Consider the following 138795-nt stretch of genomic DNA (forward strand, 5'->3'; position numbering starts at 1 on the left):
TGGAAAAAGGGCCAAGCATCATGCCAACTCTTCAGTTGGAGCCTACACTTGGCTATGTGACATCTGTTTGTGGCCTTGCTCCTCGCAGCTCTGACTATCTCGCCACAAGAGAAGAGACAAAATGTTGCGATGTCATTGTTGGTTATGACGGGCAGCCATACAATCTGAGCTCCTTCCCAACATTAATGCATTTATCCTCACACTATACCTGGGACATAGGGAGGCTCGTTTTACAGATGGGAAATAGAGAGTCAGTGACTTGCCCAAGGTCACTGACTCTCCTTCCTTCCTTCCAGCCCTTGGCCTCTCCGTTGAGAAAGGTATCAGTTGTGTGTTTGTGCTGTGGATATTTGGTCACTAGTATCTGGACTAAGACCTATCATTTCATTTCAAAGCGCTCACTGAATCACTATGAGATGACTGCAGCTTTAGGTCACTTCGGCTCTAGCGTAGATTTCAGTCAGGCCGCTAAAGCTCTGAAGCCCAATTGTCTGAGCCATCCAGTATGCTTCAGTTTTATTTTGTAACTGTCACAATTGGGCCAGATTCAGCCCTGATAACGAGGCCGTTACACCAGGGAAGAAGTTGGCCATTTTGATTGCTGTGAAGCTGTCATGACCCCTCTCACAAAATTACTTTTCACTGACTTGTGAAAGCAATCAGAACTATTCAGCTAGTCTGACTTTAGCACTTGACTTTAATCATCATAGACACTCTGTTTGTTATTCTTTGTGAAGGCTGCACTTTAAGCCCAAGAGCTATTGATATTTGTGTAGAATGGCACAATTTTGGCAGCAGTTGTTCATTTCCACTGCTGATGATTGAGGAAAACAGTTCCTCTTGGCACTTACCCTGGAAGGAATTGGGAATAGCTAGCTTGCTGAAAAAAGTTTAGCAAAACAAGTGTATTATTGCAATGCAATAAAAGTATTGCTATAAGATGAACTGCATTTCTGCGGTGGCTATAGAGAAACTTGCAGAAGCTACAGTGAAATGAGTCAGCCCTTGTTGAAGTGTCCTAAGTTCCCCTTTCACAGCAGGTGAAAAACTTATAAAAATTGAGAGCAAAGTTAATCTTTATTTGGAGGATCAGAAGTTAATCTGTACTCCAAACAGTTTAATGAATAGTAAATGGGTCTAGTGGCTGAGCTGTTCGCAGTCCAAACAAGGAGTTTTGGCAGAATCTCTCAATCCAGGGCCTTGGCCAAATGCAGAGCAAAAGCTTTCAATCACATAAAGACACTAAGAATAATTCTTGCTGGCACTTCAGCAAGTTTAAAGAGCTAGCGTCAAGCTCAGGAGGCGCAAAATAGGCCCTTTGCTCTCCTGACCTAGGAATGTCAGGTCTGGGTGTTTCTCCCTGTATATTTTTTCCAAACAAAGACTTAGGGGGAGGGCAGGCGGGGGGGAATGGGGGGTGAGATAGGAGAAAAACTTTCAATAGCTCAGTCCTGTGAAGCAACCCTATAATAACAACCCAGTATGCACCAACCCGGTTTGCACATGTAATCCTACCAGAGACCACCATATGCAGCCCTACGCTGTGAACATCTCTCTATGCTGCCCTGCTCATGTAAGAACTGTATAATGACAACCATGCATGTGCAGGCCCATAAGTAACAAGATCGTGTGTGTACGCTCTTCACATTAGTGGATATCTCTGGTTGCAGGAAGAGAGGCATTCAGCACAATGGGAGGGGACTGACGGTGGGAAAGGATTTGCCTCCTTATCTCTGGTGTCTTAACCCTGAAGTTTTTAATATTTTCTCCTTCATAGTAGTGGAGAGCGCAGCTGTTTGTGGTCTGGGGACCCAACGGCCCCTGAACCATGGCCAGGACATGTTGTGGGGGGAGGAGTGGGAGTGTGTGGCGCGGGCCAAGTGGCCTTTATTCTCCCGAGCCATGGCTGTGGGGATTGCAGTGGGGTGTGATGCCTCCTCTCTCCCAATCCTGATCCCTTTATGACTGTGACTTTTGAACTCGTGTGACCTGTTCGCTATTTTGAGGTCCCTCATTTCTCCTCACTGAGCTGCTGTCAAGGAAACAAACTCTTTTAGTGTAAACACCCCTGAGGGCCTACAGCCTTTTCCTTTTCCAGCCTACATAAACAATTTTGTACTTGCTGCTTAGCCAGAAATTACCCATGCTGAGTTAAGGCAACCAACCCTCTCTCCTCCCCTCTCTTCCACCCCAGCCCCGCCACCCATTAGCCTCTGCCAGTTTCACAAGGTTCAACAAAGTCAGAGGCAGCTCGGAGGTCAAGCGTCCACTAAAGCTCCCCTTTAGGGTGGATCACACAGCCCCCATCTTATCCTGTGTTAGAGTTTTAGTGGATTTCCCTCTTGCTGAGGGAAAAACGGTTTGTGGTCACCACAAAGCTTCTGAGAGGCATGCTTGAAAGGCGGGAACATGCTGACCCACAGAGATGACTCATATTTGCACTAACTCTGTCCTTGGCTAACATAAACAGGGTGATACCATCAGCCCCCTCCACATCCACCCTTCCGCCACTAGTCAGCAGCGCGCATTTGTGGTCACTTTGTAAAGCTCCTACTTTGACAGGCCACAGCAGACCAAGAGATATTATGGCCATGCTTGCAACATTTGCATTTCTTTTAGGGTTGCCAGTTGTCCAGTTTTCAACTGGACCTTCCGGTCAAAAAGGGACCCTGGCAGCTCTGGTCAGCACAGCTGACTGGGCCACTGAAAGTCCAATTGGCTGCAGCAGCGCTAAGGCAGGCTCCATGCGGCTCCTGAGAAGTGGCGGCATGGCCGGCTCCTAGGCAGAAGGGCAGCCGGGGGAGGGAGTCTCTGTGCCCTGCCCCCACCCGCCGGCACTACCCTAAGCAGGCTCTGCAGCACCCATTGGCCTGGAAACCATGGTGGGTGCAAATCTGGGGCACCACGGCTAATGGGAGCTGCGGAGATGGCACCCCTCTGCCTAGGAGCCAGACAGGCTGCTGCTTTCTCTGTCCCCAGGAAATGCTGGGCAGCGCTGGTGCAGCTGCTATTTAAGGGGCCTCCTGAGGTCAGCGCCTCCTGGAGCGCCCGTGAACTGCACCAGCCAGAGCCACCCAGAGCCCACACCCCAACCCCCTGGCCCAGCCCTGAGCCCCGCTCGCACTCCCAACCCCCTGCCCCAGCCCTGCACCCCCCCACACACTCCAAACCCCTTGGCCCCAGCCCAGAGCCCCCTCCTGAACCCCAAACCCCTCACCTCCAACCCCTGCAGCCCGAAGCCCTTACTCCCCTCCCCAACCCTCTCTCCCAGCTCCTGCACTCACCCAGCACTGGGGTCCAGCCAGGAGACTGAGAGGAGCACGGGCTGGGGCCAGGGGGTGGCAAGGAGCCCACGGCCAGCCGGTGGGCAGGCTGAGAGGAGCAAGTGGTGGGCAGAGGGAGCCAGCGGGGTCTTGGGATCAGTGCAAGCAGAGCAGGCCAGGGACCCTTCTGAGCATGGGCCTGGCTCCATGGAGCCATTGTAATCCCAGCACTGCCCAGGAGATCCAGGCTCTGAGACTTGCTGCTATCGAGTCTTTCTTTTATTCTGCAGTGTAAACATACAGCCATGAGTACCACCAGCACCGTAGGCAAAAGTCCTTTGTACTTGGGCCTTTCCAGGAGCAAAGAGCCCTCACCACCAAATCTGTTCAGGGAGCATGGGCACCAAAGGCTTCTGATTAAACTGAAGCAAAGTCATTCATGAGCTGATTCAGGGTTCCCTGGGACCACAAGCCAGCAAATGGAGACTGGTGTCCCCTCTTCATTTGTCCTCTTTGGCAATAGCCTCCATCTCTTCATCCTACATCGGGGTGAGCAAACTTTTTGGCCTGCAGGCTACAGCTGGGTGGGGAAATTGCATGCAGGGCCATGAATGTAGGGCTCAGGCAGGGGGTTGGGGGTGTGGGGTGTGGGATGGGGTGCGGTGTGCAGGAAGGGGCTCAGGGCAAGGGGTTAGGGCAGAGGAGGGGTGCGGCATGTACAAGGGGGCTCAGGGAAGGGGGTTGGGGTGCAGGGTACAGGAGGGGTGCAGGGTGCGGGCGCCGGACCGGCGCTGCTTACCTGGAGCGGCTCCGGGATGGCAGCAGGGCTAAGGCAGGCTCCCTGTCTGCCTGCCCTGGCCCTGTGTCACTCCCAGCCGCAGCCAGCACCACGTCCTTGCAGCCCCTTGGGTGGGAGGGGGAAGCAGAGGGTTCCGCGTGCTGCCCTCACCTGCGGGTACCTCCCCCAAAGCTCCCATTGGCCATGGGTCCCCATTCCCAGCCAATTGGCGCTGCGGGGGGGGGTTCATGCAGGCGAGGGCACTGCGCAGAGGCCTCTGCCCTCCCTACCAACCCCCGGAGCTGCAGGGACGTGGTGCCGGCCGCTTCCAGGAGCGGTGCAGGGCCCACGGTGCCACGGGGGGGCAATCCCGTGGGCTAGATCCAAAGCCCTGCTGGGCTGGATCCGGCCCATGAGCCGTAGTTTTCCCACCCCTGTCCTAGGTGAGTCAGGAGCCTTGCTGAGTAAAATACTAAATAATCCAGCTGTGCAAGACCATGTGCAAAAACCACGAGTTTGTCTTCAGCTGCCCTTTGCAGAGCGCCACTTGTGGGCTAAAGGCACCTGCACCGGAAGTGTCTGTTGAGCAATGTCCACTGGCCTCGCCCTCCCTGCATGGAGGGTTCTGAGGGTATGAAAAGGGAAGTGGCCGCCACATCATCATTCTAACCACCACAGGTGCAGCAAGCTCTGATTGCATGCAGCATGCTCTCTGCTTTTCTCCTCCGTTTTTCTTTTTCTGCCCTTTCGGGGGTTAGTTTTGTTTGTAGTTATTAAGATCTTCAGTGAATTAGATGCAGATTTCCATGAATCGCAAATGCTGGTTATTTACCCCCCAAATTTACATTGATGTCATGGGAGCATTGTACGCAATCCCACCATTTATTAATTTAAACTGAGCCCTTGGCTTTTATAGAATCATAGGACTAGAAGGGACATTGAGCGGTCATCTCGTCCAGTCCCCTCCACTCATGGCAGGAGTAAGTATGATTCTGTGATATTCCAACCCTTCCCTCTGCCAAAACAGTTTTCATCACCAGCGGGAACCAAATGCAGTGTGAAACTGCTTTCTGGTCTGATGGGAAGTGGAAAACATACCACAAGATTTTGCCTTTTGTGAATCCAGCAAATCACATGTGTTGGGGGATGGGGGTAACCGGCAATGTCACTGCCTGAGGAGAAAGAAAAGGAGGACTTGTGGCACCTTAGAGACTAACAAATTTATTTGCGCATAAGCTTTCGTGAGCTACAGCTCACTTCATCAGATGCATACAGTGGGGAGATTTATATACATAGAGAACATGAAACAATGGGTGTTACCATACACACTGTAAGAGAGTGATCAGGTAAGGTGAGCTATTACCAGCAGGAGAGCGAGGGGGGAAAAAAACCTTTTGTAGTGATAATCAAGGTGGGTCATTTCCAGCAGTTGACAAGAATGTGTGAGGAACAGTAGCAGGGAGTTTCTTCACAGCTGTTTAGCTGCAAATGCTCACATGGGGCCAAATCCAATGTCCATTGAAGTTCGTGGCAGTCTTTCCATTGGCTTCAATGGGAGTTGGAGCAAGCCCATGCCAAACACAGGTAGCAAATTTGTAATTTTTGTAAGTCACCACATGGTCAAGACACCAATATTAACTGGCTTCCCTGCTACCACTTGGCTGATACTCCAAAACGGCCACTTCTAATCTTGGGCATTTTGAGACAGCCAATAGGAATTGACAGTTGAAGGGCCCAAAATATTATTTCTAACTTAATTATTGTGAGACCAATTCTCATCTGTCAGTCCCATATAAGGCTGCTTTAGGCAGTAGGCTACCATGCCATCCAGTGCCTTGATTCAGCCAGCATGCCACACAATTCACATGGTAGAGATAGTATTAGCTCCTATCGGTGCAAAAATAGTGGCTGGAGGGGGATGGAATTGCATGGCAGCTGACAAGTCGAGATTAGGATAAAGGAAAGGCTTGCTGAAGCCAAAATATTATTATAACCTACATTTTTGTCTGGGAGAATGACTTCCTCACTGAAGATTTAGTAAGTTTGTTGTCTGCAGTAGTTGACCCAGCTTTGATATCTTCCAGCAGAGCTAAATTTAATAACACAGCACTTATAGAAGGCTTTTCATCTTCCGAGTCCTTTACAGGCATTAACTAATTAATCCTTGGGGAAAGTATCACTGTTACAAGTATCTCCATATTTACAGCTGGGGAAACCAAGGCAGAGAGGTGAAATGAGTTGCTCAAGGCCACAGAAGAAGTGATTGTCAGAGTTGAGATTAGAACTCAGGAGCGCCACGCAACCAGGCCTGCCCAACTCATTAGCGCAAACCATGTAGAATAGTTCTTGTAGGCTCAGAAAGAGCGTGGTCCCTCTTTTACTCTCTCATTGGAGTGGCGCAATATGTTCTCTGGTGTTCAGTCTAGGCAGCTGTGGCCCCATGACTTTAAATTGACACTGCCGGACAGCCCAGTGGCAGATGGACCACTACCCACAGCCCTTACTGTCATTGTCTGGCTCGCTCTAGCTCTAGGGATGCTAGGATGGGCTGTTTTTCTCTGCTATCACATCTTTCTGGGTGTGTCAGAACTATTTAATTCGTGTTCCATCTATCACATAGTGGTAGTTATAGCCCCTGTTTTCCATAGACCGCCCAGAAATAAACAAAACCCCCTCAAATATGGGGCCATATCCCCAACTGGTGTAAATCATCCTCACTCTGGTGAAGTCAGTGGAGCAATGCTGATTTACACTAGCTGAGGCTCTGGCCCATGACATTTTAGGAGGGTTTTTTTTTTTTTTTTTTAAATAAGAATTGTACTGCTTGGGTGCAAAAGAACCAGAAAATGCTGAAAACATTGATAGTGCTCAGAGATGCCATGACCTGGTGTGCCAGGGAACTACTTACAGGGGTAACTCAGTCAACCTCTGCAGCACTCCTCAGCTTATGGACCGCTCAGTGAGAGAGGATGCAAATACATAGAGGCCTGACTTCTCCCATGAGAAAAGGCCATAACTTCCTTCAACATGTAGCCCTGGTATTTGTATATAGATGGATTTCTCCTCTGGGTATGTCTACACTGGAGCTGGAAGGTGTAGATATACCCACTGATGGAGCTAGTGAGCAGTGTAACCACACTAACATGAGCAGCAGGACGGGCTAGCTGCCCCAAGTATTATCCCATCAGAGACCTCCAGATACAAGCTTGGGTGGTTAGCTCCTCCCACTGCTCATGCCACCATGGCTGCGCTTCGATTTTTAGCATGCTGGCTTGATTAATGCAGGTGTGGGTATGGCTACTCCAGCTGGAAATTACATTTGCTGGCTCCTGTGTAGACATTTCCCCTGGGGCTACCTTCTGAAATCAGAACAGGGGATGGCTATTGGTCAAAGCGGGACTGACCCATATTGAAAGGCTGTATGCTAAGCCATGAAGGGACACCAGAAAGACACCAGTGACAGTCACTCAGGAAGGGGAGTTGTGTAGCTGTGAGCCATGAACCAACAATGCTCTGCGCCTGACCAGAACTATAGAGCAGGGACAGAGCAGACCATTTCAGTTGCCTCAGAGAGGCAGTGACTCATGTACCTCAGGCCCATTTTGTTCGAGTGCACATTTTGCTCCCTCATCCTCCAGACTTACTGGAACCTTTCTAGTGCAAGGTTCAGCTATAGCTGTTCCTCCCAGAATCCCTGCTGCCACCTCTGACCTATCAACAAACCCAGGAGAACAGCTCTCCCAGGATGTCTCTATAGTGGATTTTCTCCCAGCAACCCTTGTCTCCCAGGCAGCCTTTTGGGTGGTGGGCCCATCTCTGTGCCACCAGCCAGGGAGTACATGTGCTAATGGGGACCGTGGGTTATTTTTACTATGTACACATCAAAGGAAACAGTCTTCTCACCCTAAGACCCTTTTCCTGGAAAGGCAGCCATATTCTGAATGGGAATGTGACAGTCCTCGATCCTGTCAGCCAGCAGCTAATCACTCAATTGTCACCTGCTGGCTATGTGGCCTCGAACATGGACTCAGGGAAGGGGTACTGACAGCTTTCAGCAGCAGCTTGTGGCCCAGCTTTGAAGTATAAGTAAGAGAGCACGGAGGGTGAAGCTGCAATGAGCCAGACCTGTTGGCTCTCACATGGGAAAGTCACAGCATGGAGGGAAAAAATTGGGGGGGGCGTTTATGGTGGAAATAACCAGAGCATTCGTGCATCGCCAGTGACTAAGGTGATGTTGGTTATTTTATTTACCCCTTCTGAGGTGTGGCACTATGGCAAAAAGCATATTCCAACTTCCCTAATGCACTCAGAGGACTCACGGGGCAGGAGGGCAATTTCAGAGTAATGCCCGAGACTCCTTCTCATGTGCTTGCAGCCACCACAGCACTTGCAGCTCCAAGAGCAGGAAGCCAAGGCAAGGAATCAAATGTGAATCACTTCCAAGTGACAGCACAGAATAGAGGCTAATGCTGGATTGTATTTGCCATGTGGAACTGAAGCCTTGTTCTAGTGTCAGGACCCACTACCACAAGTATGAGGTGGAGATACTCGGCTACTCAATTTAGAGCTAGATTTCATAGTCACCAGCCACTGTTCAAGTTGCTTGCATCCAGGCCCTTCTCTAATGCTGAAGTACTTCACCACACAACACAGCAACATCCTTGCTCTGTAGTGACCCGGCCCTCTGCCAGTGAGTTGTGCTATACATACACCACTACTCACTGCTAGGGGAAAGGAGCAGGAGTTGGGAGAAAGGACAGAAGATGATCAGGGCAAGGTGTTGTCTCTCTTTCATTTCCAGGAGGGCCCTGTCAAGAACTGTATTTCTTCACAAAATGCCTCCCACTGCTTTGTCCTTTGCCTATTTCTGCCTGCCTCAGTGCAACAATGAGACAAAGAAACACGACTGGGAAAAGGTTGTCATGTAGGACACTGTGTGAGGGGCTGTATCGCATAGGGTGCTAAATCTGCAGTGGCAAACTAGACACTCATCAAAGTGACTCTGAAGCCCTGATGCTGCATCACGCTCTTGTAATGCTGAAATAAACTTGGGAACTTCCAATCGTCCTGCTGGGAAATTGAATCTGACCTACTGGTGTTGGGCTGAATGGGTAGGAAAGACCTGTGCAGGGCAATGTTTCCATAAACCCAACCCTACCCTACCCCTAGTCTCTGCTAGCTGTACTTTTTCAGTGATGCTGTCCTAAGGGAAAAGCAGCAGAAATCAAAAGCCTATTGTGGATTTTTGGAGGGTGTCAATCTTTTATCCTCTGTTCCACATTACCTAAAGGACCTGGGGTGATCTTCCAGCAGCCAAAAAGGGCTGGATGGGACTCACTTCAGCACTCCTCCAAGTGCATCCACAGGTGTTGCTGCTCTGTGAAAGCCTTCTGACATGGGTAGGTGTTTTGAGTCATGGGATGCGAATTCAGTGCCCAAACTGGAGAGGAGATTATAAGAAGTGGAAGAAGATCAAGGGTGCAGAGTGGGGAGGGTGTCCTAAAAGGAACTAAGGTTACATTCCCTGCCTTGTTTTATTATCTTTGTTGAAGGAGCTGGTGATGCTGCTGTACAGAGAGTGCTGCCTTGTGTCCAGTTGAAACCTACAAGAATGACTCCTCGGACTGTAGCCGGCAGCCTAAGTCTCTCTCTTCAAGTAACCGCATGGAGCTGTTTTTAGCAATGTTGTTCTGGTAAGTCAAGCTTTATGTTTAATGACCCTGACTAAAGGTCTGTGATCAAGGGGGTAATTTTGCTCTGGTTTTACTAAACTTCATCAGTAAGGGCTTGGTGTGGCAAAGCAAAACACAAAACCAAGGCTGAGAATCCAGATTCTCACTCTAGCCAAAACTCAGAGTTTGGAGGTGCAGATAAATAATTTGGTTTGGACCCATCTTAGTTCAGAAACAGATTCCACATAATCAGATTATCTATTCTACCTTAAACTCCTTACACTTGAATAGTTGAAGTCCTGGTGTTCTAATTAATCTAAATCTATGTATCTTTCTGTTGTGCTAAGTATCATTATTAAAAATATTAATGCTGTGCACCTGGATGTGATTGGTAGGAACATGGATTAAAAATATGGAATACTGAAAAGGTCAGAATTCTAGAATGTTAGTCACCAGGGTTCTAGAATGATAATTTTCTTATTCCCATTACACTAAGGGTCTGACATAAAATGCATGATAAAAGCAAGAAAATTCAACCGACAAGCAGAAATTCCCTCCTTAACTCACCCTACTGCATTTACTGTAGCACACCATACAATAGCATTGATGTACAAACTCACTTTCAGAGACCCCTGCAAATCAATTCTATCTACTTGGCTGAGGTGAGGGGTGTATATGTGCGATGTGTTATGCTGCCTGAATTTTCGGGATGGTTTGGGTTGCTGAAGAACCTACATAACAGTAGCGATATGGAAGACACAGATTCATTTTTCTGAGGGATGTTTTGTGAGGGAAGGAAAGACTTTTGTTATTATTAAACCTTTATTAGTAGTACATTTGTGCCAACAACCAAAAGAATCCACTGAAGCAAAAGAACATAGGCCCATAACATGCAAATACTTGAACATGTCTCTGGTTAATGCATGTTGGGGAATAAGGAACTGGACCCCAACAGCCTCTGCTGTTGCTGCTATCACTCCCCAGCTCCTTAATAGTGACACAATCCAAAGGTGTGGTTTCCTCAGGCAAATACGGGAAGAACCAAGTGCAGAGGGAGGGGCCAGTCTCTTGCTTCTCAGAAGGCCCCCATTCTGCACAGTCCCAGGACTGCTGCTAGAACACAGCCTAACTGCTTTCAGCTATCAGGTCGTTCCTGCTCTGCTCCGAGCGGTTCCTCAGAGCAGCTCACTTTTGGATTATTAGCTCAGTCGCAGCCATTCCCTTTTACTTGCTTGCTTCTGGGGACTATCCAGGATGGAACTTTTCAAAACCAAGCAAACTGTGAATGACAGGGGTATAATCCCATCTGGACTGAAGGTGACCACATTAGGCACTAGGCCCAGTAGACACTTAGTAAGACAACACTAACTACCTTTGCCTCATTCTTGGGACATCACCAGGAGCCCCAGCAGCTCTGAAAATCAGTCTGCTTCTCTTTAGGTGCCTAACTCTTGGGTCCAAGCAAAGGATTAGTGGTTTTGGGTGCCTGAGCTGATTTTCAGAGAGTGCTGAGCACCCATGCTCTGAAAATGAGGGCCCTTTAGCTGGTCTCTAGCTGGGTACTCAGAAACCCAAAATGGATTAGTCACTGCTGAAAACCCTGGCCCAAGCCAGAAAAATGTGGCTTTAAAAAGAAAAAACAAACAAAATACCCCTCTGCGTGCTTCAGGTTCCCCTTCTGTACAATAGGGATGATACCACTTCCCTAGTGCTCTGGGAGTATATTGTGAGGCAACGTGCATTGAGCAAGCTGGATGGAGCCCTATTATTATAGTGGGGTTTAACTTGCTTCAGAGTCTAAAGAAGTCATGAGCATGAGAGTCATTCTGGTGAAGCATGTTGTGCTGTCATTACCCTACATACACAATTCATGCTACAACCCAGTGCAGTATTTTTGCCTCTGGAGGAATAGCTCAGTTTGTTTGAGCATTGGCCTGCTAAACCCAGGGTTGAGAGTTCAATCCTCAAGGGGGCCATTTGGGGCAAAAATTGGGGCTTGGTCCTGCTTTGAGCAGGGGGCTGGACTACATGACCTCCTGAGGTCCCTTCCAACCCTATGATTGATTCTAAGTTCTCTCTCTTTTTGCATCACCTTCTCGGTATCAAAGCAGCAGCTCAAAACACCCTGCAGGCCACCCAGGCAATGCAGGGCAGAGCATATTTCTAAGAACAATGGAATCCGTATAGAAATGACAGAGGGAGCATAAAAACAAAAATGCCATAAGATGCAGGTGACAATGAGACTGGATTATTTTACCATTGACAGTATGGTTGGAAACATCAGGTCAACTACAATAAGATCTGTCTAGAATCTTTGCTATTTGAAGGAGTTTGGCTAACTTTTTTGTTCCATTTTCTCATGTAAGTGCTGCTGGTTTCCAGCCTGGGCTGTGCCAAATCACTGAGAGAAAGGCTTTTTTCATTTTCTTGACAGCTCATTCAGGAGCAGGAGGCACTGGAAATCTCACCAGAGAGCCTGTTCTCACATGCTTTCCAGTTTCAAATGGTTCACATCAGCATCTAGCAATCTGCAATCTAGCAATCCCAGCCAAACCAGGCTAGGTGTTTGAAATCAGCCACGTGGGATTGCACATGCGAAGAAGCAGATTTATGGCAGATGTCAGGCACCAGACAATTTGAAGGAAGATGCAAGAAACCCCTTAGTAAACAGATGTGGAAAAATCTGCCCCTGAAGAAGGTTTTATCCTAATCTCTGAAAGATTATCTTAAACCCTGAAACATGACATTTTATCTCCCTTGCAGTACTCTTTTATTAGCATCAACTATAACAACTCTGGACATTCTTGTTATTCATATAAATGTCTAGCCCCTCTTTGAATCTTGCTAAATTCTTGGCCTCAATATTATCTTGTGGCAATTAGTTCCACTGTCTAATAATGCATTGTGTGAAAAAGTACTCCCTTTCATCACTAAAACATATCGCAAGCATATGGAAGTGTCTGTGATGCTGATAAACAGTTTCCCATTTGGTCATTGTTTTTTGATTGCCTGCTAAATGCATTGTGAATTTGAAACCAAATCCTTACTTCTGAGAGAAAGATTTCTGAATGGAAAACCTGAATATAGACTTCAAATGTCCATGTGGCTTCAGTGGCAAGTTTAGAAATTTCACTCAAACATATAGGGTACAGCTACACTGTAATCAGAAAGGCGACTACAGCATGTGTCTATATACCAGAGCTGGCTTTGGTCTAGACAGCTGGAATACTAATATCAGTGAAGCCAGAGCAGTGGCCTAGCTGCTTGAGTACACACAGGACATTTCTACACTGCCTCTGGGAGTGAGTGTCTCAGCCCAGGTCTACAGACTTGTGCTAGTGCATTAAAAAGAGCTGAGTAGATGTTGCAGCTTGGGCTTTCAAGTCTAAGGGAGAGTGAGGGTTATGCAGGCAGTGTTATTCACCCTAGGCTGCTGTGGCTTCACAGCTATTGTTATTTGAGACAGATCCAAGTGATCTTGGGTATGACTACACAGGCTGCAGTCACACCTCTGACTGCATCTTAGACATGCCCATCAAGAGAGAATCCAGGAGGTAAAATATATCTTTTAAAACAGCAACTGCATGTTCATGCCCCAGATCTCCATTTCTTTCATTGTACTATCAACCACATCAGGAAAACAAATTTAATTGGTCTAGAAACCCAGTGATTAGCCTTTTATTTTTGAGTTAGAATGTGATACAATAGTGGAGAAAGGAGCAAATATTTGGAGAAATTAGCACAGTTAGTGCACATTGGCACAAGAAGTTCATATTTATGGGAAAAAATCCATTTCTATGTAAAATGGCAGAATCCTGAAGGTTACCCATCCATTGCTATTTATCAAACTAACTTAGACTATTTAATCAAGCTGATCCATGCAGTTATGATTTTATGGCACTAGCGTTCCCCCAACTATGTCAGAATGGGAAGTCTCTCTACAGTTAAGTAGCCAGATCCAGCAAAATTCGCCATTCACAGTAACTGTTGGGATGTCCTTAACTTCAAGGAAGGGAGAGAATCACCTGTGTTTACTATGGCCCTACTTCAGCAGAGCATTTAAGCAAAACATTGAGGTGTCTTGTTGAACTTCAGCGGACTTAAGCAGGTTCTTAACTCTAAGCATGTGCTTAAGTCCTTCAAGTTTAGCACATGTGTAAGGAAGAGCTTTGCTGAATAGGGATGGATTCTGAATCAGGGCCTATGTGACCTAATGCAAACTGGTCACAAGGCTCAATGGAGACAACAAAATATAATATACTTAAAAAAACACACATAAATCTAAGGGAAGGCTTTGTGCAGGTGCCAATGCCAGTTACTAATATTATTATTTGCTTTGCTTTCCCACTTCCAGCTCTCTCCTCATGTCAGCAACCTCCATGGGGACCTGGACAGTCAGACCATCCATCGCCTTTTTAACACACACCTGGCAGCCTAGACGTGATCTGAAAAGCAGACAACAGAGTGAGTTTCATACATTTTTGTGGCAAAGGAAAGAGCCCACTAGCTCCCACCGCCAATGCCCGTACCATTTCGTTTGTCTCCAGATTCGTTCAACAGCTCAGCTATCAAAGGACGGAGCTAGCACTACCCTCCCACTCCCCCAGAAGAAGGAGATTCTTAAGACACGTTCGTAATAGAAAATAAATTACACCCTCTGAGTTACTGGTGCCTTATAAACACTAAGAGTCTAGACTACGAGAAGCGAGACAGAACATTCCCAGTCCAGAAAGTGGTACATTTCTGTGTGCCAACTCCAACAGGCAAAAATGCTTACGTATCAGTGAGTCCATAGGCCAAATCCAGCATGTCCAGCTCCTCGTCTGTAATGGCATCCAACTTTTGAAAGACGTCCTCCTCAAAGATGAGGTGACACGTGGAGCAGGCCAATGTACCTTCACAGGCACCTGCAGGAAGTGGGAAGGGTCAGCACAGTGCATCAGAGAACAGCAAGGAGGGAGAGTAGACACTCTTGAGGAACTGTGAAAAGAGGTGGCCCTGCCTATACCCAGGCCGAAAGTACATCAGGAGTGGTTTCAGAGGGAAATCAAGGAGCCAGTCTTGCTACTAACACATTTACTGGCGGCCCCGCACCTCTTAACCAGAAGGATCCCAAAGCCAAATGAATACATAGTTGAAATATGAACATAATTGATACATCCAGATAAATAAATAACTTCATTAATACAGTCCAGGGGGTGCCAGCTAGGATGGGAGTTGCACAGATATTGCCGCTCTGGCCCTTTAAATGAGACAGGGATGTGAAAGCCCTGCACCCTGGACACATACATACTCACTAACGACTGTGTGGCAGAGAGAGAGAGGAGCTGGCCCCCAGTTCAGCGATCCGAGTTTGACCCAACTGCAGAACTGATGATAACCAGAACAGTGAGTGACGTTGCCAGACCATTGCAAGCGCGTCTTCAGTCTCGCAATTCCCTGCATTGTTTATTTCACATTTTGTGTTTGACCCTTGGGAGCTTTATTATTGCACCTACCAAAGCCATCGATGCCCAGGTTTTGATTAACCACCACTTCCAGCAAACTCTCCCCTTCTTTGGCTGTGGCCGTGAGTCTCTCTCCATCCCGGTTTATAAAATGCACCGTCACTCTGTCCGCAGAGCTGTCAAACAAGTTACAGGAGGTCAGTGGAAGCTGGGCCACTGCTACCTATGAAACAGCTGCCGGCTGAGCAGGAGAACAAGGCAGTGATCACATGAGGAATTTACATAAGCACCCAGCTTCTTGAAAGGCTACAATGCAGTTGCATGAAAGTACTTACACTACGTATATCTTCGTGTGTCAGTCCTTGCCATTCACTGCACAGGGAAGGGCAAACTACAGCCATTCAAATCTGAACGGACACAAACTTTACCCCTTCCTCAAATGTTTCTAAGAATAGACATGTGGTTAAGGGTGAATGAGCGTACCTGTGTATGGGCAAGGGGTGGGAGACCTTTGATTTAAACCCAAAGAGCTTGCTAGACATTTGCTATTGCTGGGGGTGGGGGGGCCTCTCTGGGCTAATCCTATATGGAGTGAAGTGAGGATACTGTATGGTAAAGCTGCTCAGGATTAGATTTAAATTATGCAACAGGGGCTCGCTCTTTTTTTCCCCCAGGAGGATTATTTGCTAAATGCTCCATTTCTACTCTTTGTTAGTTCAACCCCGAAAGGGTCACCGAGAGCCTTGATAATACACTAAAAGCTAAATTCATCCTCAACATAAGGGGGATACAGCTTTTAGTGTATGAATGGAAATCACCCCCATTTTCACTAGGCTAGATTTGGCCCTAAAACTCTATGTGAAGGTGAAGGTCCAGGGACTTTTCTGAATATGCCCATTCTGGCTGGAAGTCTGCATAAAACTCACAACCCATTTCTGCAGGGATGCCTACAACAAATCAGCCTAGGTACATTGCCTGTAATATAACTATTGCATTATAGCAATAACAATAGATCAGACCCAGCAAGCACTGTGTAAAACCTGAGATGGGTTCTTTCTGCCTTTGCTTAGGATATTCTGAATTGCTGGTCAAAAGATGGAGAGGGATCTTCTCTGGATATTAAATCACCCAGCCCATATGCCCTTCTTTGCATGAATGCAACCTAATCAGATTTCTGTTGGCTGGAGAAAAGAGACAGGGAACTATGGAGAATGTAGTATAGAAAGGGGGATCACAACAGAGGGCTATCAATTAAACACAGCTGGTCCCCGAGCCTGCTCTAAAACATACACTTGTGACTTTACTTGGGTTCCCCAAGGTATGCCATGGCAGGAAACATTCACAGTCTTTGTGATCTATAAACTGCAAGCACAAAAGCTTCATCATATGGAGGTCCTAAAAGTCATATGGGTCCCATTAGCATTTCTGTGGCTCGTGTATTTCTGTTACACATCTCCTGTGCAAGAACAGAGGCAGGATTTTGGTAACCCAACTGTGCTTCCCACACAGTGCTACCTCCACAATACCTAAGGGGTGGCCAAACAAGTCAGATAAAAAAAGACTTTTTTTGCCCCAGGCTTAAACAGAATGTCGCTAACAATTGCATCGCTGAGGGTTTTCACAGCTGCCTGCGCTGCTCTGGGCTCCTCCTGGAAGCAAAGCTGTCGAGACACCCCAAGAGAAGCTGGCTGCGTGCTGGCTCTGGAAATCTCATGAAACAACCTGTTCTGGCCTGGTTTGGCAGATCAATTACATCTGAATTACAGATGCTGAACTTCACCATCTGCTGAATGCTTTGAGGTTCAAAAATCACTACAGTAAAACGTCAGAAACCTCACACCCCAAGGTTACAAAATCAGGACCGACAGTGCGAACGTGACAGGTGAGGGGCTCCGAAAACAACATCCCAGAGAGAAGTGGAAATCTCAGATGAGGTGGAAATCATTCTTGCAGAAGGGAATTTGCAATTTAAATTGACAGCCCAAGAAACCTAAGTCCTATAGTTATCCTGCCAACACTGACCTAGAAGAACCACCTCCAGGGAGGAGAGGAAAAGATCAGCCTCTGTATCTCATTCAGTCCTTAAGAACATAAGGATAGCCATCCTGGGTCAGACCCATGGTCCATCTAGCCCAGTATCCTGTCTTCTGACAGTGGCCAGTGCCAGATGCTTCAGAGGGAATGAACAGGGCAGGGCAATTAGTGAGAGATCCATCCCCGTCATCCAGTCCCAGCTTCAGACAATAAGAGGTTTAGGGATACCCAGAGCATGGGGTTGTGTCCCTGACCATCTTGGTTAATAGCTATTGATGGACCTACCCTCCATGAACTTAGCTATTCTTTTTGAACCCAGTTACACTTTTGGCCTTCACAACATCCCATGGCAACAAATTCCACAGGTTGACTGTGCCTTGTGTTCCTTATGTTTGTTTTAAACCTGCTACCTATTAATTTAATTGGGTGACCCCTGGTTATAGTGTTATGTGAAGGGATAAATAACACTTCCTTATTCACTTTCTCTACACCATTCATGATTTTATAGAGCTCTCTTATACCCCACCCCCCGCCCCAGTCATCTCTTTTCTAAGCTTTTGCCCTCTACACCAACTTTGACAAGAAGATGGCCAATTCATGCCACCCATGTGGGGACATCTGTCCCATAGGAGCTAGACTGAGACCCTCCCCCAACTCATTTCCCATCAACCACTGAACAGCCAAATAGTAAACAATATTGGCCTAGTAGCATATCACACCACCAGCTCTCTGAGCCGTTCAGAACTTGATGGACTGACAGAGTGGCACACTGAATACAATGGCATCGTTCTGCATAGCACCTCTGAACGGGGACCTGCCCATACTCCTGTGAATTCAAAAGGCAGGAATTGTCTCCAAAGCCAACGGAACTTCAGAGCAGCTCAGTCTCCCTGGTTGACTTTGCAGGTTGCTCTCTCAGCCCTCTAGAAAGGGATGTCACCCATCTAGCAGCTTCTGACACATTCCTGAGCAACAGAAGTGTTGCTGCAGCCAGGTGGCCTTGCTTTTGTCGTTGCTGGCATCAGAAGAAGGTTTTTCAGCCTTGAGAATGATGTGTTTGTTTAGTAGAGAGAATTGGCCAAGCCTGCAATCCTCTGGTTTGCCCCTTATACAAGGCTGACTGAAACAGCACCCAGTTTCTCACAGTCAGAGTAAGATTTAAAGTGAGCAAAACTCAGCAAGGCCACATTCCTGGAAACCCAAGGGACAAAGAAACAAGCAGTGACGCTCAGATGTGCTGGGAAATTATAACACAGTCTACCGATTTCTTAGCAATATGTCCATAGAGTGCAAGCACACAAAATCAAATGACCTAAGCGTATACCAGACACTCTGAAGTTTCCAGTGTAGCTGCCCCGAAGGATGTGCTATATTGTATTTAGGCTCAGTTGCAACAGGCTCACTTGCTCAGAAAGCCCAAGAAGTAAGCAGAGGGAAAACTCGTTTATTAGGGATATCCTGGAGATAGCTGAAGCAACACCTGGGAATGCCTATGCAATGTGTTCATCCCCAGCTGTGCTGTGCGGCAGGCAGAAATCAATTATTTCCGGTATAGGGAGTCCTCCACTGATTTATTTCTATCAGTGACTGCAGAAACAGATGAGAAGGACCTAGCATAGGTGCCGACTCCATGGGTGCTCCAGGGCTGGAGCACCCACAGGGAAAAAATGGTGGGTGCTGAGCACCCATCAGAAGCCCCCCTATCAGCTTATCCCCACCCCCTAGCACCTCCTGCCCGTGGGCCCCACGCATCAACGCCTCTCCCTCCCTCCTTGCACCTCCCGCCTGCAGAGAACAGCTGTTTCGCAGTGTGCAGGAGGCTGGGAGGGAGGGGGGAGGAGCGAGGACACGGTGTGCTCAGGGAAGGGGGTGGAACCGGATGGGAAGAAGTGGGGTGGGGTAAGAAGAGACAAGGGTGGGGCCTTGGAGGAGTCGGGGCAGAGCCAGGGGTCAAGCACCCCCTGGCACTTTGGAAAGTCAGCACCTGTGAACCTAGGTCAGACAGTTTTCATTCCCCTCTACCATTCCCAAATGTATTGGATAGAACATGTAGCATATACCTACCTGATTGTAATGAATGGTCCCTGATCAATCCTTCAGAAGCAGGTGAAAAAAATTACCTGTGAAAATTCCACTGTGGGGAAGAGAGTTGAAATTCCTTCCTTCTACCAAGCTTACTGATCAGATTAACTCTGCACCAGTGATCCAGAATCACCATGATTGTGTCTAGCGCCATCTATACTCTTAGATAATAGTTGATCACTAGCATTAATCGTCACGATTATGCCCTTGTTACAGTATCTCGCTAAATAATTGTTCTCTTGAATCCTAGTAATATGGATTCCATCAGTAGTCTCCAGTGGTAGAAAATTTGAAACACTGATGATTATCTCTTGAAAAAGCCTCTGCCTAGATTTAATCTAAACTGGCAGTAGAAGGGAGCAGAAGGGTTGTCTTATTTCCTTGTCATTTTCAGGAGCCCCCTCTGTGTTTTCCCAATGCCACATAATTCAGATAGGTAAGGTATAATTCAGAGAATCATGTACCTTAAAATTAGGGGGTCTGCCTATTGCTTTTCAGGGAGTTTCAATCATAAAGCAATATCTAGAACATTTTTCAGCGCAGGACCCCCTGGAGATGAAAACAGGGAGAGAAGTCAGGCAGGAAACCTGTACTACAGGAGGAATGGGTTCTTATACACACACTCATATCACATGAGTAACAAAAATGGCCTATTGCAGCCAGAGGCAAGCAGCACAGTCCCGTTTTACTAGGCAGAGAAAATATTCAGAGCCATTTCAACCCCCACAACAGTGAGACTGACTGAGACTCTCTCTCTCAACAGAACAAGCCATTTAACTGTCTGTGGAACTTCTTCTCAGATGTCTGAAGCCTGTGCCTCCTGGAATCTTTCCTATTTGTCCGAGAAACTGAATAAAAGGATTGGATCCTTCAAAATAGGGAAAGGCAAAGTGTTGGGATTGCACTTAGAGATGGGCAAAATGCTTTGGAAGAAGGAAAAGCAAACTCCAACCTTCACCTACCTTCTGTGAGCTTTAGCGCTTCAACCATCACTAAGGCACCAGTGCTACGACCACCCAGGCATGGAACTTCCATTGACTTCAAAGGGAATTCAGCATAAGAAATTAATGTGGGATCATGCCCGAAGTCATGTACTTGATTAAGTGGGTACTGTTGCAGCTGAGTGACAGCATGGTGCCGCAGACAGAGCACTGGACTGAGAATAAGGCACCCCGAGTCCTGTTGCCACTGACTCCTTGTATAATGGCAGCGATGATAACCCGCTTTGTAAGGCACTTTTAGATCAACAACTGCCAAACCCATTATCATTGCTAGGTATTTATCAATCTTTTATTTTTAAAAATCATTACACCTTTACTAATCTAAGGCAGTGATGTTAAGCTGAATGAATAATTTAGGCTGTTTACTTTGATAATCTCATACATCCTGAAGTGTGAATCTCACTGTTTAGAGGACTGAAATGATTTGGAAGATTTCTCTGGCTTGACAACTGGCTTGTCAAACAGGACTCTACAGCTTGCCTCCGTATGGTTACAACATGCTGTCTTATTATGCATGTGGTGGATGGGTGCATGGATGTAAGCAACCATTCCTTCTATGGATCTCCTGCCTTACTAGACTAGTCAGTTTCACACTCAGGTCTTCACAGACTATTATTCCCACCCTGCAGGGGAATATTTAAACATAAGATTCAAAACCCTTGTTGATCTGTCATGATGTAAAAATGACAAATTCCTATTCATATTACATTTTGCAAAACTCTTGTTGCTCCTTAACAAAATCTTGGACCAAGATTTTTCAAGAGAGACTAGTGATTTTGGGTATCCAATTTGAGACACTTTAAATGTGTCTCATTTTCAGAGGCAGGTGCTCAGCATTTTCTGAAGATTTCTCCAAGATGTTTCAATTTGGGCATCTCAAAACCTGAAGCACCCACAGTCATAGAATCATAGAATCATAGAATATCAGGGTTGGAAGGGACCTCAGGAGATCATCTAGTCCAACCCCCTGCTCAAAGCAGGACCGCTCCCCAATTAAATCATCCCAGCCAGGGCTTTGTCAAGCCTGACCTTAAAAACTTCTAAGGAAGGAGATTCCACCACCTCCCTAGGTAACGCATTCCAGTGTTTCACCACCCTCCTAGTGAAAAAGTTTTTCCTAATATCCAACCTAAACCTCCCCCACTGCAACTTGAGACCATTACTCCTTGTTCTGTCATCTGCTACCATTGAGAACAGTCAAGAGCCATCCTCTTTGGAACCCCCTTTCAGGTAGTTGAAAGCAGCTATCAAAATCCCCCCTCATTCTTCTCTTCCGCAGACTAAACAATCCCAGTTCCCTCAGCCTCTCCTCATAACTCATGTGTTCCAATCCCCTAATCATTTTTGTTGCCCTCCGCTGGACTCTTTCCAATTTTTCCACATCCTTCTTGTAGTGTGGGGCCCAAAACTGGACACAGTACTCCAGATGAGGCCTCAGCAGTGTCGAATAGAGGGGAACGATCACGTCCCTCGATCTGCTGGCAATGCCCCTACTTATACATCCCAAAATGCCATTGGCCTTCTTGGCAACAAGGGCACACTGTTGACTCATATGCAACTTCTCGTCCACTGTAACCCCTAGGTCCTTTTCTGCAGAACTGCTGCCGAGCCATTCAGTCCTTAGTCTGTAGTGGTGCATGGGATTCACTAGTCCCCTCAGGCTCTACATGATACAGAAAATTAGTAGAGGAGTGAGTGGCCCTTTAAATGTTTGTTTATTTTTTCAAAGATTTTATAAGGCCACATGAAAAAGCATGGTGTCAAAAAGTATTGCTGGAAAGAATTTAGTAAGCAACAAACTAATTAAAAAGGAAAACAGTTGATAGTGGCTGTTCATAAGTCCCATTAAACAGGTTTATCGCTACAACTCCTTTCTCTAAGGTCAGATAAAGTGGCATATTGTGTTTTCCATTTTGCTGGCTGGGCCCTTTTTCTAGATTTTTCTTAATCTTTGCTAGCAGATTAAAGCCTACTCAGATCACATTTGTTTGGAAGAACTACAAGTTCCCTTTCTTTTCCACAGAGAAATTAACACATTACCCTTCCACATTACCCTTAACACAAGTGGAGCTCCTTCAGAACCAGTTAGAGAAGATACCATCAGAACTGGTGAGAGACTTGAGGTAAAACTCAGACCCACCCAGAAACTCTGCATTTGATTCTGCATCCCTTACTCTCACAGAAAAGCACCATTTACCTCAGGAGCCTCCCTTGTCAAGTCTGCCCCCACAAACACCCTGCTTTGCCTATATTCCCCAGCCTTGTTCCCCATTGGTCAGCTTCTCACACAACCTCCTCCATATCTATTCCTGTGTTGCCCCCCACATATGGCACAACCTCCTTGAGTAAATCTGCAAGGCTTCTACCCTGCCCACACTTAAGTCCTTAAAACGCCACTACTGCTGTGCTGCTTACCATGAGCGAAGTTGCCTTGTATCTAAATTGCCTTTGGTCCTCTTTCCTTCACTAGTTGTCCTTAGATAGTGAGCTCCTTGGAGCAGGAACCATCCTTCTCAAGTATTTGGAAAGTGCCTGCACATCATGGGCAATACGGGTAATAACAAACCACACTAAATTAGAGGCAAGCTTGCAGCACTGGGCTCTATGCTTTCAATTGATATTCTGCTTTTAAAGCCACCCAAGGATTTGGTGCCAGTGAAATACCCCTTCCCTAATCCAAGCCCATTGGCTCTTTGCTTTTGCATCAAATATAAATGCTTTGATCTGATTGTAGAGGGTTGACCTGTTGCTTGTTTGGGCCCAAGGAGGCATACTCTGATTCCTGGGGGACTTTCTTTCAAAAGTGCAGAAAGCAGCTGTAAGGCAGTATACCTGACCTGCCAGATGCTGCAGTGCTCAGTTTATGCCTGATTTAAGACATTTTTAACAGCTAATCCAAGGATGGATTTGCTGACACCCACAATTTCCAAACTGCTTCTGGGGTCTGGCCCTGGGCTGGAATTCTGCAAAAGGAGAAGGAAGTGATTTTTACCTTGTGAATTTAAGAAGAGCTGGGTTGATAGGAATGGGCCTTCTCCCAGTCCTTATTCCTCAATAGTCTCCACCATCCTTTAGCTGGCAGACTCATCATTAAAAGACAGTCCTATCAAAGAACAGGAGCCTCTCTAGAATGTGCTATCCTGATGGGATCTTAAAGTCCTTCTGCACAAAGAGCTCACATGCTCGAGAACCGCCATTGGTTACTGTTTGGTGTAGTACCATGATCGAGAAGTGGGTTTGCAGCTTGGTCCCTGCCCTACGGTGCATCCCTGAGTGGAAAGTGAGGAACCCATGTTGCTCAACAGTGCCCCCTGTGGCCGATTAAATAGAAGCTCTTATTGGGATCCATCCACTAGGAAGGCAGACGGCTCCAGCATGTTTACCCAAGAACTGTGGAGGGATGTAAAGATTGGGAGATCCTTAGGGACAAGGGGAAAATGTAAATAAATGGTGGAATTCATCCAAGAGAAAACCGGGAGAATTTAAAAAAAAAAACCAAAACACTCAACTTGTGTTCCTGTTTGTATGTTCATAGTGTAACAAACCCTACAGTAATTGTGGAGTCAGCTGTATTGCCCCCAAGAAGGAGTTCCTGAGAACCTCCTGCTCCCAGCTGCGAGGGTGACAGTCAGTGCAGTGCTATGTGAGGTGCTGGCTTCCGGCTAAGAAGTGCACGGTCTGCTGCCTGCAGATGCTGTCAGCCTTACCAGCTGGGGAGTGAAGGACAAGGTCGGAATCCAAACTCACGTGGCTGTAGCTAGAAGCCTTGGCCAGCCACAGGCCATGTGTTGAATACATCCTTCAAAAACCCACACCACACTACACTAATAAAACCCTGAAGGGATATCTGTAATTCCTTAAACCCCACTGGCCTTTTTGGAGAAAAAATGGTTACTGAGGTGAAGTATTTGACATCTTTAGGACACATAACATGACCTCACCTTTCCCTCAGGTGCTGAAATATAAACCATCCTGCGGCATTAGAGTATGTAAAGCTACTATATTGGAAAATGGGTCCTGGAAGCTGTCGTCGCACACTGGGAATCCAGCCCTACTGGCAGTGACGGAGTGTATTTATTCTCTGATGGGTTGTCATAAATATAAAGGGAAGGCACCAGGTGCCAGCGAGGTTACCTTAGCTTCTTATCCCTTTACAGGTGAAAGGATTTTGCCTCTGGCCAGGAGGGATTTTATAGCACTGTATACAGAAAGGTGGTTACCCTTCCCTTTATATTTATGACATGAGTGCTTGGACGCAAAGGGAAAATGATGCAAGTCTCAGACCAATTTCTACCAAACAGGGGTCCACATCACAAAAAACACAGTCATGGTTTGCATTAATTGGCCCCCTTTTTGGCTGTCTGAGCAGAGAGGCTGAGGAAGTGCGGTTCAGCTGGACTCAGGAACCTGGCTTTTCCACTGACCTGCTGTGTGACCTTGTCAAAGCCACTGCATATCTCTGGGCCTCTGTCTCTCCCTCCACCCCCAAGGTACATAAATGTTGCCACAGTCAGAGAAATACTAGAACCCAGCTAGTCCCCAGCATTTGCTGGAACTCACTCAGATCTAAATACATGAGATATGCACAACACAAGCTGAACTTGCCCTAAGTGGCTACTCACGCCCCACTAAATATTACCTACTGTCCCAATTCAACCCCCTGTCGACGTCTCTCCCTTTAGGACACCATGTACAATAAGCTAGTGAGAACACAGGGCAAGAACCATGCACAGATTCAGCATAACATCCACCCCAATTGTCCCTCAGGTGGCCTTGCCTCTTTCATTCTAGATACAGGTGAAGCCCTACCTCCCACAGACTGGGCTATTCACGGTGCCATTCTCACCTAGCTAGGGGATTGATTGCTATTTATTTTAAACATCCTCTTTTAAACTAATTTGTCTGTCCCACCCCTGCACCTCAGCAGGCTGAGATAGAGGCACGTGGCCCCAGGTAGATGGGGTCAGACTGTCTTTCCTGAAAGATCCTGGAAGAAATGAGGTAGAGTTGAGTCTTTTGCTTACCCTGTGTCCCTTGGGACATCATGGAGCCTGTGTGTGGAGCCGAAGCTTCTCTTTGGCTGCAGGCTGACAGGTGCCTGATTGTGCTCCGCTACTCTGAGGCATTGAAAAGACTGAACTTTGCCCAAATTAAGTCCATTTAGCAAGGTGCGGATAAGCTGTGGAGCGCACCGGGCCATCATGCTAGCTGAGTCTTGCTTTGTGTTTCTTCGTTCTTTTTTTGTTGCAGGGCTTCTAGCTTCTGAGGTATAAGTACAGCTGAGAGAGGGGGAAAAAAAAAAATCTAGGACAGCCTCCCTGTGGAGGAGGAAAGAGGGTGTATCCTGGACCTTACTACAGCCCAACCCACTGGTGGAGTTTTGTAAGCAGCTGTAATGTGCAACCCCTGAGCAGATTAGGACCCCAGCTGATCACACTTCACTATTCTTCCCAATTCTGTTTCATTCTAGCAATCAAACAAAGCCATTTTCAGACGCTATCTTGAGTACAATGCCCACCTACAATATGTATGTCTGTCCTATGGTTTGAAACAGTGGACTGAGACTTGAAATTCTTGAGCTCTACTGCTGTCTCACCAAGTGTGTCCCCTCGAGCACTTAGACTAGTGAGCTAGGATTCCTGGATTCTATTCCTGATTCAGATGCTGTATCACTATGAGCAAATCACTTCATCCCTCTGTGCCACCGCTTCCATTCTGTAAAATGGGCACCTTTACCGACTTCACAAGGGAGAGGAGAGGCTCAATTAGTGAATGGTTTTGAAATCCTCAGCTGCGAAGTGCTACGCAAGTGCAGATTATTATCCTGGTCATTTCAATGCACAGGGAATTTAGTACTGGTGATAACCCTAAAGCCTCAATTTATTCCCAAAGCAAGTATCGTCATGGCAGCAATAGTGTCCTCTACCCCATAACAACGCACCTCACCCCTGACCTGAAAGAGACCCGCCACAATAGAGGAGAGACAAATCCAGTCCTGGGCTGATCATTTCAAAAGACTGAATTATCCCTAAACAAATCTGAATAATTTGACAGTTAATAGAAATATTTGTTTTAATTAGGTTTATCTATATCATAATATGTACATTACTATAGAGGCATTATTAGTTACCATTATTACAGATAACCTTTTAAACGGGAACTGTCTAGGGCTCCCACATAGGTTTCAGAAGAGGATAGCAGCAAACCACCCATCTATCCCAAAAGGAAGAGACATTAGGGGGTTTAGTCTAGATCTGGACAGAAAATGGGGGCTGGGGACAAAAATTTAGAAGCAAAAATTATTTTGTTTGTTTTCAGTGGAAAAAATTGACTCTCTGTCAAAGAAGTGAACATTTTCAACCAGCAACGTCTTGGTTTTGGGGTTTTCAGTTTTTCCAAACATCAACACATGTTAACAAGTCTAGTCAGTCAAAAACTGCAATAATCTGTTGGGGAGAAAAAATTAAGGGACCATTTCCAAGCAGCCAGAATTAAAACACACCATTTAAATCATTTTATTGTATTGCTCTCAAGATTAAATTGAAGGTGGGGAGAAGCTTTCAGGGAATGACCTGAGGTTCAAAAGAAAGAAGGTCCCCTCCCTGAGGTCTCAGAGAACCCATGATCTCTTGAGGTATCTGCCCTCCCCGTGATGTGCCTGTCCCATCAGTGAGATTCTCAAACATTCAGGGTTATTTGATTCCCATTCAGTGCTTTGGATCCTGTTCCTGCTCCTACTGATTTTAATGAGGATCAGCACCATTCTCTATGGGTATGTCTATACTGCCATCACAGGGTGATGCACCCAAGCTAGCTTTAATCTTGCTAGCTCGGGTGGTGGAGCAGCGAAACTGTGGCAGCATGAACTTCAGCATATGCTGTACAAGCGCAGCCAACTACTCCCAGATAACTACGCCTGGGGCTAGCGCTGAAGCATGAGCTGCCATGTGACTCTCCTTTGGGACCCAAACTAGCTACCTTAAAGCCAGCTGGGGTAGGTCTACTTGAGCTGCAATATCACCCTGTGATTGTACTCTAGAAGACATCCCCATATATGGGGGAAGGTGGGAGGGAGAGAGAGAAAGAAACAAAGTGCTCTGTATTTGATTGACAAATGATCAACAAATGCTTGAACTCAACAAACTCAAGCAGCATAGGATCCTCCACTGCAAGTGCTCTGTTGGATTCATCTGGTGTCAACAATCCCCAAATCCTCTCTCCACCTTTCCCCTCTCACTATCTAATGCACACATCAGCCAGTAGAGGCCCCCATAGACCATACAGGAACAGATCCATGACAAAGAATACACTGACCACATCCATGAAGTGAGCTATAGCTCACGAAAGCTTATGCTCAAATAAATTGGTTAGTCTCTAAGGTGCCACAAGTCCTCCTTTTCTTTTTGAGAATACAGACTAACACGGCTGCTACTCTGAAACCTGATGACTGACCATGGTTCTCTTCTCACCCCACCGACCCAGATCAGGAGTTACTCCCTTGAAGTCAGTGGCAGAAAACCAGTGTGAGTGAAAGGGGAATCAGGCCCTTCCCTGTAAAACTTAAGAGGGGGAGGTGGCAAGTCAGTGCTCAGTCCTGTATTGATAAGCATTCTCTACCAACACACAGCAAGTCTTAATGCCTTGCCACAATGGGGACACAGCTCAGAAGGGCAACACCACGTCATCCATAGGCAGCGGGTATAATAGGCCAGGGGAGGCTAAGCCTCCCCAAACCCAGACTGTGGCCCCACTCATGCTCTGCCCCGAGGTCCCAGCTTCACTCCTGCTCTTCCCCAAAGCCGGCGGAGGCTCAGCTCAGGCCTATGGAGCTCGGGGCTTGGCCAGCCACTGCACTATGTGGCTGGCTGGCATTGCGGGAAAAGGGGAGGCCAGCATGGCTGGGGCGAGTGGGCGAGCTGATGATTGGGTTGGCTGGGGCGGTTAAATGCGCCTGCAGGTGGTCCAGGCAGCTGGGGCAGGCAGGCTAGTGCTTGGGACAGCTTGGCCAGGACTCCTCTGGCCACGGTGGGGGGGAGCTTGGCATTCCAGCAGGCAAGGGGGTGTGGAAGGGGCAAAGCCGGGGGCTAGCCTCCTTAGAGTAGGGGTTCACATCCTGCCCATGACAGCATGTTAAAAGGCTGCACACTGAATGACGGACATGCTCTCCCACACAAAGAGGCTGTGTGTGGAGTTTAGTAGGAAGGGTGGTCTTCAGTAAGCAGCTAGATCTCTTCAGCAACCCCCACAAGTGCATTTGGGCCTGGTCTACCTTAAAGGTTAGATTGACCTAGCTATAGCAGTCACAGGTGTGAAAAATGCACCCCCCCCCCAAGAGACATCATTAAGCCAACCTAACCCCGTTCTAGTCAATGGAAGAACTCTGTCAATCTAGTTACTGCTGCTCAGAGAAGTGGCTTAACTACAGCGATGGAAAACCCCCTCCATCACCCTAAAGAGCACCTCCAGCATGGCATTACAGCAGCACAGCTGTGCCTTCATAACACCCACAGCATAGGTATTACATTTACTCTGCTGTAAGGCCCACGTAGCATTATGGAGCCTATCAGCGTTTGCTCAGCCCAGTACATTTTCCCATAATGGAGGGGGGTGGAGGGTGAACTGAAGTATTATTATGGTTTTAATCTAATGAATATTATTACCCTCTCAGTCCAGATGATATCTGTGCCTCCCACACTGAGACAATTTCTGTATGTCCCATGCTTCACAGGGTACAGATGTTAAAGGAAGGAAATAAACCCTGACAAGGGCCCTGCCCAGTAAACTTGGTTTTTAATAGTCTGTACACACACATATGTTAGAGATGGAAAAGACTTCCATTGTTAGGGTTTCTCACCCATTGCACAGACCGCGACCCCCAGTCAATATAGCACTGGCCCCTACAGTAAATCTCCAGTTTTAAATTATTTGTGCAATAGGGCAGGAAAACCAACCTCATCAACCCTGTCCCAAGTCATGCAGGAGTTCAGATGGAGCTGTTCTCAAGAGTGCCCTCATTCACACAGCGACTTCACTGTGGTAAGGGAACCTTTTCACTGGAGATGGGGATCAGACTAAATGCCTGAGCTGAGACCCCTAAAATGTTGAGGAAATTCAGCCCCAGATTAACATGTAACAGCTGGTTTGATCTCTATCACATGCTGAACTAAAATGTTGGGCCTGAATCACAAAGGCATGAAGTTCAGATCCAAACCCAAACTTTGTGGCTCAGGCCCACCTCTAACTTTAACTAGCAAACACTGTGCATGGTTATTAAAAGTCTCCTCCAATCCCACTCTCTGCTCATGAGTCTGGGTTTGTAGGTGCATCTCAGCACCTTGGTCCCTTTCTGTTCTCTCCCCTCTGCCCCCCATCCCTGTGTTAAATGAGAACTGGATTCACCATGAACAATATGGAAAAAGGACCAACAGCACATCCAAACAAACAGCTGAGCAGCTAATCTCACCAGCAAACCTTGAACCGAGAGATAAGCAAGACATAGGAGCAGCAGCTCTCCTGCAAGGACGCTGGCATGTTTGCTTAGCACTGACCTCCTTCACTACCAAGAATTCTAAAACTGCACAGTGAATGGCAGGTCAATGGCACAACAAGGGATAGCCCAGCTGAGGATTGACGCTGAGCTCATTACCCCCATCCCTCAAGGGAGCACTGCAGAGGCTGTGGAATTGGTGGATGGGGAGTAACTCCCCTCCAGCTAAACCACTGCCAGGGCTTGGAGAGAGAGAGAGTGAGTGTACTCAGGGATCAGCTGACAGCAGGGCATCACCTAATTTTGGACCTCTGAGGATAATATAAGAGAGGCAGTGTGTGGACACCTCCATCTGCAAAACTAGGACCAATCCCAAAAGTAAAATGTAGCGTTTGCAAAGTGACAGAGCTCACTCCCTAAACCTGGAAGACAGCGAAAGAGCTAGGGATAAAAACACAGCGTACTGCACAGAGAATGGCTCTTAGCAGCATTGATTTGCCTGTCCAGCAGTTAGTGCCCTGTCTTGCCCAATCAGATTCAAGTCCTGGTAGGGTGACCAGACAGCAAATGTGAAAAATCAGGACGGGGTGGGAGGTAATAGGAGCCTATATAAGAAAAAGACTCAAAAAATCAGGACTGTCCCTATAAAATCAGGACATCTGGTAACCCTAAGTCCTGGCCCCAGCCTCTGCTCTGCTGAGTAGGCAGGAGCTGAGAGGGAAGCAGGCTTTCCACCACCGCACACGCCTTGAGCAGTGTCACGTTCTTCTGCTGCAGCACTTGCCCAGACAGTGCATGCAGCCCTCACAGTACCTCTGCGCATGCTGCGAAGGGCGGGTTGTTCCCTCCCCCCCCCAGCCTGCAATAAATCATGGCTACTTTAGATTCCTCAAGCACAGGGCAAGGGACAAACCCACCCAATTTAGGGACTGCCCTACAAACGTTTGGGAGAGGTGGCAAGGTGACGTGGATTTCCTGACAGCAAAATTCAAAGCAGTGAGTAATCAAAGTGAAATCAGCACAAGGCTGAACGGACAAGTAATTACTTAATGATTGCAGCAGCTCTGAGCAGGAAGCACACTCAGCAGCATTTCCTGAATACCAAACCCAGGTACTTTGACCACCATTACAGCAGCCTGGGTCAGTTTCGCTCCTTCTATGGGCATGTTCCTTAGGGCTCTGCTCCAGTGCTCACAAGTACACATCAGAAAGAGGCAAGAACCCAACACAAACCCAAACACTATCTATGCTTCCCTTAGGCACAGGGTTTTCCTGCAAACAGAAGTCTAATCAGAAAGCATTAACCCCAATGCTGCCAACTTAAGAGACCCTGTCAAGGGCTGGTAGGCCTCAAATGAGGCCTACACTCTATTAGTTTGTAGCCTCCCAAAAAGCAGGATTCTCATCTAGTTTAAAGAAAAGGAGTACTTGTGGCACCTTAGAGACTAACCAATTTATTTGAGTATGAGCTTTCATGAGCTACAGCTCACTTCATCCTTTTCTTTTTGCGAATACAGACTAACACGGCTGTTACTCTGAAACTCATCTAGTTTAATGCCATGTGCAGCATCCCAAACACACCTGCAATTGCAGATACACTCATGTTCATGTCTTGGAACTAGGGGTTGGGGAGGGAACGATTGGGAGATTTTAAAAAAATTCCCTCCCCCTTTTAACTATCAGTAGCTAAAATCCCATGTGACTACATACTGTGTCCCTCCCAGCCTTGTAATTGGGTTGTTACACAATTGTGTAATTGTGTTGGGTTATAAATATTAAAAGGAGACCTGTGTATGGAACAATCATCTGTCCGTGGGGTTACGGAATTGAAGAGAGAGTGGTCTCCATCCTACTGGACATGGAATTGGCTCCTTTATCTGCAGTGAGTCCCAGCGGGAGAGATTGGGTCTGGGAGCTAGATTCTACCATTCTACTGTCATGCTGATGGGAATAGGGCAGGTGTTCTGTGCCCTCACGGCTCGCAAGCAGTGAGGGATTCTGAAATAGTAATGTCTTGAGAGAGGAGGGAGCTAGTGGGCTGAGCTGGGAACCAGGAGCTGCTGAGTTCTAGTTCCAGCTCTTTTAGGGTGTGTCTACACAGCCTACAGCAGCAAGCCTCCAAACCCAGGTCAACAGACTCAGGTTCACACTGCCATGCTAAAAATAGCTGGAGAGAGACTGCAGCTCAAGTCACAATTTAAAAGCACTATCTACACAGTTCTTGTTAATGCGGTAGCGTGAGCCAGAGCCTGTCAACCCAGGCTTGGAGGCTCACTGCACCACCTTGCCACAGGCCCTGCAGACAGAGCCCCAGTAGTCAAGTCTCTTCTCTAGCCTCAATTTACCAATGTGGAAGAAGGGGACTGCTGACACTTACCTGCCTGCCGCGAGACGGTAAGGGTGAATTAGCTAATACTGGTAAAGCAACATGAATGTTAGTTAAGCATTGCTTTTCCTCAGAAGGGTGTGCGCAGACAGCATGGGCCAGGTACTGCCAATGAGGCAGCCACACATAGGCCTGTCTTATCCTTACCAGTGAAGGATGAGTAGAACAAATCCCACCAAGGTGGAGTGCCTTTGGCTAAGATACCATCCCAGAGAGAAACATGTCCAAATCCAGGGACAAGGGAGGGGTGGGGGGAGTTTGGTCTTCACTTGTAATCGATGTAGGAAAACCAGACCACCCATGACATCTCAGCACAGCATTCCTCATGTATGAAAACCACAGCAGACACTCCCAGTGGCAGAGCACAGATAAGAGGGTCCCATGTCCACAGGTTCAAAGTCACCTTCCAAAATTCACCCTCCCTAACTCCAGATGAAAACTGCTTAGTCCACCTGCCCCATTCTGACTATTTCTATTACAGGGAAAGTGTTGCATTGGCGCAGCCTGAATCCATCTGTGTACTGCTCATGATCACCCAGCTCCAAACACACAAGTCTGTCCCATACCGAACAAGTTGAACCTGAATAGAGCAAATGGAAATAATGTGCTACGGTGGTTAGGACAGACCTCTAGGAGTCACAATATTTTGGTTGTGTATGGCCAGATACTCGGGAATTGTGGGTGCTCAGCTTCCCTATAGGCACAGTTCTGACAGTGGTCAGCGCCTCCACAAATCAGGCCATTAAATTCTATGCATTTGTTTTCCCACTTGTAAAATGGGAATAGCCTTTATCTGTCTCATTGGTGTTCAAGGGTTTGAGATCTCCTGAGAAATGGTCCAAACAAAGGGGGAGCAGCACACTTTTCCAACACTAGTGAAGAGACCACCACCAATGATTTATCACGATGCAAAGCCAGAAACAGACAGCACTGGTATTCTGCCCCATGTGACAAATCAACCTGTCATTAATCCACCTAACCACCTTCGAAAGCACCCAGGTGAAGGTCTCCCCAGTGGTTCAAGTGGCCCAGCCAAGTCTCTAGTTTACAGCAGCAAATGCTTTTCAGTCACTCAAGGATTCTGCTGGCATGAGCGAAGAGGGCAATGCCACTGCACTTGGGATACAAACAGCCTTTGCTGGAACCTGCTGACTCCAGCTCCATATATTCCAAGCCCCTTGCTGCCCTGTTCAATCTTTCTGTCAGCGCAACCCTGGTTTGTTTTCCTTAAAGCTTCAGAATTGAAGGCAGCAGGAATGATGGAGATTTGTAATTTTCCAACTTGCTCTTGTGACCAGGGGCTGTGCCAAATAGGTCTAGGGATTTGCTTTGGACAGACTTAGGGTCCCATCCAGCAGCTCCCCCTCATTCCTCTTTCCCCCTCACTTCTCCTGGAGCCCCTTCTTCCTTTCCCCACTGCCCCCTACTGCCCTCTTCCCCCTAATGCCTCCATTTCTCTTTTTCTTCCTCTTCGTTTTTGTCATTTCTCCTCTCATTCCTTGTTTAAATACTTACTTTCCCATTCCTCTGCTGCTACGTAGACTCACCCTCATAATCAACCACCACCTTAGGTCACTCATTCAGCTGCCTCAAGTTCTGTGACAATCTCTAACACTGCAACAGAAAGTCATAGCCTTGTCCATGAGCTGTTCCTGAGCTGGGGCTAAACACACCTGCCAGCAGAAGCTAGCCCTCTGCTTTAATGACAGTTGCACTGGTGAGACTTTTCTGAGTTGAGCCCCGTGTCCGTCCTGTACACATCTTGCAGAACAGCTTAAACTGAGGTTTTCTTAGAAAGGAGGGAAACAGAATTATAATTCCCATGTGAAGTCAACAGACAGAGATTGGGTTATATAGCAATTCTGGGCCTAGGTCACCCTTGTGCCAGTGCAGAGCAACTAAGGGAAAGCAGTGAGTAAATCTGCGGTGTACCATGGGTGAGATCAGAATCAAACTCTTCACACAAAGATCACATTGCCTCCCATGAAGAAAAGTGACAGCTGGTTAACACCACATTTCACAACAACTACAAACTGCAGATGGGTTTATCCTCTACTTCTCCTTAGGGAGAAATTTTGCTCTCAGATACTCACAAGGTACTCCTGGCAAAGGCTAGGATGAATGTAACTTCCTCTCTCATTTATGGTGCCCTCCACTTTTACAGGACATTAAGTACCAACTAGCAGCAGAGGCAGGTGTCATTTTGTGAGGCAAAGTCAATGCAGCTTGATACAGGGAGACAGTACTCTTGTGACCACCACGACCATGGGGGAATTGAGCATTGATACTTGAGCTAAAGTAACTCCTGTAGCCTTAATAGACTTTCATCCTCTGTTGGCCAGTGTCAAGTGGAGGACAAATCATGAACACTGGACAATTGGTTGCACTCTCTCATAGAGAGTTTATGCTTATTTTTGTTTTTCCACATAGCCTAAAATAAAGGGATTCAAAATTAAAGTATATAATTAGTGGGAGAAAAGTTAAGAGTCCTACATACATATGAGAGCAGGACTTGGCCCCAATTGCCTTTCAAGAGTCTAGCAGGAGAGCCTGAATTACATTTGTTATTGCAAGTCATCCATATATTTAAATGGCATTTGGCAGCTTGGCACCAATGGGCATTTAGATCCAATTGTTAATTGTGGAAATAAGGAAGTGACTGGAAGAATACAGAAGAAACCGATCTCATCTGCTCGGGGGGGGGGGGGGGGGGCCTGAGATTTTCTGGGGTTAGCAGAGGTGAATTACTTCCACCTGCTTACAGAGTGAGACAGCCTTGTCAGTGTCCACTCTGGAATATCCTCTTAACGCGGCTGTTGGCTTGCAGCACAAGAGCTGTACTTTAGGCTCCATGAGCCCCTTCCCCCCCCCCGCTTCCTAGGTTATAAATTAAGACACACACACACCCCTGACATTGTTACAGTCAAGTGCCCAATCCCTTATTTTCTGTGCACTTGCAATGCGCACTGATCCAGTGCCTCCATGGAAGCAGTATACCTGCATTTATGGGCATCACCTCAGTTCAGAGTCTTTCCTTGAGGTTCTTTTATCTTTGTCCATGCTCAAGCCTGCATCTGCTCCACACTGTAAATGCAGGGCTGATGGATGTCAATTGTTCTGTGTTGACTGAGTCAGCTAAGACCCACCCCACTTCTGGTGACATGTGTCACCTCCAACTGTTTGGGAACCAAATATGCTACATGATACATAACGCTGGAAGTGTGGACTGTTTGTATGGGAAACAATAACCATCCTTACCAGCTAGTTCTCAGCTTTCGGTAGAGACCCCCCACCACATTGGGAGGATGATCGGACATAGACATAACATGCTTGCCTGGGGATGACTGTCCCAGGGGCCTGACCCTGGATCACTTAAATGTCTGTGCTTTCACCCCTGCCAGCACATTAATCAGAACCTTGTACTTTGTAATCCATAGGTTTGCCCAACTGACTGAAGAGAAACCTCTCTCTCTGAGCAGGCTGGGGGACAGGAGTTTCTTTACATTGGACCAGATAAAAAACATCTTTCAGATGTTTTGTTTCTTCTCACATCCCAACAGACAGGGGGTTATAACAAAGGGACAAATCCCAGGAAGGGTAAGCAGAGAGCTGCAGCAAAAGGAGAAGGGGGGAACTAAGACTTCAGTGGTCTCTCAGCACATGTGGGTAGAGGGACAGGAAGAGAGCATGCATGTGAGCACAGACCAGCCAGGAGGTTAGAGCTCAGCAGAGAAAAGCTGATATTACAGAGTTAATTAGTTAATACGAAAACTTAGCCACTGTACAGTCCTTAAGTACCAAATGCTGTCCAATAAAACTGCACACATCAAAACATGTGCACATGGAATGTTTAAAGTATTTGCTGTAACTTTTAGAAGCACAAGTTATAATTTAAATTACACAGAAAGGATCCCAGCCCTTCTGTAACTCAGAAATGGATGGGGGCGGGAGGTGTTGAGCCCCTGACACTTTCAGAGACCAAGCATGGAAGATGTAAGCCCTTGTCCTTGGATTATTAGGAGCATATGAAACAGGGTGCTGTAATTAAAGCTATTTTGCAGCCTTAACTCTCTAGTGCTTCAATTCTTCCACACCTGCTTGCAGGTGTATTACTTCCCCAATGGGCAGAGTTTTCAGAAGGTGGAAGGATAGGGCCATTGGTAAAAAGGTTAAAAGGGAACGGAACTACATATTGCTTGAAGTCAAGTAACGATTGTCAGGGTTAGTCTCCCATTCCAGGCCAGTGAAAGTGTTCACTTCTTCCATAGGCTTAGCAACACGTCTCCAGTGAAGGTAAGTGATTCATAACTCACACCAGTGTGCATCAGGAGTAACTCCACTTAAGTCACTGCACTTACACAACTGACTAAGTGGAGTATCGGATGTCAAAATACATCCACACCCCCATTCTTGAATCCCACACTTGTGCTGATGCTTGTGTCTAATCAGCTACACTTGACACTGTTTAATACAAGGTTGCCTCTTACACCCTTGTGGTTCAGACAGCCTTAATCCAGATGTTTGATAAGGATTTGGTACTTGTTTAGAAGGAAAAAGTCAATAGTGTGTTGTTCCTGCAACCATATAGTGGTATGTTTGGTTGGACAAGAGGCATCTAAGTCTACCACTGTGGACAAGGCATATTTATAGCCATTTAAAACAAGAAAGTTAAGACACAAGACACTAATGTAGTCTCAGACCAGTTTTCTTCACTGACTCCAATAATCTAGTCATAAATTGGGAGCACTCCTAGAAAACCAGTACACTGAGCAAACTGTAGGCTACGAATTCCATCCTTACTTGGCAGCCCCACCTACCATGATCCTTTATGACCCAATTATGCCTTAGGGGAAGAGGGCTGTTTTAGAGACAGGCTTGCAACCCACCAGAAGGGATAGAAAGTGTCACTGACCCCCCCCCCCCCCAATCACCACCAGTGTTCCTTATGAAGTACAACAGACAGGCAACAGTAAATTCTTCTATAATGATTTTTCACCAGTAGATCTCAAAGCACCATCAAAAATAAGGATTTTTACCCTCCTCATTTTGCAGATGGGGAGATTAAAGTGCCCACATTCACCTAGGATAGAGAGAGCAAATGTAACACCCCCCCCCTTCCTTCAACATTCTCATCCTCTCTCCATTTTAAAAAAAAGCCAAAAACACACTTTGAAATTTGGGAGGAGAGCGAGGAAAAGCAACTGTAGCTTGGAAAAACAATATCTAAAGTTCAAGTCCCACTACATAGGAACATCAGCTCATAGCAAATTTAAGCTACAAAACCAAAAGCAGACTAATATATGCTGCCCTCTTGTGGCTTACTGATGCAAAGCAGCAGCTGTCTGCACACCAGAAACAAGGTTTAGTGAAAAATGTAACTCAAAATCCAACCATTTTAGGTTCTTCCCTGAACCGGAAGCAGTTTTAGATTGGAAAAAAAAAGTTTCCTTGGTCATTCTCAGTTGCAGGTGTTAAGGACAGTACAAACCTGTGACTTGGTTTTGACTTCCACTTCTGGAGACCTGGCCTCCAACCCTAGCTTAAGTCAAGAGTTTTGGTGGGTTCCATCCTAGCCTCTACTTGTGTGCATCAAGAAGGAACTACAGAATTTGTTAATGCTGAGGGGTTGGAGTTCCATGGTAACAGACTGTTGCAGGTGAGCATGGAGGTGCAGTGGTAGAACCTGGAAGGGGGGAGGAATGGGGGTGAAACAGAAACCGCAGCAATCCAGATACACCAAGGATTTAATTTCTCTAAACTTTATTGGCACTGAAGGAAGAACAGGACATGGACTTTAACAAATTCCTCCAAATGAAAGTGTTTTGATACCAAGGTTCTTTTTGTGGTTAGTCACATGGGCCAATGAGTTACCTCACAAGCCCCAAAGGACTGCTGTTTTAATATAACCAAAAATAAAAAAAAGTTTGGTCAAAAATGTGTAGACATAATTTACAGCAACAAAAAACAAAGGCAGGCAAACACTTCATAGGATAACCCCCTGAAGAGGATACTATATATCCAAGTAGTAAACAAACTGGGGGAGGGGGACAAGAAAAAAAACTCAATGTATTGTAACAAATAAAAAAATGTGTCTAGAAATCTCACCATAATACTGAAAGCTTCTTACATTAATTTCCTTGCAAAATATCATCTCTTTACAATACAGTATACATTTTCAAAGGACGAGGGGACTATAAACATCTCCTCCTCCCACGATTAATATTTTCTAATTGTGCATAGCTAGAAAGACTGAAATCAAATATCATTAGATACCACTGGAATATATAATACTGGTAGGAAAGGGCACAGCTGAAACAACTACATGAGGAGTTAGGTGGACTCACTGGTATAAACTGTTCTATTCCTATATTGGACCATTTGAAATTAGAACGTGACAAAAAACAGAAGTCACGTCAACATAACAGGAGTTCAGCAGTGTTCCGTGACCAATCACAACAGAAAGGTTTAATGGTTTATTATTTGAACAAACATACTCCAGGCACTGTGCATTCTCTCATTAAGGAAACTGTTAAAGATGCAATAAAAGGCTTTTAAAAAAAGCCAGTAGTTGTCACAGAGCAGAACCGCTGAGAACCAGGTTTAAAGCACCAGAAGTGAAGTTTAATTGTTGTTTGTTCTCCCAGTAATGACTCAAATAGAATCAATGCCAATAACTCTTCAGTAAAGAAATATGCAAATAAGTTCTGACAAGTTTAACTACCATCTTATTTGTAACTTTCAAAGCACTGGGGTGTTTTGTGAGTTTTTTTGGTTGATGGAAAGTTTCCCCTCTCCCTCCCCTCCTAAAGGCACATCGTGTCTGGGGACAAAAAAGTGCTTCAAAAATGCATGTACTGGACATTTGGAAGGATCTAAGTTAGGTTATGCCACCAACAGAGGTCCATTTGGTCACGGTTTGCACGGACCTCCGTGCAAACAAACTGATATTGTGTCTAAAATCACTTTCCGATGAGGTGGTTTCAAGCAGCACAAGGGATTCCTGGAGGAAATATTGCAGGCCTGTATTAACACTGACTTTTTTGGCACTCTTCTCTCCACACCACTAACATTCCACTGTGCCGCTTCTACTTCGCCTTAGTAGAAGGAGTTCGAGTTTTGAGGAGTTCTAGTGTAAGTTTTCAGGTATTTTCTTTATACCACAAATAACAGTGGCACTATATGGATGAGAAGGGGGTGGGAAGCTCCCACAGGGCTGAAGTTGCATAGATTTTGGAACATGCTAAGCAAGAATACATTACCAGCCAGGCTGAAGGCTGCAAATTTAAGTAGCAACAGGCTAAGCGATGATGGGAAGAGCAGGGGAGAGGAGGAGTCCATTTAGGTGGATGCAAATTTTAAAAGGGCTTTTCTAAAACTGGAGAATTTTCCCTCATTTTCTTCTACAAAGAATCAAGGCCATGCCCAAGTCAACCCTGACCATACATGGTCATTTCCTGCCAAGTGGTACACAGAATCCTCTCTAACATGGACAGGAATGCATAACAAGTCCGTTTGGATGACAGGACTTGTTGGAAAGTACAAGTAACAGTAAAACAGTAACAGCTAGCTCAGGACCACGTCACCTCATCACTAGGGACAGAAACGTCTGTTCTCAGGGCCACAAAAGACACAATATCATCATTTCAAGGGGAGGACAGAGGTTTGAGTTAGGAATGAAGTGTGCTGCTACCATTTGATAATTAAGATTGCAGTAGAAGAAGAGGATTCCATTTAGGACAGACAGCTAGCAAGGTGTAACTCCACCACAAGAGATGGCAGGGAGGGATGGAGGGAAGAAGATGCTGACCTGTAACAGATGAACCAGATGTGAAATGAAAAGCCTTAGGTCACTGATTATTTTTCCTAGTTTAAACTAATTAACTATGAAGACACCTTATTAAAACCCTAAACTACAGTATATATCTGTGCACAAGTCATAAGGCACCAATGATTTAGGATAAAAAGGCCTTTTCTGGAAGTTACCTGCAGGAGAGGAATAAATGTATCATAATCAGACAGTCATGATTTTTGGTGGCTACATTTTCATTTGGTTAGAGCTACTTAATTTTTACATTTCTCCTCCCACTCTTGCATATTAGCCTATTCATTTAGAATTCTAGTTGGGGTCACTAGTGGAAGTGAAAGCCCCTCCAACAGTCTCTGCTACTGCTTGCCATTGGCACAAAAAATGGCAATGAACAAGAATTATTGTGGAGGAGGAACCCCTCTCCTCACTGACTAGGGAATTTACTGCTCCAAAACAAGTTGCTTTAATGGAAATGCCCAGATCACTCCAAAGGACTCAGGAATAGGAAACTGAAAGCTTCATAACTAAAAAGAAGTCTGATGGATCCACAAGAAGTTTTAACACTGACAGTTCAGATGATCTGTTTGGCTTGCTCAAATTCAGGGAGCAGAAAAAGCTTTGGTCTTTTACAAATAACATTTATACTTTACTTCCAACCCTTCTTCACTCAAACCCTCTTCCCCTATACCCCACCCCGCAACTCAATTAAAATCAAACCCTTGCATTAAAGCAGCAATCTAGCCCCTAGCTACTCAATTCTAATACTGAAGTACTGTTGTAAGGCATGTGTGTCAGACTGCTGACTTTTACCATATGTAACTCAGTGGAAGTATCTGGTTGCATCTCCTCCCAGTGGACCCAGGGAGCAATGCAATTATTTCAGTGAACAGTACAAAGCCATGTGCAATTGAGACTTTACCCAGCTAAGCAAAAATAATTTCAGATTTGGAGTCCTGTTCTCCCCCCCTCAAGACAACATGGATATTTTGTTTGTTCCTCTGTGGCTGAACTGCAGAGACTGCACGAAACTCGATAAATAAAGACCATGGTCACTCTTCTGTAGTGGTTCCAGCGCAGCACGATTACACGTGAATGATGGGAGAGGACGAGAAAGAGGGGAGAGTACAGGGACTGCAGGTGCAGGAGAGTTTACATGGACTCGAACTCATCAATGCGCTGCTTAGTATTGCCCTGCCGGATCTGGCGGAGGGTCTTGTACTTGTCACGGCCCTGCCGCATGTTCTCAGCGTGGATCATGTCATTGGCTGTCTTCTTAGTTTCATCCCGGGCATTTGCCAGCTCTGAGGTAAGAGCCTGTAGATGGGAGAAAGACAGAAGTAGGGTTACAAGCCAGCACATGCCACAGCCTTGAGCTGTAGGATCAGGAAGAGGTAAAGTGGGCCTTAGTCCCAAAAGATCGCTATCCTTTGAGATGGAAAACCCTGTGCCTACCTAATCTAGTATTTTCTCATGCCCAATATTTACAGTGTAGGAAGTGTGATAACATCACACCCTTTGCTCCCAAGTCTAGATTTTACCTAGTGTAGGAGGAAGGCTGGACTAAAGTTAGGCATAACATTACACAGGAAAAGGTGACAACACAGGCTCCAAAAAAATGTGGCCCCTGGGGCTCTCTCACAAGGGATTTTTCCCATGGGGGGTAGGGGTTGGAGAAGACAAATAGCAAGATATTTATTTAAATAGTGAACAAAATGGCAAGCCGCTTGCCATTAGCAAGGCACTGCAGATTCCAGCCACCTTTCTAGCATCGCCACAGCACAGTGCAGTAACATTTCTGCCCTGGTCTGCAGGTGAAGGAGCCTAGACAGCCAGTAAGTGATTCACAGCTGGACACACACCACCACTTGTTAATTTAGTGCCTGTGAACGGTCACCACGCAGCAGACTGAAGTTCAGTGCAGAGTGTAGGTACAGCACAAACAGCAGGGCAAGCTTTCCCTGTGCTGCTCTCAACAAAGGAGCTTCAAACCTGCCTTTGAGACCACTACTAGGGTTGAGCAGTGCAAACCAGCTGAGTCAGCCAACAGGGCAGCAGACTGACATGGACATCTGCTTGACAGGAACTGGACGAAGTCCTTCATCCTGTTCTGGACACTGCTGAACAGCTGTCAGATGGACAGCAGGATTCAAGTGGGCAGAGTACATTGGACAGATGCTTTTCTTGGTAATACTTGAATACTCTTCACTGGTAAGAGGTCTGAATGGTTATTGGATGGGAATGGGTGGGGGAGGGGCAAATTTCTCCCCCACTGTCTCTACATTTTGCTATGTATTGACCTGATGAGATTGTGGCACCCTACTCTTCAATAGATATATCTAGCCCCCACTACAGCTGCCCGAGCATGGCAGGGAGGAAGGGAACAGAAGCAGATATCCCTCACCCCACCCCGGCATTACCTTCAAGTGTTTCTGAACCCGTTCGTTCTTCTCTGCCTCAGTGGTGCGATCCTCCTCACTGCGGTCCTTGATGGTGGCATCTGCCTTCAGTTCAGCACTGGCCTCTGCAGCGTTCTCATCCTGTTCATCATCATGCTCGTTCTCAGACTGCATGGGTTCGGTGACATGAGGGGTGCTCATGGCCGTCTTCAGTTCCTCTTTGGTCTTCTCTAGGTCTTCCTGCACAGTCTGAGCCTGCAGGAGGGCAACATCCCTCAGTGGGTTAGCGGGAAAGAGACCCATTTCAAAGGCTTCCCTTATAGTCCAAGGGACCCAGAAGAGGGAACATCTGGGTTCAAATGTCTCTTTCAGAATGTCCATAACCCCTTTGGGTGAAGTGCTTTCAAGTGAGAATTCATAGGGTGTCCAGGCACCACCATACACTAGTGGAGCTAGAATATGGCCATCAACCCCAAGGAGTTTCGATAGGTGAGTTATATCCTATTTGCAGTAACTAAAGGCAACTTAGATAATCTGGGCAGCCGTGTGTGTACAAGTACTGCAGAGTTAGGTGTGTGCAGCTGTGCACACATTTGTATGCATTTTAGGTGTTCAGATACCCAACCTGCACCTGTAAATCCTGCACTATGTATACTCCTACCTTAAACCAGCCCTAGGCATGTGCAACTACATAGTCTGCACACATATTAGGCACGAATAAGGGTGTAAATGTGCCCATCTTTTGGAAGTCTGCCCACAGGATAATTCCCATGTCTGTCCATTTAAGTTGCAAGGTGGACATTTTCTGCTTATTCTTTTGAATAAATTCACTTTTGGAACACTGAATGAATTTGTAGCTGCATGCAACTACTAGATTTTACCTGCATATGTTGCTCCCACCACTTTTTGAACGAAAAGCTGGTTCTAGCAAGGTGAACCAGGAAATACTGTAATTGGTAAATTGGTAACTGGAGGCAACTTAGCTTTACCACACATTGAACACACTTCAGCAGAAAGGAGGGAAGCCAGAGTCTTATTTTAAAGAGCTCTCTGCATCCTAAAAGGACTCGTGGTTTGGGTCATATGATTAATCACATTGACATGGTCAGAGGGTCAGACCAGCCCACAGTAAGAAGAGGAATACTGTGCCAAGCCCAAAGCTACACTTTTGTATTTAGGCTCCACTGATACCTTCTGTTGCCACTCCATGGCTTCACTCTCCTTCTTCTGCCTGGCTATTTCCAGCTGTGAGATTTTGGATGTGAGTTCTGACATCTCAGCTGCCTGTGGAAGTAATAGGTTATTTTTAGTAGGAGAGAAAACCCAATTCCCTTCTGATATTAGGACCCTAAAGCCCCAGGAACCTGGAAGTTCCATTTCCACACTGATAAGAGGACTAGGACCAACATTGTTAGTTGCCTTATGCCCACCTTGTAGCTGTGGGTCTTGGCTCGGTCTTTCCCTCTTTTTCTTCCCTTAATTCCAAGAGTTCTAGAACAAGGCCATGAAGCTGCTCTCTCAGTACTGAGCTTGACTAGTTAGCGCATATATGGACTTTACTAGAAGCTAGTCTCCATTAGTCACTACATACAAAAAGCAGCTCAAATAGAGACCACAGTAAAAAACACCAGCATTTTTCTGAAAAAGGTAATTAAGTTTCTTTAGATAGTAGCTTATGCCCCTGCTACAGCTACAACTAGGCTACATAACTCACCCAGTTTTGAGGCCAGCAGTCTAGAACTCCAGTAAAACCATTCCCCCACTGCTAAGCTTTCAGGAAAGCGGCTTACCAGCTGCTCCTGGGTCTTTTTCTGATCATGGGATGCTTTCAGCAGGGCTTCCTTTGCCTCCTCTGCCTCTTTGCGTTCCTTAGCCAGCTTCTCTGCTTCTTCCTGAGCTCGTTTCCTTTCCTGCTCTAGCTCCAATGCCCTGCGGGTCTGTTCTTCTAATTCTGAAGCGAGGACAGAAAGTATGAGGCAAAGATGGTCTCTTTCTGATCCTCTGAGCACAGAATAAGTGCAGGAGAGCAAGCTTCCTTCCCCATGACAGACACACACTTTCCCTTCACCACCAACACAGGAAGGTGGGTAAACAAGTGGGAGTAAATACTGGTGAACAGGATAATCAGGAATATACTGCATAGACAGCCTGGTTTTGCATTGTCCTACCCCAAATTAAAAAAGGTGTAAAGTTAGCTTCAAATGCCATCGGGTTACTATTAGTTGGAACCATTGGTCTGTACAAAGCACCAGACAGCTCAAGCTCCTGGTTTTTGTTTGTTTTAAACCAAGCAACAAATATACAGCAATTTGCTTTGGCAGCATCACATTTACCACCATTCAAGGGTCTAAGCGTTCAGGAAAGGGACAGGAAAGTCATCTGTGGCGAAGTCTATTGTACCTGCCCCTTTGGAAAGGCTTCTTCTGTGGTACTCCATCAGCACCAATTGAACCAGAGCACCAGGTGATTACGTAGCTCAAGGAAGTAAGATGGCTGGTGGGGAGGGTAATTGTGGAATTTATTTTCAATGAAGGCCCTGTAGAACCAGACTATTCCAGTCTCTCCCAATGCACATTTCGTAATACCTAGTTGAGCTTTCTTGGTTTGCTCCTCAATTTGTCTGAGTCGTTCCATCAGCTCTTCCTTCTCACGCTCAATCTTTTCTTTCTCCTTTTCTGCCAGTTCCCTCTTTTTCTTCTCATTCTCCAGCAGAGCTCTGATTTGGGGGAAAAGTTAGATTTAACTGCTGTACTGTAAATCACAATGCAAAAGACAACAGTACTTTATTATAGAAGACCCAGGAGCATGCAAACAGCAACTGACTTAGTGAACTTTAGAGACACAAGATGGGTGAAGGAATGTCTTTCATTGGACCAACTTCTGTTGGAGAGACAAAAGCTTTCACGCTTACAAAGAGCTCTTCTGGTCCTGGGACCGACCCTGACACCACCACTGAAAACATTAGTGAACTGTGTCAGTTAGGTTCTCATTTGTAGAGATTACACAGGTCAACCTACAGCTCTGTTTAGATCACCTATTTGGACAATCCAGACTGATTTGAAATATAGCCTTTAGAATCCTCCTTAAGATTCAGAATCATGATATTGATATGATTAGACGTGAACTGCTCTGAATTGCCCAAGGCAGTCCTACACAGGATCTTATTTATAAGGCGTGCCATCTACAACATCTCTTTAGGTTTACTGGAGCAAAAAGGAATCCGCTTGATCAGTTTAACAGTGGACTCAAAAACACTAGTTACTCAGAGTCCTGCAGTACCCACCTCTCCATCTGTTTCTGATGCTTCTCTTCCCGAGCCTGTGCCTTCATCTGCTGCACCTCAATGGTGTCTGGTTTACGTCTGCGCATATAGAGCTCATGGTTCCCCATGCACAGCGCCAGGATTCGCTTGTTAATCCGTAATCGTGGAGCATAGAATACAAAGTCCTTGGGACAGATGGGAGACAGCATTAGTCTCGTTGCTCCCCAAGCATGCACCAAACATACCTCTGTATCCAATAATAGTCTTGCATAGAAAAGAAAATGTCAAGTGTCTGAGGGAGCCCATTAGCAGTAATAAAAACTGATTTCAAACACCTATACCCATAAGTGCCTGATGACATGGGTCAGGTGCCTTGAATTAGCAGTACTAAAACAGTCAGTTTAGATTATGAAGATTGACAGAACTTGTACAGGAATAAGTATCCCCACAAGCACATTTTGGAGATTACAGTTAGCAGTTTTCCTGGGATTCCCAGAGATATATGGTGCAGTTCAAGTCTCTGGCCTTAGAAAATTTTCAGGGTTTATGTTCTGCTTAGTGCATACCAGAACTGGATTTTCCGTTGTGTGGCTATGCATGCAGTGCAGAAATACTCTAAACTCAGTTAAAGCATTCCTCTATCAAGCCTCAGTGTCTGGTTTTAAGGAAGATTTTCTATGTTCTGAGACATTCTAAAAGTTTTTATGGATCATATCATAAGAATGACACCCTTATTATTTCTATTCAACTGGAATTGTAATGTTCTGGCAGACATGTGAAGAACCACGTTTCCTCTTATGCCAGAAAAAGGGGAAGAAATGGATCTTCATTGTGTGAATGAGGTACAACAGCTGCAAGGTTGTTTCCAAGCAGCAGTAACTTCATCCAGGGAAGGAAAGTAGAAGATATAAATAGGTACATGGGGAAGCCAAGGAGATAGAGCTTGATTTCATTTTCTCCTGAATTGGAGAGATTAGAAATGCATTCTACTTTGGATTTTTCCAGAGTGAACAGGATTTGTTTGGGCTATCAGAAATAGTAAAATTCGTCCTTGCGCTTCAGCAAGAGATTATCTCAATGTAAGGCAGCCTGTCACCAAATCAGAAGTGGACAACTATACAAAATGACTATTGTATCAACCCCCTTCCCCTACAAACCCATCTACCCACTTACTACTATTAAGCTTGCTCTGCAATGCTGGAGGTATCACTTTGGCAATATGTGGATGTCTTATACCAACAAGAAGTACTGGAATTGACTAGACTGGTTTTATTTAAATGTATAAAAGATGAAGAGCTCAACTCTATGTATAAAATGCTAAAGATTTATAGTGTTTGAGTACTGTTTCTTACTGGTGCTTTCTTGTCAATGGGCTTGATAACAAACTTCTTGTCATTGAATGAGATATTCCTGATCTCACTCCAAGGGAATCCAATTTTTGGTGTTAACCTGCAGTAATGAAGAAAGGAGAAGTTTTTAGTAAAAGTTACCCCAAGCAGTCTCAAATTCTTAGTCTAACTCTGGGCTGGAAATCTCACCCAAACTGGCTCTCAGAATATTTCAGTACTTCCCAATTCCAGCCAATGCCAGAAACAAGAGTGAAGAGGCATGTTAAAAAACAAAAATATAAGAGCAGGAGTTGACAGCTTTTCAACCCCTCTCCCCCATTAGAGAAAGCGAGGCCAGGTCTACACTACACAAAAACTTATCTGTGAGAAATCCACACCTGAGCAATGTAGTTATACTAACCTAACCCCTGGTATAGACAGCGTCGTGTCAGCAGGAGAGCTTCTCCTGCCGACATAGCTACTGCCTCTTGGAGATGGATTAACTACACTGACAGGATCAGCTCTCCCACTGTAGGGGTGTCTTCACCTAAGTGTTACAGTGGCACAGCTGCAGCGTTTTCAGCATAAACCTGCCTTAAGATTTGAAGGCTGAGTCTTTAAGCAATCCTTGTTTAATGGGATTTGATCAATGCCTAATTTCAGTTTCTTGTCCTATCCACCCCATGATTGTGAACAGCTTTTTTGTATCAACTTTACTTATGCAGGAGATCCAAAGTACTGGATCACAAGGTTTATGTTGATGTCATCGCCAAGAGCCACATGAGGACGTGGCTTGGAGGAGTTTGCACAGACTGCATATAGCATCATCCCAACAAACTGAACCACCTTCCTATGTAGCTGAGTGAGGAACAACTATCTGTACCAAAAACTGGATTCTTAAAAGTATTGCTTTGGAGAAGGAAGTTTGTGTTAGCTGTATATGCACGGTGGAATGAAGGGTCACTAGAGAGGGGGCAGTGAACTTAGAGACGTCCTTTTGTTACCTGTCGTTCTGCTCATAAATGTTGAGTCCGAGAGCATCAACACCTAGCCAGAGTTCAGAGCCCTTCTTATTCTTAATGCTGAAGTAGTTCACGCCATACATTTCTAGATCCTGTGCAATTTTCAGGTACTCCAAGATGGCATCTTCCCTAAGAATGCAAAGGAGAGCAGATATTCCTATTTGAAACCAGATAAGCCAAAAATTGAGAATTTATGCCTTCTTGATTGGTTAGTGGCAACTACTCTAACACATCAGAGCATGACAATGCAGAGAGGATTTTTTGAACTAAGGGCTTGGCGAAAGCCAAGAGGAGCACGTGGTTCAGGTGGGATGTCTCCATTAAAGCGGGAACTATGTCCTAGTAAAGAGATCGTAGAGAAGCTAGTAAGGACCAGACAAATGTTAAAAAAAAAAAAAAAAGGTCCCATTTAAATAACATGAAGGCAAGCAATTGAACATTGGTAATATACTTGTGCTTATATACACAAACTCTAGCAGTCTAAATACTAATATGGATGAACTAGAGTGAGTGGCATTACATGAGGATATTGATAGAATAGGCATTGTGGAAATTTGGTGGAAGGAGGATAATTAATGGGACCCAGTAATACCAAGGTACAAAATATACAGGAATGAAAGTAGGTCATGCTGGTGTGGGAATGACACTGTGGGTCATTTTAGACCTTTTAACTTTGACTCTCTCTCACATAAACTGTCTCTATAGAGTCAGTCTATGGTAAATTCCATGCCTGAATATAAGGATAGCAGTCTATACCACCAGTCTCCTGACCATGATGATGAAATGCTTAGGTAGATTAGAGATGCTACAAAAAGGCAGGAAACAATAATAATGGGTGATTTCAACTATCCCCATGACTAGGCATGTGTCACCTCAGGAAGGGTTGCAGAGATACAATTTCTACACTCATTAAATAACTTTTTTGGAGCAGCTGGTGCTGTAACCTAGGGGTTCTTGACCTCTTTCTTTCCTTCTTTCTGAGCCCCCCCCCTCCCCCCCAATGCTATAAGAACCCCACGGTCCACTTGTGCCACAACTAATTTTCTGCATATAAAAGCCAGGGCCAGCATTAGTGGGTAGCAAACAGGGCAGTTGCCTGGGGCTGCATCCCACAGGGGACCCCACAAAGCTAAGTTGCTCAAGTTTCATTTTCAGCCCCAGGTGCCAGGGCTCAGGACTTTGGGCTTCAGCCACATGAGGTGGGACTTCAGCTTTCTGCCCTGGGCTCCAACGAGTCTAACACTGGCCCTGCTGGACCGACCACCTGAAAACCTTCTCATGGCCCCCTCGTTGAGAACCACTGCTGTAACTCACAAAAGGAGGGGCAATTCTTGATTTAGTCCTAAATTGACCACTGGATCTGGCCCAAGAGGTGACTATAACGGAAGTACTCACTAATAGTGACCATAATGTAATTAAGTTGAACATTCTTGGCGGGGACAAGGAATACTAAATGCTACTATAGTGGTTGTGGGTTTTTTTTTTTAAACTTCAAAAAGGGGACGGATACAAGCTTCCTCACTTTTGTTACATGGAAATTAATAGGGTGAAAAGCCTGCAAGCTGCATGGAAACCATTTAAAAAAAAACAAAAACACACCATACAGGCTCAAACTAAATGTATACCGCAAATAAAAAGAGACAAAAACCACCACACCACCATGGCTAAACAGAGTAAAGGTGGTAGTTGGGAAGACATCCCTTAGAAAGTTTGGAACTCAAAATCCTACTGAGAAATAGAGAAGTATAAACCCTGGCAACCAAGGGTAAAGGCAGGCCAAGAAAGAATTTGAAGACAAACAGCAGGAAATTTTTTTTCTTTTTTTTTGTTTAAGTACATCAGAAGCAGGAAACCTGCCAAAGTCAGTCGGGCCACCGGACAACTGACATGTTAAAGGAGCACTGAAGACAAGGCCATTGTGGAGAAGCTAAATAATTCTTTGAATTCTTCACTGTAGAGGATCTCTGGCAGATCCCCACACCCAAACCACTCTTTTTAAGAGAAAAATCTGAGCAACTGTCCCAGATTAAGGTGTCAATAGAAATAGTTTTGGAACAAACTGACAAGTTAAACAGTGATAAGTTTAACTTGTCAGGCTGAATGGGTAGTGATCAATGGCTCCCTATCTTAGTTGGCAACTGGTATCAAGTGGAGTTCCCCAAGGGTCGGTCCTCGGGCCGGTTTTGTTCAATATCTTCATAAATGACCTGGAGAATGGTGTGGATTGCACCCTCAGTAAGTTTGCAGAGGACACTAAACTGGGAGGAGAGGTAGATACGCTGGAGGGTAGGGATAGGATACAGAGGGACCTAGACAAATTAGAGGATTGGGCCAAAAGAAATCTGATGAGGTTCAACAAGGACAAGTGCAGAGTGCTGCACTTAAGACAGAAGAACCCCATGCACCGCTACAGACTAGGGACTGAATGCCTAGGCAGCAGTTCTGCAGAAAAGGACCTAGGGGTTACAGTGGACAAGAAGCTGGATATGAGTCAACAGTGTGCCCTTGTTGCCAAGAAGGCCAATGGCATTTTGGGATGTAGAAGTAGGGGCATTGCCAGCAGATCAAGGGACGTGATCGTTCCCCTCTATTTGACATTGGTGAGGCCTCATCTGGAGTACTGTGTCCAGTTTTGGGCCCCACACTACAAGAAGGATGTGGAAAAATTGGAAAGAATCCAGCGGAGGGCAACAAAAATGATTAGGGGACTGGAACACATGACTTATGAGGAAAGGCTGAGGGAACTGGGATTGTTTAGTCTGCGGAAGAGAAGAATGAGGGGGGATTTGATAGCTGCTTTCAACTACCTGAAAGGGGGTTCCAAAGAGGATGGATCTAGACGGTTCTCAGTGGTAGCTGATGACAGAACAAGGAGTAATGGTCTCAAGTTGCAGTGGGGGAGGTTTAGGTTGGATATTAGGAAAAACTTTCACTAGGAGGGTGGTGAAACACTGGAATGCGTAACTTAGGGAGGTGGTGGAATCTCCTCCCTTGACAAAGCCCTGGCTGGGATGATTTAGTTGGGGATTGGTCCTGCTTTGAGGAGGGGGTTGGACTAGATGACCTCCTGAGGTCCCCTCCAACCCTGATATTCTATGATTCTAAGTTAGTATGACCAAATGGTATTCCCCCAAGAATTCTGAAGGAACTCTTAAGCAATTGCAGAACTACTGACTGTGGTACACAACCTATTGCTTAAATCAGCCTCTGTTCCAAAACACTAGAGGGTAGCTAATTTAACTCTTTTAAAAATGGCTCCAGAGACTATCTTGGCAATTACAGGCTAGGTAAACTTAACTTCAGTACCAGGCAAATTGGTTGTATCTATAACAAAGAATCAGACACATCCATGAAAAGTGTTGGAGAAGGGTCACAGCTTTTGTAAACTGAAGTCATGCCTCCATCTACTAGAATTCCTTGAGGGAGTCAACACACACATAGACAAGGGTGAGACAGCAATATAGTTTTCTGAGAATCCAAGTACACCTTTGACAATGTCCCTAAACCCCCAACTGCCAAAAGCTGGGACTGCAAGGTGGATGAATCACTCGAAATTGCCCAGTTCTATTCATTCTGTCTGAAGCAGCTGGCACTGGCCACTGTCAGACACTATATGGAGATAGATGGACCACTGGTCTGATGCGGTATGGGTGTTCTTATAATGCAGCCATTTAGAAAAGTTGAGTTTCACTCTGCTAGGGATATTGTACATTTGCTAGCCAATACTGGCTGAGACAGATAAGATTGTAGTTATTCTTCAGCAAGATGGCTGGAACAGTGCTAAGAGGCTTTTGCCCTAGGATGAGCTTTTGTTTACACACAAACCTTATCTACAGAAGTAGAGAACTACCATGTAGTGTGACTATACCAATCTAACAGAGTGAGATCAAACCTTGATCAGTTACCTGAGCATTCCCCGATGTTCCTCATGCCACACTTGGATCCTCTCCTCCCATTGGTCTTTGTTGAGTTTGTGCTGCTCCAGAACTCTAGAAAAGAAAAGAGCAGCAGGATCCTGTCAGTTTGAAAGGCGGCACTACACCGAGACAGGCCACAAGTCTGAGCATATGCAGTGCTGTACAGTCTAAATGTCCCACAGTACAACAATGCCAACAAATTCTATAGTATATGGTGGCCTTATTGGCCAGGGTTGACTCTTAACCCAATTAAATGTTTTAAGACAATTTGGCCTGATGAACACCACTGCTGCATATCCAGACTACAGCATAATTTGACAGGAGCCCTGAATATTTAGCCAAGTAATGATATCCAGCTTCTCATTTCTTTTATGCCATCATACCCATTTATGAAGTTTAGTGCCAAAATTTACTCTTTGCTCCCCCCCCTTCTTTTGCTTAGGTATCTTCAGTTCGTTATTCCGAGAAATTTAAGTTTCTACCTGCATTTTTATACGGAATTGCAATGGGCTCTTCAAAATGCAAATTTCCAGGGAGAATAGACAGGGGTGCAGGAAGTGCAACAGCCTTACTCTTATGGAAAGATGCACTCTGGACACCCATCAGAATTAAGATGATTTGAGAAAACAAAACAGGCAAAAAGCTAGAGTAAGTGAAGCTTATAGTAAATATAGCACTTGTGCACTTCATGGTGCTGGAAGGTCTGAGGCTGGTGAAGTCTGCATACCTTTGAGGGAGCAGTTTGTCACCAGCAAGATAGCCAGGCTTATGCAGCTCCTTGTTGAAATCTCCATGTTTAGATTGGACAGCATAGGAAGCCAGCAGGACAGCAGTCTCTGGAGGGCAATAGATATCATCATTCAAGATGCCCTCCTTCACCTGGAGGAAAAAGAGGCGCTGCGTGATGTCCTGAATCAGCTCCTCTGACACATCCTCTGGGTAGAACTTGGCACGGAACTTGAAGAGCAGAGGGCTTTCCTTACGTACATCCTGTGCGGTCACCTGGAGTGAGAGAGCACCATCCAGTTTTAGAACTAGCTGGCTGAGTGGAGCAGTGTGTAATAAAATGGGAGTAAAAGACAGAGGCATGTTCAAAAACACTTCTTTTCTGACACAGAAAGCAAAAAACCATGAAGTATCCTCCCATTGAGCAGTTCATTGGAAACTGCTGAGTTGGTCCAGTCTAGCCAAGATTTCTTATTTAGCAACTACAAAATACTATTGTAAACCTATCAGAAAGTCATGCACCACAGAGTTTTCTAGGGATGGCACCACACCAGGAGTCTTATTCACCATATGTATTACACACGAATAAAGTCTCTTCCTTGATCCACCACATTAGATCTGCCTGGATAAAGCACAGGATAACTGTAGGCCAGGAACAGCATATTAGCTGGCATATCTATATGCTGTAGACCTAGCTACTCTGGAACAGTCAGTGCAGACTAACCAAAAATAATAATAATAAAGAATATCAAGGTTCGGTATTCAGAGTGGCATATAAGAACAAGTGTGAGGAGCTGACCATCCCATCCAGCTGAGGATAAGAGTCCAGAAAATAATTTAGTGCATTTGTTCTAACCATTATCAAGTGTACAAATTGGATAACCAGGCATATACCTTTTTATTAAGTTTCAGCCATGTTGAGAAGCCCTTGGTGTCCTGATATTGAAGTCCAAAAAACCAGACCTCTCTCAGCCCAATTGTCTTCACAACCTGGAAAAGAAGACAGAGCAGTGCGTGCATCAGTAACTGTCACAGCTGACTGGCCACAGGCTCACTGGTTACCTGGGAATGTGTTGGAGTGGTGTAGTATAAAGGTAGGCAAGTTTAGAAAAGAATCAAATAAACCAACTTTCACCTGTTGACTATGGGGACAGGGAAAAAACTATCCTTGTTCGCTCCCTGCACTCCATACCACTTCTGCAGAGTGGTTTATAAAGAGAGACAAGAGGGGTCCCTAAAAAGTTTGCCAAATTTGAGGTAGGGTGATGGTAATTAAGGTAGGCCAAATTGAAGCAGGTGGTAACAGAATGCCCTATGCAGCTCTGCTGGTGCAGATCACTACCACTCTGCTGCATCTTCTTACATGCCCCCTCACTCTCCTTGAGTGAAGGCTGCCAGTTGTACAATAGTTTTCTGATTAAGACAGACACCAATTAAGAACTAAGCACCTATCACAAACTCACCGCAGATGCCTCAAACCTAACTGAAACAGGACTCCTGCTGGGAAAAGCTGGAGCATGGAGCAACCCTAAATTGGTACACTAAGATTTTGGCACCATAGCAAAGGCCAGGGTTTCCCTTGTATGTAGGTAGATTCCAGAGAGTTTGCAGGTGGGAATCTATACAGCTTAGACCCCCTACTTTTTCCTGGTCTGAGCCTGGATAGCAACAGTGCAAATGCTAAGATACTAGCCACTCTCATAAATGAGCAAGGAGGACTGCAGTAAGGAGCGATACATGCTGGTTGGGTAAGGCAATGGCAGATACTACAGGAGTAGACAGCATATGCCTTGGCTCTAGTTCCAGAACCATCCCTCATTTTTACATGCAAGGGTCCTATTTTTGAGCATAGCATGAACCACTCTGCTATGGACCAGAGAGTCAGTCTTGTTAACTGCCACATGCCTTAAGATTTGCAAAGCACGCTACCTTGTATGTAAATGATGCCTACCCATACCCACCTGCTGTTTAGTTGCTCCACTGAAGTGCACTGCTTTGGGTAAGGCAGGGCAACAACATGCCCCTTAGACAGTGGTGAGCCACCAATACAATAAATAAACCCTGATGTAAGGATCTCTCCTCTGTCATGCACCTAGCACACTTTTGGTGCTATATAAACAAAGAAGGCTTCACAAAGCTATTGTAGCATTCAGTGTTAGAAGCCTGCCAAAGGTGGAAAACTACTGTGGTAATGCTATTTCCTGTCAGGGGGTGGGGGTTATTTGTGACTGAACAAACCAACAGAACTGAACTTTTTGATAAGCCAGAGACATGTTATGGGCTAAAAATTCCCCTACAGGCAACCTTCCTGAAACTTCGTCATCTGGCTTCCAATCTGTACTCTACACTTCAGGAAAACCAGACAGACAGACATGTCCCACTCTCCCCATCATCTTCACTAGCTTCTTAGCCAGCTGACTTTACCCACCTGTCTTTCAAACTAATTTTATAAAATTATGACCCCCCAACAACACTGCAGCCAAGTGTCTCAAGACTGTGGCACTCACTCCAGCCTACCTGTCAGACTTCAGATTTACTCACTTCCCTGAGACTGCCTGCTTGCCTCCCTGGGCCTGATGCCTCATCTGTTGGGGAGGAGCAGTGCTGACATGATCTCCCCATCTCAAATCACTTCCTCTTTTAATCTCCAGGAAGCCCTCTGCTCCATCCGGTTTTTATTACTCTAGTGGTGCAGCATACCCGGAGATTTGTATTACTGGTTTTACGGCCTGCTTGTAAGAGCAGAAGAAATGCTGGATCTGAGAACAATGCTGGGTCACTTACTGCTTTGCTACTTACCTGTAAACCTCTCACTTTTGCTGTAAGTATTTATCAGACTTGGTCTACAATTAAGACAACTATATCAGAGATGTGAAAAACCTATACTCCTGACCAACACACAGCTATTCTGACCTAGTGCCTCCAGTATAAAAGCTGGAAGAATGTGTCTGTCACCCTTGCTACCATTGTTTAGGTGGATGGTGTTCCAACACAGAAGGAAAATCCCTTCAGTCAGTGTAGGCTGTGTCTACACTGTGGGGTTATGCCAGCATAATTATGCCAATATAGCCTCTATATGGGTCCCACCCTGAAATCCTCCCCTATGCACCAGTCCCTCTGACTTCAGTGGGATTTGTCCAAGTAAGCACTACTTGCTTAAGAGTCGAGGGATTGGTCCAATGGTTTGGAGTAGACTCCTAGGGACAGTGGGTCATAGGAACATAAGCAAATGTTTGAGACAGGCAATGGAATACATGTTGCTAAACAGACCTTCTGAAGTGCATTTAATACTGCAGGCCACTATACAGCTTGTAAGTGTGTGGGGCAGGGGAAGGAATGGGTCTGGAACACAGTTAAAATGAGAGCTCTGTTCTCAGGCATCATTAACATTTGAATAGGATGGTGGCTCACCCCCACTGCTGCATGTGTCCGCTTGCCGCAGTTTCATTTGCTGACAGCTTAAGCCTGGGAGTTCAGCATGCTGAACTGCCAAAAAGGAACCGAACGGCATCACACTGAGGCCATAGCACAAAAGGACTTTTATTCCACAGTGGAGAAGTCTGCACTGTAATAGCAACAGCAACAGATGGGACAAAAAGGAAAGCCAGCTATGCAAACTCAGTATCTTTATAAATCTTATTCCCTCCCTCCCTGCCCAAAATATAACTTTTCTGCAAAGTTATACTGACACTATGCTGCACAGAACCACATAATTAGTGCTATGAATTACATGAGCTGTAAAGCCAAGCATGTTCTGGCTTGCTAAAGCAGGTCTGTGCGCAGGCTGTACGTAGTCATTCATATCTGAAAGAGTTTTCCAACTGGATGTGCATGCTGGTAGCCTCTATCAAATGCAAAGGCAAGTAACTCCCCACTGCATTAAAAAAAATATTTTTTGTTCCATTTTGCAAAGGAAAAACATCAAGGTAGAAACTGATTTCTACAGCTGCTAGGAATCTGCCTGGCAGCTAGCAGCCTGATTACTAACTACTTTTGTTAAAGGGGTATGCAGCATTTGCAGATTTGTTGAACTGTTTGCCTGTGGAGCCTCACACACAATTCTTGGCAGTGAGCAGCAATGGAGGGTGCAAAGGGACAAGATGCATAGGGCTGTTTTGAGGATGAGGAACAATGAATTTTAAAGACAGCTGACTGTATGCAGTATTACAAGATTACTTGTATATTTATAGCCTTACTTTGTAAGTTGAACAAAAGAACACTATCTTTCCTCCTCGCCAGGCAGAATATTAAGTCAGGCGGACTAACAGAACTCTGGAGTATAATACAAGGAATTTATTCATAGATTTCATGTTTTTGATCTGCCTATAGGATGGTGGAAAGCAGTGTACGGAGAGTTCAGGCAATCCTCAAGATTCCAATTATGGTTTCATAGCCAATTAATATATATATTTAAGACCCCAGCTCAGGTACAGTTCATCAAGTGGAACTCTGGATGCCACAAGTAAATCCCAGACTGGAGTCGTATCAAGCCTTTTCCCACCTTATATTGAAATAATCACACTAGGTATCTTCGCACTCATTCTTTGAGTGAATCTGTATTAGCACTAGCAATAAAAAGTTTTCTAGGGCAGTGTTTTTCAACATTCGGGTCGTGACCCAGTACCGGGTCACACCATGTAAGGCACCGGGTCACCTTGCTCAGCAACCAGGGACCCTAGCGGCTCTGGTGAGCACCGCCAACTGGGACGTTAGAAGTCCGGTCGGCGGTGCTGCCCAGCTAAGGCAAGCTAGTGCCTACCTGTTCCGACATAGCACTGTGCCCTGGAAGCAGCCAGCAACGGGTCCAGCTTCTAGGCAGGGAGGCCATGGGGCTCCATGTGCTGCCCCCACCCTGAGCACCAGCTCCACACTCCCATTTGCCAGGAGCTGCTTACATGCCTCTGCCTAGGAGCTGGACTGCTGCTGGCCACTCCTGCCTCTGCACTGCTGACCAGGAGCTGCCATAGGTAAGTCTATGCCCCAGCCCCCAAACCAGAACCCCCCTTCCTGGCCTCACCCCAGAACCTTGACCTCCTCATGCACCCCAACCTCCTGCCCCAACCCTGAGCCTCCCCCCTCCAAACCCAGAACCTGAAGGCTCTTCCAAGAGAGTAAGATTTCTTGAAAGAATAGCAGATTTCTAGCTCTCCAGTCTAAGAGACCAGAAATGGGAGACACTGAAGTCTTGTCAGAGGTAGCTTGTCTCAGGTAGTTTCTACTAGAGCTCCCAAGTCAAGAAGGCTTGGTTGGACTTCTGGTTGGGGGGGGTCAATGCACAGTATGTGGCCAGGAAGAGGAATGGGGGAACCCTGCCAAGCTTCCAGAAATCATATGATAAACAAGCAGGGCTTAAATTCAGCTGGAGCCATCCAGAGCAGAGCTCCAGTGAGTATTTTCAACCCCCTAAGAGGGTGGCTGCTGGGGCTTCCTTGTGGGGCTGAAAGCCCCAAAGACCCCGACAACACACCCTGCAGCTGAAACCTGGAGCCCTGAATGGAGGAGGGACAGAGAGGTGCAGGGGCTCTGGGATAGAATCTGAGAATTTAAGTCCTGGAAGCAAGGATCAACATAAACCAGATCTGCACTTCCCTTTAAGCTTCACTGTTACTAACTCAATTTTATTGCAAGTCTCTCAACATGGTGGGTTTTTTTTGTTTTGTTTTGTTTTTTAAAGCCCAAGCTCTGAGTCACAGGATGACGACAAACCCCACTCATTTAAAAACAAAGTTTCAGCCCTCAGAAATGCAGAGCAAGAAGAAAAGAAATCCTAAAGGGTCAGATTCCAGAAAGCAAATCAAGAACCCCAATTTTTCCCTCCAATCTCATGATTTCTGAGGGCCAGACCCAAGACTAAATGTTTGGATTTGGCAATAGTGAAACTTAATTCACTGAAAAAGCTTTGGATGTAGAAAAAAAGGATTTCATGTTTATCATCGTTTCATATGCTGTGAAAAGGGAACAGAAAATGCTTACCAAACGCATGAAGTTGGCTAGTTTCACTGTAGCCTTTGCCCTGGTATTCTAGCTTCACAGTAGTACACACACACACACACACACACCCCCCCCCAACATACCACATCCAGGAGCAGCAGCATGGTGAGAAGATTTGTTTAATGCTCTCAAAAGTCATGTTAAACTTTTACTCTGTGCCAGTAACTACTTGGTTTTCCAGGGTTCTGTAACTACAGAACCCATCTTCCTGTCAAATCTAAACTTAAAAATTTAGCAATGAATTCCTGGTTGTGAAGGCAATCTTCAGAATAGTTTATTGCTTTTAAAAACAAAAAAAGGTAACACTGTACTGGTTTTATTCCTCCAGTTTGATTTAAAATGTAGACCCATTTAATTTTACAGAGTCCTGAAGCATAGCTACTTAAGTATCAGACAAAGCAGCCTGATGACAAAAAAAAAAATTACATCTAATGTGTGTGCGTCCCCCCAAAAACAGATCCTGCATTTATGTCCACATGCTTTAAGACTCAATTTTTAAGTCTGAAAACAGCACGAGGAGTTCTAGGAGAATACAGAATGAGGCAGAATCATATAGAAGTAAAGCATAATTATATATAAATTAGGCAGCCCACGAGCCACTACTCTAGGAGGGAACCTTCAAATACCACTAAAAAGGGTACAGCTTTCCTTTACCAAGACAGACATGGACCACTGAGAAGACACCTAATAAGCCCTCCTCCCCATCCCTGGAAAAAAGAAAGTACTCCACCCAAGGTTCTGAATTGCCATAGTATAGGTTTTAGAAAGGGTTTTGTGCAAGATATACATGTTGCTTGGCACTAGTCTAACTTCATTCTCTTGGCCCAAATCTACAGCCAAGATAACATGCTCCAAGAACAATTTGAGAGGGAAAAATGAATAATCTCATTTTCTGGTTTGAGCAAGATTAGCTACAAAGCTTCCCTCTAAGAAAACAATTCCTGGCTCCAGTCACCCTTTGGAAACAAGTTTCATTCTGCATAAAGTTGGCTCCTGAAGTAAAAATGGCAAAACCACATTTCCAGAAACATTTCAACACCACGACAGCCACAACCACCCTTAGCTGCAGAAAGGAGATGCATTCCTCGGGGGGGGGGGGGTTGGAGGAGGAGAAGGAGAGAGAAGAGAAGACCTGATGAACAGTGTCCATGGAATCCCATCTTTCCCTTATGGGAATGCCAAAAGGCATTGCTAACTTCAGTCTAGGAAGCTAATGCATTAACCACTCTACCAGCCCTTTAAAATGCTGCTAATATTTCAAGGAAATATTTCAGAGGATACTTGCTACTGCTGAGTGCACCTCCATTAGCATCTCACAGTTTACTTTGTGTGCAGTATGAAAGCCTGCAAAAAAGGTATTCCATAAACCGCTTGATTGGGCGAAGTGGTTTTTTCTATGTACCCCTAGGGAGGTTTGTTTACTCATACTTGGCTAAACTGTTGTGGCTAAAACCATTGCTCCTTAATAGCAACCATGAAGAAATCGAAAAAAATAAATATAAATAATTTAATAAAATAGACTAGACTCTTCCTACTTCTATTTAAAGTCCTGGTTTGTCAGCAAGGTGGCTTAGAAGCAGAGTAATGCACATTGGAAAATCTCAACTATACATATAAAATGATGGGTCTAAATTAGCTGTTACCACTCAAGATCTTGGTTATTAGGGATAGTTCTCTGAAAACATCCACTCCAATCTGCAGCCTCAGTCAAAAAAGCAAACAGAATGTTGGGAAATTAAGGGATAGATAATAAGATAGAAAATATATTGCCTCTATATAAATCCATAGTATGCCCACATCTTGAATACTGTGAATTGGAAAAGGTTCAGAAAAAAGGGCAACAAAAATTAGGGGTATGGAATGGCTGCCATATGGGGAGATTAAAAGACTGGGACTTTTCAGATTGGAAAAAACAACTAAGAGGGGGGATACGATAGAGGTCTATAAAATCATGACGGGTATGGAGAAAGTAAATAACATTTCCTTATTTACTCCTTTCCATAACAAGAACTGGGGGTCACCAAATGAAATTAATAGGCAACAGGTTTAAAAACAGAAGGAAGTATTTTTTCCAGACAAAGCACAGTCAACTTGTGGAACTCCTTGCCAGAGGATGTTGAGAAAGCCAAGACTATAACAGGGATCACAAAAGAACTAGATAAAATTCATGGAGGATAAGTCCAACAATGGCTATTAGCTAGGATGGGCAGGGATGGTGTCCCAAGCCTTTGTTTGCCAGAAGGTGCAAATGGGACACACTTGATTACCTGTTCTGTTCATTCCCCCTGGGACACTTGGCATTGGCCACTGTCAGAAGACAAGATACTAGGCTGGATGGACCTTTGGTCTGACCCAGTATAGCCGTTCTTAAGCATTACTTCATTGCTCTAGGATCCAGGAGTCAACTCAACACCAGCCTGCTGAGGATCCAGTACATTACGGGCTCTTTCCCCATTGAGATGGATCTTGATAGGCTCCACATTTGAGCGTGTGCTAGCATCTGCTCATTGCTGGGCATCAAGGACAGTGAGCACTCTGAATAAGATGTGGTCACTGGGCTACAAGGGAGAAGCGGACATTTCAGCTTCAACTCCTTAGAGTTATAGCTTTCCGTTACAAGCCAAGTTTTCATCTCCTCAATGTATTTTCCTCAAAAAATATTTTCTCTTTCTGAAGTATGCCATAAATCACCTGGCTTTGCTAAGAAACTTGAATTTTATTTTATTTATTTATTTTTTTAAATAAAAGTCCTACAACCTTTGTTTACTTTAAAGTTCGGTGGTTGGTTTTGGAATTACATGCAGACTTGAACCATTAAAACTTGGACCTCAAACCATTAAATTTGGTGCTGAACTGGCTGCGTTTAAGGATTCCACAGGGGTAAGTTTGTGGAAGTTGTACCGTATGAGCAAGCTGAAGCTCAAGATATGCTAGTTAAGACAGCTGTCCTTTAGGCACATACCTACTGGATAAGTAGCTCCAAATAAACAGGGATGTTACCATTTGACTTGACAAATGTGTAAAAAAAATCCTCAAATGAAAAATTTAATGAGTTATGTTTGCAGATTCAAGAAAAATTAGAACACTGAGATGTGAAAAATAATTCTAAAGTCAAAAAATTTTGAGTTTATGAGTATCCAAACTTAGCGATGCCTAGGTTCCCGAACTAGGGACTTGATTCATTACATTTTCTGTAGTCATACACCTGTGCACAGAAGATTTAAAATGCTCACAAGTCTGGCATCTTCTGTTTTGATGGTGTTTTACCCTCACTTTACATATCATGTAATTATGACCCCACATTCCCACTCACTATGGCATGTAGTTATGGCAATACCTACTTTCTTCACTTCATATGGCAGATACTGTACAATGGTCTAGGAGTCCCATGTCTTCTCCAGAAAATATGGAACACAATAAAATATGATGTGGTGGTATTAGGGCTGTTCTAAACTTCAAAGGGTAGATGTAGTAAGCTGGACTGTCCAGCCAGATCAAGGATGGATCAAGATAAATTTTTCTGGGAGGTACATGGAAGAACCGTCAGCGTTTCTTACTATCAAGCAGAAGATTTATAGAGCTGTGTTTACAATATGGGAGAGGAATGTTGTGGTCTGACCTAATAAATCAGAAGTGTTATTGGGGTACAATAGATGCAGAGGGTTTGACTGTGGTGAATAGGTAGAGGGCGCATGTGGATACAAAGCCAGACATAAGATTTTGGGGAATCAAACTGATTTTCTAGACTTAAAGGTTTCTGCTCAAAGCAGAGGGAGGGGTGTGGTCCTAAACTGCCACACCATGTTCAATTAGGAAGTGAGTCAATTTTTAAATATTTCCACACTGGTTACTGGCTACAATTCCCAACTTCCTATCTGTAATGCAGGGCTGATCCTTTGCCTGGAGGCATCAGTTGCCACTTTAAGTGTTCACCAGTAGCTGATGGATGCTGTCTCCAACAAGTAGTTCCAGAAACTGCAGAGGCTGGCTAGGGAGTCACTGCCAGCGCTTTTACAAAAGAAGTGTGATGTGGGCTGTACGTCCAGAGGAGATAGAAGTAGACTAAACAGGATCAGAGAGTGATTACTCGGTGCTGAACAGGTCAAAAGTAGAGCTGCTCCGTGGGTTGGAGGGGAAAAAAAAGTCTGTGGCAGAGTAGGGCTGGGGGAAGTGGAAAGGGATTCTACAGGTCTGTTTTGAGATTTGGTTGTATAGTGTTGTACAAAGTCAAGGCATGCAAAAGACTGAATTTGTGTGATTTTTTATTTCAAGCTGCTTCCACTTAATGGTCTCTTATTACTAGTTCTGTAGGTAGTAAAACAAAAATTCCACCAGCCTAAACACAGATTTCTTTGAACAAGACTATCTGGATTTAAATTCTAGTTAGAGAAGTCCAGCCTGTGCACCACACACTCAAAAGAAAAAAAATAACCCAGCTGTACCAGGAAGAGATCCTCAGACACAACCAACCAAGTGAACTACTGCTTCCTCTCTGTAGCCACATAGTAGTTGAAGGAGGTAAAACAAAATGTAGCTGGTGGCATCTATGGTAGGAAGAGGGCGTCAGAGGAAACATTTAAGAGGGAGGGAGAATGGGAAGGGATTGGGGTAGGACTCCAAAGCAGTTTAAAGGAACAAGTTACTTACTGAATTTGCAGTTTGTCTATCAGAGATAATCATTTACCCCCATCTATAGTTAATTTAAAATAAAAGCAATGTTCTGCACCATATGGAGCAGTATTAAGAGGGCAGACACCCACAATGTAACAGTTACATATTAAGTGTCTCAAGCCATGCTATATTTTACTCTTTAATCCACATGCTATGAGGGGGGGAGGGGGAAATAAACTGGTGTTGATGTTGCAGTCTTCACACTAATCCACAAACCAGGGAAGTTGCCATTTCACAGGTGCTTTACAGACCACTCCAGCAGCAGTGAAGGAAGAACCAGGCAAGGGGCTAAGCAGAGTGAGGGCAGCAGAGCCCCTTGATTGACCTGTAGCTCCATAACTAAGAGAGTGTCTACACTGGCAATTAACAGTGCTGCAACTTTCTTGCTCAGGGGTGTGAAAAAACACCCTCCGAGGGCAGCAAGTTTCAGCGCTGTAAAGCGCCAGTGTAGACAGGGCCCCAGCACTGGGAGCTGTGCGAGTTGTGGAAGTGGGTTTTTAAGAGCGCTGGGAGAGCTCTCCCCCAGCACTCTGCTGCAACCACACAAGCCACGTTAAAGTGCTACTGTGGCAGCGCTTTTAGTGTTGCCAGTGTAGATGAGCCCTAAGTAACTCATTTAATCCATAATGCTAGAAGAGCCTCCCATCAATTCTCTGTAGAGTGTTACAGGTTCACTAGTCCGCTGAAAAAAGTGTTGACATTCAGAGGCATCTAGAGCAGCTGAATAATTAGGAAAAAACTCACACAATACTGAGACCCTATGGAACAACATCAGTAACTAGGACTGGTTTATACAAATGGTTATATGAACCCCTAGCTGACCATTTGCAACTGAAAATTGTCTGTTCGTGCATGTATGTAATTTTCCTAGTTCTATACTTAAGTCAGGCATAGAATTGCCCATGCACCCAGAAAAAAAAGCGCCAGATATTAGAGATGTACAAAAGGCTGCAATAAAGCCCATCTGCAGCTCTTAGAGACAGGCAAGGCAGAAGGACTCATGCATCCCTTGGGTGGATCAATACATTAATCAAAGTAGTTGGTTATAGAAATAACAGCTTAGAAACTAGTCTCCCCATTACAGAAAGAGGCAAGCAGGAGAGTAGCCTTTACAGTCTTGGGCTGCTCAGTTATGGAGAAAGCCACCTAGTTTACTACTGAACATTTAAGAGAAGTTGAATAGAAAAAGGAGGGGGAGTTTAACAAATGTCAGCACTTAAAAATAAACGGCTGTGAAACCATCTCTGCAGCCAACCACACACTACACCCTGCTCTAGTGAAGCACTGTTTAATCAGATGAAAGTCATGGGAACTGTCAGAATTAGCGTCAATTCATATTTGAAGTGATTTAAAATGAATACAAGATAACAATTTTTTGCTGCACTTTTAGATACGGTGAGTATGGTAGCTAGAAAGAGAAGAGGTCCAATGAACTCACTGGCAGGTCAAATATACATAATGCAGGGCCAGCTATACACAGGCTGCTCTTGAATGTGGTTGAATGAAGTCAGCTGCACACACTACAATATGTTCATATCCATTATGGTTGTGTATCAGAAGGTTTGACCACAAGCTGGATACTAGTTTTGCTAAGTTTAGTAAGATATGAGAAGAGCTCAATTCCTACCCTCAAAGTCTCATTTACTCTCAAATGAAAAAAAAAAAAAGGGAATGCCAGTGCTAGGAGTCTGTTTGGAACAGAGCAGAAAGTTACCCCCCGTCCTTGTCATGGCTCCAGGGAGCATCAAGATTAGGCCTGACGTCAGGAGATGATGATCCATACACCGCTTCACAAACAAACTGCAGGCTGGCTATATCAGTTCAGGCAAAAAAAAAAAAAAGTGTTTCTCAACAAGGTGCTGAAACAGATGTGGCTGCCAGGAGCCATGCAGAAGTGACTGCTGACCCAATTTTGTCTTAAGAGCATGCCGTAACTTAAAGCAGCTAGTACAGCTATAAGCCTAGAAGTAATTAACCAAAGCCAGAGCACTGTAACCTGGTTCCATCGGTTCCAATGGGTCTTACCCATTGTACCAAAAATCTCTGACAAGAGGCAAAGCAGGATGAGCCTTCTATTCACAGGCAAAGCCAAAAGGAAGCCTCAAGGCCCACGTAATGGCAAAGCAAGAGTTGCAGCTGAATGTGCAGTCCAAAATGTCCATTAGTAGTAACTGTGGCAAGAAATGCAGTTCTGCACTGCACCATGTGTGTCATTTTACACATAAGATACAAGATATGCCCCCTATCATCTACAGTACAAATTAGGCAGCATGCAGACAGGGTGGAGAAATGACTCTAAGTTACTTAAATATGCAGTTGTGGCTTGGCACAGGTCTACAACAAAAAAACCTAGAACCGCTAGACAAGAACAGGAGAGAATGGTTAGCTACAAGAAGTGAACTTTTAGGAAAAACCACCTCATTCTTTATGCAAGTGCATTAGATCAGGCGCAGAGGATAGAGAGCAGACGTAAAGGCTTTTTTTTTTTGGGTTGGGGGGGGAGAAATACATCAGGTACAAAGACAAAGGGATCAGAGAGGCAAGGTGATTGGCAAAGTACTGCACAAGTGGTGGTGAAAGAGGATGACAGCAGAGCCCAGCAGTGCAGAACTATAGTAGGCAGAGGTATTTGAACTTGATGTGGAAGTGTGGAAGCACAAGAAGGATTCCAACCAGAGCTAACCAAAATCAGACATGCAGGGATAATTTGGCTGCAGTCCATTGAATGAGGGCACAAGTAGTATTAATAACTGAGCAAAATACCACGAGAGGACAGCCCTCCACCCATTTCATGCCTCTCCCTTCACCATCCCCTGCCAGGTTAGATCATTTGATAGAACTCCAGTATGTAGTTTACAAAAATTCCCCAATTGAACATCCATCATGAAACTTGTTCCATGCACATCGTTAAAATTCTCTACATCAGCAGCTGCATCCAAGCTCTTTGGCCTTTCTGGTTATACTTATCAACTCACTATTTTACACGGTTATATTCTGAGCAACAGTTATAATATTCCAATATAGCCCTGAACTCATTTGCCATGTTTGGGTTATAATGCCTGATGGTACTTTTCATAAAAAGTGGTTCTCTGAGCCATCTTAAATATGGTAGACCCTCAGAGTTACGAACTGACCAGTCAACCACACACCTCATTTGGAACCTGAACAATCAGGCAGCAGCAAATATAGTACAGTCCTGTGTTAAACTACTAAAAAATATTAAGGGAAATATTATTCTTCTAAAGTTTCAAAGCTGTATTAAGTCAATGTTCAGTTGTAAACTTTTGAAAGAACCAACATTTTGTTCAGTTATGAACATTTCAGAGTTACAAACAACCTTCATTCCCAAAGTGTTATACTGTACATTCAACAAAACCCTGACCCAACATTAGGGCAAGTGACCAGTAAAGCAGCCACACTGAGGTTCTGACATTTATCATTTGGTTCCCCATGCAGATGAAACTGGGCATAGGGGTGCTAGAACAGAATCTTTTCCTCCCTCTAGCCTCCCCGGACTGTGTGCAAACCTCTGACAAAGTAAATCATTTTCAACCAGGGCAGTCTTTCCAGGCTAGAACATTTGGTCAAGAAACAAAAATAAATACGGAATAATCAGTCTTATTTCAGAACAGGAGCAGTACGTTTCCTATTGTTACTGAAGCTGAATGGGATATTTCCTTTGCAATCAAACTTCCCCCTTCTGCAATTGTCCAGAGAGAGTTTTTGAATGCCAGGGCAGCATTAGAGGACAGATTAGATTCTTTATCAATGCACTGACATAGCAGTAGATTCTAAAGTTCCTCACCCCTCCTGAGGTTCTGTCTGCAGTAGGCTGAGCTGCTGGAGGGAAACCTTGATACCCATAAATGCAATGCCTACTTCCCATCTCACTCTTCCGAGTGTTTCTAGATCGCTCACTTTTCCTTGGTAGAACCTTCATCTTCCCAACCCAAGAGTTTCCATTTGAAATCCCTATTGTTCTGGAGTCCTTTGGCTAAACGGCATTCTTTCTAGCCCCCTCACTGTTCCTCATCCCTAGGACCATATTCCTAGAACTGCCACACAGTCACCAGAGTGAGGCGGACATGCACAGCCGTCAAGGACTACATACACCACTTTCACATACTCCCTAGGGAGTGAGCAGCAGGAGACAAATCAGACAAGCTTCTAGATGGCAAGATCACTCAACTGTCCACATATTATGTATTAACCAGATATGGCCTACTGGGAAGCCTTCAAGAATCTTCTTTGCCCTTGTCAAGCCACAAAGTGGATGGACACACACCACCATCTAGTGCAATTTCTCTCCTTTAACAAATCTAGTATATCTATATCTGACAGCTATAATGATAATGCAGATAATTGAAAAATGAGAACAGGAGGAAAAGTAGCAGAGGAACTGTTCTGTATCCTGGCTCTGATGTATTGTGGAAACCCTTAGTCATATGCCAGTGTATTTCCCTCTCCTTGTGGGTCAAATTACCACTCTTTCTTTGAAATTCTTCCATTAAGATTTTAAAAGTTTAACCCACTAGTGCAGCTTCTACACAGTTTTAAGATTCAGCCTTCTAATCCTTGAAGAGCTGGTATCTTGACTCAACTATGCATCAATCTTTTAGACTTTGGGGGAGGGAGGGAGGGAGGGAAGTAGGCCCTTTAATAGTTCAGGGAATGGAGAGAAAATCAGAAACAAAAAAGGGAAGTAACAGAGGCAAGCAGAAAAATGCTTCAGTCTTGACAAAAACTGAATTCTGCTCAAAAGTAGTAGTCACTTTTGAAAATGTTGGCCATCTAGATTTAACTCATGGTTTTAGGCACCTACCAAAAATGGCCCAATTTTCAGGAGCACCTAGCATGGCATAGCATTAACATGTCAGCTGTGGACGCTCAGTACCTTTGAATGAATGTGTGCCAGACCATTCCAGGTGTCAAAATATTTGTGGACCCAGGTAACATTAAAAAAGCCAGTGCCCAAAAACAAGCTACATTGGCCAAAATTCTCAAAAGCCAATCGATACCACTTTCCCTCTGGGCTATGAAGGACAAAAGAATGTTATCAATGATTAAAAATTAGAAAGATATATGCTTTTCAAATACAGACTTATTCATGGTAAAGACTAAATTCAGCATCAGTGCGTGCTTTGTGGAAAAGTTCTGCCGCCCTGGGAGCGCAAAGCCATCAAAATTGCAGACCCACATGGAGAAGATTTGGAACCCTCTATTCTCATTGGTTAGGGGTTACAGCTGCAAGAACATCCACTGAAGTTAGTGGTGTGCTTGCTGAGTAGCACCTTACTCTGTGTGGTTAGGAGTATTAAAGCCTGACCCTTGAACAGGAGACATGGTGAACCCCCCCATGCCCCCTCCCAAAAAACACACAATATGACAGTTTCAAGGGAAAACACTTTGAGAACATCAAGCTGTTAATTCATTCTGCATCTGGCATCTCAAGGGCTACTGCTGAATGATGGAATAAAGTTAACAGTGCAGTGTCCCTATCCTTATTTGTGTACACTCATGCTGCTTGGGTTTCAACAATGTCATTTCTATGGACCATGAAACCGTTATATTTAAAAGGTGGCTCACAAGGCTAAAAGTGTTGGAGCTACTGCTGTTCAGTAACATGCTAACAGTCCATGCAAGCCCTCCGTAAGTCAAGACTTTGGTTTACTCACTGAATATCTTGAGGCACTGCTCCATCACAAAAAACAGCATACTAATCTGTCAACCTATTCCTCTATATTGCAGCTTTGCAGTGAAGCAGTATCAGAAGAGAGAACATTTACTATCTGAACATTCAGACAGTCTAGTGTTTGAAAAGAACAAACAACTTTAAGTCACCTTGCGGTCCAAAATTAAGCTTTCTGGTCCCAAATGAGGTAGTCAGCTTTATGGGGAAAGTAGCCATAATTTATTTTTTTCTCCTCACTAGCCCAGATGCGGTGCAAAGGCTGGCCCCAGAATGTCTAGGGTTTCTTGTGAACCACACCCATGTTAACACACATGAAGGAATCACCAGGCAAAAGAAGTTAAAGAAAATGAAAATAAGACTTCTTGTTCACAGAATCTTCTGCAAGCAGCCAGTGCCTGGGATCTCTTCCTCCCTCCACCTCTACTGCATGCCACCTCCCCCAACGGCAGCTCGACAAAGTCCCCACTGTCTACAAGACATGATTGCATCACTCTCCACAGGCTGAACAGATGCTCTGAGCAGCTGGGCAGTAGCCTGGATAAGGCCTCTGGGATTACAGTTGAGATGTGTAATGGAGTCTGTCAGTTTCTCAACAGCTGTGATTGATAATGTCCATGGCTTCACAGCTTCACGTTTGGGCTGCGTATGTCTCCCTGCTTCTGTTTAGCCTGAGCTGAGAGGGGAGGAAGGAGGGGTAAATCCACCCTGCCAATAAGCATAGAATGCAGAGGAAAGCGAGTCCACCAAGATAAAGACCGCTGAATCTAGGAAGTGACTTACAGTAGTAAGAACCTCCTTGTCAAAGTCTGGCGCACAGTATAGTGCACATCATTTCACTAAACTCATTTGCTGAAACTTGTACAAAGAGGAGTTTTTATTTTGAAAAGGCACAACTCTCACTCTTTCAAATGCCTCCCAGGGGCTATTCCTACCAACACACCTACAATAAGCTAACTAATGATGGTAGGGAGAGAGGTGATTCAGGACAGTTAATATTTTTAAGAATAAATGGTGTATTTTAGCCTCTCCCCTCCTCTTGGTATGCAGTTTGCCCAAGAGTGGAAGCACTATGGGGGCAGATATAGCTCCTGGCACTCTCAGAGTTAAAATATACAAATAATGAGGTGGGGGTGAAAACATGCAGTTTCTTGATGCTAGATTCTCTTTTAAAGGCCTCAAAAGAGTAAGTAAGTGGTGAGTGTGTGCTAAGGGGTGAGGATAGTTATGAAGGGGTGGGGAGCTAGCAAAGTCAGTATTAAGGGCATGTTTTCCGCAGTTGTGTCACCTTACCTGATCAAAGAGCTGCTTCCCTGTGGTGTTGGGCTGGATGGCAAACTCCAGCTCAGCATCCATGGTGGTAACTCGCACACTGATCTAGAAAATGAAGAAAAAAAAAGTGGTTACAATGGGTGTTCCTAATTGTGTGATAGTATTACAGGGAACATAGGAACTGTCATACTACATCAGACCAGTGGTCCATTTATCTAGTCCCACCCCCAGTCTACAACAGCCAGTGCTGGAGTCTTTGGATAAAGGTGCAAGAAACCCTTAAGTGGGCAGACAGCCCATATGGGGAGTTTCTTCTTAACCTCCTCCCTCTTGCCCCACCCAAGTCAGTGAATGGTTCATCTCAGCGATGAAACAGGAAGGTTTACATCCCTTCTAACAAAGTTAATCCAATCTAAAAATGTACATGTGTAAAATGGCATATTATAGCTTGTAAACACATATAAAAGTTAGTGCTCTACAGAGGACATGCCAACAACTTCCATCATATTTAAGAAGGGAAAGCACTTGAAACTGCTGGCATGCATGCCAGAGGTTGCCTACCCTTGCTCTACGCACTTAAGGCTAGGTCTACACTAGCCCTTACTGCAGGATAAAGTTAAGTCACTCAAGGGTGTGAAAGAGCCACCCCCAAAACGGCATAAGTTATGCCAACCTAAGCACCATGTACATATCGCTATGTCAGTGGGAGAGCTTCTCCCGCCAACACAGCTATTACAGCTCAGAGGGCTAGAGTAGTTAAGCCAATGGGGGAAGCTCTCTCCCATTGGCTTAGAGCAGTTATATTATGCAGCTGCAGGGCTGTAAGCTCTAGTGTAGCCACAGCCTAAGGTGGGAAGGGTTTCTCTTTGAATACTACTGTATGACTGAGCTGCGATTCCATTCAGACCTCTCTGGAACATCCATCAAGAAACTAATTCAGTGCAGAGCTGCATTTTCCTTTGTTAAAAGGAGATTTCTCCTTGTAGATTTGAGTGGGGAAAAAAATTCCTGCTTGAAAATGGACAGGATGCGTTACAAGAATGTCAGTGAAGCTAATGTTAGGACTTTCAGTAGCAAAGAAAAAAAAAGGGGAGGGGGAGACAAGTTGTTTGAGAACCCATTTCTGTTTGCATATCTATCCGTTTATATAGAAGGGAAAAAACCTCTAAGACCTATGTACATTGTGCTTCAAGTATTTTTAGCTGGGTGGGGAGGGTACTTTTAGAACAAACTGTGTTCTAGTATTCTCCCATCCCGGACACCCAAACCAAATTTTCAGGATTATGCAAAACAAGATACTCAATGTATCAATGAGAATACAAAGAACTGTGCTATGGTTACCCCTGGCTTGCCAGGAGTCAAACTGTTTTTTAAATTACAGATACCAGCTGTCATCTTCAAGATGATAGACCCTTCCCAACCCTCCCTTCAGCTCTACCAGCCCCCTCCCAAAGAAAGAAAAGACACCATGTGGGTTGGCTTTACCAATAAAAATTCAAACTCAAGTTTAGACTAGAGTTGTTAACCATGACGACACTATAGGCCAAAAAAGCAAGAGTCAGCAGAGAAATATTTGAGGAACCACCCAATACAGCTATGAATTAAGCTGGTTCAGAGTAATCTGTCTACCTAGACAGGTTTCATCGCTACTAACATACCATTTCCTCTGCTAACGAGATAGCAGCACACAAAACTGAAGAACATCTGTGGAAAGATAGGAGGAAAAGGCTTTGTCTATTTAATGCAGGAACTAGTCTAATCCTACATTTTACATACAGGAGAAGTTCACTGTGCCCAGATATGTGCATTTCTGAAATATATCCTCAACAGGCCAATTCCCCCACTCCCTGGGATAACCATGCTGGCATCTTGCACTTTATTCTGCCATAGCATTAACTGTTCCATCACCATGCAGTACGAAAAATATTTGAGTCAAGCCTTAAATTGGCCTGTTCCGCCTCCTTTGGCGGGTTTATAATACAATTTTAACCCTACATTTTTGTAGTTCCTGTACAGCATTCAATGCTTTGTTAGGATATCTTGAAATATCCTCACAGGCGGCTCTTCTAGAGATTCTGGGTATCTACATTGGCTCTACTTATTTGTCACCTCCTTTAGCATGGTATCAATCAGTTGAACACCACTGTGAACAGAACAATTGTTTTTAATTGGCTAGTAAAACACAGTCTAGCTAGGCATTCTTGTGTTGCCAGCTGAATTAAGTAGCCAGGAGGCATGCTGTCATCTGCAGTTTTTCCTCCCTTGTTAGTGGCACATATGGACGAGAACAAGGATATTTGTTTTTTTTAAAGAGCCAACTGTCAGCCAGGTTACACAGTTCAGCCACAATGGTCTTTTGAGTACTATCCTCTACAACGACTTGAGTCCTCTTCCCCCCAGCTTTACTACTATTGGTGCTGATCACTGGTGGAGGAGCAATCATTTTGCTCTCTCTTTTTTACAGGTTTAAAAAAAAAAAATAGATGACTGCTGGCCAAGGACATCCTGCTTGGGCAAGCAAGTTAGGCTGATATCAGAGACACAATGTTGGCTTTGACACTTCAGCCCACAGTTCCAATTAATAAGGAGAAGACAGAATTGTAGCATCTGTGGCTGGTTCTTTATATCCTGGGACAGAATAATATTTTAAGAAGTTGCTTTCCAGATCAGGCCTTAAAGTGAAGCTGCCTTGATGGATGGTAGTACCAGTCCTACATCCAGGATTCTATAATCTTTTAAACCTATTTGTGCCCACAGAGTTAAGATGCAATGCTCAACACTGCTACGTCACAGTAATTAGGCATGCAGTAAGGGGCCTATTTTTACTTCAGTGCATTTAAGCCTATTCTACTACCAATCTGTTCAGTATATAAAAATCTTTAAGAATCCTGTAGTACTGAACATAGGTAACTATTTGAGTGAAATATTTGCATTTTCCCCACTCTAAAGGTTCTACCAACTCTTTCTGCTCAGAGTTAAACGAAAAAGGTTAGAAGCAGGCATAAAAATCTTGAAACCTATGCAGTTCTGCTTAATTCAGTGTGCTGTATATAGATTCCAGTGGCCAGTTTAAATTGTGAGATAAGTAGGTGCTCTGTAAAGCCACCCCTAAATACAGTGGGGCCTCACTTGTCTGCACTAATAATGAAGGGATCTACTGAAAAACTGAATTTTGTGAGTTAGCAAGAGATCAGAAGGAGAGCGCTTCTTGTGATCTATTAGTCAATTAGCAGGAATAGTGCAACTGGTTTCATTTATTTATAATCTCATACTATGCTAGTCAGCATGCTGTACTAAGTTTTGCAAAGATAAATATGGTACCTCACTACAGTGAAACATTTTTTCAGAAAAGCTAGTTTGTATCCATGCGTTACTGGGTGATAAAAGGATTAGCAAAGTTCTACTGTTTAAAATAGGAAGTGGGGTTTCTCTTTATTATCCCAGTAAGCAGATAAAAGGTCAGGCTTGTAACAACACTTATAAAGGAGGATGGGCACATGGCTCATGTTTTAAAAGTATGGTCCCTTAGTGAGACACTGTCATGTGTAGGAGCGGTTCCATCCTCATCAGTTAAATGAGCTGATAGTAAAAGATACAAATTACAAAGAATAACTTTTCCTCAGTTTACTCTTAAATGATAAAGCAGAAGTGATATGTTAGTATACATACTGCATATATCACCTCTGATGGGACAGTGCCTGGCAGAGCCATCAGCTAAAGTATTTCCTAGTTAATCTTAAAAAAAACCCACCCTTTAAGATGAACAAAAAAGCCTCATACTCTGCCGATTATGGGGAATACCACAGCAGTACGGGTGCCCTATAAATACTGATCACTATGCTTAACAATAGACAAGACAATTGTATCCCACCATAGCACTGCATGCTGTTTCCTTTGTCAGTTATGAGATACTAGAATTTTTGGGGGGTAGAAGGGGTTAAAAGGACAAATTTTTTTACCACCAGTGTTTATGAAATACAGATAAATAATTATGCTAAAGATTCTTAAAACTGCTGTGAGCAGGAGGTTTAAGCTGTTTCTATCTTGCACTTCTCTCTCTCTAGAGAAATTTCCTCAGGTCTGATGTACTAACAGCCATGGGGTATGTATTCTCCCCATTTCACAGATGCAGAAGTGGGTGTAGAGTTGACGTGACCTGCCCTAGATTTTATAGTGAGCATGTGGCAAAGCAAGGAACTGAACTCCCATTTTCCTAAATCTAGTAGGCTTTTGCTTCCAAATGCTAGCAGAAGAAAGGTAAAGACATGCGAGTTCTGGACTCGCTCAGGGGACTGAACAGAGTCAGACTCTTTTCTATGAGCATTTTGTGTGTGTCCTTCACCAGACAAACTAAGTTGCAAACGAGTCTTCTACAAAGTTGTAAGTAGTTCTAATGTTTTCCCCTCCAAAAAACCTATATGCGCTCACCAATGCATCCTGCCACCAGGCATGTGCAAGAGACTAGAGCACTGTCTGGCAGTGGCATGGTGACATGGCAAAGGTGAAGTGATTTCCCCATATACACAAGTACCAACAGCAGTTTAGTTTAAGAGTCAGCACAGCTGGTGCTGACAACACTGCTCATGTTTAACTGGTTGTTCACAGGCTAATATTTTCCATTCCAAAGAACCAGCTACTTCCCAATATAAGGGAGAGTAACCCAATTGCGTAACTGGGCATATGAGATTCCAGGTCTGTCATTCATTGTAGGGTTACTATATATTTAATTATGAAGTGACTAACAACAGCAGGGAAAAACCATCCCCTCCAATGATAAGAGCCCAGAAAGATACTTGTGCGTGCTTATGAAAGAAAGCGGACATTCTAAAAACACTTCATGTCCTTCCTTTCCAAAAGGAGTTATGTTAATGTATTGGAGGGTTTAAGACAAACCCTTAACCGCTAAAAAACCACAGTTAAGGGATTTATTGGCTTATAGTTTTAGACTTCCACTTCAGGAGGATTGCCGGGGTAGGTTTCACTACATTTCTATTTAATGCAACCCAATAAATCTATCCATCTTAGCACTTTTAATGCACTTACTGGTGTACGAGTGTGACCATGAAAACAAGTTTGTTTAGACCTTTAGAGGCCACCTCTACTAGGGAAAAAAATCTTCTGCTAGCCCTTTGAGCCAATGAGCAATTTACCAATCAAAAGGAAGAGACAGGTTTGCACAACTATTTATTCTCCCTCCACTTCTGTTTCTACAACATAAATTTAAATTTACAGCTCAATACTGTGCAAAGTGCTTCCAAAGAAATGGCTCTTGCTGCATATTATCGCTGTGGTACTTTTAGTATTCCTCCTTAACAGGACTCCTAAGAACCCACCACACCAGATATCAAGAGGAAGGAGAAGATGCTAGTCATGAAACAGACAATACTGCTAACATCTCCCTAAAGGAAAAACAGCCAGAACCCCAGCAACTCCTCCAACTGTTACAGAGAGCAGTTCCCATTGTTTTACCACTTTAATTAAAAAAAAAAAAAAAGCAGTTAGTTACGAAATTGCTTCTACAACAGAATTTCCTGCTGCCCTGGACAGCACTGCTGCGAAGGCAAGGCCTCCTACACAGGCCAAGCCCCCTAAGTCAGAGCAGCGCCTGTTCCCATATGGAAAACAGCTGCAACTGGCAAGATTGCCTTTTAATATATAGCTTCAGAAACCTTCATCAGGGATCAACACCTCCTCCTACAGCGGCATCAAACTGGAGAGAAGTGATACTAGGTGCCTGGTACCACTATCTATTTGCAACAGACCTTCAAAAGTTTAACATTCCACCTATGCCTTCCATACCCACCCTTTATCCCCTTCCTCCATGTAAACTCCTGAATAGGTTCACTAATAAGTGCCAGAGCATTAGAAAGGAACATCAGTTATTCTCAGTTGTTCAGAGGGGAAGAATAATCCCCCTGCCCTCTTTTAATAACCAGCAGTAAACTAAACAGGGTGGTTTGGTCTGTAGCTACATTATAAGAATGGCAAACAGGAAAATAAAAATTTAATCAGGCCAAATTAAGGCTGCATGATAGTATTTCCTACTACATTTGATACAACTGGTACCTAGTGTTCCCTTTTCTCCATTGGTATGTGAGCAGACACGGAGTCTCCTTTATCTGAAAGGGCTGTCCCAGAGTCACTTGGCTTATTTATTGATTACTTTACAATTTATTAGGCTGACTCATGCCTAGGTGCAGGGATGAAAGAATATGTCCAACTCCTGTACTAATCAAGTGTGCCGTTAGTTAGCTGAAGGGTTCCCCCTGCTTTGAGGTTCAGAGTTGCTGCAATAGAAAGTGCAAAGGTACTGGGAGAAGAGATTTTACATGTTGTAATCAGTCCAGGGTATTCACAAATGGCCTCCCTGAGTGTTTGTGGGAGACTACTGCATTTTAAGTCCACAATACAAGAAATTTTTTTTAGCATCTAAATATTGTGGGTTATGTGTGTCAGTATTCCGCACACCCTAACCAGACATTCCACTGAAAATTGGTGTGAAGTTTTGCTTCAGTATTTTAAAGAACTGATTTCCGTAAATTTCACATGACTCTTTGCATATGGAGCAAAAAGAATTTTACAAGTCACAAATTCATCTAACACACATGCTTGTAAGGAAGAGCAAGAATAAGCACAGTTGCTAAATAGGGACAGAGTTGATCCAGCTGATACTCAGCATATCACTTGCTTCAAGCCCTGGATCAGGAATGACCTGAGGTAAATCTCGGATAATTAAGATGGGCCTGTGTTTTTCACCTCTTAGTGGTGAATGAAGCAGGCACAAATTCAGCTTGGCAAACAACCACCATATGACTCAACTCTATATGCTGAGTCAGTCATTGCTGCTTTGACCAGAGAGCCTTTTCCCCTTAGTCTGAAAACAAGTACACCACATTCACATCGTATGTTGGGAATTTAGTGGATCTGTGGACTGGGACTGATCCCACTTTTAGACAGTCGCATGACAGAAATCAAAGTCAAGCAAGATAACAATACATTTTATCAATCTGCATTTTGCAGAGCAGAGGGCTCAAATGGAGGGGGAATTCAGTGCAATAATGGCTAACAAATTTCAGTTCCAAGTTTAGCTCTTTTTATTCACACATGAAAAGAATTACAGTTTCTACAGATGTACCCATTATTCCCCAAGTATTTGCTGAATAGTTTAGGAAACTAATTCCAACCTGTGGTTTTACTTGTAAGCTATTCAGTTCAACTATGCTATTTCGGATGTGTGATATCACATGCTATCATTTCTGTGACATTCTGACATTCCCTGAAAGAAAGGAATGCTAGAATGACACTTCTGGTATGATTTTTTGAATAGATTAGCTTTATTGAAATTCACTGAATTTGTAGGATTTAACACATGCACATATTATCGGATCACCCAGCTGAGTACTCATGAACAGTTAAGCCACCCCAAGAACCCTGGGAACCTGGCAAGTCAAACTCTGCTATCGTTCACAAAAAGATATTTGCAAGTCATTTTGTATTTGAGTACCTAAAGCAGGGGTGGCTCTCCCAATCAGTTTTGCCCATTGAAAACATTTCAAATCAGGCAGCAACTGTTTGTGTTGGGGGGGGGGGGGGTTAAAAAAATAGATACTGCATAGCAGAGCTTAGTCCTAGCGTAACTTGACATGGAAGGCAGTTGCCCCCTAACTCCCAAAAGAGGGGCAGTTATCTTAACTGAGCCCCGATATCAATGTCCATTGGCCTTGAACAAAAACTACTTTCCATTGCTTTATTACAGTGGTTTTCAATCTTTCTTCAGCTGCAGACCCCTAAAAATAAAAATTCAGATGGAGGTGCTGACCCCTTTGGAAATCAGACAGTTTGCAGATCCCCAGGGGTCCACAGCCTAAAAACCACTGCTTTATCACAATCCTACAAAACTTAATCACTGCTACTGACGCATACCTGTTCCCACACCAATATTTCCCCAGATTCCAGCACTGCCAGTGTAATCATAAATTGCACTAAGCTTTCATGATGCAGATTGTCCACCTGCAAGTTTTAACTTACCAGGCTTTTTACAATACCCACATGAAGCTGGCATTGCTAACCATCTTGCCTATTTCTTCCTCTATTTAGGATGGCAGTTTATACAATTAGGGACATTCATGGACCTCATACTCCTGCTTCCATATTTTGATAGCATGCTTTCTGACTCGGGCATTACCAAACCTCAAACCCTTAGGGTACATTCCTTCTCAGATGGCAAGCTCTCCATTTTGTGTATGGACAACCCAAGCTAGAGCCCCACATACTGTGCTTGTAATCTGAGGGACATTAAATATCCCCTAGAGTATCATTTATTCAAGACTCCTTGACTGATTATTTCTTGAGCTACTAAAAAGTCATTCCTTATTGGAGGGAAGAATGCAGGAAGATTGCTACTCCTCAAGAGCACAGGATATAACACTATTGGTTTGATTTATAGGCTTCACACCTCCTGTGACGTTAAGGCTACTGGATTCAAGTTATCAATATGTCCATTTCAGACTAGACTATTCCTGGAGAAAAAACTCTGCTCTATAAAAAAGGGAAACTTATGCGTGTCTGATTTTCTCGTGGACCGTTTGGAATAAAAAACTAAATAGAATACCAAACTACATTTATGAAGTCCTTTCACCCATACAAAATCTGAATTCCTTTAGGAGTGTCACACAGACACCCCCAATCAATACACCCACCAGGGAAAAGCAGCCACTTCTGGGGTGGACATTTCCAGATTAACAGCATATTGCAATACTACAGAGTTTAGGACAGGAAATTAAATATACCACATAATAGAAATTGTATGGGGAAGCTATTCATAACATGGCAAAGCCATAAGAGGAGTCCAAAGCTGCTAAAGAGGACTTTAATAATATCAAAAGGAGATCTCTGTAGAGAATACAGAGGCAGAGGACACCATGATCAGGGTGAAATACTACCCCCTCCCCCCCCAAAACCCACATGTGTTTAAGGGGTAGACATTTCTCACAGCTACATATTAATTCTAATCCTGGCTGGAAAGATGAACTATCCTGGCTCTGCCACCTTACATATTCCAGGCCCAGTGGCTTGCCAGAGGGACACGAAGTCCCACAAGTAGAGTGCACCAGGTGCTTCTGCTTACCACAGGCCCTACAAGGAATGTTAAGGATAAGCCACTCCACCCCTACCTGTTGCACCAGGGATACTTACAGACATCTGGATTCTTTTTGAGTGCCAGCCCTTCCCTCTCAAACTTCCCTGTGTTTGTGTGAAGCTGGACCTAGGTCATATGAAAGGGCTTGCAATTGCTGAAGGGATTACATTTAATTAAACCAAGCCCCCTTCCAGCAATCTTAAAGGGGCTTTTCATATTCCTAAGCTAATCAGGGAACAGAACACCAGCAGGCAGGCACACTCAGGGTTCCAAGCATAACCCTGTCACATTGCAACCTGGAGAAAAAGATTAACCCTCCAGATGGCCACCCAGAAAAGCCTGCTGCATCCATCTTTTGTTTCTCCATTTAACTTTCACACACTAGTCCTCTCTACTTCTACTCTTAGAGACCTTGGGCTCTATGGACAGGGCACCAGACTAGGTTGGTAGATGCATTCCATCCCCAGATTTGCCATCAGCTTACTGTGTGACTTTGGAGGAGTTTGCCTCTGGGTCTCATCATTCCTGTTTTATAGAGGTATTAGCTATTTGCCCACTTTTCTAATGCACCTTAATATCTATGATCACTATAGAAGTGGTATATCCCTTACAGTCATTCATTTCCATTTTCACTAGTCATTACCTTTCACTGCAGCTCATGACGGGAACTCCCTGTTACTCATGGACTCTTCCCCCCCCCCCCCCCAGCCAACCACTTTAGCTCCTTGTCTTTAGTATCTGCACTAATATTATAAGATTTAGCTTCTCTGCCCCATACAGGCTTAAACAGCTTCAGGGAGAAATTAAAGGGACATTAAAAACTTAAAGGATTGTTGTCTAAAGTTAACTTTCTGTTTTAGATTTCACACCCCCCCATGAGAACCACTATAATTGAAAGAGAGAAACAGATTGTTTTTGTTGCACATTTGATAGTGTTATTTCTAGGTCAGTTTTGTCATTCATCTACGTACAAGTTACAATTTAAAAAGTACTTTAACTTTTTGAAACCAAATTTCAAGCGGACTGTATCCCTGCACCAACACTCTAGTTATGGAGTGTGTTGAGACCCTTGTGTTCTGTGAGTACAGCATAGAAGAGTTTTAGTACAGGAGAATTTGGGAAACAGATTTTTAGAGATATTTAGGTACCTAAAGACACAGATACCTGTCAATGGGAGTTAAGCACTAAGTGGTTTGGGAAATCCTACTAGACACCTGGCTTCTTTAGCTGCCTAAATACTTTACAAAAAAAACTTTCAGACTGACTACTTTATGCAAACAGCAAGTGTCAAAGAAGACAGCTCTTGTATCATGTAAAATTAAGCCAACATGATTGAGAACCTTAAGGTCAGTCAGATAATTTAAGATTTAGGTAATAAAGATTGCAGTGACAATATCTGTCATTAAAATAAAACTACACCTCAGAAGACAGGAGTTTATGGGAAGAAATATCAGAAAGAACATTTCACCCAATAATAAAGTCTTATCCAAAAGGACAGCCTACAGAAAGGACTATAGGCTGGTCTTCAGGCCACAGGATGGAGAAGCAGCAGGAACAGATGGAACACAAGGTCACAGTGGCCCGAGCCCTTTCAGAAAAGCTTCTCTTAGGTCATTGAAGGATTGGTCTAAATATCAGGTGCAGTCAACCAGCACCCAGGAAGATAAGCAGCACCAAGGTGCCAAGTCAAGTGGCAGCTAAACAGAAACCCTTCAAATCTTCAGCTGCTGGTCTTTTGTACAAGAGCAGGAGTGACTATCTCAACCAGCCACTGAAGCCAGTGGAGAGCTAGGATTCATCCAATATGGCAACAATGTCAGGCACACTCAAGTGTGATATTCCAACAGCAGAAAGTTTAAAAAAAAAAAAACCACACACACTTTCAATGGACAATTGAGAAAAAGCCGAGCCCCTCACCATTGTGGCTTATATAGAAAACTGTCTGCAGCACTGGTCCTTCATCTCAAAAAAGGGGATTTCAGAGTTTGAGGAGATTCAGAGATGGACCATGAAAGGCATTAACGGACTAGAGAAACTTGTATGAAGAGATTTGAAATAGGTGGGATGTTTATCTTTTAAAGAGAGCCAAGTGGGGACATGATAGAAGTTAAGAAAATAATGAACAATGTAGAGAAGGCAGACTAGGAGCTTCTATTCTCCCAGTCTCAGAACTGATGAACAAGGGAACATTCAATGAAATTAGAATAAAGGAGATACTTTTCCACACACACAGCATAATTTGACTGTGGAAATCATTGCCACATGTCACCGACTTGCAAGATTCCACAAAGAGACAGGACTCGACATTTACATGGTAACAAGAGTATCTAGAATTATAATTAGTTTGCGGGAAGCTGTCTGAAGTCTCTTGCTTCAGGGGTTAAGCCAATCCCTAGCTATTAGCAGACTACCTAGTGCAGTGGTCCCCAATGCGGTGCCCACGGGAGCCATGGCGCCCGCTGGGGCATTTATGTGCGCCCGCCTAGCGACATGGTGTGTAAAGTCGTGCCCAGCAGGGGAGAGAAGCTGCAGCCCCACATCTGCCGGGGACAGAGAACTCTGGGGCTGCAGGTGCTGGTGTTCTCTGTTCCCGGTAGGCACAGGGCCACAGCTTCTCTCTGCACTGCCCAGAACTGCCGCTCGGATTGCCACTGTCCGAACTGCCAAAGTGCAAAACACTCCCACAAAAAAAAAAAAAAAAAACACAAAACACCACACACCACACAAAAAAACACCCACCTCCCCACCCCAGCTCGGACTCTGCTGCCCCAAGAATGGATGGCATGCCGCCCCAGGCATGTGCTTGCTCCGCTGGTGCCTGGAGCTGGCTCTGTAGGTGAGCATTCTTCTGCTGCACTGATACTGCCGTTTTCTCGTGCTTTGTGATTTATTTATAACATTTTGCCCCAAAATGGAGTGGTTCAAATAAAAGACAACGTACGTATTATTTCAACGCAGAGTGGGAAGAATCCTACTGTTTTACTGAAAATAAAAGGGAAATGTGTTTGCTTATTGTGCAGTGGTACTGTTGCAGTGCTGGGGGAAAAAACAAAAAACGTTGAACGCCATTTCCAAACTAACCACTGCTCTTTTGACATTAGCAATCCACCTAAATCCGAGTTGAGAAAGGAAAAAAAAAAAAAAATCAACTCAATCTGCCCAGCAATCTGTTTTCACTAGACAAGTGGTAAAGTGCTACTATTGCTTCCTTTAAAATTGCTCATCTGCTTGCAAAGAAAAAACCCTTTCAAGATGGTGAATTGTTGAAGGAAGCATTTTTGACTGATGCTGGCCGATTGCATGTTTCAAGGATTTCCTAACAAGTGTGAGATTTCATCGGCAATGCAAGACTTGCAGTTAAAAGTATTGCCTATGAAAGGGTGAACAAAGGGTGAGGACATCTATAATTTATTCAAATCATACACAACATCAATTAGTATGCCACGACACAAGGTGTCTGCAACCACCACTGATGGGGCACCAGCAAGGATGGGCAGCGCCAATGGATTCATTGCACTCTGCAGGAAGAATTAATCCTTTCCGAACTTTGTCTTATTGCATTATCCACCAAGAAGCTTTGTGCATCTAGGTTCTTTCTTTTCAACACATCATGAATGTAGTTATTAAAATCATTATCTCTATCCGAGCGAAACCTTTGTAACACCGACCTTTTAAGGCCCTGTTGGAAGAGGTTGATGATAAACAATCTGATCTTATCTTGCACACAGAAGTACGATGGCTGAGCAAAGGGAAAGTTCTTGCATGTTTTTTAAGCCTAATTGAAGATATCAAAGAAATTCTGGAGTCCACAAATCAGAACTTTGAGCAACTAGAAGACTCCAGCTGGTTAATGAACTTGGCTTTTCTTGCTGACATCGCTGACAAATTGAACATTTTAGATCTTGAGCTCCAGGGAAAAAGACAAATATGGCTCAAATTATAGGTTCTGTAAAATCATTCAAAGCAAAACTGATCTTGTGGATGTTGCATATGAAGACGAAGTCTCCCATACATTTCCCAAGTACGAAAAAAATGGTATGAGACAGTGATTTTAACCCATCACCATTTGTTATCCACATTCAAACACTTCTGGAACAATTTGAAAAGAGAATTAAACAGTTCACCATCATTGAGTCTGCTGTTGCCTTTCTTGTGAATCCTTTTACTTGCCAAATGGAGATAACAGAAATGGCTACATCAATTGCAAGTCTCATTCAAGTAAGAACAGAAGATGTGGAACTGGAGATTTTGGACCTTCAAAATGACATTGTTCTAAAATCCTGCGCAACAGATGAAAAAAACTTTTGGAATCTGGTTGACCAAAAAAAAAGTTTCCTGTCTTAAAAAAAGTAGCATCCGAAATAAGATTTTGGTTACACTTATCTATGCGAAGTTCTGTTTTCAACAATGAACATCATAATATCAAAATACAGATCTCTGCTTACAGTTGCCCATTCTGACAATTGCTTACAAATGGGAATATCATCCTACTCTCCCAGCTATGAAAAACTGGCTGAAGAAATGCACTACAAAAAAATCAGACTATTAGAAAAACCTCATGAATTAATGATCCCTTTTCTATTAAGTGCTGATAAGTGTGTATGATTAACTTGTGTTTAACTTTTTTTCATTTGTTTATTGAAATCTAGATACAAGTAACAATACAAAGAATATTAATTAACCATAACTGGCTATGTTAAAGTAAGAATAATAAATATTTGGACCAGCAGTTCAACAATGTTTTATATAAAGGACTGAAATATTACTAGCCTCACTTTCTGCTACAGCTAGTCTAAATTTTTCCAAAAACTGTCCAATCAAAAAATAAAAAAAAAGTTAAAATAGGAAAACTTTCTATTTTGTAAAAAATCCTTAAATTTTTCTTGCAGGTAGATAAAAAAGAGCAAGTTCACATGGTAAGACAAAAGAGTAAATGCCAAATAATTTAATTAATACCATTTACATGTAAAATTACCTTTATCTTATGGATTCATGTATTATTCAATACTACAAAAAACATCCTATTTAATATTTAATGTACAAATACAAAATAAGCCTTGAAAAATTGTTGGCATTTCCACACACTCTTCTGAAAACATGAATGTGCTATTGGCCACAGAAAGGTTGGGGGCCACTGACCTAGTGTATGTGTTGGAGAGGAACATCTGTCTGATTCAGAGAAAGGTGCATGAACCTTGTACTGTAACATCTAGTTTGACCAGTGTTGGAGACAGGATACTGTTCTGGATCTAGTACAGCAATTCCTGGTGTTTAGCACGGAACATTATAGTCTTGAGTAATATGTTGCAACATGCAGCTGTCATAAATATAAAGGGAAGGGTAACCACCTTTCTGTATACAGTGCTACTTTCAAATGGGGTGGGGGGGAGACGCACAAGAAGGGGTCTGTCTGTGTGATGCTTTTGCTGGGAACAGATCAGAAATATAAGCCTTCCAACTCCTGTTAAATTAGTAAGTAATCTAGCTAGCAAATGCGTTAGATTTTCTTGTTTAATGGCTGGTAAAATAAGCTGTACTAGAGGGAATGTATACTCCTGTTTGTGTGTCTTTGTAACTTAAGGTTTTGCCTAGAGGGATTCTCTATGTTTTGAATCTGATTACCCTATAAGGTATTTACCATCCTGATTTTACAGAGGTGATTCTTTTACCTTTTCTTTAATTAAAATTCTTTTAAGAACTTGATTGATTTTTCATTGTTTTTAAGATCCCAGGATTTGGATCTGTGTTCACCTGTACCTATTGGTGAGTATTCTTATCAAGCCTTACCCAGGAAAGGGGGTGTAGGGCTTGGGGGAAGACGTCTCCAAGTGGTCTCTTCCCCTGTTCTTTGTTTAACACGCTTGGTGGCGGCAGCATACTGTTCAAGGACAATGCAAAGTTTGTACCTTGGGGAAGTTTTTAACCTAAGCTGGTAAGGATAAGCTTAGGGGGTTTTCATGCAGGTCCCCACATCTGTACCCTAGAGTTTAGAGTGGGGAAGGAACCTTGACAGCAGCATTACAGTTAATTACTAGCATATATGCACTCCTATAACAGTGTTTCCTAAAGTAAAAAAAATTTGTAGTGGCAGTGCTCAGCCACCTTAGTCTGCACTTTATGGCTGAATCCAACTCCAGAGACCAGTAAGTATGTAAATTTCACAACATCCAGTCAGGTACAGTCTTCAAATAAGTAATTGATGGTGCATGTAAAGGAATGGGACTTGCTTTCTACCTAGCAGAACTAGATCAAAAGCCAGGTTGGTCAGATACATCAGAAGACTAGGAGGGCTGGGAAACTCAGCACCACTCATCTTCCAAAAAGGGATACATGGCCACTGGTAACTACTATACCCATTAAAGCTCCAGTTAGAGATAGCTACACAGAGCAGCTGCTGGAGGTAGAGGATCACTAAGTTTTTTAATGAACTAAAATGCAATTTAACTATTTGATTTGCAGATTTCCAGGATACCATAAAGTTGGCTTTTGACTTTGTCTGTCTGTCCTTGCTGCAAGCTGCACCTTTAAAGCAACTGCCAAAGCACTGAGTAGTTGAGAGAATGGTGGGGCCAACCCACTGTAGCAGGAAGTGAACCATATCCGCCTCAGCAAAGCTCAAGAACTTATGACTGTATTTGAAGACAATCTACTTGAAGAAGTGATCTGAGAAAGAGGGGTGGTGGGGAAGGGAGAGGGCTGAAGGGAAGTGAACATGCAAATCAGGCAACCACCACCACAGGGTGTGAAGTTCTCTTGCTTCTGCAGTGGAACTCAGTGGGGCGTTGTCAACATTAAGGGTCTGTGGCCCCACAATTTATAGCAACAATAAAGTATGTATGACATTTGCATGTCATTGTTCTTATTGGGGGTATAGTTGGAGTGTCCTGGCCATTGAAGAGAGGGCTACAGATGTTTGCTAGAAGACTATGTCACCTGTACTAAGTGTCTATTTAACATGAATGGCTTTCTGGACTGCCGCATTCCACTTAGGCCACACAATCTGAGTACCAACATTGGCTACTGGCTGCAGAGAGAGAAAACTCTCTGCCTTATCCAACAGGCTGGTGGTTGAGACTACACCCATTTCAGTTTCAAGGATCTCTCCATTTTCAATTCTGAACAGTTGCACAGGATCTACTGCCGACTCTCTACAGGGGGGGGGGGGGGGGAGCGTCTTATATCCAGTCTGTAGTGTTTTACAACACTCCTCTCCAGCCTCTGCACATGACTGGCCATCTTCTAAATCAGGGGTTGGCAACCTTTCAGAAGGGGTGTGCCGAGTCTTCATTCATTCACTTAAATTTAAGGTTTTGCATGCCAGTAATACATTTTAATGTTTTTTAGAAGGTCTCTAAGTCTAATACATAATATAACTAAACTATTGTCATATGTAAAGTAAACAAGGTTTTCAAAATGTTTAAGAAGCTTCATTTAAAATTAAAATGCTGATCTTACGCCGCTGGCCCGCTCAGCCTGCTGCCAGCCTGGGGTTCCATTCACCTAGGCTGACAAGGGGCCGAGTGGCCGGGACCCCAGGCTGACAAGGGGCCGAGCGGCTCAGCCCACTGTTGGTCTGGGGTTCAGTCTGCCAGCTCCTGCCAGCCAGGGTTGCAGCTGCAGCCCTGCTCAGCCTGATGCTGGTCTGGGATCCTGGCCCTGCCCACACAGAGTGGGTATCTACCTTCTCCCTGGTTCTAGCCCATTCTCTTCCTCTCTCTCTGCACTGAGCTGAGGGTGGGAGTGCACGGAGCACAGGACTGGGGGCTGAAGGAGCAGGCTGGGGGTTGGGGTGCAGGGTCTGGCCAGGAGCTAGAATGAGGGAGGGGGCTCAGGCTTGGGTGTGGAGTGCTTACCTGGGCAGCTCCCATTTGGTGTTAGGGGTGCAGGTGGGAATGTGGCGGGGTGTGGGGTGCAGGAGCTCTTGTTTGGTGCTCAGGGTAGGAGTGGGAATATGGGGGGTACTGGAGTCAGGGCAGGGGGCTGAGAGTGTGAGTGCTCCCAGCCCCCTGCCCAGAGTGGCTCATGGCAGGGGGCCGGAGGGGATATGCCCTGACTCCACCCCCCTTTCCCAAGGCCCTGTCCCCACTTCTTCTCTGCCTCCTCCCCAGAGCAGTGAGCATGGTGCAGCTCTTCTCCTGCTCCAGCGCAAGGGCCATCAGCTGATCAGCAGCAGGGAGAGGAGGGGCAGGAACACAGCACACTGGGGGAAGAGGGGAGCTTGCAGCTGGCAAGACCAAGCTTCTTCACCCTGCCTGGGGGGGCAGAGGGGAGGGGAGGAGAGAGCTTGGGGGGGGGGGGCACCAGAGAAGAGCAGGCCAGGGCAGGCAGGATTTTTAATGGCATGCTGTGGCCTGCAGGGGTCCTGGCCTGGGTTCGGCAGCAGGCTGAGTGGGGCTGGTGGCTGGGACCCAGCAGGCAGCAACATGCCATTTAAAAAAAAATTGCTCACATGCTGTCTTTGGCACGTGTGCCATAGCTTGCCAACCCCTGTTCTAGATTTTAGTGCAACTCCAATCCTGCCTTAGCATTCTTGGTTGTCCTAGGGAAAAAAGTTTCCTTATTTAACCTTCTAAAATGTCCCCCCCCCCATTGTATTATAGGGTAAAATCCCAAAATATATGTATGGCATTCATTGAAAACACCCTGAAAAGATCCTTTGCCAAGGTAGTCCAGTCTCCAATCCCCTACAGCAATACTTTGCATTATGTGAGGACAAGGTGCTCCTCCAAGTCAGAACTCACCAACAGCACTTCAGCAGATTTTAACCTGCAGAATTTGTTCTGTAGTGGCTGCTATCCTTGTATGGGCCTTTCCCACCTTAGGTTTGTCATGACACTGGTTTGCAGTTAAACTGCAAATGAAAGAGGCTCCTTGGAAGTTTTCATTCTTCACGCGAGATACCCCTATGCCCCCTTTTCAACCCTCCAGGGGCCTCAGACGGAAATACTGATTACTTTGGAGAGGGAAGAGTGTCTATTCCCTTTTTAATATTCTTGGATGCTTTTCTTTCTTCACAGCAATTTTTATAGCCTTAAGACATTTGTAACAATGGTCATCTGGGATCAAGTCTGTCCCACACCATATAGTTTTGCCTCAGCTACACCTCCCTCACCTTGGGACACCCTACATCAGAGCAACTAGACATAGGCCAGTGCAGACAAGGGAAGAATTCCCATTTAATTGGCAAAATGCAGTCCTTGGTCTTGAAGATGGTTTACAGATGCCTCCAGCCTGACCCTCTTCCTCTTTGGACAGAAGAATCCACAGCAAGTGAAGACTCTTACACCAATATCCACCATGTAACCATCCATATTAGGTGTTCCTAGAACTAATCAATCTACACAAAGTGATTATTTCTACTTTGGTTCATTGTGATAGGTATGTGTAAACAGGGGGACATGGCAAAAAGATAGGCGGAATAGAACTCATTAAAATACCAAGAACTTGGATTAGCAAGAGTGGAGACATGCAAAGAGGCAAGTATCCAAACTTAAATGTTCCCAGTATGACCATCCATCTTTTGGTGCAATAATCTTATTCTGCATTTGCAATTACTAAAGGATACTCCAGATAGGGCATTCCTGTGTTACCAATTACCACAGCTCCCCTCACCACTAGAAAATTGTATCTGTTTTCTCTACTTATTGCCATCTCAACACAGGACTGAGAGCAGGGATTTGAATTCTATTCCCATGACTTGTGGGTTGGGAATAGGCATTTATGCTCTTAGCACTCCAGTACTTGCTCTCCTACCTCCATCTGCAAGATGTGAATAGCACTTATCTCACAGAGGGGTTGCAAGATGCTCTGAACACACAATATTCCGTTACTGATGATTAAGTCACACAGTGCAGCACCTTTGGAAGAACTCTCTTTAAGGGTTTCAGAGTAACAGCCGTGTTAGTCTGTATTCGCAAAAAGAAAAGGAGTACTTGTGGCACCTTAGAGACTAACCAATTTATTTGAGCATGAGCTTTCGTGAGCTACAGCTCACTTCATCGGATGCATGCCGTGGAAACTGCAGCAGACTTTATTTATACCCAGAGAATATGAAAAAAATACCTCCTCCCACCCCACTGTCCTGCTGGTAAAGCTTATCTAAAGTGATCATCAGGTGGGCCATTTCCAGCACAAATCCAGGTTCTCACCCTCCACCGCCCCCACACAAATTCACTCTCCTGCTGCAGCTAAAGAGTGTTTACGAAGCAGATCACCCTGTCATTAGTTACCCTGATAATGACGACTTGTATCAGTACTCCCAAAACAGTGACTATCCTTCTACTAGCTGAAGACTTTGTTAGAAGAGCAGCCTGGGATGCATCTGATGAAGTGATCCATAGCTCACGAAAGCTTATGCTCAAAATAAATTGGTTAGTCTCTAAGGTGCCACAAGTACTCCTTTTCTTTTTGCGAATACAGACTAACACAGCTGCTACTCTGAAACCTGGGATAGTCTCCCCCCAAGTTTTCACTCATGTGACCAAAAAAGTTAAGGCAAAACATTTATGTTCCAGCAGCACTGCCAACTTCCCAACCCAGGGTCTTTATCCTGGAAAGCTATTCACACCACAGGGCATTTAACCCTGTTTTGCCAGTTCTTCCCCCCCACACAGTGCCCACCTACCAGATCCTGTGAAGAAGTTTACTCCACCCTCAGAGATGAAAAGCAAAATACCTCTCTGCAGACACTGCCATCTTGACAGGCAGATATCCACAGGTTATTCCCTAACTGACCTCTCCATCACAGCAGCACAACCACACCCAAGCTGGGCTTTCTTAAAACAATTAAGAGGAAGCTAATGGAAGATGCAAGTCTTCAGTTGTAGGCACTCAGCACCTATGACAATCAGACCCCTAGAATCTTGATTAAGCTCAGTTGTGTGTTGTTGGGCAAGTCTTTCCTGCACCCCCTCCAAAGATATCCATGGCCACTGTTAAAGCAAATCAGCATCTTACCTGCTAAACATTATATGTATTTAAATCAAAGTTTCTGGATTTTTACAGTAGGCTCCAACGTGGGAAGACCATCTAAACACAAAGTTTCTTAATGAAACAAGAATGCCCTACCTTGGCGATAACCAGACTGTGGTATGGGTGACTAAGGCTTCAGGTATGTCCACCATCCCAGTCCAATGAGCAGTCAAGAATGCTTGGGGTTGTGTTAAAGACAATTTTAAAACCCAGAGGGGAGGGGGGGGGGGAGGAAGCTTCCCTCATTCATCCCACCCAATTAAAGACAGGTTTCTTTGCACTCATGTTTCAGTAACACTGTTTTTTCCATTGATACGGATATACAAGTGTAAAAGCTATGGTAATGTGGCTTTATGACAACACAAGCCTTAACAGGGAGCACCACAAGAAGAGCATCTACCTCAACATGTATTAATTAGTTCTCAGCAAGTGAAAGGGGAGTTTCAGACACTTACAACTCTGGGGATATTACCTATTTGATTTAATAGTAAAATCCCCAATGACTATGTTCCTTTCAGAAATGAGAAGGACATGTAGATTCTGTTGTGCCAGGGGTAAAGCATGGTCATTTGGTTTTAGCCCCAGCAGGGGGACTTGCCCCTTTCAACAGGTTACAAGCAAAATCAGTCAGTTGAGGGTAACTGAATTTATTGCATTTAGTTTGTCTGGATATGCCAGTTCTGTGGTTAAATGGCAAAAATTGCCTCCTAACCAACCAAGTGATACAGGATTAACCCCTTCTTGCAGTCATAAGCTGTGTTTCAACAGTGGCCACTGGCTAGTCAGCTAGGAAGGACACAAGCAGTTCCCCACCCCCTTAATTGAAGGGGGAGGGGGAAATTAAAAGAAAAGGAACTGCAAACTAAGAACACTAAGCCAGAAAAAAATATTATGGGTGGATCAAGTAATAGTCAAGTCCAGATATTTATGGCAGCATTTATTGCCAATGTTATTCACAACCTTGGGTAATAAGTCAAATCCTCTATTTTTGCCACTTCCTCTCTCATAAATAGAATCTTCATGCACACTCCCTTTGCTTTCCTGTGATAAAGTTTCTGTCTGAAGTTCCTGTGCCACTAGTGTTTGAAATTAGGCTCTTAAAAGAATTGCTTTTCAGAATGTGGACAGACCAACTACTTGGGTGACTTGCAGAAACGAACAAGCTTTATCAGCCAAAAAACCCAGAAGGGGTGCAAACATCAGAATCTGGAAAGAGGACATTATATTTCCCCTCACCACATGTTCAACATGAGGTTCAGGAGAGCCAAATCCAGCTTGAAGTAGTTGCCATTATTTGTCCCCTTCCATATTTGTAATGAGAGAACTGCCTGAAAACAGAACAGATCTGGGTTTTTGGTGACATATGCATGCTGGGAATATACACAACTGTGTGCTTAGTATGACCCTTGGACTTTAAGTAGTAAGAGCTGTACTTTCAGGGCACAAGATTAGGGCCAGGGACATGCCTATGTGAAGTCACATACAAGGCTTCCCGCCTCTTAGGCAAGGGCCAGTCACAAAAGGACCTGGGAATGGGAAGGGGCTCTTTGCGCCTGTCAGATGAAAGCTTTGACAGGGCCCCTGCAGGGCACAGGAGCTACCTATGAAATCCTGGAAGAAGGGCTGACACCCTGGACACAGCAGCTACACCAGACCCTGAGGGACAGCATAAATGTTTTGGGTTGCATCACACTGTTTTGAATCTGTTTCTAAAGTAATCAGGAACCCTGAGGAAAGAAACTGAACTGTGCTGTTTGGGGCATGATTTTACCTTCCCAGATGGGGGAGTGAAAAGAAGCTTGGCACACCAGTTTACAGTACTTGCTGATTGGGATAGATGCATAATAGTGGTCTCTGCTGACGCTATCCAAGCTAGACATAGCCACTTCAAGGAGATTTATATCTTGGGATCACAGAGAGGGTCATCTTCCATTTATGTGACCCAGTTCTCAGAAAAGATCACAAAGGAAGCTGGTGTGCCTGAAGAGCCATTATTGTCCACCACACTGCATGATCATACTGTGTACTTCCCAGTCAATTCTCATTACAAATCAGAGTAATTCCCTCATATACACTGAGCATGCTGCTTAAGTGGATGTGCTTTAGTAACAGCTAGGATCAAAATGCAGGGAAGACAAAAAATGGCTAAAGTAAACACTAGCCAAATCTCTTCAGATGCCCTTAAGCAGCCACTAATTAAATATTTTGAAGGTTATTTTTCTATTTAAGTCATCTCCTCAAAACTTCCCTCCAGTTAATTAGGGGCATTTCATTTGCTTTGTTGATCTAGTGTATCATATACTCTCTCCATATCTAAGATGGCATACATTTCAAACAAGCCTACTAGATCACTAGAAACTCCCAAATTTCAATCTGGATTCAGTCAAACTAAGATTTCAGGATCCTAGTCTACTGCTCAGTGGGCCTCTGGCCAAATCACAACAGTAAACTATGAGCAGCTCATAAGCATGTGTTCTGATCTTGCCTATCAAGATCAAAGCAGGCTTGTAGGGTTTTGAAGACTGAAGTGCATTGGATGTGTGGAGATGAGAGTCCCACAGACCCACCAATACTATGCTTTATTATACTGGATGGCTAATTTCAGCTTCATAAGCTAAAAAAATCCAAAAATTGAGGAAAAAATTTAGGAAAGAACTTCTCTAGTCGCAAAATTCCAAAACTTTTTTTAGGAGAGAAAAAGCACATATGTGCATAAAATGTACACTCAGATGCTTTCACAGGTTTGGGGTGGAGGGAGAGCACACCATCCCTTCCTATATAAAATTCTACAGGGTTTGTGTAAACCACCTTTTACAAAGTTTTCACCTAGTTAAATCTCTTGATAAACAAAGAGAGGCAGTCACTTCTGGTAAGTCAGTTGTATTTTATGGTCTTTGTAGCTCAACATAACAGTTGAAGACAACTGCCAGTACCAGACATCTAAATCAGTGTCTGGGTGAGGCACACCAAATACTTGTGCAGTTTCTCAGTATGCACTAGAGCTGTCCAGTAGCCAGATCTCTAGGAACTATGAACACATTTATTCACTGTGGGAGTGTGCCTATCCAGTCTATGAGGCATATCTCCAGATTTGTCTGCAGTGAGACCTAAAGTAAAGCTGTTGATCATTCTGAGATTCTCAGAATCTACTTAATCTTGAGAGAGAGAGAGAGAAAGTTAAATCTAACTTGGTTTCTTTTAGGGTCTCATATTCAGGAGTGAGTCAGTCCGTCCATTCAGGATGTGGCTCCATCCAAGACAGGATTTCACTGAAGTTCCAGGAAGCACAGGGGTATTTTTTTTTTGTTGCTATTGAATTTTTTTTAAAGTTTCCCCATCTTCATTTGCCTCCCACCCCACCCATTATCTTAGTGTTGTATAATTCCAGAGTTATTTATGGTTTAATAAAACTGATTTGCAATACCAAACCTACTTTTATAGCTTAGTGCCTGCCTACATATTAGGAAGATTGTCAAACATTTGCATGGTTGTAACTATATTGAGACAGTCACATTGGTGCAAGCCTCTAATGTTGGCAACCGCAGCAATGCAAGAATGAGACTTCACTGGTAGAGTACTCTAGTAAATTACCAGAGTAAGGGGCATTGGTACAGCACTAAAAAAAGCCCAGCCCCCCACCACACCCCGACTGGTGTAGCTACAAAATACGACACATGCTCTTAAGTTATTTTCCAAAAGGCATTCTGGTTTCATGTAAGAAACACTTTCCAAGAACATTGAAAATGGAGCCATAATCAGACTTCAGAGAGGTATTCATATGCCCCTTGAAACATGCAAGGCCCAGTTTTCAGAAGATGGCAAGATTTGGGCATTTTAAGTAGCATCTGGATGCTCAGATCACTTAGATGCATAAAGTACCCATTTAGAAGGGCTTTTTTTTAAAAAAAACAAAAACAAACCCAGATTCTGGATTATAAAAAACGTATTAGAATGCCCACATTTGAAGAGCAGGCCCTCAGTACATCACCATACAATTATGCAGTCTTTGAATGACAGGAGAAAGATCAGGAGAGGTTACACTGGTGTTTAAATATAGATGATCTGCCACCATATTAGGCCAGAATAGCCAAAAGTAAGTAGTTCTACCTTCCCCAACAATTAATAAAAATATCCCTTTGACTATTTCAGTTATAGGAGTATTAAGCATCACATTGTGAATTATGTTTCCCACTTTAATAAAAAAATCCTGGGGACTAGAAGTGTAAAGAGGGATGTGAATATTGAAACAGTGCTCCTGCTTAATACAATCCATTACCAGCTGTTATGACTTGAGCATTGTACAGAGGAGTGCTGGTGGGCAGCTTTCTGTCGAAAGAAAGCTGGAGAACTATGAAGTAAGCACCAAAAACACTTGAAACTTACAGGCATTGTACAGGGTTTGCAAGACTCTTAGCATCCCCACACTCTGGAGAATCAGAATGCAAGGACTTTAAGTCAAAATTTGGTAACATTTAAGAAACACTAAACTACAACCCATTTTTTGAAACAAATTTGAAATAAATAAGCAGGGTTATTAGCTTTTGGTTAAGTAGTGGGTAGAAATGGGGGAAGACTGATTAGATCATCTATTCCCTCTCCCTGCCAGTGCAGGGTTGCTCTCTACAGTAAATCTGCTACTACTTTCCACTCAATCTCTTTAAAGAAATTCCCTCCTCCCCCAGGAAATTCCCAGCCACAACTACTGTAAACAATGGGGATCCCAATAAAGGGATCCACCTGCCAGTGGACACACTACAGCAATTTTAAATACTAGCCTCTACAGCTAGGTTTCAATGTAACAGAAGATTGGATATCCACTTCTCCCTAGCAGTTGGCTTAAACAGCTGTATAGTGTAAGCTTAGAAGGGAAAAAAAGAGAATACTTGCTCTTATAAAGACATTGGGAAGAGGTTGTATCACTTTAGTCACTGAAAGTTCTGTAACTAATGGACTAAAAATTTCCCTTCCTACCTTCCTCGGAATTGTGGCGAGAGCCTAATTTTGATCAAAGGCTCAGGGGCTACTTAAAGACAATACAAAGTGTGCATGGTTTGGGAGGAGGGTGTGGCACTGTAACAGGCTCTACAACAAAATGTTGCTGTAATTGGAGAACTGCTCTGCAACATTTCTGTAGAAGGTCTCAGAAGATACAAGTAGGCTAGAATTGGAGATAATGGGACAGTTATGATGGAGAAGAGTTTTGAACATTGACAAGCCTATTTTCCTCTTCAGGTTTGACTTGTCACTGTAGGCAAGAGAACCTTAGAGTTCCCTTCTGGGAGCATACAAATCAGGCTACCACCCCACTTCCCAAATGCCTTTTTCTACAGGCAACATGAACTACTTAGTGCCTTGCAGTACAGACAATGGGGAATTCAGGGCAATACTTGAAGTTTGTAATCCACAGGTCCACATGCTTAGTAATATTTCAGAGGTTCCTCAGACCCACCCAAGAGCATTAGCTGACATCCTTACCTCATGCTGGAAGAAGATTAGTCACCCAGTGCTGTCCTAGAGAAGATAAGGATCAGTCCAGCTGGGTGAAGAGGTGCCAAGAACCCCAGGGAAGTGTTGGAGGCACCTTTTAAAGAGCAGGTAGATTTTCTCCCCCCCCCCCCCAACCACTCTTTTAAAATGGAGTTATAAAATGTGACTAGTTAAAGGGGAGCTCATGACACTTAAGAACTGTCGTGACCACAACATTGCCCATCACCCCACTCAGAGAGATATTATATACTCACACACACCCTTCCCTTTTGGTGGTATCTTTGCAAAAAGAGTTACAGCACAATACCCAGAAGTTTGATGGTCACTATAAGAGTCCATTCCAGTAGTTAGAAGGAAGTCTCTCCCACAAAGAGGAGGGCTGAGACTGTTCCCAAACCCCTCCATGGGTGGGGGAGAGAAGAGCTCTCCCCCCCCCCCCCCCCACAACCACCTATAACTTCTTAGTCAGTTGGGATGGGGCCCTGAAGGGAAATCCAGAACCAAAGCTAGTACAGACAATAAGAAGTGGGGGAAAGCACCTGCTGCATGAGTCATTGTGAAGTCTCATGTTCACTCACTGTATTTGAACGAACAATGAAACTTTTAAAGCAAGACAGATTTTGAATGGGTTTAGACAGAACTCACAGCAAGCACATGCTACAGTATCACACAGGCACTCTCCATCTTAAAAACAAAGTAACAGCCTCCACAGCCAAAAGGTCTGCATCACTTCCAGAACAGTACAGGCCTATGCTTCTCCAATCAAGAGCCATGCTGATCACTGCTTTAGCATTATGTAAAGATTCCAAAGTTTTTGCTATTAAAATGCCTTTCAGCCACCTAGGAAAGCAGGTGTGCTGGGGTCTAGATTAACCCTCCAGACTGGGAGTCAGGATTTCTGCACACCTAGAAGTAAGGGGCTCCTTTTCAATGTAGAGCATGCAGCTTTAACCACACAATTGCACTAAAAGTCAGTGCAAGCTGCACTGCTAAAACCCTGTACTACTCTGGGAACAATCCTAGAGGGAAGTGGAAACATATACAGATTTATCAGCTCAGTGTTTCAAAGCCCACAGTGATCAGAGCTAGTGATTTAAAAAAAAAAAAAAAAAAAAAAAAAGACAACGAACTTTAGCTCAACTCACAGGTTAAAGCAAGTCTAGCAAGCCTCATCTTTGTCTCCACTTGTCAAAGTTAGACCTGTTACTCCAACCTCTAACAAGGTATGTGGGAGTTCAAGACTGAGCCCTGGCCTACCCCTAAAATTTTGATCCACCTAGCTACATTGCTGGAGGGAGGGGGGTGCAGGTTCTGAAAAATTCAGACCCAAGCACCACTGTGAATTAATTATATAGTACTGGCTAGTCAACAGAAGACTTCATCTGTCAACCTAGTTACTGCCACTTAGGTGGCTGGATTACCTACAGTGACAAAAATCCCATCCATGGATGTAGGAAGTATCTACTCTATGGCACAATAGCTACAGCACTGCAGCAGTGTTTGGAGTGCAGACCTGTCCAAAGAAAATTAATTGGATAGCAGAGGCAGCCTGTTCAGTATCTGGCTATTTCCAGTGAAAGCTAATTCCTTAATTTACTTCTACCAACAAAACCAAAAAAAAGTTATTCAAAGAAAATCAGAACTCACCATGCCAGACTAGGGGAAACAGTACCGTTTCTAGGCCATAATCAAAAAAGCTTATATTAAAGAACATGAAGGCTTGATAAAGTTGAGCTCTATAAGCAAAGAAATAGCAATGTTAGAATAAAGGCTGTGCATGCAAACCTATGAGTATGCAAGCACTGAGGCCCTTGCTTCTTTCAGACACCTTGCACTTAACTGGAACTATTAAGTCCTGAAAATCAGCAAGGAACAACAACTAGTGCACCTACCAAGGTTTGTTTTGTTTTAAAAGCATATACCAGAGTTTGATATATGAATACATGCTACAGTCCTCTTCTCCCCCCCCCCCTTTTATTATTAAGTGTGCTAAAGGACTTTTGTTAAAGTTACTCTATCCCTAAGCCATGGATGATTTTCAAACTCCCAACAGGGCCAAATCAAAAACTATTCCAATTAAAACCCTGAAGAGACATCTCCAAGGCAATTCTCTGCTAAACGTTGACTCTCTCCAACCATTCTGGTACTTGACCTGTTTAAAGAGGCTGCTTATCACAGCAATGCTAGCCCAGCTTTCCTCCAGTCTTCCTAGCTTGATACCTGCATGTGGATAGGACTCTGCGTGTGGAACATTTCATCCCCAACAGTTGATATTCAGAAACTTGCAAGTAACTGAAAGAGGGTAGTTGGAGAGAAATGCTTGGGCACCCTGAAGTATATTTCACTAGAGTTTGTGAACACTACAGCAGTAGCATTAAGTCAAAACCCATGTCCTAGTATCAGTTTAGGGGCATTGGGAGAAGGGGTTGCACATGTGTGTACAGCACCAAGTTTACTTTGTTCACGGTTGCTGGCACAAGCTTCCTGTTTGGCAGAGTGTGGCCACTTGAGTATTTATCATCCCTTTCAGAAAAAGGAAATATTTCAACTGGAATGAAGACTTTCATACTTATTTTTACATACAGAAGCAAAATGCAGCTCCTAAGAGAAGAGTAAGAAACACTCTCCATTTGTAAGTCAAACCTACTTGCTGAGTGGTTTTATGCTCATGACTAGTGAAGCTAGTTTATTGTTGTGCAATTAAATTTAAGAACTCCACACCGGAATGTTTAAGTCACACAGAAGACAAATTCAACTTGTTTCACTGTAGGTGTAAGGAGACCACTAACAAAGAGCTGAGACCAGTAGCTACAGGTTGCCCCTGAACAAGATGCACTGGTCCTTACTGACAGAATAAGCTATGCTTGGTTAACACCCATACAAAGAGCAAAATATAGCACCAATTCAGAAGGCTAAACATTATGTTTGTTAAAGCCAAAGTAACCCACACAGATAGGGGAGAGCTTGAAACATGGCAAGGATTGTGTGTCAAAATTCCCTATCTTAGTGATTTAGCATTGGTCAGTTATTTGCCATATTCAAAACAACGTGGAGTATCTCAACCATTTCCAGTGTAAAGACAGAGTTTTGGGGTCTGAGTAAAGGGTGGAGTTTGTTAGTATTTCACCTCATCTTTGGCTGATGATGCTACAATTTTGGGGGTGAACAGCATTTGGTCATTTGTCTAGTTATATTTTTATGTTATAGGAGAGGCACTTGTAGCTCAGGACAGGCACTTTAGCACATGTTAGAGCTAAAGAAAAAAGGAACTTTCCTAAGAGAGTTATGAAAAATCCTAATCCAACCCTCTGTTTGGACATGGGGGCATGCAAATTGATGCACTATTTCTGATAGGACCTGCTTGAGGATGTACTTGAGATAACAAGTGAAGTGCCAAAGGTTATTAGTGCCAAGCCATAAGAGACAGTGAGGTGTACAAGGCATTACAATCCTTCCCTCTTTCAGCATTACTTAGCTGCAGTAACTGTAGAAAAACAGACACTCACACCACAGTAACTGGTACTGCACCAAGCAATAAACCAGACAGATGCCATGAAGACTCTCACAGACACCAATTCAAGAATTATAGGTTGAAATACGGAACTCCCAGGTTTATGTTCTTGAACAGCTCACTGAAAAGTTAAAGCAATATGCTTTTAAAGATGAACATCCAAAATTGACAGCACATTGTAAGGCGTATGGGCCACGTGACAGCATGCTTCAGCTTAAAAAGGATACTTGTTTGTAAGTCTCCATACTTCTTAGAAAATAAGTTCAGGTTTTTCATGTTACTGATACCATCATAACTGATAAAAAGAAAAATATTACTCCCTGCTCATCAAGAGTTTGCCTGATGGCATTAACAGCTGCAAGATAAACCTAGAGTACTGAACTGTGGCCTTAAGAGGTAAGAATATTTACAGTTCACAATCAGCCTCCACAAGCAAGTCTGCATAACCTTCAAATCGATTATCTGAGACATTCATATTTGCAGGACTGCAGTATAATTTCTACCATTTTCCAGTCTTAATGGGATACCAGTCCTTTGACAACATCCTTTGTGGAGCGGTCTTAAAGGCCAATACTTTCTCTAATCTAAAACAAGCAAAGCTGATCAAGTTAGTCACAAATGAATATTCATCATCCTTCTATTCATGCATTGAGCCAGATTACTAGGAATGTTATTGGTAAGTATTCACTGAATAGTTTATGTAAACAAGTTTCACCCTGTTTGCAAACTGTTCACTAACTACTGATTTGCTGTGTGTGTTGTCACTTAACTGATACAATAAAAGCTTCTGCTCCCTGACTGGATGACAATTATCCTACAAACAGACCCATTTCTCTGCTTTTGGTGAATATATTAGGGAATTACTTTGGGAATTATTTTACCAGCCCTGTGAAGCTCTTCAGGTGGGTCATGAGTCCTTCAGGACACACAGCAAAGCTACTGGATTAAGCTATGTTCCAATTACAGGGTTGACACAAAAAATCTAAATCAATTACACATCATATCTTCAGAAGCTATAAGACTCCTAATGTGCACAAATCTAATCATTTCCTCTCACCTCACCCAATCCATTTTGGAAACATGTTACATAATACTGCCCACCCAGCCTCAAACTTGCTGTTCCCTTAGTGCAGGAGTACCCCATACATGGCCCACCAGAGCATTTCGTAAGAGCCAGAGCCTGCTTCAACACCATATACTAATCGCAGATTCATTAGCTTTTTGTCATCATGTTTACATCATTTTAGTTTACACAAGTGGAAACAGACTACTGTACATATAAACAGCCTAATACATATGAAACAAGCTGAACTGAATATAAATCAATACAGGTGACTTTAAATCTTATTAAAATATGTGGAATCTGTTTGGCCCACAGAAGGTTGTGCTTAGGTTTGTGAGAACCTCCTATGTAACAAGGTTGGGCACCACTGCCTTAGTGGAAATCCAGTCACATGTGTTTAGTCAAAAATGGCTCTTTGAAAGGGAAACACCAGATTTAATGCCTGGTTTTTGCTACAGCAGACACTATTTATAAACCGTAGTAAGTGTGAAGTGAGTCCTTAAACTGCTGCTAGCAAATAGTGAGCTTAATGCAACTTTTCTTTTAAGTGAACACCTGTCTGCACAACCAGTGAGCCTTACTGTCTCAGTAGGTAGCTTACTGTTGCCATCCAAACAGTTTTACAAATCCAAACTCTCCAGAATTCACGTCAATGTAAAGTCAGTCCAGACTGCTTTTTTAATCTATTTTCTTGACAAACCTGGACTAAACCGCTTTGGAGTACTGCAACATGGAGGGAATTAAGAGCTATTAATTAGAACTGTTAGAATAGAAGATTCTGATTGATTTAAAAAAAATAATAATGTTTTGGTGAAACTTTAAGAACCACCCATGACTGACTTTGTAATGCAAAATAGTAAAAGGTCTGTGCTAGTGCAAGATAGCCAAGTAGGATAAACTGAGTGTAGTTAGCATGTAGAAAAGACTATTTTTTTTCCTAACACTCCAACAATTGACCAAATTACAGAACACAGTTGAGAATTTTCTCTACACTGTTACTTGTTTTTCCAATAGCTGCAGATTATTGCAATAAAGTTGAATATTCCATTAACCTGATCTTGATCACTAGACTATATCTGGTACCTTACCAATTGGTATAATACCCATTTTGTTAAATGTATTATTTAAAGTAATCCTTGAAGGATCTATTTTGTAGTTAAACAGATGAACTGTTCATTCAATAACCATATTTTTCATGTCAAAGTTAGGCATTTTAAATGCCCCATCATTGTATTATCATGAACCCCCCTGATAAAATTAAGACTTGGATAGTCAATTTTATCTCTACAAAGTACTGTATTCATGAGAGGTGTTCACCAGCAGCTCTGTCTCAGCAAGAAGAGCTTAATGAGGGTTGTGCTAAACCAGTTATCTATTTCCTTCAGAGACCAGAGTTAAAACTCATCTGGATATTGCACACAGATTGAATGTAAAAGAGTGCTTGCATTATAGGACATGGTAGTTTAACTTAAGAGCTCATGGATCTTCACTTTTCCTGAACTTCTAAGTAGTCAAAGCATCCTGAACATGGATTAAGTTTTACTTAAATTTAAAGGAAAACTGCAGGAACTTTCTAGAAGTGCATTGAAGTTTGTCTAGGTTCACTATAGCTTCTTTAAGTGCCTCTATGTTCCTCTAATACCACTTTATCAATAATAATTTTTTAAAAACCACACGCACACCCCCACGCCCGTGTGAGATACAAGGATATTAAGTAGAAGAATTTTCTTGTGATGAAAGTATACCCAGGCAAAAGACTGTACAAAGGACTGCACACTTTTACAATACTAATGACTTCTGTCTGTTGTAGTTTACATGCTGGGTGCAGAAAAATCTGTGTCAAGATTTAGTAGAGAAAAATGGAGAGATGAAAATACTTTGTGAACTCTTGCAGCTTCCATTTTCCAGCCTGCTCCAGACAGACCTAAACATTTCTTAACATGTTTATTTATATCATTTTAAAAGGCCAGATTCTGGAACTGCTCCAATTGCCATGCCAAGCATTATCTTTTGGTTGATCTAAATTCTTGTCAGTGTTGCTACCTATTTAGTAGTATAATTACAATGCTATAGTTCTTCTGGTCTACATGAGGAAATTGACAAGCCCTAGAACAGACAATAAAATTAAGGGACCAAATTCATTCTTCGTGTAAAAAAGTTATATTGGGATGAATTTGGCACAGCTTTTCATGCATTATTATGCCACATGAAACCATAAAGTTTATTTAAAACGGCTACATGACTGATGAGACTATACTCACTGCTAGATTTTTCCTATATTGAATAATTTCCTCAAGTTAACAAGCCCTTCCTAACCAGAGGACAGAGCAGTGATTCATAGTGGTAAAGCAAGAGGGAGGATGAGAGGTTCGGTTAGTGATTTTCAGAGTCAGACAAGAGACATGTCTCATAGCTTCAGGGAATAATCTAGTTTGTTTTTGGAACAGGAGTTAAGAGCTTTCATTAAAGTATGCATGGGATCTCAATGAGATATTCTGAATTGTTGCTTACTAAGGGGCTGCAACAAGCAAAGGGTCTGTGTCATTTACCAAATTTATAGTCCAGTCTGTATTTTGTGGGATTCACAGGCTACCACATTACTGAAGTTAAACCCAGGACTCTTAGCACATTGTACCTCTGTTCCAGTGATACCAGTTTTGATGTCTTGTTTCTCCTCTTCCACCCTCCCCAACAGTCTTCATGCTTTCTTCCCCCACAACAACTCCCTTCTCCACTCAAATTCCTCCTCTTAAGTTACCCAACTACTAATGGCTAGTGGACGAAGCAGCTGGATACTGCCAGACACTCCCACCCCACTCTTCAGACACTTGTCCTACAAAGTAAGCTCCTCAGGACAGTGATTGTTGTCTTACAGGTTTGTATGGCAACTAGTACAATTTTGGGTGTGGCTGTACTTTAGGTCTGCAGATACCTGCAGGAGTCATCCCATTGTCCTCAAAAGATCCAGATTGGTATTTAGTCAGCTTGTACCTTCAAGTTTAAAAACCCAAACTAGGATAGCCATTATGACACCCAAATTTGTGGGTAATAGAGGTACCTAGGTGAAGATAAACTAAAGTATCCTATGGCTGAACAGTAAGACAGCAAATGTTGGATCTCCCCCACAAGATTTTACAGCTACACATGGGGGCGGAGAGGGGGGAGTTTCAAAGCCTAAAAACCCTTGCTTAATTTCAGAACAGTTGCAGCTGATTCTCTTCCTCCTCCTCTCTAGATCTATGGTTTTAATCATCACCAAACCTGCCAAGGACCTATTTTCTACAAATATTTGGCAGTGGAGTTGGAAGATACATTAAGCATTATAGCAAGAGAATCAGCATTAGCTATTGCAGTCAGATGGATGTGTTTATACACCCAGACCATTCAGCAATTCTACAGTTGAAGTCAGTTTTCAATAAGGTATAAGACAAGTGCTTTTGTGAAACAACTCACAATAAAAAAAAAGCCATGAGCATGAAACAAACTTCAGGTTGCTTTAGAAGTTTAAGATCACTGTAAAAATACAAGCCACTAATATGGCATTTAGTAGATCTAATCCACACGTCTTCTGTTGTTCTAACACATCCCTTAGGAAAAGCAAGCCACTAAATTGGCATGAATTATTCCTGGGTGGGGGGTTTTGTGGTTTTTTGTGTGTGCACTAAAACGGCTACAGAGGCCCCCTGAAGAGTTTGGCACACCACATTAAAAGCAAGCATGTGAATGAGGTACTTCTTGGAGGTAAGGAGAGAGAGCGCCTTATGTCTACACAGCAACTAGATACCCATAGCTGGCCCATGCCAGTCAGCTCTGGCTGTGGGGCTATTCCACTGCTGAGTAGACTTCTGGGCTCAGACTGGAGCCCAGGCTCAAGGACCCTGCAAGGCAGGAGAATCCTGGCACTTGGGCTCCAGCCTACACAGCAATGAAACAGCCCCACAGCCTGAGCCTAAGTCAACTGGCACAGGCCAGCCACGAGCGTCTAGTAGCTGTGTAGACATCCCCACAGAGTTGAGAGAATCTTGGCACCATTCTCCAAGCAGGAGACCGTCAGTGCTATGATTAAACTCAAACAACAGCTTTATTGTGCAAAAATCAGGGAGGCCCTTTCCCTGCACAGAGAAAGAAAGAGTCAGCCAAATAAGGCCGTTTGAGTGGTACCAAGCCCGGAAAGGGACCAGGAGATGACGTTGTTCAAAGGAAGCCCTTAGTCATCAGCTTCCTTCAGAAGCTGGAGCGGAGCCAGAAGGCACCTCTCAGACATTAAATCTCACAGTGAAGAATGTCAGTCAGTTGAGAGCAGAGATGCTCAGATCCCATCAGCTCATGATGAAAAAGCAGCTTTAAAAATAAGTCACAACAGGCTAATAAGGAGTCCCTCCTTTACTTTAGAAGGTTTTAACTAGCTGTACTTCCTGCTAGTTGCACAGGGCTAAGTGAGCTATGCCGAGCTGTGCAGCAAGATTTTGCTTCACACCAAACATTATATATGAGACATCTGAAACAGAGAGCTTCCTCTTGAGACAGCTGTGCCATTTCCTGTCAAAAAGGAGTCCATATTAAGGCATCTTAAGCAGGGATATTTCTTTTTTTTTTTTTTAAACGGACTGTTCTTTACCTTCAGAGGGGATTAATCAGACACATATGAAGAGGAAACAGTCAGCATGACAGAGAAAGCACTTCAACCCCTGCTGCTCCAAGGAAGGAATTGCCTGCAATTCAATTGCAAAAATACTCTGGTGTGTGAGAGAAGTGCTAGATTAGCAATCCTGGGGAATTAAGTGTTCTGTTTCTTCACAAAATTATGGTACGAATAGCAGCTGTGAAAGCATAGCCATGCTGCCTTTTTAAGTATGCTTCAACACTGATCTAGCCATTATGTTCTTAGAGAACCTAGAATAGTCTGTGGTAGCCAAAGTCCAGAAGTGGGTGGGGGAGAGGGGGGAAGATGAGGGAGTTCAGGCTCTGTCTGTTCAATTTGTTGCCACTTCTGTGGAACCTAAGAGGATCAGTTATAGTGGTGATTTGCCAGGTGGACACTTGACCAGGAAGTGAACAAAGACCATGAATGTATTTCAAAAGTCAGCTACGAAGAGATGTTAGGGATAACTTTTGGTCACTACCCAGAAGGGTCAGGTCTGAAATTCTGCTTTTGCACTGAGGTTCTCCACATGACATGGCCAGCCAGATACTCCCCCTTCTGAAAAGGGAACCCTTTTGGCTAGCGTAAGGGCAAAATACTGTAAGGAAATTAGATGTGCAACAAAATGTAACTTGTTGAATTGGTTTGGTCATTTTGGGGATTGGATTTGCCACAAAAACCCAAACCAATTTATTCAGTTTCAGACTTTTGGGGATTTAGAAGAAAGCTCTTAGAATTCTACTACTCCCTCCTCTCCTAATCCCCAGCCTGCCAAAGAGGAGACATAGGACTTTGTTTTAAAAAGATGATTTTTCCAAGTCATCTGATGGTACTAGGCTAGCCCACTACTAAAAAAAACATTAAGTAGTCCCCCTTTTGTTAGTCTCAACCAAGAATTTGTTGGAATGACTGAATTCCCACCACCAGACAGGCCATTCTAAAAAAAAAAAAAAAAACCCAATGTTGAAGCACTCAGGCAGAGGCTGAAGTTGTAAGGGAAACTTACCCTGCCACTGGCTTGTGTGTATAAAAATGCACCAGAACTTATTAAGCAAATCAATGTTATTTTATCAACTGGATTTTGTAACCCCATGTATTATTTAAATGCCAGAGTCCAGAACAGGGGTGGCCAATGTGTGGCTCTGAAGCCACACGTGGCTTTTCAGAAGTTAATATGCGGCTCCTTGTACAGGCACCGACTCCGGGGCTGCAGCTACAGGCGCCAACTTTCCAATGTGCCGGGGGGTGCTCACTTCTCAACCCCTGGCTCTGCCACAGGCCCTGCCCCCACTCCACCCCTTCCCGACCCCTCCCCTGAGCCTGCCATGCCCTCGCTCCTCTCCACCCCCCCAAAGCCTCCCGCACACCATGAAACAGTGATCAGGAGATGTGGGGAGGAAGGCGGAGGAGCTCTGCCGGTGGGCGGGAGGCACAGGGCGGCGGGAGAAGCTGGTGGCAGACTGCTGACTTATTACTGTGGCACTTTGGCAACATAATTGGTAAATTCTGGCTCCTTCTCAGGCTCAGGTTGGCCACCCCTAGTCCAGAAAATCCTAGTTAGCTAATTAGCCTCTCTCAGTTTTATGGCAACTTCCAACACGTGTGTGTGTGTGTGTGTGTGTGTGTTCCATTCCATGCATCTCACGAAGTGGGCTGTAGTCCATGAAAGCTTATGCTCTAACAAATTTGTTAATCTAAGGTGCCATAAGTACTCCTGTTCTATGGAATACAGTTTCTAGACCATTCAGCTCACCCCACTGTGCATAGGTATAACTGCACATTATATACGAGATAAAATACAGAACACAAATATTCCTGCAGCACCAAGAAACCATGATAACTGCTGTTCTAAAGTGTTTAACATTTCAGAAATTGCTGATCTGCAAAATAATCAGCCCTTTTGTCATTTGACCATTTAGCTTCCACTTCTTTTGCCCATCACAAGTATTACAGGGGTTTGGGGTAATAAAGTCTCATTAATTGAGACAATTTAGTCAGTGTGTTTGATTTTAGCCCCATTTAAAAATTCTAAAATAAAAAGACAAGTTTCTTAATACACCACTATTTCCAGATAGTCAATGTTTGTCATTTTGCTGGAAGAGATGCAATGGGACAGGAAGGGAGAAGGGAATTTTCAGTAAGCCAGAAAACAGTTCTGTCTGCCACAGGAGTGTTACTTTACCAAAACAAATCAACTGTATACTGGTATGGTACCATACCTGAATATGTTTGGATGTAGCCAGTCATAACCCAGTACAATTTGAAGTACAAAAATGAGGAAGTATTTGAAATTCCCAGATGCCTCAGGCAACCCAATAGATTTCCCTGAAAAGGAAGTTCTTTGGAGGCTCTCAGTGCAGCCTTTTCATTTTAGGACCTCTCAGATTGTTGGCTGCAGAGCAGAGAGACAGACTGCAACTTGAGTTTGCATAACAAGCTAACCATTCAGGCAGCCATGCTAGATCAATGCTGAGACATTACTTTTCAAAGTTAGACAAGATTCCCAAGTCCTATAAGGAGCCTCAGAATGGAAACACTTTTGTTCTCTATTAGTTAAGACAGAAGACAAGATATTTGGGACGCCTTGAATGTTCCTTGGCAACACATCAGGATTTGAACCCAGTTCTCTGGTGGTGCAGAAAATTTGCCTATTATAATTCAACCGGCATTTCATATGGTTGTCTCTCACTGGACCCCCAAAGTCAAGTCTTAGAGTAAATTCTGTAACTGTATAAAATAAGTACCAACGTGGACACAACAAATGGATATAAACTGGCCACCAGGAAGTTTAGACTTGAAATTAGACGAAGGTTTCTAACTATCAGAGGAGTGAAGTTTTGGAATAGCCTTCCAAGGGAAGGAGTGGGGGCAAAAGATCTATCTGGCTTTAAGATTAAACTCGATAAGTTTATGGAGGAGATGGTATGATGGGATAACATGGTTTTGGTAATTAAATATTCATGGTAAATAGGCCGAATGGCCTGTGATGGGATATTAGATGGGGTGGGATCTGAGTTACCCAGGAAAGAATTTTTTGTAGTATCTGGCTGGTAAATCTTGCCCATATGCTCAGGGTTTAGCTGATCGCCATATTTGGGGTCGGGAAGGAATTTTCCTCCAGGGCAGATTGGAAGAGGCTCTGGAGGTTTTTTGCCTTCCACTGTAGCACGGGTCACTTGCTGGAGGATTCTCTGCTCCTTGAAGTCTTTAAACCACAATTTGAGGACTTCAATAGCTCAGACATAGGTAAGAGGTTTTTCCGCAGGAGTGGTGGGTGAAATTCTGTGGTTGTGCAGGAGGTCAGACTAGATGATCATAATGGTCCCTTCTGACCTTAGTATCTATGAAAGTCAGCACATGTATAACACTGTACAGTTACTGTATTATTAAGATTTGAATGATTGTCCTAGAGCAAGAAAATTCAATGATTCAAAGAATGCTAGAGAAACTTGGTCAGTATTGTTTGGAAAGGAGGCAGCAAGAGAAAAAGTATATACAATATTGGAGAATAGCAAGGGAAGAAGCCACAAGAATATTTAAGAGTGATATAAGTCAAGGGCCACCAGTTTAAACCAAAAAAGGAACACAGGCCATTATAAGGAACTTAAACAGCAGTTTTGTTATACTGGATTAGTGGGAATACAGAATAGTGAACCAAAGGCCACAACATTAATTACTCTTCAGGAAAAAATAAAGTCTTAAACTGACAGATTAGTAGAGTGGTGAAAATATTCCCCCTTTTTTTTATTAAAAGCTTCCATGTTTCTCCAATTAGATTTTCTTTGCATGGACTTTTCGGTTAGAGAGCGCTAAAGGGCTAATACTCTAGAGACTCCATCTACCAGCCAGCAACATTTAAGTGCTGCCAACACAAAAAGCAGATGAGCACTAGCCCAGGCCTTGCTTATAAAATGATTGGGCCTAGTCTACAAAAGCCACTGTTCTGTGAAAGGCCAGTTCTGGCCAATCCCATTTCCCTATGGTGTAAATGAGGTTGTAGAGTGATTAAGAACTGAGCTGTTTAAGACAGTAATGATGAGCAACAAGTTTTAAGTGGCCAAACTGTCTTTACAGGGTAAGACAGAATCACAAACATCCAAAGGTAAAAGAATATTTCATGTGGGACTGATGCTTATGTTGGTCACACTGGACCTAGTAATCCACTCAAAGTAAATCAGAGCTAGTTTATTTGACCTTAACTTGTAAATGGAAAAAAGTCAGTAAATCTAACTCCTTATGTCCCCATTTAATAGAAACACATGAAAGTATTAACTCTATGAAGCAGTGCTTACCCCACAGGTAAGCTTTTAATAGCTAAAAGTTATTAAATGAGGTTTTGAACCAGCTTTCACAGTGACAGCTCACTCACCTCAATTAGGTTCTGGAACGCAGTGTAGTGTTCAGCTCTACTAAGCATGAAATGGTTAGGGTGAAAGATAGGAACACTAGCCAGTCACAGTGAGACCAGCTCCCCCTCTTGGCCAATAAGCACTCAAGGCTCAAACAAAGGGGAAGAGACTTCAGTGCTTTAGGATGACTTGGGAAAGCCTTTAAACAGTCAACCATCTCCTTCTAATATGTGGAAACAAAAGAGTATATAGCCTACTCTTTCATGTAATCCTTAACTGCATACATCACGCAGATCTTTCGGAACAAAGAACAATGGTGAGCCAGAGTGAAATAAAGTTAGAGGCAACACCCGTTTAGGATAGCTCTCTAAATTCAGCTGCGAAGCCAGATGCAGTTTTCCCCAAGAAAGAGTCTGGCAGGATTAGCAGACATTTTCACAATGGACTTTCTACATATCCTGTATAAACGCCAATGCCTCCACCCCCCACCCATGCCCCTTAACAAATAATCTTCGGACCAGCCCTGGGGAGCCATTTCCCTCCCTTGATCACAAATGTACTGACTGCTTGACAAAGAGAGCCCATGTACATCTCAAAGGTCACAGGTAGCACTAGTTCAAGGGTTAACAGAGTGGAGCTTTCCTTCCTATTAATGGTGCACCAAAGTTTAATGCCACTTGGCCAATTCTGAAAAGTGATGGAATGGCTGAAGGAAGCATGATTTCTATCTAGCTCTGTTAAACTTTAGCCTGGCCAGTAGATGCTTAAAAAAAACTGCAATAGTTTTTGATGCTTAGACCAAACAGTGACCACATCAGCACGTTTTCTGAGAGTCTGGTGAAACTATCAACGTTTTCCTGCCCAGCCGGAAGTAAGTGTTCCCTTAAACATTTGCTCCAACTGGCTCCTCCACGATGGATTTATTTTTGTGATGAGACTCATACTACAGCTATGTCTAACTACTTAGAAGGTTTCACCCATGTTTGACCTGGATTTGAAGGAAGAAAGTAGCTCATATTTTACTCTTTGAAAGTGACGACTAGTAGTGTGCTATTCTTAATTTTTTTTAAACAAAACGGCTAAATTCATCTAGAGAAATGGTTACATAGTTTTGCCTACATTTCCTGTGAGCCACATCTTGAAAATGCTGTATCTACAATTTCTCTGCAGTGCAGGATGAAGTGTCATTTTATTTTAGGTCTGCAATTATAACAGACAGGCCAGGAAACAGGAGGGAAGCTGGCTACTTGCTATTGCCTCATTCCAATGAGCCCACAGTTCTGCACTTTGGTAGTAGCTAGGTGCATGTTTAAACAGCCCACTTCGAAATCTGCTTCAGCATCTGAAGTTACAACATACAGCAGATATAACATACTACAATGAAGTTCTTGGAGTTTCATATCTGCATCTATTTGAATTACTCTGAAAATAGAACCAAGCCCCTGGGCAAAGAGGGGAAAGCAACAGATTGAACACATGAACTCAATCTAGGGCGTGTGTGAGATTCTGAAATTGCAACAGGCACTGTATTACAACATGGCACATAAATCTGGATACAGCTTGTTTGCAGGGTAACCATACCCCTCAAGAATGCCTGCAGTATGATAAAAGTACTTCAACCCAAATCACATTATCTTCAAAAGTTCAGGGTAGTTTCATTAGATACAGGTACTTGGCATGTTTCCTATGCTTAAAAAAGGGCTGTTGGTTTTTTTAAATGTAGTTTGTAGATTAACTGGACAAAGTTTTAACTACAGGAAAATCTTCAGAGTTTGGCCCTTCCATTTTCCAATAATGGAAAATACCAGTTCTGAGTTCAAGCAAGAGAAATTAAAAATGGAAAAAACTCATCCTTCTTATTAATCATTAAACTCCTACTACAAAAAGTAAGAGTCAAGTATGGACTTGACAAAACTTTCTCAAGCACTTGGTTCTCCCTAGCCAAGAAATACTTTTGAATCAAGTTGGGACAAGGCTCCCTAGCAACTCAGTCAAACAGAGACTTTAATTAGGAGTTATAAAGACACCAACCCCATGTTCTTTGTGGCTGAAATGTAACCATACTGGGAGTTATGAGAGTACATCCTAAATGCATTTTTAACTCTCCATACTTTGATTTTAAAGGGGTCAGTAAATTTGTACTCAGGAAATATACACTTATAAGACAACCCCTGCAGTATAGAAAGGCTTGTAAACTTGTGTAGGCTGAATAAGGCCCTGTCAATGGTGGACACAGATAGAAAAGTCTGATTCAAAAAAGAAAAGACAGCGTAAAAAGAATGAATACTTAGTTTCAGGAGGAGAATTACACAACTGTGCAATTAGTCAGTCAGTCAGCCACCTCCACCAAGGGCAGCCAGAAGCAAGACTCAGGGCCGATTTCCACCACTCACACCCCCACCACCCATTGACAGTCATCTCACAGTTAGCAGCAGCTCATCCAATGGAAGCTGGGCCAACACAGCCCAGCTCTTCTGAAGATTCACTCCTCCTTCATTTACATGGCAGAAACTCTCCCCCTCCCCCCGCTGTTCTGGGAAGTCTGACTAGCATGACAAGAACCCGGAGCGGGGAGGGGGGGGGATAGGGGTATTTACTCCACCGCCAATTAACACTTTTATCCACTCTTGTTCTCACCGAGTTTGGCGGGCAGGGGTGAGTGAGCAAACGAACCCCCCCCCCCCCGGGCAGGAACCGCACACGCTCCACCATGGCTTCCCACAGCCCTGCCCACGTTTCAGCTCGTGTCCGCGCCGCAGAGGAGCCCCTGCCGCCCAGGAATGGGATCATTCACGGGAGACTCGGAAGCTCGGCCCGGCCGCCTGTTCCGCCAAGCGGCTGGCCGGCGAGCTCGGCCCGTAATCAATCCCGGGCCAGGGCAGCAGGAGCCACGGCTACACGATTTCGGCCACACCTGTCTCCCCCCCCCCCCCCCTCCGCGCCCCGGCAGCGGTTGCAGACCGTGCATCGGGCCCAGAGACCCCCCCCGCCCAGAGGAACAACTGAAGAGGGCGTGTGGCCCTTTTTTTTTTTTTTTTTTTTTTTAAAAAAAAGGGACACCCGCCCCCGGCTCCGCACATCAGATACTGGCCAGCGGTGGTGAAATCCCCGCAGCGAGAAGGGAAATGCCGAGAGTAACCCAGCCCGGGGAGGGGGGGGCAGGGCTCGGCCAGGGGGGAGGAAAGGGGTGGGGCCTGCCCTGCACCCCCCCCAGAGAGGGGACCCCTGTCTCCGCTCCCACTCCCGAGCCCCCAGCCCCGCCCACGCAGCGCCCCCCGCCCTGACCCCGGGCGCCCGCCGGAGCCCCGCTGGCGCGGCGGGGAAGGGCTGCACAGGGAGCGGCCCGCAGGGGCAGAGCGGAGACGGCTGCTTCCGTTCGCCGCCCCCCAGCAGCTGCGAGCCCCCTCCCCAGCCCGGCGAGCCCAGCGCCCGGGGGCACCCACCGTCTTAGGCATCTTCCCGGCGGGCTGGGCTGGGCTGGGCACGGCGCTCTCGGCTCCTCCGCTCCGGCTACTGCTGCGGGCTCCGCGCTTCCTGCTAACGGGACTCGTCTGCCTCTCCCGCGGCGACGCAAACCCCACCCCGGAGCTGCGGCCCCGCCGCCCGCCTTTATTCTGGGCTGGAGCTGCCGAGCCCCCGCCCCTGGCTGCCTCCCCCGGCTGGCGCTGCCTGCGCCCCGCGGCCGGCCCGGACAGGCAGCCCGCGGCCCCCAGCCCCCCACAAGCCGTGTGTGTCTCCCTGGCCCTCCCCGATCCCCTCGGCTGCCGCCTGCACCCCAAATCCCTCCATGAACCGCTGCCTGATCCCCGTCTCCTCGCCCCCCAACCCCGCCCAATGTCCCCTGCCCCCAATCCCCCTTCTGCCCCCACACGCCTGCGTGCCCCCGCCCCAATCCCCCTTCTGCCCCCACACCCTTGCGTGTCCCCCTGCCCCAAGCCCTGTAGTCCCCCAAAACCCTAGCGTGTCCCCCTGCCCCCAATCCACCTTCTGCCCCCACACCCCTGTGTCCCCCTGCCCCAATCCCCGTATGCTCCCACACCCTGTCCCCCTGCCCCATCCCCCTTCTGCCCCAAAACCCTCGTGTGTCCCCCTGCCCCCAATCCCCCTTCTGCCCCCACATCCCTGCATGTCTCCCTGTGACCCTGTCTGCCCCAATCCCACTCCTGCCCCCACACCCCTGCATGTCCCCCAGCTCCAGTCCCCATCTGCCCCCACGTCCGTGCATGTCCCTCTGCCCATCCTCCCTGTTACCCCCACACCCATGTGTGTCCCCCTGCCCCAATCCCCCATCTGCCACAAAACCCTGCGTGTCCCCCTGCCCCCAATCTCTTCTCTGTGCCCCACTCCTCCACGTGTCCCCCTGCGCCAATTCCCATCTGCCCCCCACACCCCAGCATGTCCCTCAGCCCCAATCCCTCCTTGACTGCCCCCACATCCTTGCATGTCCCTCCGCCCCAGTCCTCCCTGTGTGGGACACACCCCTGTGTGTCCATCTGTCCCAGTCCTTCCTGTAACCCCATGTGTTCCCCACTCCTACATCTCTTCACTGTGTCCCCCTGCCCCCACATCTCCCACACACACTCCAGTCTCATATTTCATCACATCTCCTGAGTGACCCCTTCTTTGAATCTGCATCCTCTCCTTGTAGATCCCCATCCCCCAGCTCTCCCTAAATGTCTACCCACTTCATCCCAATCCCTTCAAGTGTTTCTATCCTAACACCATATCTCCTTATTGCATCCATCCCCACACACAACCTTCCAACATCCCCTCCCATGACAGAAGGCCTTCAGAATGGCCTACAAGCCATTACCCTATGATCCCACTGAGAGTTACCAAAAGCAACTACAGCATTTGCTCAAGAAACTTCCTGAAAAAGCACAAGATCAAATCCGCACAGACACACCCCTGGAACCCTGACCTGGGATATTCTATCTACTACCCAAGATCCATAAACCTGGAAATCCTGGGCGCCCCATCATCTCAGGCATTGGCACCCTGACAGCAGGATTGTCTGGCTATGTATCAGAGTAACAGCCGTGTTAGTCTGTATTCGCAAAAAGAAAAGGAGTACTTGTGGCACCTTAGAGACTAACCAATTTATTTGAGCATGAGCTTTCGTGAGCTACAGCTCACTTCATCGGATGCATGCTGTGGAAACTGCAGCAGACTTTATTTATACACAGAGAATATGAAAAAATACCTCCTCCCACCCCACTGTCCTGCTGGTAATAGCTTATCTAAAGTGATCATCAGGTGGGCCATTTCCAGCACAAATCCAGGTTTTCTCACCCTCCACCCCCCCACACAAATTCACTCTCCTGCTGGTGATAGCCCATCCAAAGTGACAACTCTTTACACAATGTGCATGATAATAAAGTTGGGCCATTTCCTGCACAAATCCAGGTTCTCTCACCCCCTCACCCCCCTCCCAAAAACCACACACACAAACTCACTATCCTGCTGGTAATAGCTCATCCAAAGTGACCATTCTCCCTACAATGTGCATAATTAAGGTGGGCCATTTCCAGCACAAATCCAGGTTTTCTCACATCCCCCCCACCCCCATACACACACAAACTCACTCTCCTGCTGGTAATAGCTCATCCAAACTGACCACTCTCCAAGTTTAAATCCAAGTTAAACCAGAACATCTGGTGGGGGGGGGTAGGAAAAAACAAGAGGAAATAGGCTACCTTGCATAATGACTTAGCCACTCCCAGTCTCTATTTAAGCCTAAATTAATAGTATCCAATTTGCAAATGAATTCCAATTCAGCAGTTTCTCGCTGGAGTCTGGATTTGAAGTTTTTTTGTTTTAAGATAGCGACCTTCATGTCTGTGATTGCGTGACCAGAGAGATTGAAGTGTTCTCCGACTGGTTTATGAATGTTATAATTCTTGACATCTGATTTGTGTCCATTTATTCTTTTACGTAGAGACTGTCCAGTTTGACCAATGTACATGGCAGAGGGGCATTGCTGGCACATGATGGCATATATCACATTGGTGGATGTGCAGGTATACGAGCCTCTGATAGTGTGGCTGATGTTATTAGGCCCTGTGATGGTGTCCCCTGAATAGATATGTGGGCACAATTGGCAACGGGCTTTGTTGCAAGGATAAGTTCCTGGGTTAGTGGTTCTGTTGTGTGGTATGTGGTTGTTGGTGAGTTTTTGCTTCAGGTTGGGGGGCTGTCTGTAGGCAAGGACTGGCCTGTCTCCCAAGATTTGTGAGAGTGTTGGGTCATCCTTTAGGATAGGTTGTAGATCCTTAATAATGCGTTGGAGGGGTTTTAGTTGGGGGCTGAAGGTGACGGCTAGTGGCGTTCTGTTATTTTCTTTGTTAGGCCTGTCCTGTAGTAGGTAACTTCTGGGAACTCTTCTGGCTCTATCAATCTGTTTCTTTACTTCTGCAGGTGGGTATTGTAGTTGTAAGAAAGCTTGACAGAGATCTTGTAGGTGTTTGTCTCTGTCTGAGGGGTTGGAGCAAATGCGGTTGTATCGCAGAGCTTGGCTGTAGACGATGGATCGTGTGGTGTGGTCGGGGTGAAAGCTGGAGGCATGCAGGTAGGAATAGCGGTCAGTAGGTTTCCGGTATAGGGTGGTGTTTATGTGACTATTGTTTATTAGCACTGTAGTGTCCAGGAAGTGGATCTCTTGTGTGGACTGGACCAGGCTGAGGTTGGTGGTGGGATGGAAATTGTTGAAATCGTGGTGGAATTCCTCAAGGGCTTCTTTTCCATGGGTCCAGATGATGAAGATGTCATCAATATAGCGCAAGTAGAGTAGGGGCTTTAGGGGACGAGAGCTGAGGAAGCGTTGTTCTAAATCAGCCATAAAAATGTTGGCATACTGTGGGGCCATGCGGGTACCCATAGCAGTGCCGCTGATCTGAAGGTATACATTGTCCCCAAATGTGAAATAGTTATGGGTAAGGACAAAGTCACAAAGTTCAGCCACCAGGTTAGCCGTGACATTATCGGGGATAGTGTTCTTGACGGCTTGTAGTCCATCTTTGTGTGGAATGTTGGTGTAGAGGGCTTCTACATCCATAGTGGCCAGGATGGTGTTATCAGGAAGATCACCGATGGATTGAAGTTTCCTCAGGAAGTCAGTGGTGTCTCGAAGGTAGCTGGGAGTGCTGGTAGCGTAGGGCCTGAGGAGGGAGTCTACATAGCCAGAAAGAAAAGGAGTACTTGTGGCACCTTAGAGACTAACCAATTTATTTGAGCATGAGCTTTCGTGAGCTACAGCTCACTTCATCGGATGCATGCTGTGGAAACTGCAGCAGACTTTATTTATACACAGAGAATATGAAAAAATACCTCCTCCCACCCCACTGTCCTGCTGGTAATAGCTTATCTAAAGTGACCATCAGGTGGGCCATTTCCAGCACAAATCCAGGTTTTCTCACCCTCCACCCCCCCACACAAATTCACTCTCCTGCTGGTGATAGCCCATCCAAAGTGACAACTCTTTACACAATGTGCATGATAATAAAGTTGGGCTATTTCCTGCACAAATCCAGGTTCTCTCACCCCCTCACCCCCCTCCCAAAAACCACACACACAAACTCACTATCCTGCTGGTAATAGCTCATCCAAAGTGACCATTCTCCCTACAATGTGTATAATTAAGGTGGGCCATTTCCAGCACAAATCCAGGTTTTCTCACATCCCCCCCACCCCCATACACACACAAACTCACTCTCCTGCTGGTAATAGCTCATCCAAACTGACCACTCTCCAAGTTTAAATCCAAGTTAAACCAGAACATCTGGTGGGGGGGGGGGGTAGGAAAAAACAAGAGGAAATAGGCTACCTTGCATAATGACTTAGCCACTCCCAGTCTCTATTTAAGCCTAAATTAATAGTATCCAATTTGCAAATGAATTCCAATTATTTGGAGCAATTTCCAGTTATTTGCTCCAACCCCTCAGACAGAGACAAACACCTACAAGATCTCTGTCAAGCTTTCTTACAACTACAATACCCACCTGCAGAAGTGAAGAAACAGATTGATAGAGCCAGAAGAGTTCCCAGAAGTTACCTACTACAGGACAGGCCTAACAAAGAAAATAACAGAACGCCACTAGCCGTCACCTTCAGCCCCCAACTAAAACCCCTCCAACGCATTATTAAGGATCTACAACCTATCCTAAAGGACGACCCAACACTCTCACAAATCTTGGGAGACAGGCCAGTCCTTGCCTACAGACAGCCCCCCAACCTGAAGCAAATACTCACCAACAACCACATACCACACAACAGAACCACTAACCCAGGAACTTATCCTTGCAACAAAGCCCGTTGCCAATTGTGCCCACATATCTATTCAGGGGACACCATCACAGGGCCTAATAACATCAGCCACACTATCAGAGGCTCGTATACCTGCACATCCACCAATGTGATATATGCCATCATGTGCCAGCAATGCCCCTCTGCCATGTACATTGGTCAAACTGGACAGTCTCTACGTAAAAGAATAAATGGACACAAATCAGATGTCAAGAATTATAACATTCATAAACCAGTCGGAGAACACTTCAATCTCTCTGGTCACGCAATCACAGACATGAAGGTCGCTATCTTAAAACAAAAAAACTTCAAATCCAGACTCCAGCGAGAAACTGCTGAATTGGAATTCATTTGCAAATTGGATACTATTAATTTAGGCTTAAATAGAGACTGGGAGTGGCTAAGTCATTATGCAAGGTAGCCTATTTCCTCTTGTTTTTTCCTACCCCCCCCCCCCCAGATGTTCTGGTTTAACTTGGATTTAAACTTGGAGAGTGGTCAGTTTGGATCAGCTATTACCAGCAGGAGAGTGAGTTTGTGTGTATATGGGGGTGGGGGGGGATGTGAGAAAACCTGGATTTGTGCAGGAAATAGCCCAACTTGATTTTCATGCACATTGTGTAAAAAGTTGTCACTTTGGATGGGCTATCACCAGCAGGAGAGTGAATTTGTGTGGGGGGGTGGAGGGTGAGAAAACCTGGATTTGTGCTGGAAATGGCCCAACCTGATGATCACTTTAGATAAGCTATTACCAGCAGGACAGTGGGGTGGGAGGAGGTATTGTTTCATATTCTCTGTGTATATATAAAGTCTGCTGCAGTTTCCACGGCATGCATCTGATGAAGTGAGCTGTAGCTCACGAAAGCTCATGCTCAAATAAATTGGTTAGTCTCTAAGGTGCCACAAGTACTCCTTTCCTTCAGTCTGTGTTCGTCCTCCCCATAAATCTCCTCAGCATACCCTCACTAAAACCCTTTGATGTCCCATTCCCCCCACAAGTCTCCTGAATCTCTCCTTTCCCTCATTAAAGCCCCACATCTCTGTTTTCCATACACGTTCCTCCATCTCTCCTTCCCTACTTTTCCCAGTCTTGCCTTGCCTACACTAGAGAACTCAATCAATTCTAATTTAACCTTTTTTAAAAAAATATTTATTTATTTAGGAGGCTTTAACAAGTTTACAAATTCTTGCCATTTAAATGTGAGAAACCAAACAAACATTACAACAGTTAGCTTTTGTTTAAAGAGACATTATGTAGGAATATAGTCATCAGATCTTTCTATTTAACAAGGCATTAAAGAGTGAGCATCATTACAACCTATAATATGTTGCTTCTAATGATTTTATTAAATTGAGTGAAGTCTCTATATAAACATATTTAACAGACGAGGCATAAACATTACCAAATGTTAATATTCAAAAAAAAAATTGGACAGGTGTGCTGGGTTTTTTTGCAGGTGAATGTACTTTGAGTACTGAATAAAACTTAACCAGATATCTAAGTTTATTTAACAATAAAACATAGAATCAACAGATATCAAATATAAGGAATAAAGATAGAAAAGGTTGCAAGCAAACAAAAACTAAAAATATACTACTAGGACTAAAACTTTATTTCAGCAAGGTACAATCTTTGCCTAAGCAGGTTTCTCACTAAACTCAGTTCCCAGAGACTGTAGCCCTCTTAGCTGAAGGATCCAAAATTCTATGATTTCAAGAGCTCTGGCTCCATTAGTCCCCCAAGTGATAGATAACTCAAATGTCTTTTGCCCCCCTTTTGTCACCCGAAAGTACTATCTCTGTTCAAGAGCCAGGGAGGCTTCCTGCTGTTCTTCCCATCCTATAGACTTCCCATCCCCTGCTGATTTGTATGTAAATGGGGCTTCCATTGTTTTGATTCCACACTGCTTACTTTATATTGGAGACAGGTAGCTAGCTGCCTTCTCTCCTGTCTGGGAGAAAACCTGTTTCTTTCTGTGTTTGATCACAGACTTTAAAAGCATAATGTCAGTAAGTATCCATAATTCCTCGGCTAGTGTTAACACATACATTTCACAGAGACAATCACCAGTGGGTCAGAGGCTTCCATAGAAGACCTTACTTGATACACTTTGGTAATACAGTAATATTGTATACAATCAGCTGATTTAATTGCTTATCTCTGAAGAGTCAGACTTCCTGTCTTTATAGCCAAGTCAGCCTTTGAAATGGATTCTTTGAAAAGTAAGTGCAGACCAAGGGCTTGTCTACACTGGCAATTTACATCGCTGCAACTTTCCCGCTCAGGTGTGTGAAAAAACACACCCCTGAGCGCAGCAAGCTGCAGCGCTGTAAAGCGCCCTGTCGACAGTGCACCAGCACTGAGAGCCGCACTCCCAGCGCTGGGAGCTATGCCCCTTGGGGAGGTGGGTTTTTTAGAGCGCTGCGCCACAACCATACAAGGCATGTTAAAGCGCTGCCCCGGGCAGCTCTTTAGCGTTGCCAGTGTAGCCTAGCCCCAAGTTTCTGTTTCCTTGTGCAGATGCCACACTGGCTTCCCAAAGTTAATTGACCCTGCTTCAAGAAGCATGAAGATTACTCAGGGGGGCAGGCTCCATCCTCCATTGAGATTTGGTATTTATCTTTCCCCACTTGCTCTCTTGATGGCTTTTTTTTTTTTTTTACCTTGCAAGTAAATGTTCTCTTCTTTGTCTTTGGTCACATCTTGCCTAATTTACACCAGAGACATTTTCAAGCATATGGAGCCACATTCCTTTGTCTGGAATAGGCATGGTTAGGATACTATTTATCAAATACATTTTAAGAACACATTTGTAGCATATATCTATAACTCTTCGTATGCACTCCCTTACATACACCATGTAATGATTTTCAGGACCAGCCTGTTACCAGTTTGTATATGGTATTTTACATAACACCTTTTGGATACAGATTGTGACAACAGTGTGTTAGGTGTAGTGAGTATGTCAGGCCTGACAAGAGTTACTTACACCAATGGGCCTCTGTGTCGCTGCAGGGTAATCCCATGTCCAAGAAGTCTACTTAGTGTGATCTTGAGGGAGCCTGAAATAACTTTTGAGGCCGATAAAACATCACATTGCAGATGTTATCATGTCTGATTACAAATGCTAATATGAAGTCATGAAGCATGAGTTTTCCCCATTGATCAAGCTCCCTTTTAAGTGTAAATCCTACTGACAAATTGTATCACGTCCTGATACAATATTCTACCTGAACAAAATTTGTGAGTTTTTAAACATCCTGCAGGCTAGTTCACAAATGATCAGCACAATTGCATGAAATCCAGGAAGGCTGGAGCAGGCCAAAGCTCTCATTTTGGTCATTGACATTTAAGCCACTAAAGTTTACTGAAGTTTCCCCTGTACCTACAATTCTTTTAAAGATGTTCTTTTCTGTTTAAAAATGCCTTACTGATGTTTTATAGAATAACATTTTTCAAAGTACATTTTAATAATTTAAAAAATGAGAATACAACATCAGAGGATAATGGAATCAAAATTGGGAGGAGTGTATAGGCACATGGAGAGGATGTGAAAGTAGTGTAGGGTAGAGAACATTTAAGCACATGTAATTTGCAGGATTAAGGCAATCCTCAACATTTTTTTAGGTGGTTTTATCATGTTGGCAAAGCTGGGAAATTACATTGGTGGGAGGAGCATTTCAGTGTAAAACTGTGTAGTTTACTTGTCTACACTGCCACTTTACAGCACTGCAACTTTCTCAATCAGGGGTGTGAAAACACACTCCCTGAGCGCTGCAAGTTTCAGTGCTGTAAAGTGGCAGTGTAGACGGTGCACCAGTGCTGGGAGCTGCAATCCCAGCGCTGGGAGCTACTCCCCTCATGGAGGTGGGTTTTTTACAACGCTGGGAGACCTCTCCCAGCACTGGTGCCGCAAGTACGCAGCCTAGTGAAGACATACCCTAAGTCTTAAAAGCATCAGATGTAGGGGCCCATCTGGCAACAGTCAAAGTCAACAGACTGTTCATCTACGGAAGGTATTATAGAGTCAGACTTTGATTTACAAAATTCTTTCATAGCCTGCTGCGTGTCTGAGAAAGCTATATCCCATTTTCAGGCACTTAAATATTAGTCCTAGAAGCAATGGGATCTAGGGTTCGGATTCTCAAAGGTCCCTGTGATAGGGTTTACAAGCCCCACACTAAGGACGAGACAGCTGTTTTCTTAATTTGTAGCCCCAATAAATCGATTCCTAGGTTCAGTGGTTCTTCTCCCTTAATTGATTCCTGCCACATACCTGTTGTTTTTTGGTGCTAGAATAAATCAAGGTGGTGTAAATCCATATCCAGCTACAAAATGAGAAGTGGACTAGCCAAAAACTAATAGGCAACGAAGGGTATGTCTACACTACGAAATTAGGTCGAATTTATAGACTTTTTTTTAGAAATCGTTTTTATATAGTCAATTGTGTGTGTCCCCACACAAAATGCTCTAAGTGCATTAAGTGCATTAACTCGGCAGAGTGCTTCCACAGTACCGAGGCTAGTGTCGACTTTGGGAGCGTTGCACTGTGAGTAACTATCCCACAGTTCCCGCAGTCTCCACCGCCCATTGGAATTCTGGGTTGAGATCCCAGTGCCCAATGGGGCAAAAACATTGTTGCGGGTGGTTCTGGGTACATGTCATCAGGCCCTCCGTCCCTCCCTCTGTGAAAGTAATGGCAGACAATCGTTTTGTGCCTTTTTTCCTGAGTTACCTGTGCAGATGCCATACCACAGCAAGCATGGAGCCCGCTCAGCTCACTGTCACCGTACATCTCCTGGGTGCTGGCAGACGCGGTACTGCATTGCTACACAGCAGCAGCCCATTGCCTTGTGGCAGCAGATGGTAACCATCGTTATCATGTCCGAGGTGCTGCTGGCTGCCTCGGTAAGGTTGGTCAGGAGCGCCTGGGCAGAAATGGGCACAGGGACTAAAATAGGAGTGACTCGACCAGGTCATTCTCTTTAGTCCTGCCAGCAGTCCTATTGCACCATCTTCTGCCGAGCAGCCAGGAGATGAGGATGGCTAGCAGTCCTACTGCACCATCTGCTGCCAGCCAAAGATGTAGAAGATAGATGGAGTGGATCAAAACATGAAATACACCAGATTTGTTTTGTATTCATTTGCTCCCCCCTCCCTCCCTCCGTGAAATTAATGGCTGACAATCATTTCAGTGAGGTCTGTCAGGGGCACCTTGAAAAGTTTAATGGAGATTCAGTTCTGCCTAAAATAGTGGGGGAGGGATAGCTCACTTGGTTGAGCATTGGCCTGCTAAACCCAGGGTTTTGAGCTCAATCCCTGAGGGGCCCATTCTTTGTGACAGTTGTTTTTGTTTCTCCTTGATTTAAAGCCACCCCCTTTGTTGATTTAATTCCCTGTAAGCCAACCCTGTGAGTGGGTGAGTTTGGGGGGCACTGGCCCCAGGTCCAGGGTGAGAAACAATTCCTGGCTGTCGGGAAAACCGGTTTCTCCGCTTGCTTGCTGTGAGCTATCATCTTCCTCGTCCCCAAAACCTGCTTCCGTGTTGCCTCCATCTCCATAGAAGGAGTCAAACAACACGGTTGGTGTAGTGGTGACTGAACTCCCTAAATTGGCATGCATCTCATCATAGAAGTGGCATGTTTTGGGCTCTGACCCAGAGCGGCCGTTTGCCTCTCTGGTTTTCTGGTAGGCTTGCCTCAGCTCCTTAGGTTTCATGCGGCACTGCTTTGGGTCCCTGTTATTGCCTCTGTCCTTCATGCCCTGGGAGATTTTGACAAACTTTTTGGCATTTTGAAAACTGGAACGGAGTTCTGATAGCATGGATTCCTCTCCCCATACAGTGATCAGATCCCATACCGCCTCATTCGGTCCATGCTGGAGCTCTTTTGCGATTCTGGGACTCCATGGTCACCTCTGTTGATGAGCTCTGCACTCACCTGCAGCTTGCCACGCTGGCCAAACAGGAAATGAGATTCAAAAGTTCGTGGGCCTTTTCCTGTCTACCTGGCCAGTGCATCTGAGTTGAGAGTGCTGTCCAGAGCAGTCACAATGGAGCACTCTGGGATAGCTCCCGGAGGCCAATACCATCTAATTGCGTCCACAGTACCCCAAATTCGACCTGGCAAGGCCGATTTCAGCACTAATCCCCGTGTCGGGGATGGAGTAAAGAAATTGATTTTAAGAGCCCTTTAAGTCGAAAAAAAGGGCTTCGTTGCGCGGACAGGTGCAGGCTTAAATCAATTTAACGCTGCTAAATTCGACCTCAACTCCTAGTGTAGACCAGGGCTTAGCATAGCCTATTGCTGACTAATCCCTTTTGTTTAATTTGATTCTAGGATTCTTCTGGGAGTACCAGAAAACTAGGGCATATTGGGAATTGACACCACATTAATAATACATTTCTCTAGTGCCTTTGCATTTTTCTAGTGCCTCTATCTAAGGATCTCAAGGTGCTTTTCATACACTAATAATTAAATCTTTACAACTGCTGAAAGGAAAATTTATTTTTTCCCCTGAGCAATAATATGCTGTAAAATTATATGTAGTATAATATAAATAAATTTCCATTTGACAGCCTGTAAAATGTGTTAATGTGTTTTGCAATGCCTTGTTTCTTCACCATGTAGTATTCTGTGAAAAAGGGAAAAAACCAGCATAATTCTCATTCTATAAAAGAAATATATAAACTATAAGATATTTGATTCTCCCCTGCCTTACACCAGTGTAAAGCAGGAGTAACACCACTGAGGTCAATGGAGTTACACCAGCACAGAACTGGCATAATAGGAGAATCAGGCCCATAGCCTTCTTGAGAGCCTGTTGTATTTATTAAGCCTGAAACCTGCAGCCTCACTCAAGCAAAATTCCCAAGGTCTTGGCTAAGAAGATTGCATTCGTTTAACTACAACTTTTCTTTAGACAAGGCCATAGATTCTCTAAGGGCCCATTGAAATTACCTGTACAACACAGTATGCCAGTTTCCTTCTGCCACCTTTGTTGATTTGAAATTTGTTTATATATCTCATAGGCCAGACTGAGAACAAGACTCCCCATTGGTTGGTTCCGACTATATCTGTAGGAACTTACTGAAATAAGTAAAAAGAAAAGGAGTACTTGTGGCACCTTAGAGATTAACAAATTTATCTGAGCATAAGCTTTCGTAAGCTACAGAGGCTTAAGCTCAAATAAATTTGTTAGTCTCTAAGGTGCCACAAGTACTCCTTTTCTTTTTGCGGATACAGACTAACACGACTGCTACTCTGAAAACTGAAATAAGTGACTCAAGATGCTATGTGTATGGAAGTCCTTGCCCATTGCTTTGATTTGGCTAATGATATTGGGCTGTCTATTGCTCCTTTGTGCCAGGTTTGGAGCCAGACTGAACAAAAATTCAAATATGTGGCTCTGTCATAGAATATCAGGGTTGGAAGGGATCTCAGGAGGTCATCTAGTCCAACCCCCTGGTCAAAGGAGGACCAATCCCCAATTTTTGCCCCAGATCCCTAAATGGCCCCCTCAAGGATTGAACTCACAACCCTGGGTTTAGCAGGCCAATGCTCAAACCACTGAGCTATCTCTCCCTGACTTGCACATCAAAATACTAAGCTGTATTTTTAAGTGTGTAGATTAGTTCTCTCACACTAGTATAACTCAATGAGCTCACTGTACTTTTACAACAGTATAAGTTAGAGAAAAATCCAACCCCTTGACTGCATCTTCCTGTTTCTCAAGTCCCCCCCCCGCAAGTTTTGAAGCAATGTACATGGGAGATTTAGCCACTAAGCTCCCATTGGCCCGGTGACTTCTGTTAAAGTTCAAGTCCAGGGCATCTCTTTGTGAACTTTCAGGTGTCAGTCACAGTTTGGTTTGTAGGGAACTAGCTTTGTGCTCACGTTGCTGAGATTAGGAACACTGAATGCCAGTGCTGTCACACACCCATGTCAACAGCAGGACAATCAAACATATATAGTTCCAAATTTTAAAGAAACACCATTCAAGGAATATTTTACTATACACACAAATGTATAATTCTTTATTACACCTACAGGCCACAGTGTGCCAGGCACTGTGGATATGTGTATAGTGCATCCTAACCTGTGGCTCTGACCCAGGTCTGAGCCCAAGCCCCACTTCCCTCCACGCACAAATCAGTCTGACTCAGGTCAGCAAGTACTCAGAACCCAGGTCCCAGGACTCTAGTAGGAGAGTGGGTCAGAGCCTAAGTCTTGCTGTTACTTGGGTCCAAACCCTGTTATTTTACAGTGTGGGTGCAGCTCAAGTGGCAGACTTGAGTCAGAAAGTCTGCCAATTGTAGTATGGAGGCATTAGCATGGCTGTGGGATCCAGGTCCAGCAATTGTAAACCCAGGCTTACAACGAAGTGTGGGCCCTAAAGCAGATTTGGAAACAACAAGACCACAAGCCTGGGTACTATATGTAAGCGGAGGAATGGTCCCGCTATTGTGGGGAACTTTCCTGGCTTATACACTACCCTGGTGAAATGGACTAGCGAAAGGATCTGAGACCTCATTCCCACTTCCTTTACCCAGAGGCCTGCCTGATCTCAAGGGCTCCCCTTCCACTCTCCAGGATGGCAGGATCCTTCTTCCCAGTGTTGCCCCTGCCCTATCGGGGTTACAATCCCCCTCCAAATCTGACATGCAAGGCCTCTTGGCCAGGGGTGTCTTCCTGCGCTGGGCCTGCTGCCCAGGGTCCCCCATCACTCTCCCCAGCTGCTCACCACACCTAGCTCCAGATTGCTCCAGCTCCAGATCTACTCTGCCTCAAGCTCTCTGGGCTGCTTTTCTGGCTCTGGTTGCTGCAGCTCTCTTCCCAGCACAGGTCTGTTCTCTGGGCTGCTTCTGTGACTGTGCTCCCAGCACTGACCTGCTTCCTGGGCTGCTTTTCTGGCCCCTCTGGCTGGCAAGACCCTGCTCCCCAGCTCAGCTTGGGCCCCTGCTCTGTCCTTAGTTCGGCCTCACTCTGCCCGACCTAGGCAATTCCAGCTCACAGGGAGGATAGGACCTTCCCTGGCCTCCTGACTCCCTGAACAGCCTGCCCACCCTGTCAATCAGGCTGACCTGGAGCATTGGCCTCTCCTCCTTGTTCCTGGGGACTGTCAGTCTCAGGGTCCTGATTCCCCATTGACCCTTCCCCTTTCTTTTGGTACTGGAGCTAACCAACCAAAACATCCCCACTGAGTTTTAGTAAGAAGACAACAGTCCCCTTACATATAGACACGTGTTTGCAATGGAGTGTAGAGAAACCCTACATAAACACACAGGAAGATTCCATCTCTGCCCCAGCAATCTTACATTCTAAACAGACAAGACAACATACAAGTAGAATGTTCAAGGTGATTTTAGGTTCACAGCATGTTAGACATTTCCTTCTCATCCCAATCACATACACCCTCCCTCTTCCTCTCAGTGCAAACCTGCTCCATCCACCCTCTGTACCTGATGATGGAGATTCAAACTCAGTGGACCAGATTCATAGCTGTCCTACAGCCCCATTGCACCAGCCACCTCTGCAGTCACCCCCAGCACAGGGGCAGGGCCCCGAAAAGAGAACAGCCATTTTGCTGGGGGATCCTGCAGAGGTGGCTGGCAACTGGCCCACTGAGCCTGAATCTACATTGCTGCGGGTGGGATGAGATGGAGCTGGATCATTCCTACACCCTGGTGATTGTGCACCTTGCAGTGGGCTGTAAGGGACACTGAAGCAGGGGTGCAGGTTCTGACACCAGTGTAGAGATGATAGCCAGTTAGATGATGGCTGTGCTAGTGAAAGTGTCTGAAAGTTAGGGGCTTGCTGTGATGGCGGCACAAGCCTACATTCTTCACCTACCCCCTGCAGTCACTTCCCTCCTGCTGCTTGCCCTCTTCCCTGTAGAGCTATAAAACAGGGGAGGTACATGAGCCTGCCTCTGTTCAGGCTCCCAGGGCTGGGGCTCACTTATTTCCACCTTTCCAGCTGCTGAGAGTGAAGAGAATAGATTCCAGAAGGTCTGGTTTGTTTGCTGAGCACTCCTGCACAGCCTTGTGTGACTCAAGCTCAGGCACGGCTATGGATTCCATGAAAGCCACATGCAAAGTACAGAAGAGATATCTGGGCTCTAGGCCTATGGGCTGAGTTTTAAAGGGCCAACTGTCTGCTTGTTAGAGCCCAAATAAAGCATGATCCCTAGAGGAGGCAGTACAGATTGAATAACATTGCCTAAGGCCTTCAGAATGCTGTTATTCTCAGTTTGCTCAGGAATCAAATAATATTAAAGTATTTAAAAATTAGATTACATTCGGATGGCATTAAGCATCCTCCTTAATGATGCAGGTATTCACCTGCCCTATGTAGTGATGATTTATTGTTCCTAGTTTAAGCAGCTTAGCAGTATTGTCTTTTAAGTGGAAGAAAGTAGGTAAAGATTTAATTTTAAATTGTGGATTAAATATAAATAGTTTAATACAAGCACTAAAGTGGCTCTCGAGCATGCAGCTTCTTAGAAGAGAACAGTAAGTTAACTCCTCATGTGCACAAGATGGGCAAGTTGCAGAGCCCCCACCAAAGAGGACAGGGGAAAAAGCTAATGATTTCATCAAACATGCCACAAGGCAACAAAGCAAATGTGTAGTGACCCAATCAGAAAACATAGCCATTGCTGCTAGGGAGGAAACTTAGGGAACAAGTTGGAACCACTGGCAGTAACTGACCCAAGGTGAGAATCTGTGCAGCTACCATGTAGCCATGCTCTTCATTGATGATTAACTGAGCTGTTACAAACTATTATTTTCATCTTATGTACAGTAGGTCTGCCTCCTCCCTCCACTCAGACCATAAGGTCTGAACATGCAGGGTGGATAATTTTCATTAACAATCACATTTTACATTTCTACAGCATCTTTCATTCCGAAGTATCCCAGAGTTATTCACAAATGCCCTTTCTGCTCTAATGCAGACCTTGCTGCAGCTCTTCATGCCTTCTGCATCAGGCTAGATTATTGGAACCTGCTCCTGTTCAGGCTTCCTTTGAAACGGATCCACTTGTAGAATGCAGCTTTCTCTCTGTTCCTTGGTACTATATAGGAGCAAGAGGATTGATAATGTCCACTTGCCACACCCTGCATTACTTGTTAGTAAGAACAAAAAAAAAAAAAAAAAAAAAAGAGCTTTGTATATAATCTGGGGTGGGACTTTAAGAATTTGCAGCCTAAATAAAATATAACATAATTAGTGAGGCCAAACAGTGGCCATTTTGTGGCAGTTTGGGTGCCAGGTGCCAGATACTGCAGTGACTAGTGTGGTATAAGAATCTATATGAAATAGAACAATATATAGAAGTTGACAGGTTTAGAGACTGACATCTCCTACTTATTCACAGCACAGTGCAATCTTTCCCAGTTCTGGTCTATCAATGGGCCTCACACCTCACCAGAAGCCCCCCAGGGAGGGGAATTCAGTTTTGACCCTTGGTCTTTTTTTATATGCCTAATAAGCAATCCCCGTGGTGTCAATTGTGCTGGTGGTTTTTGTGATCTGGGCATATGTCCAGTAGGAACTGAAACAAGAAACATACACACCCAAATTTACTTAACACAGGGCATCAAACGGTTACAAATTCACAACCAACCTGGAGCAGATTGTAACCAATAAAGTAGATGTTAAATGCTCCGTAGCCCATGACCAGTCACCTGAAGCATGCCAAAAATCACAACTGCTGTCCATTCTAGTGATACCTTGTTTTAAACAAACAGAAATCAAAGAAATAACTCATGTACATGAAAGGGAGAATCCAAACTCTCTAATGCTTCTGTGTCACTCTGTTTCTTTCCCAACCTTATTTACTTAAAGAGACACTCTTAGGGCAGGCAAGCATAAAATCTGACCAATATTTTATTTTATAGGGCTAAATGCTGCCTCCTCCTCTATTGCTGGGAAGGGCCTAGATCAGGGGTTCTCAGGACAAATTTTTTCGTGGCCTCAGAATGCAGCCACCAACTCTTGCTGGTGGCCGCTCTCACACTTTCTCCTAAAATACTTAATTAGCTTTAGGAAAACCAAATAAATATGCACATATGCAAGTCCAAATCATTGTAATTTAGTTATAGATAGCTAGTAAGTCTGTTGTGAAAAGTGATATTAACAAACATACAAGTTATCACTTTTCACAGCAGACTTACTTAGCCCTGGCAAGCCTGGGGACAAATTAAGCCCTGGATGGGGGGTCGGGGGAGGCAGTGAGGAGCTGGAGCCTGAAGCCCTGCTGCCAGAACCCGAAGCCCGGCAGCTGGAGCCCAGGGATGGAGACTGAAGCTGTACGGCCGGAGACTGGGGTCTGCCATCAGGCAGCCAGAGCCCAGGGCTGGAGCCCGAAGGCCCACATCCAGAGCCTGCTGCCCCACCACCCCTGGACTAAAGCCCAAAGCCTGAGCCCCACTGCCCCTGAGAAGGCAGGGAACTCACTGGCTGTCTGCTCCTATAGCATTGTGCCCCAAGTGACTCCAGATGGGGGCAGGGTCCAATCCCTACTGGTAGCCCCAGCAACCAACTCCATGGCAGTGCATCCAGGAGCAACAGGGAGGGGGAAGGTGCACTATTTTGCCCTCCCCCCCATCAGGAGGCTGTGGCCACAAGAAAAGCCCCTATTGGCCCCATGTGGCCATGGTGGTCACATTTGAGAAACACTGGCCTAGATCCAGCAGAGCCAGTAGGATTCTGCTGCAGAAAGTGGAAATACAATTTATACTCCTAGGGGAATTCTGCACCACTGCACATGCACAGAATTCATGTCCCCCCCACAGATGTTTTTTTCTCTGCAGAATATAGATTCTACTAGAGAGGCACTGCAGTTACACCTTTCGCCCACCAAGGGCTGCTGTGGCAAGAGAAGAAAGGGCAGCCAGCCAGAGAGGCTGTATTCCTCGCAGCAGGGCCAGGTGAGGAGGCACCGGATGGACAGGGACATATGGGGCTACTGGGGGTGTTGGATCATATTAAAGAAGTTCTGTATTAAAATCACAAATGAGTTTGATTCCCCAGAGTTTCAATTCCAGGGTATTACTAATTAAGAGGTCTCTTGGTTTTTGGTACTGTTTCTCTCCCTCTATGTGTGAAACTTGCAAGCTGCTAATTGCGTTAGTACATTCGAAGACAGAGTCTGTTCTCAAAGCAATTCACAGAGAGAGAGACTCAAAGCAATACTCTAACAACAGAAACAGCACCCAGAGACTCCCCGCCCTTTTGTTGTATTAACCATTGTGATTAAAATAGAGATAGAGGATGTATGTGGATGGATGCTTGGTGTAGATGATAACTGAATGATCAGGGAGGTGCCAGCCTAAGAATCCAGTGTCCATCAGCTGAAGAAGGCGTCAAGTGGAAATAACCAGAGGACCCCCCCCGGAGGGCAGACTGGAATCCACCCAACAGCCTCAAGAATGGGAGAACCAAAGAACAAGATAACATCTTGGAGCCGTCAGGAATGTGCTATCTGCTGATTGATTCAGCAACAGCATGATGAAGCAATTCCCATAGACTGCCATAGGAAGAAATTCCTATAAAAATAGACTCTAAAAAGTGAGAACTTTGGGGTCTGATTCTGCAAACCAACTTCCAGGAGCATCAGATGAGCATCTGACAAGGCCCTGCTCCCTCCTCATGTCCAGGCCACCTGGCCAGTGGCTTGGCATGAGCAACTCTAAGGCTGGTAACTATGATAACAACCTTGCAGAACCTGTGTGTGTGTGTGTGTGTGTGTGTGTATGTTTGTATGAATGAATGTGAGAATAAATTTGAGATTGAATGGAATGTTATAACTATAACTAACTGCTTACTATGATTCTTTCTGTATTCACAATAAATGTGGTATTTTGCCTTTTTCCCTTTAATAAGATCCTGCTGGTTTTTATTTTATTGGTACAACAGGGGGAGAGACACAGACTGGGGTTCAGAAGGGCTAGTGGAGAAAGCAGACTGGGGCATGGGCTCAGGAGCTAAAGGGGTGACAGTATTGAGCCAGTGGCTGAATGGGAGGGGACTGCAGGGCCACATGGGGGTGAAGGGATACATGGGGATGGGGGTAGGGGGTGCAGGGACACACATGGATGAGGGGTGCAAGGACACATGGGGACAGGGGCAGATGTGCCTGACTGGATGGCAGAGGCTAGGGGTCAGCCAGGGTCTGCATGGGAGAGGCTCCCTAACAATCCCTTCCCCCCCCCAAAAAAAACACCCCTTTTCCATACTTCTCCCACTCACCCTCAACAATCCTCCAGATTCACTCCCAGGCTCCTTCCCTCTCCCTCAGTTCCTCTATTATCCCTGGCTCCCCCAAGCCTTTGCACTGCTTCTGAGGGGTATGGGAAATACATTTCTGTATTGTAGTTTAAATTAGTTACTCAAAGTTTTGTATTAATGTGCCTAGTAAGGGATCTATTTGTCAGAAAAAAAAATCAGGATTTTTTGTGTGTCTATATTGTTAGAGACCTACTTGCTGACAGGTATTTTGAAATAAATTACCAAAATAACTGAAACTGACATGATTATATTGTGTTATTTTGACAAATAAAATATGCAGAATTTTAAAATGTTGTACTCAGAATTTTTAAATTTTTGGCGCAGAATTCCCCAGGAGTAAATTTAGTGACCCCCTGTGGTGTGCCAGTGAGTTGGGCTCTCTGGGAGCTCCCTGCATTCTAGCATATGGAGTTAGCACAGAGCAGGGACAAGTTTGCTGGGTCTATGACTATGCAGATCCGTCAGCTCTTCTGACCCATGCAGGGGGAGTCCTGAGGCTTAAGTAATGATGATACAGCATTTCCCTGGCTCTGTGTGGAGGACAGCCGCCCCCGCCCCTCCCCCTGAGAACTCTGATGCATAGTCCAGCCAGTATGACTGCTCTCTGGGTGGACAGGAATATGTCAGGAATGCTTGTATTTAAATTAGGGATTTCTCAAGATTTTAAAGGGCAATTATAAGTTTAGCTGAGATACAGGGAGTCTAATGGGCAGACGAGTTTAAATAGGCTGAGTGTGATAGCATACAGAATCAGTCTGGAAGATGGAGGGAGTTGGGAGAAGGGGGCTGTGCAATATTAGCTAGGTACACAGCAACAGAAATGATAAAAGGTTCAGAAAGCATGAGCTATGAGGAACGGTTAAAAAAGCTGGGCATGCTTAGTATTGAGAAAAGAAGACTGACGGGGACTTGAAAACAGTCTTCAAATATATTAAGGGTTGTGATAAGGAGAAGAGGGAACTATTGTTCTCCATGTCCATTGAAGGCAGGATAAGAAGTAATGGGTTTATTTGCAGCAAGGGAAATTTAGGTTACATATCAGGAAAAAAAATTCTAACTATAAGGATAATTGAGCACTGGAATAGGCTTCCAAGGGAAGTTGTGGAACCCCATCATTAGAGGATTTTAACAGGTTAGACAACCATCGGTCAGGGATGGTCTAGGTTTACATGGTACTGCCTCAGAGCAAGGGGATGCAGTAGATGACCTCTTGATTTCCCTTCCAACCCTATGTTTCTACAATTCTATTAATATAAACCTGTCTAAAGAAGCCACAGGGCTAAACTGATTTTGAAAGTGTTTTTCACATCAATAGGGTTTAATAGCATAAAATGGAAGTGCTGAAATACCGCAGCAGCAGCCACTCGCTACAAACACAGATGGATAGCAGAGCTAGATCAGAAGTGCTAAGACATGTGAGGCAGAGAGTGGTCATTAACACCACTTCCTCCATCAGCATAACTGTGGATCCAGACTGTGCTCCCCACATTTAATTCATAGCATGCAAAAGCAGGGCATTCAGGCAGAGCTCTAGAATCCGGTTGTAATAAGAAGGCTGGGCTAAATTCACCCCTCAGGTGAATTCACTGGGGCCAATAGAATTATACCAGACTGAATTTGACCCAGTGAACATAGGGAAAGAAGCCTGTTGGATCTGACCAGAGTCTAAGATTTATGAGAGAGTGTCCTGGATCTTTAAGATAAGATAGGAGAGGTCAGTACAGGGTTACTTATACTGAAACTCTGATCTCATCATAGGTACACAACATTCCTGTAAAAAATCTACTCTGCTTCACTCAGCTTTGGAAACAAATAAAGCTCTCAGTGCATGTGCCCCCTTCCTCACTCATGTAACACCAACATGGGTAACACAAACACACACACACACACACACACAGGCCTTGTCTTCACTGCTGGAAAAGGTGGGTATATTTTTACCTGTGTTAGTTACCCCAAGGAGCTATTCTGAGCAAAAAGCACAATGAAGCCAAAGCACCTTAGTTTTACTAAAAAGAAAAGGAGTACTTGTGGCATCTTAGAGACTAACAAGTTTTACTGTGAAGTAAACTAGGTGAGGTCAGCCCTAGGTGTCCTTGCTTAGTTTACCTGGTGATAAAACTAAAGTGCCTTGTCTTCACCGTGCTTTTCCTCAGGATAGCTCATCCACATTATTTACTCTGAGGTAAAAACTATGACTTTTCTAGCAGTGAAGACAAGGCCATAAATGCACACATCAGCTTCAGCAGTGCTTCCTGGAGCCCCCAGGACATTATTCTAAATACAATCACAGGTCAGATTTCAGAGTAGCAGCCATGTTAGTCTGTATCCACAAAAAGAAAAAGGAGTACTTGTGGCACCTTAGAGACTAACAAATTTATTTGAGCATAAGCTTTCGTGAGCTACAGCTCACTTCATCAGATGGATGCTGATGAAGTGAGCTGTAGCTCACGAAAGCTTATGCTCAAATAAATTTATTAGTCTCTAAGGTGCCACAAGTACTCCTTTTCTAATCACAGGTCAGTGATAGAAACTTGCAACTGAAATCACTGAAAAGATTAGTTGAGGGGCTATGCTTTTACTTATGCTGTAGAGCCCTCAAACAGACATACCCTGTCAAGGTTCCTCCCCCACTCTGAACTCTAGGGTACAGATGTGGGGACCTGCATGAAAAACCTCCTAAGCTTATCTTTACCAGCTTAGGTCAAAACTTCCCCAAGGTAACAAATATTACCCCCGTTATCCTTGGAATGGCCGCTACCACCACCAAACTAATACTGGTTACTGGGGAAGAGCTGTTTGGACGCGTCCTTCCCCCCAAAATACTTCACAAAACCTTGCACCCCACTTCCTGGACAAGGTTTGGTAAAAAGCCTCACCAATTTGCATAGGTGACCACAGACCCAGACCCTTGGATCTTAAGAACAATGAACAATCCTCCCAACACTTGCACCCCCCCCTTTCCTGGGAAATGTTGGATAAAAAGCCTCACCAATTTACATAGGTGACCACAAACCCAAACCCTTGGATCTGAGAACAATGAAAAAGCATTCAGTGTTTTACAAGAAGACTTTTAATAAAAAAATAGAAGTAAATAGAAATAAAGAAATCCCCCCTGTAAAATCAGGATGGTAGATATCTTACAGGGTAATTAGATTCAAAAACATAGAGAACCCCTCTAGGCAAAACCTTAAGTTACAAAAAAGATACACAGACAGAAATAGTTATTCTATTCAGCACAATTCTTTTCTCAGCCATTTAAAGAAATCATAATCTAACACATACCTAGCTAGATTACTTACTAAAAGTTCTAAGACTCCATTCCTGTTCTGTCCCTGGCCAAGATGACTACAGACAGACACAGAAACCCTTTGTTTTCTCTCCCTCCTCCCAGCTTTTGAAAGTATCTTGTCTCCTCATTGGTCATTTTGGTCAGGTGCCAGCGAGGTTACCTTTAGCTTCTTAACCCTTTACAGGTGAGAGGAGCTTTCCCCTGGCCAGGAGGGATTTCAAAGGGGTTTACCCTTCCCTTTATATTTATGACATACCCTAAATCATTATTTCACATGAGCTGCCTTCCAGCTGACCATCCAAAAATCTCCCTGACCTTCCCACATTTGTACCGCTTTGGCTTCAATATTGAGAGTCTAATCCTGCAGCTCCTGTTCTGATTGCAAATGAAGTGTTGCCTGCTTAGAAACAAGAAGACAAGGCCTTTACACAGGGGTTATCTATTTCTTAAATCCATGTTCCCTTTTCCAGGACTTGGGGAGACGCTATTCATTTTTCTTGAGATTCCTTTAATTTCTTTTTAGCACTCCATGGAAAAAAAATCACTTATTAACTTGGCATTAGTGCTGAAGTGATACAAAGACTTGACAAATATGCGGTTACAAGGACTGCAAAATTGGGTTTTAGAGGAATTTGGAAAAAGATGAATCTCTCAGCATTTTTCTTTGTTTTTTTATGAACTTTTTTTTTTTTTTACACTTTGGCCACATGATGGGGCCAAAATAAAGTAAGATCTGGTCTTTCCAGAATCCAGCAACCAAATACATTGAGATGACCATATATCTCATTATTTCTGCCCTATAAATTGCTCTTGGACCTCATAAACAAACACAAATATTTGACCTTGTACATGCCAGAAGCGTCATATTCCTAGGGTAACTACATATCCTGGTTTTCCAGGATATTGCCTGTTTTGAGCTTCCGTCTTCTGTCCTGGTGGATTTTTCAAACAACAGGAAATGTCCTGGATTTTTGCAGAGCGGACACTGCTGCTCAGAAAGAACCCCAATTGGTCCACTTCCCGATTGGTCCCTCCCATGAATCTGCAGCTGATTGGTCCATTCCCTTGCAGCCACAGCTGCTGGAATCCACCTGCCTACCCAGACCTCGGCTTTCAGCTCTGGGGAGTGGGGCAGGCAGAGAGGTACTGACTGAAGGCTGTCAGTGTGTCCTGAGCTTGTGTTAGCTGCCCTGACACTAGGGTTGCCAACTTAGTAATATTTAAAAACCAGACACTCCAGCAGGAGTGCCAGAACCTCCCCTGCCTCACCTCTTCCCCCTGAGGCCCCACCGCTGTCCCCACCTATTCCCCCTGAGGCCCTGCCCCATCCACTCCTCTTTCTCCCCTCCCCTCTCCCCCTTCCCCCTGTCGCTTGCTGCTTTTCCTCTCCCACCACCCCGTCCGGATCAGGAGAGACTTGCCTGTGGAGCCAGGGTTGAGAGCTGCAGCCACCTGACACAGGTAGGAGGCAGCCCCAGCTGAGTAGGGGCTGGCATGGTTGATGACCTGGCGTCTCCCCGCCACTCCTGCCTGCAGTGACCAGACATTGGGTGTCCGATCAGTAGATCTGGCCAGACACTGTTGGGTCCCCTTTTCGACTGGACTTTCCAGTCAAAAACCGGGCACCTGGCCACCCGCCACCGTGACACGAAGCAACACTGCCCCCTATCTCTAGTGAATACCCTTGCCACAAGTATGCTCTTCCCCTGCAGTGTCCTCTTTTTGGAAACCTGAAATATGGCAACCCTACGATATTCAGATCCGGTACAAGTCAGTGAAATGCTATTGACTTACAATAGCTTTGCCTGTAGCAGTGTCTCCTGCCTATACCAGCTTTGACTCTGGCCCCTGGTTTTTCCTAAAATTATTTATAATTGATTTTAAAGTGTAGAAACTACTTAGTACATGTTGATTACTTAACAAACCAGTGATGTTGAGATGGCTGCAAAAATGGACACTACCTCAGAGTTAAATTTTCTTCTATAAATAAATTTAAAAGGGGATGAAAAAACAGCTAATTGATCCCGTCTTTCTGCTTTTACCAGTGAGTTAAACTTGCAAATTATGGGCCTGTTCCAAAGGCCATTTTAGTCAATGGAAAGGTTCCCTTTGGCTTTTTTATCAGATTCAGGACCTATGAAAGTATCTGCATAAAACATGCCCTGGGGAGTCTCTGACTCACAAGTTACTCGAAGTTGTGGTTGGGGTGGGAGGGAAGAACGGGCTCAAGAGGAAATAAAGGGTGCGCGTTATGAGATAGGAAGTGTCAGACAGGAAAATGAAAGCTCTCAAGAAGCAGCAATAACAAACCTCATTTCTTAACAAACCCTTTAGCTGCAGTCAACTCCCTGGAGCTGCAATAACCTCCTTTTTCTTAGAGTTACTACTGGTCAATTTGCCTCTCCTTGACCAGAGCAAAAGTAGTTTGTGGCTTAATCTTCATGTTGAGCACCCACAACTCCCTGTGAACTGAATGGAAATTGCAAGTGCTCCAGATCTCTGAAAAATCACACCATTAAAGCAGAGTCCTCTAGTGCAGTGGTGGGCAACCTGCAGCCCATCAGGGTAATCCGCTTCCCGCAGCTCCCATTGGAACGGTGAACCACAGTCACTGGGAGCTGCAGGCGGCCATGCAAATGTAAACAAATGGTCTGGCAGCCCGCCAGTGGATTACCCTGATGGACCACAGGTTGCCCACCACTGCTCTAGTGGATATGTGATGAGAACCAGGAGACAGGTCTTTTGAGTTCTATGGGCCCTATCATAAACTAGCTGTGTGATTTCTTATCACCTCACTATGCGTCATTTTCCCCATCTATAAAACGAGCATGATAATGCTGAGCTATTTCACTGGGGAGGATTAATTAAAGGGGACAATGTCAGGTTAGTTTAGAGCCACATTTAAGTTTTATAAATAACATGTTAAATTATAAAAATAAAAAAAAAAACAAAAAGAGAGACAGAATTGTTTCCATTATTTATGTCAATGCAAATAGTTTATTTTTAAAGGCAAAAATTCCCCCTGCTGTTTTGTAACCCAAGTATTGCAGCACCGGGTTACTGAGCAAGAACCAGAGAATGAAACAAATTAGAAAAGGACAGTGATAGCTGTGTTTTCATTGCCCAAACTGGGTAAAATATAGCAAGCAAACACACTGCACAAGAGCATGATCCAACTCCCATTGAAGTTAATGGATGTTTGACTTCCACAGGAGTTGGATCAGGTCACAAAGGATGAAAAGGGAATCAGGAGACTTATTCTCCACTTCCTTGCACCTTGTGTCAACATCCAAACCTGTGCAAAGTGAGTACAAAATGGGAGTAAAATGCTCCCATTCTAAGTGGGATACATTTGGCATGCACTTTACTCAGGTGTAAGTGATGACACAAGCTCCAAGGAAGTGAGGAATAAAGTTCCTTATTCGTTTTTCATCCTTTGTGACCTGATCCAAATCCTGACACAAGAGGCAAGGCAGTGGTGAAGCAGATCCACTTTCTCGCTCTAGGCCCTCATTAC

At 44.4% G+C, this 138795-nt stretch overlaps 2 protein-coding genes across 2 annotated transcripts; both read right to left on the reverse strand.

Moving 5' to 3' along the window:
* Positions 1-13375: 13375 nt before the first annotated feature.
* Positions 13376-25551, reverse strand: LOC311526129 (adrenodoxin-like). Its single transcript, XM_084638850.1, has 4 exons — positions 25302-25551; positions 15212-15336; positions 14491-14620; positions 13376-14158 (listed from the first exon to the last, which is right to left on the reverse strand). Exons 1-4 carry the CDS (start codon positions 25478-25480, stop codon positions 14041-14043), a joined length of 552 nt encoding a protein of 183 aa, XP_084494976.1. The 5' UTR covers positions 25481-25551; the 3' UTR covers positions 13376-14040.
* Positions 25552-37893: 12342 nt separating this feature from the next.
* On the reverse strand, positions 37894-112989 carry MSN (moesin). Its single transcript, XM_084639560.1, has 13 exons — positions 112837-112989; positions 70253-70336; positions 53503-53598; positions 52610-52884; positions 51871-51954; positions 47948-48094; positions 46968-47064; positions 45637-45800; positions 44939-45069; positions 44144-44304; positions 43545-43637; positions 42375-42608; positions 37894-41271 (listed from the first exon to the last, which is right to left on the reverse strand). Exons 1-13 carry the CDS (start codon positions 112846-112848, stop codon positions 41107-41109), a joined length of 1743 nt encoding a protein of 580 aa, XP_084495686.1. The 5' UTR covers positions 112849-112989; the 3' UTR covers positions 37894-41106.
* Between the last annotated feature and the right edge of the window lie 25806 nt (positions 112990-138795).

Source organism: Lepidochelys olivacea (assembly GCF_965140295.1).
Source record: "Lepidochelys olivacea isolate rLepOli2 genome assembly, chromosome: 9".
NCBI classification, from domain to species: Eukaryota; Metazoa; Chordata; order Testudines; family Cheloniidae; genus Lepidochelys; species Lepidochelys olivacea.

What these genes read in the sequence shown, in the direction of transcription:
- LOC311526129 (XM_084638850.1), bottom strand. Translation starts at nt 25,480, where the DNA reads ATGATGGCCCGGTGCGCTCCACAGCTTATCCGCACCTTGCTAAATGGA. An exon ending in GATGTCCCAAGGGACACAGG is followed by an intron (nt 15,337 to 25,301) that starts GTAAGCAAAAGA and finishes CTTGTTTGACAG; the next exon opens with CTCTGCGGACAGAGTGACGG. An exon ending in CCTGGGCATCGATGGCTTTG is followed by an intron (nt 14,621 to 15,211) that starts GTAGGTGCAATA and finishes CACTTCCTGCAG; the next exon opens with GTGCCTGTGAAGGTACATTG.
- MSN (XM_084639560.1), bottom strand. An exon ending in GAACATCGGGGAATGCTCAG is followed by an intron (nt 48,095 to 51,870) that starts GTAACTGATCAA and finishes TTGCATTCTTAG; the next exon opens with GGAAGATGCCATCTTGGAGT. An exon ending in AACCAAGAAAGCTCAACTAG is followed by an intron (nt 44,305 to 44,938) that starts GTATTACGAAAT and finishes TCCTCGCTTCAG; the next exon opens with AATTAGAAGAACAGACCCGC.